Source organism: Nuphar pumila, chromosome 5, assembly GCF_984573655.1.
Source record: "Nuphar pumila chromosome 5, dmNupPumi1.hap1.1, whole genome shotgun sequence".
Classification (NCBI taxonomy): Eukaryota; Viridiplantae; Streptophyta; class Magnoliopsida; order Nymphaeales; family Nymphaeaceae; genus Nuphar; species Nuphar pumila.
This window is the reverse complement of record NC_143253.1, coordinates 114,173,713-114,317,891: the sequence shown is the minus strand read 5'-3', so window position 1 is coordinate 114,317,891 and position 144,179 is coordinate 114,173,713. Positions and strand designations below refer to the sequence as shown.

The 144,179-nt window shown below is 36.7% G+C and overlaps 3 protein-coding genes, 1 long non-coding RNA gene and 2 pseudogenes across 5 annotated transcripts; 3 read left to right on the top strand and 3 right to left on the bottom strand.

Annotated features, from left to right (window-relative positions):
- The first annotated feature begins 12,368 nt into the window (after positions 1-12,368).
- Positions 12,369-18,732, top strand: LOC149838224 (putative pectinesterase/pectinesterase inhibitor 51). The gene is made up of 2 exons (XM_090006459.1): positions 12,369-13,504; positions 17,837-18,732. The coding sequence occupies exons 1-2, from the start codon at positions 12,481-12,483 to the stop codon at positions 18,517-18,519; spliced, it is 1,707 nt and encodes a 568-aa protein (XP_089862585.1). The 5' UTR covers positions 12,369-12,480; the 3' UTR covers positions 18,520-18,732.
- A 25,126-nt stretch (positions 18,733-43,858) lies between these two features.
- On the bottom strand, positions 43,859-47,459 carry LOC149838223 (uncharacterized). The gene is made up of 2 exons (XR_016432170.1): positions 47,059-47,459; positions 43,859-44,071 (listed from the first exon to the last, which is right to left on the bottom strand). It is a non-coding gene; the product is annotated as an uncharacterized LOC149838223 (long non-coding RNA).
- A 1,253-nt stretch (positions 47,460-48,712) lies between these two features.
- On the top strand, positions 48,713-85,510 carry LOC149838222 (zinc finger CCCH domain-containing protein 55-like). 2 transcript variants are annotated; one of them, XM_090007628.1, is made up of 5 exons: positions 48,713-48,980; positions 59,899-60,100; positions 82,133-82,499; positions 82,696-84,832; positions 85,208-85,510. In XM_090007628.1, the coding sequence occupies exons 2-5, from the start codon at positions 60,037-60,039 to the stop codon at positions 85,235-85,237; spliced, it is 2,598 nt and encodes an 865-aa protein (XP_089863754.1). In that variant the 5' UTR covers positions 48,713-48,980; positions 59,899-60,036; the 3' UTR covers positions 85,238-85,510. The 2 variants fall into 2 exon arrangements, with proteins under 2 accessions (XP_089863754.1, XP_089863755.1); XM_090007629.1 differs by lacking the exons at positions 48,713-48,980; positions 59,899-60,100 and adding exons at positions 73,229-73,323; positions 73,519-73,688.
- Positions 85,511-94,175: 8,665 nt separating this feature from the next.
- On the top strand, positions 94,176-94,631 carry LOC149838221 (transcription factor IND pseudogene; annotated as a pseudogene).
- Positions 94,632-114,039: 19,408 nt separating this feature from the next.
- On the bottom strand, positions 114,040-115,551 carry LOC149838220 (putative pentatricopeptide repeat-containing protein At3g11460, mitochondrial pseudogene; annotated as a pseudogene).
- A 10,979-nt stretch (positions 115,552-126,530) lies between these two features.
- Positions 126,531-141,661, bottom strand: LOC149838219 (chromatin assembly factor 1 subunit FAS2-like). The gene is made up of 12 exons (XM_090007627.1): positions 141,548-141,661; positions 132,816-132,927; positions 129,966-129,992; positions 129,692-129,764; positions 129,509-129,612; positions 129,030-129,242; positions 128,828-128,920; positions 128,530-128,602; positions 128,140-128,228; positions 127,914-128,052; positions 127,663-127,763; positions 126,531-126,877 (listed from the first exon to the last, which is right to left on the bottom strand). The coding sequence occupies exons 1-12, from the start codon at positions 141,659-141,661 to the stop codon at positions 126,645-126,647; spliced, it is 1,371 nt and encodes a 456-aa protein (XP_089863753.1). The 3' UTR covers positions 126,531-126,644.
- Positions 141,662-144,179: the final 2,518 nt, after the last annotated feature.

The following is a 144,179-nucleotide window of genomic DNA, read 5'->3' as shown; positions in this document are numbered from 1 at the left end:
TTAAAAAGCTTGTATAAGTTAAATAACTTAATAAACATCCAAAATCTCATTGATAATTAATTGTCGATTAATTACTCATAAAAATACCAAAAAAAAATCATTTTTTTTTCAATGGACTCAATCTGGGTTTAGAATAATTTAGACTTGATCCAGAGTAATTTTATGTGCATATATATTTTTCATAACTTCATGCACATATGGCACCACATTGATTCTTTTCAACCATTTGCTCATTCATGAGCATTCACGTGTGCATGCAAGATTTTCATGACTTATTGCACATTATAATCACATGCTACATATCATAACATCATGATGCACATTATAACATCATAACATAATTTAAAGCTTAACTTTCAAAAGATGGCACAAGCACACTACCTCAATATGCTTACATATTGTTCATCAATATGTCACATGTCCATCTGGTTCACTTTTTGAATCATCACATATCCATCTGATTCACTTCTGAAACCATCTCATACATTTAATAAAACAATCTCATAATTTGGGACTAATAATACAAGATTTAATTTGTTATTAAAAATTTTGTCATAAATCGTACAAAATGATTTATGCTCTGGGATTTTAACAGAATGTATTTACGTATGATACATGCATACAGGCAAAAACAAAGACCTTAACTCATTATAGATCTTGAAATAAAATTTCTCTAATATAGACTAGTTTTTTATCACAGAACAATCTTGTCTAATTTTGTCTCTTCAGAGAAAAATCAGTTATAAATCGTCAAGGAAGAATTAAATGATGAGATTTTTACTATGGGTGACTTGTTATGTCATATTCAAGCCTACAAAAATCTAGAATTTAATTTGATTTCAGCAGAAAACTAAATATCTTGAAATACATGCTATTTTTATTATTTGACAGAACTTCTTCAATAAAATTACATATTTTAAACTATCTTATGTGAATTTTAGTTTCTAAATCATAAAAAATTGACCTCTAAGATTTTAACTGTGTTCTTCCATATCTATACCAACACACCATAAAATCTTAGCCAGATATCATGAGTATTCTGGAAGGTATCATTTTTTTTTAAATATTCTCTCCATAGACTCTCTATCAGGACAAAATTTATGTGTCGACTTGTAGAGGTCATATCTTTCAATATACAATCATTCGATTCTGGGATTAGATCTAGAACTTCTTACATATGTATGTAACATCTTCATAAATTTTCAAGATTTATGAGTTTACAGTTTGAGAGAAACGAAATTATCATTTTGACTGGTCAGATCAAAATACACAAAACAAAATAACAAGAATCAACCAAGAACTTCATGATTTTAAAGAGAAACATTAAGAAATCATCTTACGATTTTTAAAGCAATCAAGAACACATTAAATCCATTCATACACATATATGTCATGATATATAAACAAAAATTCAATACATAACATCAAAAATCAAACATTTTTTAAGAGAAAACATGTTTTCTCTGTACTACAAATCAAGATCCTTTATACGAAAATAATGTTGATTTTCAAAACCTTCATGCACAAAACAATATCAGTGCCTATGTGAATCTTGGCTGATATATGTGCTAATACGCATACGAATTTTATCTTTATCTCTAAAAAATTATTGAAAAATCTCAGGTGTTACATCATTTTCCTATAAAAAAAATCATCACCGAAATTCGCTATAAGGACTAATCGAACGAACATAGGTATTTCTCTTTCATACTAGCCTCATAATCCCATGTACATTCTTCAATACCATAATGTTGCTAACGTACCTTGATGAGATGAATAGTCTTGAATCTATTCCAAGATTTCAAAGGGATCGACAAATCCAGGACTTAATTTCTCATTTTTCCTAAATTGAAACACACTCTTGATAGAAGATACCTTGACAAAGATAAAATTTCCAACGTTAAAAGTGAGTTCTCTATGTCGTTGGTCCACATAGCTCTTTTATTGACTTTGAGTCGTAAGGAGCCTATCTTGTATCATTTGTATATGCTGAATATAATGTTGCAGTATAATTGGTATATCTACAATTCGCGCATCTACTTTATCCCAATATACAAGTGATTGACAAGGTCTTTCATATAGAGCTTTATAAAGAATCATCACAATGTTGACATAATAACTATTATTGTAGGCAAATTCTGTGAGTACTATATGCATGTCTCAATCACCGTTATAATCTAAAACAGACTCAAACCATGTCTTTTAGGGTCAGTATTGTTCTTTTTGACTGACCATCAGTTTGGAGAAGAAAAATCATATTAAACTTTCATTTCGTACTAAAAAATTGTTACAACTATCCCAAAAATCGAGAGGTAAAATGAGAATCACAATGAGATATAATCAAAATTGGTATTCTGTGCCGTCAAACTATCTCCTTGATATATAGGTCGGTCATACTCACCAAGGATTGACCAATCTGAATTAGCATAAAATGTGATGATTTGATGAGTCTAACAACTATTACCCAAATAACATAATATTGCTGATGGGTGATGGGTAAACCTATCATAAAATTCATGACAGTGTCCTCTCATTTTTTTTAATGTGAAATCTTTTGTTTGATGCATTAATTCGTCTTGTCTTTAATGCTCAATCATAATTTGTTTACAAGTTAATGCTCAATCATAATTTGTTGACAAGTTAAATACTTCAAAACATAACTCACCACTTCTATCTTTGTATCTTTAAGATACAATAATACCTTTTACCGTGAATCCATAGACATTTTGTACTATCCAAGTGAATGATGTAATTAGTTTTGTGTACCTCAATCATGGGTTTTTCCCTTAATCCAAAGTCGTTGTCTTATCCAAATAGTTTGAATTGTAAAAAAGTATTTTTTTATGAGATTTCAGGTTTTACGGGAAAGTCATTTCCTCGATCCACCTCTCTGTCTTTTTGCAAATCCCATCAACCTATTATGCATAATTAGCGAAACAACGTCACTGGCTGTGTGCAGCAAATGTTTTCAAGCATTTATGAAGAAAACTGACATTATTATAGTTGAACTGCTCACCATGACCTGTTGCACAAATTAAAAAATCAGCATTAATTGAATCAATATTCATACTTAATTTTAAACTAAATACAACTTATACATGAATAGGAAATGGCCATAGGAATTACAGAACAATGCAGAAATCATGAGCACAGCAACTGTATTTGGGCAAAAACCATACAGTAGATTTCTGTATTGTAATAAACAAAATAAGTCTATACAACTGATGCACCTGATAGAAGATTGGCAATAAATACTAAAGGAAGGTTCTTATGGAGTTCTTATAAATACTACAAAAACCATACAGTAGATTTCCCGACCATGATACGTAAAGCAGTTGTTCAATGGGAGAAGAAAGTAAGAACCAGCTACTCGAACAAACGGAAACAACAATGCATTCAGATTAACATAAACAGATAAAAGTACGGCCCTATGGACTAAAATCAAGTTAGAACATATTGATCAAAGCATTATGACCAAAGAGATCTCTGACAGGTTGACAAAAAAATAAAATAAAATGCATTTTTTTTGCTTCACAAAAATATGTCTGAAAGTTAAGTTTTGCTAACCGAGATGGCGCTGCAGCAAGACGGCGCTCTAGCGATGTGTCCGCGGTGAGATGGTGCTGCAACGAGAGCGGGCTGCAGCGAGATGCCTCTAAACACCATTCTGGCGAGGTTGTGCTTTGCAGCAGCGGGATCCAGCAGAGATGGGGAGAGCGAGAAGGAAAAGCGTTTTTCTTTGGCTGAGAACTGGGTCCGGGATGGCTGTTGCGGGAGAGGGAAAGAGCGAGAGAGGACGAACTGTGTTGGGCGTGTTCCTGCGAACAGCAGGGGTGAGGGAAGCAAAAGTCAGGAAAGTGTGACAGGGATGGGGGTCGAACTTCCCTTGATTGTTTTTATGCAGGCTTTGGACGAGCGTCGCCGGCGAGCAGGGGGCCTATTTGGTGATTCCTCACGCTTCATTGCATGCCTGATGGACTCTCTCTCTCTCTCTCTCTCTCTCTCTCTCTCTCTCTCTCTCTCTCTCTATATATATATATATATATATATATATATATATATATATAAGAAAATTAAAACCTACAAAATAGGCACGTTGCTAAATGAAACATGTTATTGGATTTTGAGTATTTTTTTTTTAAATTCTAACCATACAGAAGTGATTTATATGCTTGAGTTTCTTGGAGCATTTGATTCAGATACATACATGGATATGTTTTTATAAAATAAAAAAAAAATCAACACCTTGCAATTTTCATAAATTTTTGAAATTTCAAATACCATTTTTTCATCCAAAATGCATAATCCAAATGTCGATTTCTAGTAAATCAATCATGTTGAAGACATCTATGGGATCAGAATTTCAAAAAAAATACTGAAAAATCCAATATCATATTTCATTTAGCAACCCTGCTATGCGGGTAATACATCTGAGTTAAATGAAACATGTTAAATGGGTTTTCTGACATTTTGTGTTTTTTTTTGCTGACCCTATAAATGTGTTAGACAGTTGATTTTTAGAACCTTAGCTGCTCCATATAAAATCAAGTACATAGATCACATATGTATGGTAAGAATTAATAAAATAAAAAATCTCAAAAAACTAATTCAGCATGTTTCATTTACGTGATGAAACAAACCTAGGTTGGTATAAGTCACAAAATACCAAAATACAAACTCATGATGACATGTGCATCATGTCACTTTTATGGCAAAGTCGTTTATAACATTTTGTATTGATGGTGCATGATGATGATGAAGGTGATTATGGCATGTGCATGATGGTATCTCATGATATGATGATGGTCATGAAGATGCATGGCTGCCACATTTAATGATCCGTAAAAAGAAGATGTTCCTTTTGTTTTTTTTTCCTTGGTAAGATAATCAAATAAGATGAAATTGTGGACAAAAAATGTTTAGGCTGGTTGACTAAAGATTGCCATTTTTTTATTTGTGGAATTGATGCAGATAAGGAGCAAGATGGCTAACCCAGAACAAAGTTATGTCCAAATCCAATTTACATTTTAGATTTTATTTGGACATTGCATCTAAATTTGGTCCATATACCTAAAATTAGAGTTTAATTGGTTCTTTATTTTGCATTCTTATTAATCTTATTTTAGAATTACTGTAGATGATCAACTAGTTTTATGATTCCTTTTCGATTAGCAGATCATTTAAGCTGTATTCTGATACTATTTCATTTTTAATTTTGTATATTTTCTTAAACTTTAAGATGTTATATATGTGAATGCGCCAATTAATGTGAACAAGTTCATGAACTTCAAAAATCCTGGCATAAATCCTCAAAGTCAAGTATGGCATTGGGTATGACCAAGTGGACATGGAACATTCAATCATTATGTTAAAACCATACAACAAATTCGAATTTGACATGAAATATGTTGACCAAGTTCATGAACTCCAACGTTCTTAAAACGGTAGGTTCCAGCATATCACATGTGAACAAAAAGGGTTGTGATTGGGTCTTGCATTTGACTGACTTGATGATTATCACCAAGTAGTTGACAACTTGTGTTTTTTTTTTCAATTTTATTTTAATCTCTTTCCTTTTGTTAAGACACGTCACACAACTAGTGCATTTGCCGCTCACAGAAAAATCATTTCTATGAGTCTGGATCCCGTCTGACCTCCTAGCGAAGGGTGCAAATTAATTGGATAGGGCCAATCTGAAACTGAATCCTCATTCTCAAATATAAATTTAATGCAGTGAGCAGGAGGATCGCCCTTGAACCACACAAAAAAAAATTGATGCCCTAGCATAGCTACAAACTAATCAATCAGAAAATTAATGAAAAAAAAATGCAAGAAAAATAATGAAAAATAATGCAAAAATGCACGAAATATAAAAAACGATGCTCTTCGAATCAAGCTTTCCAACGTGCCCAAAACACCTATACAGGGGACAGAACTTTGGAATGTTGTGGCAGTCGATGTGCATGGGTGAGGCGCCCTGTGCATGCATTGCCTATTGCATGGGTTGCATCAGATCTTCTCGTGCGTTCAACATGTCCGTTGCCCCTGGCTTGCTTGCTCACTCGTTCGGCCGGCTAGTGGGCAAAGCTTCGGGAATGTTGTATATGCATTGGCGCATAGTGGTGTTGGCTTGATTGATGCCTGGCGTCGTCGTGGCTGTGTGCATGGCTGGTGCTTTTGGGGTCTTTATGTTCCTACTCAGTGTTAACAGCTCAACTGCAAGGTTCCTTGTGCAGCCAGTAGTCATATGCTTGTCTCAAAGATTAAGCCATGCATGTGTAAGTATGAACTAATTAAGACTGTGAAACTATAAATGGCTCGTTAAATCAGTTATAGTTTGTTTGATGGTACCTGCTACTCCGATAATTACCATAGTAAAGCTAGAGCTAATACGTGCACCAAAGCTCGACTTCTGGAAGGGTCACATTTATTAGATAAAAGGCCAATGCGGGCTATGCCCGATGTTTTGGTGATTCATGATAACTCGATGGATTGCACGGCCTTCGTGCTGGATAATGGTTCTTTGCCTCAGACGGATGCTATTCAAGCCACCTTCACAGTTTTCAAGCTATGAGAAAGAATAAGGGTTTTTTTCGACGACTAACAAGGATATTTTGGTGTCTTTTGGCTAGAATAATACACGATTGTTATTGTTGGGGCTCCTTCCTCCCCTAACTAGGGATGGCAGTGGACCAGGGGAAAGCAAGGCCCCGCCCCGCCTCGCCCCGTTTGGACCGGGGATGAAGGGTATGAAACGGGGATGGAGGCAAGGACGAAGGTTAAAATCCATTCCCGTCCGAGGGTGGAGGCGGGGATGGACATGCACTTTTCCCCGCCCCGCCCCGTCTCTGCCCCGATCCCCGCCCCGACCACTTTTCCCCGCAATATCCCCGCCCCACCCCGCCTCATCCCCGTTTGAACCGGGGATGGAGGACATGAAATGGGGATGAAGGCGGGGGTGGAGGATAAAATCCATCCCCGCCGGGGATGGAGGCGGGGGTGGAGGATAAAATCTTGAGGTGGGGGCGGGGGTGGAGACCTTGTTCCCCGCCCCGCCCCACTGCCATCCCTACCCCTAACACGCTGAAATCCGGCAGAACCCCTCTCTCTTTCTCATTGTTCTTCTTCCTTCTTTTGAGGGTTTTTTCCTTATTGAGCAAAAGGTACCGAACCAAAGAGGTGGTTTGTTCCAAAAAGTAAGTGGACTAAGAGGCCAAAAATCAGTCCAATCACATGCACTTATGGTGATGGGCACTGAATGCGCTTGCCATCGGTAAGCGGGTACATGTTCGTATCCTAAAACATGGTTTTGCACAAATAGAAATATACTTTGTTGTTTGTCAACAGGAATGTAAGAATTGACTGACTATTTTACTAAAAAATTTCCTTTTTTCTTTTCTTTTTAGGTTTGAGGATGGCTGATTCTTGCAAGTTAGTAAGTTTTACAGAAAAGGCAGGGCCCAGGTCAAAGGGCATGGGTTGTTATACAGAAAATCTCTACTGAACTGGCCTTTAGGGTAATTTTGGTTGAATTTTTTTTTTGTTATTATGATCATTGCTATTGTTTGTACGTACATTTTTTTTGTAAAAACACTTCTGCTGTTGTTGTTGGCTTTAAGATTTTATATTAAGGTTCACAGGACATGATAAAAGAAATTGTTTGTTATTTAAAAAACAAGTCATAGATTATATATTTAAATAATTCTTAACTAACATTTTTTCTTGTTTGAATGAGTTTATTTTTATGTCAAATGCATCATATGATGAAGGTGAACATGCATGAAGATTCACATCCATAATATAAAATCTTAAAGTCATTGCATGATAATGGTGGCTGGATTGAGACATGTACAATGGAGAAGTTTCCCTTCAATCCTAACAGTTGCAACTTTTGAACCAAATTATATAATCATGTTTTATATGGGTATTATTATCTTGATTTATGTTTACTTAAGTTAATATATGTTTATTGTTACATTTCTGTTGGCCAGCCATTGGAAGGGATTATGTAACCCTTGGGGGCCGTCCTCCCAACAGTTGCCTTATGATCACCAAATTCCTATAGTTTCTCCCTCACTTCTCCCTTATTTTACTCTTGCGTTTCCTTTTTTTGTGCTTTTTCAAGTTGTTATTATTATTATTATTATTATTATTATTATTATTACTTGCTTCCTCCTCGTTACCTTTTCACGTTTTCTTTTTTCCATGCTTCCATAATAGCTTCCAAAATGGATCATGCTTCACGCTCCATATACTTTTTAATGCTTGCTTAATCAGTTGATCAACCATAAGCAATTTCTCACCAATTTGTAATAGAACATTGATCATCCTCATTTACCTTCTTTTGGCTAGACAAGTAGCATAAGTTTGAACACAATATTCCTTGATATCAATCCCAAAACTCCAACCTTCAGCCATGATATTTTCAACCTTCAACCTTGAGGGCTTTGGTTACCGTTTCAAATGAAAATACTTCATCCCACCGAAAACATATGTAAATCCACCACACATGCACTAATTCCATACGCAAGCTATATGTCACCATTTTGGCTGTGTGTTCTAGTGATACGAATCCAGCGGGCTCGAGCTCCTCCTAAAGTTTTGAATTTTTTTTATTATTTTATTATAAAATTTATATTGTCCTATTTATATTTTAGTTTTATATTTTATTTTATTATAACATTTTTTGCCCTCTTTAAACAAAATATAAAATATATTTTAGTTTTAAATTTTATTTTATTATGACAAATTTTGCCCCGTTTAAACAAAATATAAAAATTTATATTGCCCTCCTTTATATTTTATTTTATTGTAAAAACTTTTTGCCCTCCCTTTAATCAAAATCCTGGATCCACCATGCGATGCTCTTTGACACACTGGCACAATCTGCACATGTATGGTCATTGTATTTTTCATAAATTTTTAATAAGTTTAATTACATTTCAATAAAAGAATCAATTTTTAATATTCAAATATTTGAAAACAGCTATTGATTAAAATTTAAAAAATTGTGTCCACGTGTCATATTTTTCAAAAAAAAAAATTTAACTCGTATCTCTAACCCATGTCATTCATGGGCTTGTTTGCCACCGTTTTGTTGTCAATCTGAGCTGGTTTATTTGGTCAAATGAACAGGTCAAAGGCTTGCTTACCAAGATCTCTGTTAGTTGGGAGAAGAATCAGCATGAATTGGATTTTTTTTTGAAGAATGTATTGATAGAGAATTTGATTTGGTTAGATAATATGTAGTTGGTAAACAATGATCTGTTTTTTAGCAAGGTATATTATATATCATCAAATATTCATTTATTAATAATTACTTTTTTTTAAGTGCAATTGTGCTCACCTTACTTTAAGATAAGTGTGGTTGTATTTTTTGAAAAGTGAAAATATTGTTCAAAAGAGATTCACTTTCAAAATCTCATGAGACTTCATCATAAAGTGAAAACTCATACAAATAAGATTCATTTTTTGAAACTCACTTTTAGGGTTTGTGCCAACTTATTTTTTATTAGGCTTGCATGTTTTTAGGGTTTTCTACAAAAAAAAAAAAGTTTTGTATTTGGTTGCTTTTGAGGTATTGTTCTGATTCACTTTTTTAAATCTCACGTGCTTTCAAACTACATGAGATGCAAACAAGCATATCCTTAGATTTGTTCCCCTGATGCAAACAAGCATAGCCTTTGCTAGAAACCAACTATTTGCCATTAAACCTTTTCTCAATGTAAATTAAAGAATATGAAAATTGTTTCTAGTGTTTTTTCTTCTTTATCTTTTGTTTTTTGACGATACTGTGAGCATAATTTAGTTTGGATGTTTTGGACCTGTAAGCAAGGTTCAAATCTTATCACCATTCTGCCAAACTTAAGTTAGAAAAAGTCATGTTCCTATTCATGGTTGAACCATTTTTTCAAAGTTGGCCTAGAAAATCATTAAAGCCAAAAAAATGGAGAAAATGAAATAGGCAATTATCATCAAGTGTAAACTCTTATGTTTGTCAAAATTATTCCTTCAGAGTGTGTATCAGTCAAAACGTTTAAAACAGCAAATATCATCCACCAACTTCTCATGATAAATAGAAAATTTTCATATTTCTCATATTTTGAATGGCAAAATATCGGCATATATATCTGAATTCAAAAGTAAAAACTAATTTTTAAAAAGGAATTTTTATCACCACCCAAATGAAGTGGACCAAGAGGGCCCAGCAAACCAAGCAATCTATAGCCAGCAATTTTGAAAGATCCATACTAATTTGTCTTCCCCACAAGTATGTGATTTCCAGGTTCATGCCATAATTTATTGCTGGAATGGATCCAAATCAATTGGGTAGGACCTACCCACCCCAAATCACAGTCAACTATTTTCAGCCATGATTGAGTGGAAGTCACATGTCATGCTATATGGGTCATTTATAAATCCCACTATTCAAGATAAGACAATAATAGACGTCTATAATTTAGTTCTAGGACACCTTTTTCCCAACTATAGAACACAAGCTTTCCCTTCCACAGGCTCTTACAAGATCCATATATACTATACTCACAAAAGAGAGCAGCCCACCAGCCATCCACTTCCCACATTCTCATTGTGGTGGACCACCAGTGTGTGCTATGGTGGGGAGAAGAAACATGGGCATGGGCTTGAGCCAACTTGATTTGCTTAAAGAGAAAGCGAGCCGCGACCAAGCATGTGGTCAAACAAGCATGGGCCCGTAGCAATCGAGTGGTGCCAAAGTTCTTTGCCACAAAAGCGACGATTTCCGCGTGTTCTTCATGGCTGGTTTGGTCCTGGCTGCAACCGTGTTTCCTATGGCAGTTGAATGTCTCTTTTCCCATTCTTAACGCGTTTAAGGGCTAAGACTAGTCTGGGCCTTGTTTGCTTACCAACCGCATGTGGACCAGTTAAACAAGGGCCACATCCTTTGGAGTTCAATTCAGTGTTGTAAACAAAAAGATATATATATATATATATATATATATATATATATATATATATATAGAGAGAGAGAGAGAGAGAGAGAGAGAGAGAGAGAGAGAGAGAGAGAGAGTAATATGTTCCTTTTAAGTCCCCTTTTTCATTAGGTACCGTAGATGTGATCTATAAGTTTTGTTTAGAACCAGCTTTTGGATTGTTTGTATTTGACCTGTATACAAGTTTTTGGTGATCCAAAAATCAATGGCTATGAAGGTACCAGTTTTTCCTGGCTTAAAAAAATATGTTTTTCTTTGAAAAAACATGATCCAAGAGTTGATTCCCATTTAAAATGAGCATGCTAAACACATTGAACGGTTCAGATATATCATAAAACACTTAAAACCTGTGGGGCAGAATGGGAAATGGAGCCTAATATGTTCAGTTCTCTCTCTATAAATAGTTTGGTACTAATGAAATCACCAAACTATTGAGTAGAAATTATTATCTTTTCATATTTTTAGATTTTTTAAATGATAGTATGAAACCATTGAGTAAAAATTATTCCCTTTTTATATTTTAATTTTTTTTAAGAAGACCCTACGATGTGATCTATTTTTTAGTAAATTATGGGTTTTGAATCATGTGATTGTGACATAAGCAAGTCTTTTTTTTTAAGGCTTCAAAAGCCAGTTATACCCGCAATGCCTTAAATTCTTATAACTCAAAAAATCTTGAATTTACATATGGAAAACAGGGACTAAAGTTCCATATGTAACAAACAAACAATGTTAAAAGTATGTGGGCAGATTGAGTCAATAGACTTGCAACCATAATTGACCGTTTTTTAAAGGCTACTTTTTTTTAAGGTAAGACTTGCAACGATAATTGCCATACATTTATTAGTACTACCAAATACTCATCATATATGAATAGTGTTGATATATATATATTTTCCTGACACTGTAGGCTAGAACCGGGGATGGAGGCCATGAAACGGGGATGAAGGCAGGGATGGAGGATAAAATCCATTCCCCGCCAGGGATGGAGGCAGGGGTGGAGGATAAAATCTTGAGGCGGGGCGGGGGTGGAGACCTTGTCCCCCGCCCCACTGCCATCCCTAGTTGTATAACTGGTAGGGTCTGTTTAACCTCAGCTTGCTTTAAAAAAAAAAATTAAATGATTTTTAAATAAAAATAATTTTAAAATATAAAAGTTTACAAAGATTTTAAGTTTTTGATTTTTTCAAACCCGATAAAAACCAATGAATTGGAGGATCCAAAAACCAATCCCTATCAAATCAAGCACATAGAACACGCTCGTAGGAATTTGAGGAAAAAACCCCGAAAAGTTTGGTAAACACCCGCAGCTGATGTCATGCACCTTAACGTAGTCAAATGAAACTTTTATAAGGGTGAAAATCATCATTCTATAACAAGACAAACGCCAGAGCACCCACGGGCCGCCTCCGCTCTGGCAGTATCCTCCGCCCGTGAGCTTGCAAATCTACAAATTGCCCCAACAGAAAGCCTAAAAATCTCTCGGACGCCCACTACGCCCCATAAAATGCCTAAGCTGACCGCTCTTTCTTCTCATTCCCTCTGCTTCTCTTCCCCCATGGCTCCCTTCCCGCTCCTCCTCGTCGTTCTCCTCCTCCCCTTCTCTTCCCTCTCCGCCTCCTCGTTGCCGAACCACCACCGGATCGGCCATCTCCGCCATCTCCTCACCTCCAGCCCCACCCCATCCCCCTCCTCCAGCGCAGTCGGTCAGGCCTGCTCCGCCACTCGCTTCCCCGACGTCTGCTTACAAACCTTCTCGCAATCACCCCCGGGCTCCAACCCCACCGCCACCGACATCATCAAGTCCGCCATCGACGCCTCTGCCTCCAAGCTGGAAACCGCCCGGAAGACCGCCGATTCGATCCTCTCCTCCGCAGGTTCGAACCTGAACCGGACCAATGCCGCCCGCAACTGCATCGAGCTCCTTGGCTACTCCGCCTACCGTCTCGGTGCCTCCTCCGACCCCGAGACGATCCGGTCCAGGGTCAAGGACGCCCGCGCCTGGCTCAGTGCGGGCCTGTCGTACCAGTACGACTGTTGGGGCGCCCTCAAGTACGTCAACACCACCAATCAGGTCGACTCGGCCATGGCCTTCCTCGCCGACCTGATCACCGTGACCAGCAACGCCCTCAGCATGCTCTTCGCGCTCGACCGGTTCGGAAACGACACCGGCTCGTGGCGGCCGCCGCAGACGGAGCGAGACGGGTACGACGGCGGCGTCGGACCCGGATCGGCCCTCCCGGCGAGGTTCCAGCGCGGGTTCGAGGGGCTGGAGCCCGACGTGGTGGTCTGCAAGGACGGGTCCGGCGGGTGTCTCGGTTCGATACAGAAGGCGGTCGACTCGGCACCGGATAACGGTTCTGGCTTGTTCGTCATTAAGATAAAGGAAGGGGTATACGAGGAGATCGTGCGGGTGCCTTTCAGCAAGCGGAACGTGGTCTTTTTGGGAGATGGTATGGGCAAAACCGTAATTACTGGCTCGCTCAACGCCCAGATGGTTGGCGTTTCGACCTACAATACTGCGACAGTTGGTAAGGTTCTACCCTCCTTCGCTTCTTTTTAGATATATTTTTAAATTATCCTTTTATGGTTGGTCAAGAACGAGTGAGATGTCACCTGTAGTTTGAAAATATCGTGATGTTATCACGATACTTTCAGAACTTTTCCGAACGTAATCTTGAAATCGTCATGATGTTGACCCTTTATTTGCCTAACAAAATCCTCTTTTTAAGATTTTTAGATTCTTTTACTATGTTATAATCTTAAAAGGCCCTGACACACAGGACCGTACCTGTGTTTCATGGGGCTTGAGGGTAGGAGTTGGGGGGTAGGGCTTCGAAATTTTTTGAGCCCCTATTAAAAATGGGCTTCCTAAAACTAGGTCAGTAGGAGTTCGAGGACAACGCCTCTAATTTTTTTGAGATCTCTATTAAAAATAAAATTCCTAAATGAGCCCTTAATTTTTTTTTTGGCTCAGGGGCCCTGAGGCCCAAGTCTCATTGGCCTCTTGACAAGTCCGGCTCTGTTGACATGGTTTCAAAATATCTCCTGATTTGGGAATATCTCGATATTAACCTGTTTGTTTCTTTTCTCCTTCGTATAGTTTTTTCTTTACGATTTTATAACTGCCGTCGTGTCTTCTAAAAAACTTATATTTTACAGCAAGATGTTCCGTGAGTTCCGTGGTCGGGAAAATCCTGTAACGAGATTTATGAGAATGACAGAAATAACCTTTCCGCCTTAAACGATTCAGATACGGTTTGGTTGTGGGAGTTTCGGAATCCCACTTAATCAGATACAGCCTAAACAAGATTCGAATTTTGGTTTGGTTATCAAATCCATACACAATTTGTCTATAACCCTTCACAAATTCTCATTCAAATTTGGATGGAGAAATCCAGAACCGAATCCTATGGTTTGAATCAGAGGAGGTTTGGGTTTGTTGAATCCTAGCAAACCATAATGGGTTAGTCTGATATCCAAACCAGACCCGGAGAAGGTTGTAGTTGTTAGAGGGGTATTTTTGACATTTGAGGAATTTGAGGTACTTTCAACAATGGACCTAAGTCCTAACGGTGACGAGCTGAAAATAACGTGCCGTTATTAAGTCACCTCCGGATTTGGGTAGTTGTCAGGCCCATATCCAGCACTGGACCAGGGAAAAAGGGGCGGGACCTCGTCTCGTCTCGTCTAGACCAATGACTGAAGACAGAAAAGTGTGATGGAGGTTAAAATCAAAACCCGTGTGGGGATGGACTTAAGCATTTTCCCACCTTGTTGTCCCACCCCTTGTTGTCCCAAGGGTGGTGTATGCCCCCCCCCGATGATTCACTGAATCCCACGTATGTGTTCGGGGCTTTGAATGAGCACCACGTATACAAGCACATGGGGGCTCGTATTCCCGTGTATGTTGACATAACTTTGCATCAGACTCTGGTGTTGTTGCAAAGACTTAAGTACCCTTTCTTGCTATTCTTCTCATAAAGTGATGGTTTGAGAAAATGACAAAAATGCTCTTCATTCAAAAAAGAAAAAACAAACAGTTCAAAAAAAGGACAAACATGTCCTTCATCCAGAAAGTCGAGGATGATGTTGACTCTTCAAAGTCTTCTTCTTCTTTCTCTGTTAAAAAAAAGGACAAACATGTCCTCCATCAAGAAAGTCGAGGATGATGTTGACTCTTTAAAGTCTTCTTCTTCTTTCTCCGTTCAAAAAAAAGACAAACATGTCTTCTATCCAGAAAGTCGAGGATAATGTTGATTCTTCAAAGTCTTCTTCTTCTTTCTTCGTAAAACACTGTAAAACCCCCTATCTCTCTCTCTCTCTCAAGAGAAGAAATCAAGGGAGGCAAAGAGTTCTCCTAGGAGAATGCCATGAACATCAACCTCTCACTCTCTCTCCCTTCTCTCTCTACTTCTATGCACATCCAACAGACGGTCCTACATTGTTCCATCAAACACTGACTGACCTGCACACTGACTGTAGCATCGTTCAACTTGAAGAGTTTTGGAGTCTGATTCAGAGTTTTTATCCTTACAGAAGGGGGAGGTCTGAGGGCTCCTCCCAGCGTGGGTAAGCAACATTCAACTTGATTCGTTGTGGAGCCTAATTTAGAGTTTTTGCCCTTACAGGAGGGGGGTCCGGGGGCTTCCCCCCGACGGGAACCAAATTTTTTTGGGGCCTTCCAACAGCGATTTGTAGTGTTATCGGGCTTTCCTACAGTGATTTTGTAGTATTTTCGGATCTCCAACGAGCCCCACAACGATTTATAGTGTTATTCGGCTTTTCAACAGCGATTTATAGTGTCTTTCGCAAATCGTTATAGCGATTTATAGTATTTTTGAATCTCACTATAGCGATTTGTAGTGTCTTCCACAAATCGCTATAGCGATTTATAGTATTATTCAGTAAGCAAATCGTTGTAAATCACTACCCAAATTAGGACCAACTTGTCAGGGCTATATCTCCCTAACCGAAGGTCATATTCCAAATTCGTAAAAAGTGGTGTCTTCGTTATTGAGTCTAGTTTATTCCTGTAAATTTTAAGTAATTTCTATTGTCATTTTATTCACCATTTTAACTAAAAACCAGACTCTTATTATTTTTTGTTATTTGAGTTGCACAACACCATTCTCGCTTGACATCCACATCTTGATTATGACATGCTCTTTATTGGATTTTCCATTGATTTCTTCCAACCTTGCTTGAAACAAACATATGTCTTTCTTACCACGACACCCGGGATCCGTGTCGGGGGGAGCCCCCGGACCCCCCTCCTGTAAGAGCAAAAACTCTAAATCAGGCTCCACAACGAATCAAGTTGAACGATGCTACCCATGCTAGGAGGAACCCCCAAACCCTTCTCCTGTAAGGGCAAAAACTCTGAATCAGGCTCCACAACGAATCAAGTTGAACGATGTTATCCACGTTGGGAGGAGCTTCCAAACCCTCCTCCTATAAGGGCAAAAATTCTAAATCAAGCTGCACAACTCATCAAGTTGAATGATGCTACCCACGTTGGGAGGAACCCTCAGACCTCCCTTCTGTAAGGGTAAAAACTCTGAATCAGACTCCATAACTCTTCAAGTTGAATGATGCTACCTACGCTGGGAGGAACTCTCAGACCCCCCTTTCTGTAAGGGTAAAAACTCTAAATCAGACTCCACAACTCTTCAAGTTGAATGATGCTACCCACGCTGGGAGGAGCCCCCAGACCCCTCTCTTGTAAGGGTAAAAACTCTGAATCAGGATCTACAACTCATTTAGTTGAATGATGCTACCCACGCTCGGATGAGCCCCCAAACCCTCCTCTTGTAAGGGTAAAAGCTCTAAATCAGGCCAGGCTCCACAACAATCAATGTGCATGTCAGTCGGTGCTTGATGGAGCAATGTAGGATCTTCTGCTGGATGTGCACAAAAGTAGAAATAGAAGGGAGAGAGAGAGTGAGAGGGTTGATGTTCATGGCCTCCTCCAGAGGAGATTTCTTTCTCGGATAATCCTGCAGTGCAGAGACTGAGTCTTAAATAATCATCTTCGGGGCACTTAAGTCTTTACAACCACTCCTTTTCAAGAATCGTCATTTTTTTTTGCACCAATGGAGGAGAGGGTACTTAAGTCTTTGCAATCGCATCAAACTCCAATGCTAATTAATGCTGACAAACATGAGGATACGAGACACACATGCTTACATACGTGGTGCTCTTTGGGACCCCCGAACATGAGATGTAGCTAACTGCCCTGTTCGGGGGGGGGGGGGGGGGGCGAACATATAACCTGCTTCGCTTCTTTAAGGATGGTAGTGTACGGGGGGGTCTCACCCCGCCTCACCCCCTTTTGAACGGGGATGGAGGCGAGGATGAGGGTTAAAATCACAACCTGTGCTGGGATTTTGAGACGGGGCGAGAGTGGAGACCTTGTCCCCCATCCCCAATCCCCGTCCACCATCCCTACACAAAAATGATCCCAAAATATCCTATGTCAATCCTAACCGTCCAGCTGATGCATCTGGACTGCTTGAATCAGTCCACATCCATCCATTTCTTGGCACTCGTTGGATGGATAGGATTGAATGTAAGATGGAGTCCATCCAATGTCAAATGATGGAACCGTAGTTGTGAGGATTTGATGTGGCAGGAAAAATGCTGACATATATGTATCTGTATCGGCTGTATCGTTTGGCCGACGGTAAATCAGCTATCGTTCTGAATCGACCAAAAAAATAATTAGAAAATAGTGTGTGAATCACAACGTTACACTTGTTAAAGCTATTAAAATAATATGTAAAAGTAATTTTGAGTATTATTTGGCTCTAATCCACGAGGCATTCAAACGCAGCCTAATTGAACTCATGTTTGGTTGGCAGGAGTGAACGGTGATGGCTTCATGGCTAGTGGAATTACATTCCAAAACACGGCTGGGCCGGATATGCACCAAGCAGTGGCCTTCCGGTCCGACAGCGACTTCTCTCTGATTGAGAATTGTGAATTTTTAGGCCACCAAGACACGCTGTACCCGCACACGCTCCGCCAGCTCTACATATCATGCCGGATTCAGGGCACAGTTGATTTCATCTTTGGAAATTCGGCCTCTGTCTTCCATGACTGCACCATCCTGGTCACTCCCCGGCAGGTCTCACCCGAGAAAGGCGGGACGAATACTGTTACCGCCCATGGCCGCACTGATCCAGCACAAGCTACGGGGTTCGTATTCGAGAATTGTGTGATCAATGGCACGGATGAGTACTTGGGTTACTACTATTCGAATCCGGCAGCTCATCGGAATTACCTCGGCCGGCCATGGAAGGAGTACTCTCGGACGGTGTTCCTGCATTCTTACTTAGAAGTGATAATTCGACCAGAAGGATGGGCTCTTTGGGATGGTGATTTTGCATTGAGTACACTGTACTATGGGGAGTTTGAAAATTATGGACCTGGAGCAAATATTTCTGGAAGGGTGCCATGGAGCAGCCAGATTCCATCCCACAATGTGGATATGTATTCTGTTGAGAGCTTCATACAAGGCATTGAGTGGACATCAGCTCCTTAACTCTGGCTCTTTGAGTGCATGTGTATGTGTGGAGAGAGAGAGAGAGAGAGAGAGAGAGAGAGAGAGAGAGAGAGAGAGAGAATGGTCACATTGTATTCTTGTGTGTCCAAGAAGATATAGTTTATAAATTTTCTTTTAAGCAATTCATTGTTACTGCTATATATATTCAATAGTCAACTGGGAAATTTTTATAGGGGAAACACTTGCTTATGCTTCTACTTCTACTTTTGTTAGTTAGTGTTTGGCTTTGGATGGAAGGAAATATTGCAAAATTTGAATTTCTCTAAAGTAATTGGTGGGGTCGAAGCTTAGAGGTGTGCACCAATGACGCTTTCTTAAAAGCAACACGGGGGTTGAATTTGGGTGCAGAACAACCTCCCTTTTGAGATGCAACCAAGCCTACATCTCACGTGTAATACTAGCCTCTCTTGACCCTAAGTAGGCTAGTCACGACATAGCTATCCGGAATAGCTTCACAAGAAATAGCAGAAAGAGCGAAAAAATAGAGTACATAAAGGAAAAAATGCATAAATTGACTTATATGAGTCACTTAGGGTTTATATAGACCCGTTTGCATGGGTCCATAAAATCCCATTATAGACCAAATGGGTAGCTTGCATCATTTATGGTCCAAACTGGTAGCATGCACCTATAAAGGCTCAAATGACCACCTACAACAAAATGCCTATGCCCACTAACATTCCAAATTTTTGGATATATATATTGAAGCTAGTCATTAAGGCTAGGTGTCGCCCCTAGTAAAGTCACAAATGACCTTTGACCACCTTTATCAACCATCAAAACATTTAGAAAAAATAAAATCTTATTAACTGGTTTTACGAGATACAAATTTATTCAAAAAAAGTTAAAAAGTTTGTTCAAAATCAAACCAGGACCGGGTTGAGCCAAATCCAAGTTCAAAACCAAAGTCAAATCTAAATCCAAGGTCAAGTCTAATGTCTAATGTCTAATGTCTAATGTCTAATGTCCAAAGTCCAAAGTCCAAAGTTTAAAGGTTAATTGACAAACCCAATTAACAAGCCCCTTGAGGGTCTTTCCCTCTAAGCCAACTCTCCACATTTTGAACTTGAAGAGTTTTTCAAAGATGTTCAATGTGTGACTAAACACTTTTTATAAGGTAAACTTTTTCCTCTAAAATGCATTCTCAAAAAACCAAAGACTTTGGTTAAAATGTATAATTTTGAGCCAAATAATAACAATCCCACATATAGGTCACAATTATAAAAGGAAAAACACAAAGTTGTTCCTTAAAGTCATATTCATAAATGAAGGTAACTTTTGAGTTTGAACATTCACTTTGTGTGAACAAGATTCAAATAGTCTTAGAAACTAAGTAGTTAAACTTTGAACTTAGTCTCTATTGTGAAGTTCTTAGGCTCATTCACGCATATATTACTTTTAGATAACCATATGTGTCATCAATATATAAAGACTGCATATATATAAGGTCATATACATTGTCTCACTTCATAAGTGCTCTAGAGACAACCACAATTTCATAGATGATGACCCACACCTTTACACTCATATAGGTGAGTATGTCAAAAGTGAAAACTTGTTTATGTCACTTTAGCTATTCTTTAGTGCTCACTCAATTACTGTAGTGACTTTTTTTTCTCATTGTACCAAGAACTCAGTTCACTTGAGTCACTTGGTTGAATTTTCAACATGAGTAATTTTTTTAGTAGGTTTTAATCTCATTCTCTTAATTGTTTTTTTAATGATTTTTCATGAAAAGTCTTTCGAAAGTGGATCTACAGAATTTTGGCAAGATTTTACATATTTTATTGAAATTACTTTTCACTTGAGTAAATAATTTACAACATTGTGATTTAGACTGATATGCCTTGATTTTTTATTGTATATATCGTTTCCGACTCCATACTTCATATATAGTTGTTTGGTTATCACAAATAATCAATACAGGAGGCAAAGGTTTGCTACTCAATGGAATCTCAATCAAGAGATTCCTAAGTCATTTGGCTTTCGTACTAGCAAATGCGAGTGCTATAAGTTCAGTCTCCATAGTTGATTGGGTTAGGATGACTTGTTTTTTAGATAGCCATGATATTTTCCCCAAATTCAAGGATAAAGACTCATATGTTTGTGGATATGAAATCATTTCTATCATAATTTCAATTTGCATAGTTATCCCTCAAGATTAGTGGGTTATCTTATATAAAATAACTCATGATCGAATGTCCTTTTAAGCTACTTTAAGATCCTTAAGATTACTTCTCAATGCTCAGGTTTTAGATTGCTAGTTTATCTGCTTAGTTTGCTCGTGCAAAATGTTATGTTTGGTCTAGTTCTATTCATAACATACATAAGACTTTCAATAATACTAGCATACTCAAGTTGAAAAATACTTATTCCAGTGTATTTAGATAATTTAACGTTGGGATCAAACGACATATCAACAACTTTGTAATCAAAACAATTAAATTTTTAAGCAATTTTTCAATAAATTGAGTTAAACCATACCCACGTTCAAGTCTAACAAGTTTGATTCTAAGAATAACATCAACAAGCCCCATATCTTACATATCAAAATTAAATGACAAAAATTTTTTAGTATCATTTATGCATTCTATACTACTGCTAAGAATTAACATGTCATCTACATATAAGAAAATTATGATAATGTTTTTATGATCAACCTTAGTATAAATACATTTTTCATATTCAAGAGTGATAAATCTATAAATAAAAATCACTTTGTCAAAATTTAATGTCATTATTTTGGATCTTATTTTAATCTGTATGAGGACTTAAGCATTTTGCAAACTTTGTTTCTTTGATCAGGAACTACAAAACCTTCAGGTTGTTTCATGTAAATATTTTCTTAAAAAATATCATTTAGAAAAATAGCTTTAACATCTATTTGATGAATTCCAAGAAATTAAAGCTAAGGCTATAAGAACTCTAATTGATGTTATTATAGTGACTGTAGCATATGTGTTAAAATAATCGATCTTAAATTTTTATTTAAAGTCTTTTGCTATTAATCTCACTTTAAATTTATCAATTCATTCATCGGCTCTAAACTTTCTTTTGAAAATCCATTTACAACCAAGTGGTTTAAAACCAGATGATAATTCAGTTAAAACTAATGTTTTATTTTCAAGAATAGAATCAATTTCACTTTGAATAGCTTATTTCCAAGATGCAACTTTGAAGACATAGCTTCATAAAATGTTAATGGATCTCTATCAATCATGCATAGATGAAAATATTTTCCAAAATTCTTTGGTTTTCTAATTCTTTTACTTTTTCTAATGTCTAGATTTTCATGTTCTAAAACATGCTTTTTTATACAGGTTCACAAAAATCATTAAGAGAAAAAAGATTTTGCAAATCTTTGAAAGTTAGATCTCTAAATTCAGTTTGTATAGATTCTCAAATCATTTTTGTTTCTAATTTCATAAATCTATATGATTTATTGTGTTGAAAATAACCAATAAAAACATATGTGATAGTTTTAGGTCTTAATTTAATATGTTTAGGTTCATTCAATCAAGCATAAGCAACACAACCTAAAACCTTAAGATAACTTAAGTTTGGTTTTTTATTTTTTCATAATTCATAAGAAGTAACTTTTAATTTTCAGTATGACACACAATTTAAACTATAACATTCACTAAGTTAAGCTTCTCTCTATAAATTAAAATCAAGACTATAACTAATAAGCATTGCATTCATCATATCAATTAAAGTCTTATTTTTTCAATTTGCAACACCATAATGCTTGGGAGTGTAAGGTGCAGTGTTTTGTCTGTGTATACAATATTTTTCATAAAATTTGATGAAATCATGAAGCATATTTTCACCTCTATATGACATAAATAAAGTAATTTTGCAATTGTGAAAATTCTCAACTTCGGCCTTAAAAAGCTTAAAATTTTCAAAGGACTCATTTCTACTTTTCATAAGATAACAATAAACAAATTTTGAAAAAACATCAATGAAAGTTATTAAACATAGATTACCCCCCGAATTGGAGTACTTTTCAACTCACAAAATTACTATGTATGAGTTCAAGAATTTTAGAACTTATTTTCACTATATGAAAAGTTTTTTTTAAATTTTTCTTAAATGCACACATCACATTTATTATAATGATCATGTTTGCAAACATAAATTAATCCTAATTTACTCATTTTCTTAACGAAACTAAAATACACATAACCAAGTCTAGCATTCCATACTTCAAGAGAGTCAAGAAAGTAAGCAGAAACAATGATATTATTATTGATCACATTCAGTTTGACCATACCATCAGAAACAAAGTCTTTTCTAATAAACACACAATTCATCAACAATATTAAATTGTCAGATTCAAATACAAGCTTAAAACTATGTGTTGTTAGTAGGAAGGTTGATACGAGGTTCTTAGTCATAGTAGGTACATGATAAACATTCATGAGGGTAAGACATTTTCTGAATGTGAATTTGAGTTTGACAATCCCTTTTCCTTCAACCTTCGCAGGATGAGTCTATCATCTAGACTCGATTGTCTTCTCCCATGACATTGTATGTTTTAAAAATATTCTGATCATTACAAATGTGAATTATAAACCTTAAATCTATAAACCACCATTTATCCATTTCAACCATAAAAAATTAGCTTACTATAACCACTAGGTTTTCCTCAACCTTGGTGATGATACTCTCTTGCATAGTTCCCTGGTTTGCCACATACATAGCATAAAATAATCTCTCATTTTGATTTATTAAAATATTTGACTTTCTTGTTTTTGAACTTTAAATCAAACTTGAATATTAGCTTATGATCCATTATATTCACTTTGATGACAACTTCTTTAACTTCGTCTATTTTATCTCTGTGACAAACTTCTTCTTCAATTCGAAGATGAGAAAGAAGTTGCTTGAAAGTGAAATCTTCATTTTTATGTTTTAACATGTTACTGTAGTATTTTCATGAATTGAATAAATTTTCAATTATCACAACCACTTGGAATGACTCATCAAGCTTCATGCCTTCTACCTTAAGTTAGTGGGCTACCAATTACATTTCATCAACTTGAGGTAGAAGTGGTTTGTCATAAAAAAAACTTGAAATCCATATATTTGCTAACAAGAGACTTACAATTTCATGTGTCTTTTGTGTTGTATTTATTATGGAGGGCTTCCCAAAGCTTTTACGCATAGAGTACTTCAAAGTAGAGATCAAATAAAAGGTCGAACAAGGCATTCAAAATATTCCCTCGGCACACATAGTTATCTTTATTCAACTTGCGATGCTTCCTATTCTCAGCAATGGTTTCTTATTCTTGTTATGAAGAATAAGGTTCAATCAACATGTACACTACCTTGGCGATGGTAAGAAGTATTATGATTTTATTTTGCCAGGGTTTAAAATTGGTCCCATCGAACTGGGAGAGCTTAGGAATTTCTTGATTTTAGACTTTAAAAATGATGCCATGGTGATATGATGTCACTTTTAAATTGTTGCAAAATTGAAACTTTTCTAAAGCAATCGGTGAGACAAAAGCTTGAAGGTGTGCAACAATGGTGCTTTCTTAAAAGTGACAAGAAATTCTTTCACACGTTTAGATAGTTGAGCTTAGGGATGTCAACAGACATGATTTTATCTAATCGAATCCAACATCATTTTTGTTAAGCCAAAACCATATCCAATTATAATTGGATGCAAATTTGGCTTTGATTTTTTGCTAACAAATATGATTGTGGTTCTTCCTTAACGAATCTGATGGATATCTGGATTTGACAAATATTCAAATCCAATTACAAGTATGAACATTAGATTTGGTATGAGCTTCTTCACCGTATAAATTTGAATCCAAATTCATTTAATGACATTGTAGACACCTCATTTTTTACCAAGACATTTTGCATACCAAAGAATTCATGTTTTTGGCTTACTCCCAAGATAATATTAAATTTGATCTTGTTTTTATCCTTTAAAACAACTTCTTTAGTTTTTTTTATCAAAAGGAGAATTAAAGTAGAGAATGTGAGCTTTTCAATGAACCAAAAATCTGACACATGAATAAAAAATTATGACCAAAACAAGTTGATTGAAGCTGATGATACACACAATGTCATCGTCATCTTTCCTGTTTGTTATCAACGGATAACCATTTTCGTGTTTGTTGTCAAAGGTTAGGCAACCCAATGAGGTGCATTTAGTGGTTAGTCAATCCCATGAAGTGTTGTTAGCTCTTTCTGCTAACGACACTTCCTATTTCACTACAAGAAAAACATGGATTAGCGACGGATTTTTTCCGTCGCAAATGTACGACAGATTAGAGAGAGAAAACTATCTGTCGCTAACATTCAAAATATTTGCAAAATTAGTGATGAAAATATCTCCCTCATAATTCCATTGCTAATGAGCGACAAATTAGCGACGAAATTTTTCCATCACCAATTTGTCGTTAGCACCAAGTGTTGTCAGTTGCTTTTCGTTAGCATTTTTTGCCTGTTTCAAAAAAATGCACGTCCTTTGGATAAGCCTGACTTAATCCTTCCAACTTTCCTTCCCAACTTGAACGAAATATTCTGAGTTTAAAACCCCTATACAAAAATCAACCATTTTATCTAAGGCAATATGCCTTGGACGAATCTCAACCCTTCATTCAAAAATAGCCCAATAGGAGTCGTCAATCTCAATCTGGATTGGATCTGAAAAATAGATCTCAAATATGTAGAAAAATTGTTTGAATTTGCCTGAAAAACTATAAATAGGGGGCTACCCCCTATTCTCGTATATGAAGTTAATGTCCCTAGCTATAGTCGTACTCTACCAAAATCTCAACACAACTAGAACTAGCTCACCTAGCCTAGCCTAGGACACAAATCCCTTATCTCAACCCCTTTTCGAAGCCCGCACCTACCCAAAGTGTTGTTCATGCTCCATCACACTTGTTAACAACATAGAAAGGGCTACCTAAGCTTGAAGTGAGATTCAATTAAAATTTTTATTTATTTTTTCTATTTTATTACATTTTTATAATTATTGAATTTTCTAACATTGGGAGTTTTGGTGTTTCACGCCACCGAGCTCATTTTTTTTTAGAATATGCATACAAGATATGTACAATTGTGAGCTACAACCCAAAAAATTAAGACTTTGAGCTCCTAATGTAGTTGATCACTGGTCAATGGAGGAGGAAAAATGCACAACCTTGAAAAGTGTACACCACAAACTCTGAAATTTGGATATGGTTTCCAGAACCATTTTCTATTTTTTTTAGAGAAAACCCTTCCTTTTGCTTTTAAAAATATGAAGATCCACAAAATGATGATCACAGTCGAACCATTCATCTAGATTTCGAAGTTGTCATTTTTAAAAAATCGGTATTGTGAGGTTAGTACTTTCATTTTCGTTTGTCTTTTTTGAATATCGGATCCATCTCAGATCCAAAATCCAATTTTCTATCATGTCTGACTCTATCATGTTGACAGAGTCATGTTGTCTGACCAAAAGGGAGTTGAACCTGGGAAGAAGGGGTTAGCACCATTTCTCAGGCCCACTGCCGCTTGGGCGACCCGAGCGGGTGTTCCTTTTTGCTTCTATTATCAAGTATTTTTTAGATAGTGAGAGCCATGAGGTGTCTTTAAGATTTTCCATCCCACATTTTGTGAGATCAGAGATCTTTGCTGAGAACTTCAAAGTTCCACAATAAATAAAAAAAACAATGTTCAAGGTAATCAAATGCCACATAAGGATTGTATATCAACATTTGAATGCATATCCAACTACATATGGTATAAATAGATTTAGAAAAAAAGGAGCTCCAATTATATCTCATCCAAGACCTAGCTTAACTATGCCATACTAGCATGTCTAGCAAGCCAACCAGCTTTAAGAAAAACTCCCTCATTATTTCTTAGAGTGAAGCCTACACGCCCCAAAATAGACTGAAAGTATGTTGAAATCACTTCTTTACACTCAAAAGTATTTTAAACCACTTAACTTTTGACATTTATAGAAAACACCAACACATAAAATGTTTATATAAGCTGCATTAAATTAATGAAAATTTGATTTTGATTAGCAAAGCATAAACTTATGTGTTTTCAATTTTTTCATTGTCACCAAAATTTTAGGTGCATTTATAAAAATCTTTTTAAGGGAAAAAACCTTTAGTGGCTTGATCGAATTTAGTGGATTTATAAAAATCTTTTTAAGGGAAAAACTTTAGGTCAATTTCTTCAAGCATATTTTATATATACTATTTTTATGAGCTTAATCGAATTTGGTGGCTTGATCAAGTTCATTTACTTAGATCGAGCATGGACTATGTACAAGCTTGGATCATTTACTTTCATGGACAAACTCAAGTTGAGCTTAAACAAGTCGAGCTCGAGTTAGCTTGGTTAGTTGTGCAACCTAGGTAGAATAGGCAGATAAGGAAATTTGTTTTACTTTACCAGCCAAGTATCAGAAAAAAAAAATGACAAGTTGATGGGTTCAAGACACAAATTTAATGTTTTTAATTTTCATCGTCTGCAGTGACTGAAAAAGAGTTCTCAACAAACACTCACGTTTGGAAGCAAGAAAAACTCTCACAGGAAAAAAAACTTTTTTCTATGAGAAGTTTTGATATGATATATTTTTTAAAATAAAAAGTTTTCACTTGTTTGGGTACATGAGAAAAATAAAATGAAAAATCTTATAAAAATGAGAGAGAGAGAGAGAGGAGGAGGAGAGGTGGTGTGGAGCTTCTCTGGTGTGGTTTTTCAGGAGGTGGGTGGTGGTAAGATGCATGGTGGTGGTAGAAAATCATCGTGGGGTAGTAGTGGTAGAGCTTCTTCGGCATCATTTTTTGAGAGGTGGGTGATAGTGGGTGGTGATAGATATTGGGTAGATCGATTTTTCTGGAGGTGGTGAGATGAATGGTGGTGATGATGGTAGTGAAAAATCACCGTGGGGTGGCGGTGATGGAGCATGTTCGGTGTGGTTTTTGGGAGGTGGGTGATGGTGGTGGTGGTGATGGATGGTGAAAAAAACATGGGGAGAGTGGTTTTTTGGGAGGTAGGTGGTGGTGGTGGTGAGATGGATGGTAGTGAGTGGTGAGATGGAGAGAGGGCTCACAAAATTTTCTTGAAAACATTCCTCCACCCTCACATGGAGGAATATTTTCTATCAAAAAATGTATTTTTTAGAAAAACTCTATTAGTGAAAAAGTCTCGCTTGTTTGAAAGGGTCAAAAAATTCATACAGATTTTTTCATTTTATATCACTTTTCCTACATCTTTCCCGGGTCCAAACGTGGGCACATTTAGAAGCAAAAAAAACTCTCATAGATAATTGTTTTTACTTGTTTGGGTAGCATGGGAAAAATAAAATGGAAAATCTTTAAAAAAATGAGAGAGAGGAGGAGGGGATGGAGCTTCTTCAATGTGTTTTTTAAGGATGTGGGTGGTGGCGATGGTGGTGGTGGTGGTGAGATAGATGGTGGTGATGGTGGAGCTTCTCCGTCTTCATTTTTTTAGGATGTGGGTGATGGATGGTGGAGAGGGTGGAGCTTCTCCGTCTTCATTTTTTTAGGATGTGGGTGATGGATGGTGGAGAGGGTGGAGCTTCTCCGTCTTCATTTTTTTAGGATGTGGGTGATGGATGGTGGAGAGGGTGATTTTTTGGGAGGTGGTGTGGTGATGGAGTTTCTCTAGTGCCATTTTTTGAGAGTTAGGTAGTAGTGGTAGTGGTGATGAATAGTGGATGGTGATTGATGGTGGGGAGGGCGATTTTTTGGGAGGTGGGTGGTAGTGAAAAATCATCATCGGGTGATGGTGGAGCTTCTCTGGTGCCATTTTCCAGGAGGTGGGTAATAGTGGTAGTTATGAGATGGATGGTGGTGATGAATAATGGAAAATTGTCGTGGGGATGATGTGGTGAGGGTGGTGGTGGTGAGATGGATGGTGATGGTGGTGGTGGTAGTGAGATTGATGGTGGTTGTGACGTGTGGTCAAATGGGTGGTGGAGAGTGAAGCTCACCATTTTCTTTTGGTAGGAAATATTCATCCACCTTCTCTCATGGAGGAATGTTTCTATAAAAAAAATGTACTTTTTAGAAAAACTCTCTGAGAGAAATTTTCTCTCGTTTTGGAAGGGTCGACAAAATTGTATGGATTTTTCAATTTGTATGATTTTTTCTATATCTTTGCCACTTTCAAAAGTACCCAAAAATTGTTAACATTAAGAATGACGATGTCATTATCGGCATGTTTGGAAGCAAGAAAAGCTTTCATAGAAAAAAAAATCGCCTATGAGAAGATTTGATATGGTAACTTTTTCTTTTCAAGATTTTTTTTGCTTGTTTATGTAGCATGAGAAAAACAACAAGAGAATTTTTTTTGCTTGTTTGATTGTGCATGAAATTCTTGTTCTCCTATATCAAATGTGAACAAATGGTATTTTCACATTTAATTTTAGGATTGTATTGAAAAAAAAACTGATCACCTAAACCCCAATAATAATATATAATTGTTTTTTACAATTTCTAGATATAGAGGATATTGAAAGTGTGCATTTAAGGAGAAATTGCATTATCATGTTCCTTGCTTGCATATATTATTGAAAAAACAGGCATATATATTGCTCTACCTATTTCTGGACATACAAGCACATATGTGTTACTTTGTCTTATGGTGACAAAAACAAAGTTATTGTTGCCTTGTGGCTCGTAAATTCTTGTGTTTTGAAACAATAAAGGGTGTGTTGGGGGTAAGACTCCTTTCAATTAAACAAAATGATAAGTACATCAATTATACAAATAAACAAAATAACTAAGAGAGAGCCACTATTAGAAGTAATTAGATTATGGAGGCTGTTTACATAAATGAACCGATACAAATTTTCATAATATTAGAAGAAAACTTAAGAACAACAACAAAGCATCCCCAATTTCGATTAGGTTCATAAGCACAGATTTTTCACCACCACCATCAAAAGGGAGAGAGAGAGAGAGAGAGGCACAGGGATGTCACTGCCACACCTGCTTCTCTGTCACTGTTGTGGTGGTGGCTCTATAACAAATATTGTGAGATTTATAAAAATCTCGCGATAATATTGCGAGAAATTGCTTGAAAGTTTAAAATGGCAATTTCTTGTGAGATTTTAAAACCGTGATAAATATCGTGATATTTACCATTTTAGCAAATATTTATCGCAAGATTTTCATTTTTAAATATATTTTATTTATAGTTTCTTACAAAAATTAATTTTTTAATTTATTTTTTATTGACGAGATTTTGCCAAAAAAATGTGAGATTTATGAAAATTTTCAAAATCTCTCGAGTTTTGACTGCCGAGATTTTGTTGTTTTTAGCTTTTGTCACTATAGATGGTGGGGATGGTGATGGAGGAGAGAGAGAGGTTGAAGTTGGTAGTAGGGATGGTGGTGGTGAGAGAGAGAGAGAGAGAGGTGAAAGTCGATGGTGATAGTGCAGGAGAGGAAAGATAAGTGATAGTCAATGGTGGTGGATGTTGCCAGAGGAGGTTGCGAGGCAGCTCTCCCTAGCTGCAGCAAAATGAAAGAGGAGTAAGAGAGGGGCTTCATGCCCTAGCCTAAAAAAACTTTGATATGAAAGTTTCTTCCACCCCTCAAGTGAAAGAATTTTTTCTATCAAAAACACATCTTTTTAGAAAAACTCTCTCAAAGAAATTTTCTCTCATTTGAAATGATCAGAAAAACCTTAAGTTTTTTCTATTTCATATCACTTTTCCTATATCTTTCCCCCTTCCAAAAGTACCCATAAATAAAAGATAGACAACCTACCATCCTTTGATGCTCCCATGAATCTCATGTCAAAAGATTTTTGTTGATGAGTTTGAGTCCATAGATCAATTTATAAAGCTTGACTGTGCACCCACATCTGTTTTTATTTTTACAAGTCAATTACTCGAAAGTCTCAGGGTATGTTTGAATCACTGTCCCCTACACGAAATAGGACGAAATGGATGTAGGGGGCGGTGATTTTAACAAATGTTAGACGCAGTGGATGCTTGGAACAGTGTCTGCCTCATCCTTAAAAACTTGTTCTTTTTGTAACACCCCTCTCCCTGTTACAAAAAGAACAGGATGAGAGGAACTTGTTTAAAAAAAATGGGGGTAAAGGTCCCTCGACTCTCTCTCTCTCCATGGAGAACGGGATGAGCCGACTTGTAAAACCCGCAAAATTTCAATAATTATCAAACTAAATAAAGGATAAAATCCTTTGAAATAAATATACTAAAATGATATGGAGTCGATCGAAATGGATCTTGAATCCAAACTGGATAGAATGGATCCAGTATCTGGATTCAGGTACGACGAACAAATTCAGATCCCGGATGGATCCGAAACCCAATTAGAATCCAATTGGATTTTAATGGATCCAAATATGGTCGAATTTCGATCAAGAAACAAAAAATCTAGTTAGAGGGTTTAGAAGATCTAAAATACGATTTTTTATCCAACTCGTAATTGAAATTCGTCAAAAAAAAAATCAATTCGTATATAAAAAAATTAAACAAGGCCAATATCGCAACTAGAGGTGATGTGGTGTAATGGCAAGAGATCTTGCCCAGTTAGGAAGCAACCTGAGTTCAAATCTCAATATGTGTCTTTTTGTTGAGAACGTCTGTTCTATGGATTTAGAAGTACTGTCATAAGTGGATAAGAGAATTTAAAATTTCAAGAAAGGGCAACTAAAGAAGAGTTGGCATAGTGGTTAGGATGATGCACTCACATGATAGAGGTCATAAGTTCAAACCCCTTGGGCGTCAAGACTTTTGCAAAGCCACTAGTTTTTTTTGAAAACACAACACAGAAAGAGAAATGATGAGTAAACTTCGTTGCAATGAATTTCAACGAAATCACTTATGGTGCAGTGGTGAGGCCCATTGCCTCTTAGGGAGAAGAACTCTGGTCGAATCCCCTTGTGCGCCAAATGGTTTTGCCAAAAAAATGTCATTTTGGCCAAACATGTAAAAACGTTAATAGAGGATAAAACAAATAACGTCGCTAGAAATTACAACAAAACGTGCAATAGCGTACTGGTGGGACTTGTTACCACTTGGGGAGGAGAATAGCAGTTCAAATCTGTGATCTTTTTACCAAAACATTATTTTGAAATAGGGTTTCGAAATACGAAGTACACCATAAATCATGTAATGAAGAGAGCATTAAAGAGTGCATTTTTTTTTAGAAAGGAGGCTGGCCGAATTCCCAAATGGGAAACCCAACAATGGCAAATGGAAGGTGAAAGGGCCTCTTGAATTTTGAATATGGAGGAGGGAGTTACAAAAACGTGAATGGTGGACAGTTAAAAATCATGCTTAATTAAAGGAGATTAATTAGGGAAAGGTGGGCCTTGAGAAAAGAAGAAAACATGAACTCATTTTGGACTCTCTCTCTCTCTCTCTCTGTAAGTGTGGACTCCATTGCTGGACGGGTGGTTCATCCTCGAGAGTTTTGCTCCATTGCTTCCAGCAAGAAGCTTGCTTGAGGTCGTTCAATGACCGAGCGAAGGAAGGACGGCTACCTCCGGGTTCGATCTTCATCGAGAGATGTAAGGGCAATATTTCTGTGTGTTTGTGTATTGTGTTATGAGGCACATGTATGGGCTGGAAAATATATTGGTTCAGTGGATCTCATTGTTTATACCTAAACTACATGAACCAAATAGGGATTCACATGCAAAAGCTAATGACCCTATCGTAAACACGCATCAGCAAGATCAATGGTGATCAATTGACAGCCTGGTAGGGTTTGATAATTTATGCGTACTCAAATTAGTAAGGGGCATTCTATTTGTGTGCGGGTGGGAAATGTTTTGTAACATAGATTAGGATAACCCCCTGTCGTTTCCCTCTTGATGGTACCACCAACTGAGGTGTGTGCGTCATCAAGTGGGGTGTATACGCGAGTGCAGAATCCCTACTTGTTATAGGACCAGACAAGGGTATAGTTATCTAGGTGGCTGCTCGTCCAACTACTCTAGTCGTGGCAAGACCTTAGTCATTTGCAAAACCCATACTTGAAAAAGGTTGGAATGGTTATCTAAGTATCATCCTGTTAGATTATTTTCTTCTTGAACGTAGATCTGAAACTATCTTGTAGCAAAACATATAAGTTACCTTCATGAAAGATGATTAAAACTTAGGTCTGAGCACACACGTAGATGAATATATATATATATATATATATATATATATATATATATATATATATATATATATATATATATATATAGTTTTGATTTGATTACCCAAATATTCCATATAATTTGTTCAAGTGGGTTTTGGAAGTGTTTTAGTTCTACATAAATGTGTGCACCCATATGGTGGTTTCATTTTATATTTTTTTTTTGTAGATTGGAAAAGAATATACAGCCTTGATTTGAGGCTTGTTCGGTTGGAACAATGGGTTGGGTTATAAAATAGTTAGATAAACAAAATGAAAACAAAAAGAAAAAAAAATAATTTATACATTAGCATCAAGATTTGACGCCCAACATATTATCAAATGTATCATTGCCCAATTCTTTTTTTTTGGAGTTACAGATTGACGTTACAATAGTTATGTGTTATCGTGAGCCTTGATGGTTACGCCATTATCAAGAAAGTTAGTATGTATTTTTGAAAATTGAAAATTTTCTTCCTTAGGGACTATGCATTAGTTTGACTACTAGATGGTTATAAAAAAAAAAAAGGACCTTGTACACATCATGTTTTTTTTTTAAACAAGATTACTTCACATTGTTATTATTGGTCTTTCCATAAGGTAAATGTCTGGAAATTTTTGTGATGTGAACCGTCATGATACTTAGTGGTTGTTGCAAATTTAGTACATGACTGAAGTTGCAATGGTGAACAACATGGGTTATAAATATGCATAATGTTTTCTCTTAACTATGTGAAGACCCGTGCTTGATAACTTGATATCTGCCTACTACATTAAAATGACATGATCCAACATGTCAATGATGTATACAGATAGATCTACATCACGATTTTTGAGGTATAAGAGTTGGTGTTGACCACTCAATCGATCCAACACTTAGCAAAAATCATTCACTAATTTCTGCATTAAGTTATAATATGTGAAATTATGGGTCTAATAAATCAAGTCAATATTCATATCTGAATCATATACCTATTTGCATCATGTATCCGTTTGCATCATGCATTATTTTTGGTTATATATGAGAGAACGTGTGTCTTCTGATAAGCACGCACCATCTCCAAATGATTGAAAGTGCGGGTGAGCACCAGACGATATAGGTCTGGTTTATGAAACATCCTCGTTGGCACACGATGTCGAGTGGTGTGCATCGGTTACTGCACCCCACTAACCCCTTCAGTTGCAAGCTGGTGGTGTTGGCATAGCTTACTGCACATGAGTGACACTCGGCTGATGATCTGGCGGTGCGATACTGTCTGCTGCCAATGGCTGGTGGTCCGTTGAAGTAGAACATTGGATCACCCACATTCGTTGATGCTGGCATTGCCAGCATGTGGATGAAACAACAAGCCTGTTGTTGTTGCTTCAAGCCGGACTCCGGCGGTTTTGTTACAACCGTGTACGGGTTCGTTATGGTTGGTTGAATCCTATACACGGGTTTGGACGGGGGTCGGCTCGACTCCAGCCTTGTTCCCGTCACACCCATGGTCGCGAACCAAGTTGACCTTGTGGTCGATTTGCCTTCGGGCTGCGGTAAAGTATTTGGTAGCCCCGGTTGATAAACCACAACCAAGAAGAGGGTTGCATACCTTAGTTAAGCAGCAACCATGGCGCATGCCATAGTGGCATTGCTATATCGCATCATAAAAGAGTACCGCGACTTGCCGCATTGATGGTAGCACTACACCATGACATTGGTGCAACAAGGTCGAAAAAGAAAGAATCCTTTTTGCGAATACTTGTAGGGCTTGGTCACATAGGTGGCAGGTGGACTCCTCAATGAGCGCTAGCGTCGATTAGCTTGTTTTATTGATGGCATCACCTGGAGGTGGCAGCCACAACACGAGAGGGCTCAAGACAGCCCGACTTGGTGCGAGTAGTCTATGTGTACCTCTGAAAGTCACTATTATGTGATATTTGCTTAAGAATGTTACGTATTAGTGAATGTGGCAATGAATGAGATTTCAACGATGTTTTCTTATCGCATAATGGTTTGTATGTGGCATGTGGTAAATGCATATGTCAGTTACACTTGCTCAATTAATGAAAAACTACAGTGGCATGGTGGTATGATATTAAAATTTTGCTTACAATGCTCTTGCAGTGCTCTATGAGCACTTATGATACGCATGGATTGCATGATGATTGCGTATAAATAAGTATCTCTATGTCTAGTGTCGGTTTGTATGTGCTTGTTTGAAAAAAAAACTAGCTAAATAAAAGGCATTTGACCTGCCATGAGCACATGAAAGTTTACAACTGAGCTTACAGCTTCACAGAATGCTGATAGTGCCATACGTGCACTTATGAATTGGTAAAGTTGGGTTACGCCATGTTGCGGCATAACCAATAGGGTACGATATGTATACCCTAGCACCAAAATCAAAAGTTAAATTCATACATGATGACATAAAGGAAAATTCTAGGCTCTGGGTATACCTGAAAGAAGGTATATGTTACCAGACCCCTCGTAGTGTGATAGCTCGCACTTGGTTATAAAGAAAATGTAAATGAAATATAAAACATAAAACCTTTGGGATTCTGGGTATACCTGAAAGACGGTATATGTTACTGGTTTCCCGGGATACTGGGTATACCTGAAAACGGTATATGTTACTGGCTTCCCAGGGCTCTGGGTACATCTGAAGACGATGTATGTTACCGGACCCATGGTCTACCTTGGAGAGGGTAGATGGTACAACCTCCGTGGGACATTCTTGTTTTTGTGAGAGCTAGGTGTCTCACCGGTCCCCAGTCCACGGAGTTAGGGGGCCAGGACTACCAATGTGTCCTAAGTGGTAGATCCAAGTCTTCTGAAGAAGTACAGGGTGCATCCTAATTCTAGTTCTAGCCATTGGGGAGTACTCTCGGTCGTGAACCGTCCCCTTTGGATATCCGTACGGCTAGTCATACGGGTTATAAAATAATAAACCCCCGTGTGGTCTCGGTCCGCTACGATGTCGAATGCCTGTGCGTACCCACAGGGTAATTAACAAGATGAAACATAAAGTTAGTGCATTAGGAAAGATCTTTAAGTAGTTGCATACTGCTCAATGTTGAAATTGTTGGAGTAAGTTGTGACTCCTGTAGAGCATGATTCAAATTAGTTTTCCGTTACATGGAAATTGTGATAACTTATGAATGATGTGTTGAACGTTGATGTTTGTGCTTTATACACCCTTTACATTAATTGCTTTAGTTAAGTCAGGTGTACATCCTCATTAGTTCCAAAGTTGTTATTGCTTATATAAATATGGTTCATGCATATGATATATCGTGCTTTGACGTTGATGGAATATATCATGAAATATTTGACTTTAGTGACTTGTACATTTATCACTTATTAAATGGTTATTAGTTCTATCTAAACATGTTGCACATATACTTGTACACGTGACACTGTGCACATTCATATGGATATTATGCTTCTTACTCAGACGTGGTAGTCTGACCCTTCCTGAATTAATGTTTTTCAGGAAACTGAATGACGAGCAATTGCAGTCGTCGCTACGACAGTGCCATGTGACCATATCTTCTTCGGATGTCCTGAGGAATATGACTTGTAATAAATCATTAATTGTAAATGATAACTTGTAGTATTTCAATGCCAGAATTTATTTTACTTAAATGCCTTGAGTCTGTGCTATTACTTGTAACCCGCCCAAATAATTTAACGAAGGATTTAATAAAGCTTTTCCGTTGTTGTTTAGAAAAAAAAAATTATTCCAAAATTTTCAAGTTAAATATTTGGGGCGTTACACGATTGATCGTCATCCACTACAACGACCCGACGACCTTAAGCTCTGATAATAAAACGGCCCCTGTGGGCGGTTTTGTTGGTCACAAATCTGTTCTTTCTTCCTTCTCAAGAAAGAGAGTCCCTCTCCTTTTTTAAGGTAGTTCTCTATCTTTTTCTTCGTCATCATCTTTAAATAGCAAGAGATTTGGCAGGGATGTGCTTCCCTCACGATGGTCGGAGTCCCAAAGAACGGTTTGCATGTGGTTTCATGAGCGGAGATGATCGCATTTTTGGGAGGATATGTTAGGGTTTCGGGTTGCAAATCCGCGTCCAGGAAGAGTTGTTCCTTCAAGATTATTTTTTCTTCTGTTTCATTTGTGCTGAAAGGGGGTTCCTTTGAGGTTCAGATTGGAGGCTTCGACGAAGATTCAGGTTGAGTGTTTATGCGTCGATCGGAGATGAGGCCTGTGGTCAGCACCAAAGATGATGAATGTGAATGGCGAGGGTGGCGAGGCGTGTTGTGGGGATTAGGATCTGATGAATGGGATCAGGAGCTCATGAATCATTGAGTCGAATTCGGATGCGTATGAAGATGGTGATGGGTCCTTTATTACATTTTTTTTGGTTTTGTGTCAATTTTGAGTTTTTTCAATATGATTTTGCATCACAGAAGATTGGATATAAGTTTTTTTTCATTGATTAGGGTTTCTTCTTCTTCATTCTCCCCCCATCAAACAAAGGACATTTGTTGGGCTTGGAACAAAAAGAACAGATCAAACAAAACCAATGTCTTGTTCTATTCTTTTTGTTCATTTCGTCCAACCCTGGACAAGGGATCAAACATACCCTTAAGGACCTACCCATAGTGATAACCGTTTGAAACATGTCAAAGGGACATGTCGTTTTGGTGATACAAACATATACACTTGGACACATGAACATGGACATTGACATTGACAAATATTAACCGTATTTTAATATTTCAAAGTATTATTTTAATAAAATGCATTGTTTAATATTAAAACATCAAAAAATAGTTTTTATTGATTAAAAATAAAAACAATCTTGTGTTCTCATGTCCCAATTTCTAACTTGCAAGTCCTAACTCTTGTCTACGTGTCTTTGTGACAGGTTTGAAATGGCAAAATAATGCTAGCAAAATTGAATTTTTTTTCATATTTCTAGTGTTTTTATCAACAACATAATGGAAAAACTGAATAAAAAAATATTTGTTAGAATAAATAAAATATAAACCATATAATTGTCTGCTTTCCAGAAAAAAAGCAGATGATAAAAGCAAAAATATCATAATAAAATCAGGATATTTACCGTTTAATGGAAATATCATAATATTTGAAAATATTGCGATATTTTGTCCAATTAAAATGAACCCAAAATATCTTTTTTTTGCAGTATTTTTAAAAATATCTCTGATATTTCTCACTAAAGACGTACCCCATGGAAGGTGAGCCAACTTGGATCAACAATTTTTTTTTTTAATTTATAACCCAAAGAAATCGCACCCGGCACATAGAACTGATTGCGCTGGCTCAGCTTGCCATACCTACAATCATCGTGCTGGTATCGTAAAACTCCCAATGTAACGACCCTAACTCATACCTCTTAAAATCCGGATTTTTTTAAGAGTTGCGAAAATCTTCCCAGTGATCTGGGGTCCTTACAGTTCCAATTTCAGCTAGATAATCAACACCACAAACGAACTTACATTTATCATCCATAACCAAAACAACCAAGCTCTTTATTAATGAATCAATAACAGTTTCATACTAAAGTTAAGAGTGAAACAACTACTGCAGAAAAATAAAAATAGCTAAAAGAAACAAAAAATAGAGTCACTCTATTTGTAGGTGAAGCAGTCTAAAGCAAATATAGCCCTCGTATCCCCTCAGAAGCGAGTCGACTTCATTGATCACCTGTGTCTGCGAAAAAACAATAAAGTATGAGTGTCAGAATTCGAAGAATCCTGCATACAGGTCCCTCTAGTGAGTCAAATAAGAATAAATGACATAAATAATATTCATGTAATATTTTAGAGGGATACAATTATAACCAATTCATAAGACAGTTAACCATCATGCAAAAAAGAAATAAACATTAAGCATGAAGGAACATTATCTAAGCAACATGAATCACAATTATAGCAATAAAAGCATTTAACATGCATTAGGGAACAACATCATGCATTCATCAACAGATAACAACTAAGGGGATAAGTAAATATGCATGATCATGTGCAATGCATGACCCTTTATTATCTTTCATTTAAGTTTTCCTCTTTCAATATGCATGTCATATTAAATGCACACAATTTAAGTTCCTCTTTTTAATTACTGTTGCCCGCAGATACACCAAACGGGTAAAAATCTCTTAGGTCAAGTAGGGTTCCAAGGGTAACTTAGCACACAATTTATATTTTATTACTGAGTTCCAAACTTAGCCCTCGATCGATATCAGAAAACAACATCATCCATCGAAATATTGGAAAACATCATCTAATGTCAGGGATACCATGGAAAACAGCATTCACTAGCGCCACTTTCTTGGTATACCAAAACAACAACAGTTGTGTCAAACACACCACCCCCAGGCAAAGTGGCAGACTCTCCCTAAAACGGTGGACAGACGAAGAACCTCAATATCGGATTCATGGGAAACAACACACACAGAGTCTTTGTATCCTCACGGTTTCTCCCAAACCACAACATCCAAGATTCTCACACTAAAGAAGGGACATCAAGGAGACATAAATTACATTGTTCTTCACTTTCTTTTATCTTATTAATAATTCTTCTATTTTACATTAGCAAATCAACATGCAAAATTAATAACATAAACTTGCAAAACAACATGCCAAGCTATTCACGGGACCACAACCCGTGGCAACAAAGAACATTGCAATAAAACCATAATATCACATTTGATTTTTTTTTTTTTTTGCAATGCATAGAACAACTAAAATAGAGAACAACCGGTTATCGAGGCTCACCCTACCCCTGATAATCCATTTGATCATTAGCGCATTCATATGCGAAAATCACGAATAACATGCCATTATGTATTCCTTTTCATGCTTCTCAATGCACATTCTTTTGTGATAATTTAAAAGCATGCATGAAACAATAATATACATATGCATGAGTTCACCACTTCATTTTTTTCCTTTGGTTAACTAAACAAACCTCTTTTGGAAATGCCAATAATAATCATTGTGTTAGATGCTTTGATCATATAAAATATGTAGTTTTAATGACATCACAAATGTTTGGCTAGGAACCAGATCCAGCAACAGATCATCATGAAGTACAGTAGTGAAGTACATATTTTCTATTGTGAATTAAGATTTCAAAGTATTTTCACAAATTTATATGCTTGTTGGAATATGAAAAGCAGTCCTATGCAGCAGAAACAACAAAAGTTAGAGCTTGAGTTAGTTATCCATAAATTTTTTTTAATGTTTTGAAGGATTCATAGATCTTGGAATAATAAACACTAAAACAAATATTTCTACAGCTGAGAAATAGAATCATTAAGTGGGATCACCAAAAATCTCTACCCACACATACAAACACGTGCATAATACACAACCACATGAATACCTATGGAAAACAGAAAATACTAAAATTTCCAACACTTGATGCATTTCAGATGAAACTCGAGTATTCTGAAATAGCTGATATTAGTTAACAAACAAGCACCTATCCTCAATACACAAATACACCAATATTATTTATGGCTGAAACAGACTTGACACCACAAGGAAACAAATAAAAAAAATAGAAACTTCTGAGAAAGACATGTACAATGTTCTAAATTGCAAAACATAAGAAAGCCCTGAGATTTAGAAAAAAAATCTAAATAATCCAACGAACCATCAATGCTCCCACGCCTTCTCCCATCTATATGGTTTCAGCCCATTTGATCATATAATCGATGAAAGGAAAATTGCACTTCATATGCATCATGCACATTCGAACACAGGACATTCAACAATAGCCAAAATGTGCCAGCTAGATATCATGAAAAACAAAACTTATAGTGTAAGTTTCACGTGAAAGCCAAGCTAAGTAGAGCAGCACATCTGATGAAAAAGGACAAAGGCAGAAAACAAGCATACCTAAGAGAAGTATAAGGCATGTGATCACCTGAATTATTAAAATTCTTCACACTGAACCATTACAGGGTCAACAATTATGTTCACTTGACTTACTAGCATTCCACATACTGTGTAATTGCATTTATCATCAACAATAACATCAGTGTTAACCAGCGTTTTCTTTTTGGTTTCTAATCGTTCACACTATGATTCAAATTTTTTTTGACTTTATATATATATATATATATATATAACCCATGCTCAACCCAGTTTCGGCTGAGCTCAACTGCACCCAAGCCGGCCTATCAGGCCAGCCAAACTGGGTTTGGCTGGTCTGACAGCCAACCCATCCGAACCCACTCTGTTGGGTTCAGCAAACCTGTCGAGGCCTAGCTGAATTCAGCCAGGACTGGCAGGGGCCTGTCCGACTTTACTAACCTCTCAAGACCCTTTTTTTTTCATGTTCCAGTACTACACCGCCTCTTCCAATCTGTGCAAATATATATACGTAGGTGTGCACACAATTAATGCATAAATCTGAACTAAAACATGTTTTCTTTTTCATTAGAGAATCGAGTCCAAACTTTGAAATACAATAACTCATCATAAATATGTCGATTTCCTCTCTTTAGAACACGAGAAATCGAACCAGATTCATGGTTCCCATCAAAATATGGCACCTAAATCAGATGTATGGACTTCTTTCCTATTCAACTCAAAGAGCAAACTCGTACCTTCGAACCAGTGCTTGGGGTTGCAGCTGTTGCGAGAAAGGGATTTTGTCGGCCACCAATCATTTGTCGTGAAGGGGCGATCGGGAATGCATGGAAGTCGTCGGCTGCTAACAGGAGGGTTTGAGGGCAGTGTCGTTGGCGCTTCGAGGTCGTCGATGATCAGTGGTTACCGGGAAGCTAGGCAGTGGAAAGGGAGCCACAGGAAGAGGCGTGGTGTCAGGCGAGGTCGATAGCTCTAGTGATGGCGATGGTGGCTGCCATCGCGAAGGGTTCGAGAGGGATGGTGAAAAGATGGGAGATATAGAGAGAAGGAAAACGAGAGGGGGGAGGAGAAGAGATTCAAGGACCCCCCTCTTGTAGGAGGATGCCCGAAAAAGGGGGGACTCTCCAGCGGATGCGCTTTGCACCCATTCACATTGCTTTGGGTTTCTCGGCTATGTTAGGGTTCATTCAGAACCCTAACACCCGATTTATCGGGCAAGCCACTATCGACTTTTAAACAACAATTATTTTTTTATTTTTTATTTGTTTTACTTACCCGCTACGCGGGGCGCGTCCCGGGTCTGAGATCGAGACCCGAGATTTAGGCACAGTTTGGATCCACGACACCCCATTACCATGTGGATTCATATCTTACTTGCAATGTGGATACACAAGTTAGATCCAAATGGATCCAATTGTGGATCCCTGCACTAAATTTATATATATATATATATATATATATGACCCCCTCTATGGGTCCTAGATTCGAAACTTGGATCCCAGATCCAAATCAGAAAAATACGTATTATTTTAACATAAATTTAAGTAATTAATGAAAAAAAATCTAGGTTATTACATCTCTACCCCTTTAAAAGAATTTTGTCATCAAATTTAGAACGTTTGAGAAAGTGTGAGTAGTACGAAAATCAAGTATAACACGAGCCTAATGGTCGGTAACCAAGAGAATACCTTCGATTATATCAGTCCCATCCACTTGCATAGAAGTCGTAACGGCATAGACTCTCTCGTTGGTCCTTCGATGGCCTTATTGTTGTTGAGGTTGTTGTTGTTTTTGTTGTTGTCCTTCCTGAATCGATGACTGGTTCAGACAATAGGGAGCGATGTGCCCAGACTGCTGGCACCGGTAGCAAACCCTCTTGAACATCAGACAAAAGCCCTGATGATGGCTTTCATTACACCTGCGACATTTAAATTGGGCCTTCCCCTGCTGCCGCCCATGCTGAGGTTGTCCCTGCTGACGTCCCTCCTGGGTCCGCTGCCTCTTGCCTCCCTGCTCCTTCCCACCTGCGGGTGGGTTCTTCCTCGCAACACCAGCCGAACTACCCCCATTGTTTCCCTTTTTCTGTGAGTCGCTCCGGAACCTCTCCCATTCCTCATTCAGGATTGTCGCAGTCTCAATCGCATCTGCCAGAGTAGTGGGTTGGCCTCTCAATACCTATACTCGGAGTCTGTTCTTTCAGCTCACACACATATTTCATCACCCTCGCCTTCTTATTCTTGAATAGGTTCGGACAGTACCTCTCGAGACTCCGAAATCTAGTATTGTAGTCCACCAGGCTCATGTTCCCCTGGGTCAGGTCGAGGAACTTCTTTTACATCTACTCCTCGACGTAAGAGGAAAAATACATGTCCAGAAACTCCTCCTGGAACATCTCCTAGGGAATCATGTCCATCTCAGCGAACTTCACCATTCACAGGGTGTCCCACCACTTTTTGGCATCGCCCTTCATACGGTACGTGCCAAAAGGTGTCTTCCTGTCCTCGGGGACAGGTAGGACATCAAACACTCTCTCAATCTCCTTGACCCAACTCTCAGTTGCCTTTGGGTTGGCCTTGCCTACAAAAGTTGGCGAGTCTAACTTCAAGAACCTTTCAAAGGAAACGCCGCCCGCGTTCGAAACAACGTCGACAGGAGGGTCACGCGCGGCTACCTACGTAGCCTGTGTCGCCTGCATGGCATGTACCGCCTGTAGAGCCTGAGCTGTTTGCGTCGCCTGTATCGTCATGGTCTCAATTAGGGTGTGGATGACTTTCATCATAAAGTCCCTCTGCTCTTGGCAGTTTGCGGGAGCAGCAGTGGAAGACGAAGCACTTTTGTGTGAATACGACATCTACAATGCACATATTTTTCACAAATTATACCCTTACCGATCCTACATCCTTGGGGTTGATCACAAACAATAATCGTTTATATCATCAAACCAAGATTTTTAGTTCATACCAAAAGAAAATTAAACTATAAATGCAATAAAGCACACAAAATTTACATGCTTAGATAAAAGTATTAAATAACCTTACCAGTGAAGGAGACTGCTCTGGAGTACGATGAATGACTTGTTGACGCTTCTGGATAGGGCTCATATCCTAAAAATTAAAAATTTAACACTAAAAAGATGATAAAAGTGTAAGTCTTTGTGGTGGCTCTGATACCAAACCTTTAACGACCCCAACTCATACCCCTTGAAAATGCGGATTTTTTTTTAAAGAGTTGCGAAAATCTTCACATGGATCTGGGGTCCTTACAGTTCCAAATTCAGCTAGATAATCACACACCACAAACAAACTTACATTTATCATCCATAACCAAAACAACTAAACTCTTTATTAATGAATCAATAACAGTTTCATACTCAAGTCAAGAGTAAAATAACAATTGCAGAAAAATAAAAAGAGCTAAAAGAAACAAAAAGTAGAGTCATTTTGTCCGTAGGTGAAGCAGTTTAAAGCAAATGTGACCCTCGTATCCCCTCAAAAGCGAGTCGACTTCACTGATCACCTGTGTCTGCAAAAAAATAATAAAGTAGAGTGTCAGAATCTGAAGAATCCTGCATACATGTCCCTCTAGTAAGTCAAATAAGAATAAAGGACACAAATAAGATTCATGTAATATTTTAAAGGGATACAGTTATAACCAATTCATAAGACAATTAACCATCATGCGAAAAGGAAATAAACATTAAGCATGGGGGAACATTATCTAAGCAACATGGATCATAATTTAAGCAATAAAGACATTTAACATGCATTAGGGAATAACATCATACATTCATCAACAGATAACAACTAAAGGGACAAGTAAATATACATGATCATGTGCAATGCATGGCCCTTTATTATCTTTCATTTAAGTTTTCCTCTTTTCATATGCATGCCCTATTAAATGCACACAATTTAAGTTTCTCTTTTTAATTACTGTTGCCCGCGGATACACCAAACAGGTAAAAATCTCTGAGGTCAAGTAAGGTTCACAAGGTAACTTAGCACAAATTTGTATTTTATTACTGAGTTCCAAACTTAGTCATCGACCGATATCAGGAAACAATACCATCCATCGAAACATTGAAAAACAACATCCAATGTCGGAAACACCATGAAAAACAACATCCACTGGCATCACTTTCTTGGTATACCAAAACAACAACAGTTGTGTCAAACACACCACCCCCAGGTAAAGTGACCGACTCTCCCTAAAACTGTGGACATGCGAAGAACCTCAATATCGGATTCATAGGCAACAACACACACACAAAGTCTTTGTATCATCACGGTTTCCCCCTAACCACAACATCCAAGATTCTCACACTAAAGAAGGGACATCAAGGAGACATAAGTTACATTGTTCTTCACTTTCTTTTATCTTATTAATAATTCATCTCTTTTACATTAGCAAATCAACATGCAAAATTAATAACATAATCTTGCAAAATAGCATGCCAAGCTCTTCACGGGACCACAACCTGTGGCAACAGAGAACAGTGCAATAAAACCATAATATCACATTTGATTTTTTTTTTTGCAATGCATAGAACAACTAAAATAGAGAACAACCGGTTCTTGAGGCTCACCCAGCCCCTAAAAATCCATTTGATCATCAACACATTCATATGCAAAAATCATGAATAACATGCCATTATGCATTCTTTTTCATGCTTCTCAATGCACATTCTTTTGTGACAATTTAAAAGCATGCATGAAACAATAATATACATATGCATGAGTTCACCATTTCATTTTTTTCCCTTTGGTTAACCAAACAAACCTCTTTTGGAAATGCCAATAATAATCATTGTGTTAGATGCTTTGATCATATAAATTATGTAGTTTCAATGACATCATAAATGTTTGGCTAGGAACCAGATCCAGCAACAGATCATCATGAAGTACAATAGTGAAGTACATATTTTCTACTGTGAATTAAGATTTCAAAGCATTTTCACAAATTTATATGCCTGTTGAAATATGAAAAAGAGTCCTATGCAGCAGAAACAACAAAAGTTAGAGCTTGAGTTAGTTATCCATAATTTTTTTGTTATTCTTTTGAAGGATTCATAGATCTTGGAATAATAAACACTAAAACCAACATTTCTACAGTTGAGAAATAAAATCATTAAGTGGGATCACCAAAATATTCTTCCCACACATACATTCTCCACACATACAAACACATGCACAATACACAACCACATGAATACCCATGGAAAACTGGAAATACTAAAATTGCCAACACTTGATGCATTTCAGATGAAACTCGAGTATTCTGAAATATCTGGTATTAGTTAACAAACAAGCACCTATCCTCAATACACAAATACACCAATATTATTTATGGCTGAAACAGACTTGACACCACAAGGAAACAAATAAAAAAAAATAGAAACTTCTGAGAAAGACATGTATAATGTTCTAAATTGTAAGGCATAAGAAAGCCCTGAGATTTAGAAAAAAAATCTAAATGATCCAACGAACCATCAATACTCCCACGCCTTCTCCCATCTACATGGTTTCAACCCATTTGATCATATAATCGATGATAGGAAAATCGAACTTCATATGCATCATGCACATTCGAACACAGGACATTCAACAATAGCCAAAATGTGCCAGCTAGATATCATGAAGAACAAAACTTATAGTGTATGTTTCACGTGAAAGCCAAGCTAAGTAGAGCAACACATCTGATGGAAAAGGACAAAGGCAGAAAACAAGCATACCCAAGAGAAGTACAAGGCATGTGATCACCTGAATTATTAAAATTCTTCACTGAACCATTACAGGGTCAACAATTATGTTCACTTGACTTACTAGCATTCCACATACTGTATAATTACATTTATCATCAACAATAACATCAGTTGTTAACCATCATTTTCTTCTTGGTTTCTAATCTTTCACACTATGATTCAATTTTTTTTGACTTAATATATATATATATATATATTAACCCATGCCCAGCTGAGTACTCGGCTGGGCTCAATTGCACCCAGGTCGGCCTGTCAGACCAGCCGAACTGGGTTCGGCTGGTTTGACAGCCAGCCCATCCGAGCCCACTCTGCTGGGTTCAGCAGGCCTGACAGGCCTGTCGAGGCCTAGCTGAATTCAGCCAGGACTGGCAGGGGGCCTGTCCGACTTTGCTAACCCCTCAAGACCCCTTTTTTTTTCATGTTCCAGTACTACACTGCCTCTCCCGATCTGTGCAGATATGTACATGCGGGTGTGCACACAGTTAATGCATAAATCTGAACTAAAACATGTTTTCTTTTTCATTAGAGAATCGAGTCCAAACTTTGAAATACAATAACTCGTCATGAATATGTCGATTTCCTCTCTTTAGAACACGAGAAATCGAACCAGATTCATGGTTCCCAATAAAATATGACACCTAAATCAGATTTATGGTCTTTTTTCCTATTCAACTCAAAGAGTGAACTCCTACATCCGAACCAATGCTTGGGGTTGCAACTGTTGCGAGAAAGGGATTTTGCTGCCTACCAATCACCTGCCGTGAAGGGGCGATCGGGAATGCATGAAAGTCGTCGGCTGCTAACAGGAGGGTTTGAGGGCGGTGTCATCGGTGCTCCGAGGTCGCCGACGATCGATGGTTACCGGGAAGCTAGGCAGTGGAAAGGGAGCCACAGTAAGAGGCGTGGTGTCAGGCGAGGTCGACAGCTCCAGTGATGGCGATGGTGGTTGCCATCGCGAAGGGTTCGAGAGGGATGGAGAAAAGATGAGAGAGACAGAGAGAAGGAAAATGAGAGGGGGAGGAGAAGAGATCCCCCCCCCCCCCCCCCCTCCTCTTGTAGGTGGATGCTTGAAAAAGGGGGGACTCTCCGGCGGCTGCGCTTTGCAGCCCTTCCCATCGCTATGGGTTTCTCGGCTATGTTAGGGTTCATTCAGAACCCTAACACCCGATTTATCAGGCAAGCCACTATCGGCTTTTAAACAATAATTAATTTATTATTATTTTTGTTTTAGTTACCCGCTACGCGGGGCGCGACCCGGGTCTGAGACCGAGACCCGGGATCCAGACACAGTCTGGATCCGCGACACCCCATTGCCGTGTGGATTCGTATCTTACTTGCAATGTGGATCCACAAGTTGAATCCAAATGGATCCAACTGTGGATCCCTGCACTATATATATATGAACCCCTTTATGGGTCCTGGATCCGAAACTTGGATCCCAGATCCAAATCAGAAAAATACATATTATTTTAAGATAAATTTAAGTAATTAATGAAAAAAAAAGCTAGGTTATTACACCTAAACTGGGACCCCTTGCCCCCCTGAGCCTATACTACCCGTTGTTGGACCAACAACATGCAAAGGAAAAAGTCTAACTCTACACTTTCTTTTTTTCGGATCAACTGAACGTATATGGAAGCACTCTATTACAGTTGATGGAGCCACAAAGGTTTTATGTCTTCCATCCACGATTCAAACGAAACATGGCCTGTTTCTTTCCGGTCCACTGTCTTTAGTGATCTGGGGACAGGGCAGAGAAAGCATAACCCCATCTTAGCCTCAGTCTCTACACGAATTTTGATTGTACCTGCCTCAATTCCCGTTTCATGTCTTCCATTCTTGTCCAAACGAAGTGAGGTGGGGGGAGCCCCATTTTCCTCCGGTCCACTACCTTCCCTGCACAAAATAAAATTAATTAAAAAGGAGGGATTTGTCGAAACCATAGTGACAAATATAGCGAGATTTATGAAAAATCTCACGATAATATTGTGAGAAATTGCCTGAAAGTTTAAAACGGCAATTTCTCGCAAGATTTTCAAAATATCGCAAGATTTATGAAAAAAATATAAATACCACAATTTAAACACGATATTTACCTTTTAAACGGCTATTTATCATGAAAAAATCATGTATTTTTATTTTAAAATAATTTTTATTAATATTTTCTTATAAAATAATTTTTATATTTTTTAATTTGTTTTTTTATTGCTGAGATTTTGCCGGAAAAACGCGAGATTTATGGAATTTTTTCAATTTATCGCGAGTTTTTGAAAAACGAGAAACTGCCGATAAAAACGTTTGTCACTGTGGAACTAGAAACTGATAACGAAAAGTTGAGTCGTCCGTGCCATAGTAAATATCTATTAAGGTGTGCGGTATTTTGCAATTTTTACCAAAAAAAAGGGGGGGGGGGGCTCCGAAAGTATTTTTTTTCCTAGTGAGTGTGGGAAGAGGGCTCAGAAGAGGAAATCCCACAAAGGGCTCGAATTTGAGAGCCTTCCTCTTGCTTCCCCGCCCCAATTCTTGCACATCTCGCTTCAAGGTTTCTTTTTCTTTCCATCTTTGTATCTTCATTGCCTCCACCAGTTTCCGACGCTCCTCGCCCTAAAGGACGACACCCATATTCTCGTTTCCTTCCCAACGGCCTCTTCAGCGCTTGCTTCTCATGAGGTAATGTGGTTTTCTCATCACCACCCTTTGTTTTCCCACTCCTCTTTAAGATGGTTGTTTTCCTTTCAGTTCTTTTTTGGTTTCTTGTGCTTTGAAGAAGATGGGTGTTGCTTGTTATGACTATTTCTTGTTCTTGTATATTGTATTTGATTGTTTTGGACTTGTTTTGATGTTTTCCTCCTGCTTGGAAACCAACTCCCAGTGGGTTTTTGTTCAGTTTTGTGTTTTTTGAAGGAACTGTAGAGTTTTCTGTTTTTCTCTTGTGGGCTTTGTTTTGGGCTTTTACTTATGTTGGTGGTGTTCAATTGAGAGGGCTTGGTTAGGTAAAGGATTCATCTTGGAAGGGTATCGTTTACTTACTTTGGTCTTGAAACAACAATATATGAAACTTTAGTTGTTTGTCTTGAAAGTTATGACTAGAGAATTTGATTTGAGAGGGATAGCTAGTCTGGAGGAGTTAAAAGCCTATTTGCTGTTGTCAAGATTGGCAGGTAAATCAATTAGGAGGTATTTTAGGGATAACAGTGGACCGGTGGGTGGACAAGGTCTCCACCCCATACCCGTCTCAAAATCCTGCCCTCCATCCCTTCAAGGGTTTTGATTTTAACCTCCATCCCCTGTCCAAACGGGGCGAGATCGGACGGGGCCCCGTTTCTCCTAGGTCCATTGCCATTCCTAAAGAAGGATTGGGGACGGGGCGGGGCAGGGCAAGGTGGGGATCAGGATGGGGACGGTGCGAGGCGGGGGAAAGTGTAAGTCCATCCCCGCACCAGTTTTGATTTTAACCTCCATCCCCGCCCCCATCCCCGTTTTATGTCCTCCATCCCCAGTCCAAACGGGGCGGGACCCTGTTTCCCCCCAGTCCGCTGCCATCCCTAAGGTATTTGATTTTGGGCCTTTTAACTTTAATATGTTACATATGGAAAATTGTTATATATCAACAGGATTCCACATTTTTTAGCTTTCCCTTCAATTGTTGAAGTTACTTGCAATCCATTTTGTATTATTTGGTTTGTATTTTTTGTGTTTGTTTAGTCATAGAGGCATCACTGTACTCTCAAAAGCGTCTTTTCTATTTCCTCCTGCACCACGGATTTATGCTAGTACGTGAAACAAGTTGGATCACATACTCTAAAGCAATGTACAACCAGATACAATTTAGATCAGATTGGATTTGATCTTGGCATAAGGCCAACAACCTAATCGGGTCATTGGATTATTAGGCTAAGTTGGTGTTGGGGTTTAAAACTTTGTGTGTGTTTGAGTGCATGCGGAGTTGTTTACTTCTATAACCTTAACACGGGCGTTAACTAGCATATTATCTCTCCTTCTCGGCAATTAATCGGGAATGATTTTCCTTGGCAAATCATATGATTAAACTGAAAAAATTTGTCAACCTTGGCAGGTCAACTATCAGCTAATCATGATTAATTAGCCATCCAATAAATCATGATTAATATGCTAAAATTATCATTAATCTACATGTTTAGCATTTTCATGTATAATCCATCTCTTTTCTTAAATCCTAATTGAATAAATAACAAAGGTAGTAGCCAGTATACCTGAACAAAATCTTTAATCAAACAAATTATAAAAATTAAGGAGAGTAAAATTTAAATAAAAAACCATCATGTAAGAATTAAGATCCACATGAATTAAAGGACAAAATTGATGAAAGAAAGCTTAAAATATCTTCTGGACTTTTAGTTGTTCCAAAAAATTAATGACTAGTTTTTTATTATGTTACTAAATCCCTTATACAGCATCACCTTATCAAATGGTTAAAAACTTAAAAGCAAAAAAAAATCAATATAATAACATGGAGGATCTTTGAAGCTTCATGGTGAAGGATTGATCTTGTGTATGTTGGACAAGAGCTTCATGGATAGCAGCTTTGGGCCTTTCCAATTATTTAAGAAGAAAATTATGTGTTTTTTAGAAACCCTGAAAAGTTAGTTTTTTTTTTAATATCAGTGGAAAATGAGTGTCTTTTAGAAATTTTGTAATTTGTGAAAGAAATAGTTATGTCATTTTTAGATTTATTATGGGCAAAAGGATGTGGTGAACTTGGACCTCAACAGCACCCATTTGTCCATGTGTGTGTATGTGCATATGTACATTTAGGGCCAGTACTACTATTTGTAGACATGAAGGATTGTAGTGGAAAAATGTAATAAAATGCTTGACAATGTGCCTTTGGCAAATATTAATGAAAAGAGAGAATCCATAATTGTCCCTCCCTTATAAGGCAAATCCAAAATCATCCTTCCTTTATCCCATTTTCAAAAATCATCCCTCCCTTTTTGCTGACCATGGCAAAGCCATCCTTAAGGTAACTGGATGTCACATGATGGAAGAGTGCATTTGTCCCATCATTTTGACATGTAAGAACGATTTTGGAAAATCAAATAAGGTAGGGATGTTTTTTGGGTATTGTCTATAAGGTAGGGATGATTGTGGGAAATGCTCTAATAGAAAAGAAACACTCACATACAAAGAACATCTATTTACCTTTATTCAGTCTTTTTTAGTTACATTATTTTAAATTTTATGTCTCTTAATAAATGTTCTACTTTGTAACTTTTAAAAACCTAAACCACCGTTCGCTCTTTAATTCCAACGCTCGTCCCACTCCTCTAGGAGTAGATGTTAAGGTATTAGATTCATTATCTTTTTATTTTCTATTCATTGTCTTCTCTCTCTCTCCACTGTCTATGAAATCATCGATATATTGAAAATATCGCAATATTATTAGCTATTTCAAGGCAGCCAATATTATCGGCAATATACCCTGATATTTTCAATATATCGGCAAGTTATATTTCTCGCTATAATATCACGATAATATTGCTATAGAAAGTTAAGGAAGGTGGGAAGGAAGGAAGGAAGGAAAGGAAAGGAAAGAAGGAAGAGAAGAAAGAAAGGAAGGAAAGGAAGGAAGAAAAAGAAGGAAAGGAAAGAAATGAAGGACAAGAAGAAAGTGAAGAAAGAAAGGAAGGAATGAAAGGAAAGAAGGAAGAGAAGAAAGGGAAGAAAGGAAGGAAAGTAAAGAAGGAAGAGAAGAAAGGAAGGGAGGGGAAGAAGGAAAGGAAAAGGAAAGGAAGGGAAGAAAGGAAGAAAGGAAGGAAAGGAAGAGAAGAAAGGAAGAAGGAAGGAAAGGAAAGAAGAAAGGGAAGAAAGGAAAGAAGGAAGAAAAGAAAGGAAAAAAGAGAGGGGAAGAAGGAAAGGAAAAGAAGGAATGAAAGGAAGGAAGGGATTGCTTCTTTCATTTTTCTATTTTTTGTATTTTTACTTATTTTTTAGAATTTTTATTTAATTTTTTATATATTGCCAAGATATTCCCGAGTTTTATCAACTTTTGAAAATCTCTCTGATAAATTACCTTTAACAATACAAGTGACTATATATATATATATGGGGGGGGGAGAGTATTTGGTACCCTCGTGGGTAACCTCCTAGTTGCAACTCATAGTGAGAGGTTTTGACCAAATCTAACCCCATGGATGTGTTCAGCATGGTCAAAATAGTAAGAATTGACTCTTGGATCATATTTTGTTTGCATAAAAATACAATTTTATGAGGGCTGAAAATTTGATACATTGTATGTCATTGATTTTTCAACCCCTGCAAAATCTTAGATACGTGTTGGAATAAGATCCAAGCACCAATTTCTACTAACCCAAACATGTAGATCACATTTGGAGGGTTAGATATGCAAAAAACATAAAAAATTAAAGATATTACACTTTTTCATTGAGGGATTCCTTACCCACGAGGGTGGCACACATTCACCCTATATATATGGGTTAACATTTGCTAATGTCGACCGGACTGTCCGAATGAACTGAAAATCATATGCGTAGGCTGTATTCGTATTGACCCAATCCGACCTCATGGATGGATTCAATGTGGTCCAAATGCTAGGAACCAGCTTTTGGATAATGTGTTTTCGACGAAAAAAACACAATTTTATGAGCTAGGAAAATATTGCACATTGTATGCCGTTGATTTTTGAAGTCTCATAAAATTGTGCCTACATGTCGTAATAGAACGATCTAAGAGCCAACCTCCACTAACTTAAGCATGTAGATTACATTTGTAAGGTTAGTTTCATGAAAAACAATAAAAAAAGAAAACTCATTTGTATCTAGGTAACACCGACATGAGCAAATGTTAACCCTATATATATGGGCCACTAGAATATGTTAACTGGAAATATGTGAACTGAAGTATGAACCCAGGTTTTCGTGGGTTTTTTTTCTTAAATTTCACCATATGGATTGCTAAAGTATGTATATATATATTCTTAATATAATGAATATTATATATTTTCTGTTGTAATAAGTAATGCCCAACATGAGCATTTTGGTCATTTCATCTCTTGTAACTAAGTCTGTCCTATAGGGACAGTTTAGTTAGTTTAATTTTTTGTTTTTTATATTATTGTAATTATTAAAGTGTAGAGGGGCTCTATGGTAAACTATCGTAGAGTTGTTGGAACTTGGGATTGGGATAGCTCCCAACGGCTAGTCGGCTATAAATATATCTGTTGGGATCTCCCAACATCTCTATGGGAGCTCCCAAGGCTCCTTGCTTTTTCTATTGATATCTATAAATCGGGACACCTTGTCCCCATTCTTTTCACGCTTTTTGCTAAGCATATTATCGATAAAATCCCATGTTTTTTTTATGTTTGTTGTAAGCCCTTGTAGGCTCTTTGTATTGTCCCTAGTGGACTTGTGATTGTGCACTTTGAATTTTGCTTTTGTATGCCCTTAATTGACTCGTATTTATCTTCAGCTCATTTCATTACATGGTACCAAAGCCATAGTGCTGTTGGTCTTGTGGAGCGTGGCCAAAGAGTGTTCGTGTTTGTGAGAAAGCATCCAAAAGTGTTTGTGCGTTCATGGTGCTTGCAAGTGGACATATTCTTCCACACTTTTCTCTTTCTACCTCTTTCTCATTCAAAATGGAGCATGACCAAGCTCACCAAACTAGGAGGTTAAGAAAAGGCTCTAAAAGGAGATGCTCAAACTAAGGCTATTGAAGATCATCAATCAAAAGTAGAAGATTGAGAGAGTAATTATGCTAAGATTTTTGCATGGTTTATGAATAGTATTGAAATAAAAAATGGTACTAATATTGCCAATTTTAGAATGGCAAATGAAGCTTGGTTGTTCATGAAAGACGTGTACAATAAAAAAGATCTTGCAATAAAAAATTAGAACCAAGCAAGGGGACATGAATGTCCATGAATTTTTTAGTGCCTTATCCTCTCTATGGGATGAATTGGTACTTTTAGAGCCTATGTGGGTGACCACCGAAGATGTGAAACTTAGGCAGGAACAAATGGAAAGAGAGCAATTTTTTCAATTTTTGTATGGATTACGATCGGAATTTGAACAAGATATTCTCTCCTTCATATAACATCTTTACTTTCTTTAAAAGATGTGGTTGCCAAGTATGTCAATAAGAAACTCGTGTTGACATGGAACTGTTGGTTGTGTCTAAGCCTGACAACAATGTAAGACCTCCATAAATTGGGAGGCAAAATGGGTCTTGGAACAACAACTATGGAGGATAAAAAAGGGTTTTTTGTCATTTTTGTAATAAGTCGGGTCATATTAGACTGTTTTGTCCAAAACTTAGAAACATGGTGGCTTTCGTAGAAGAATTCACACCAAAGGAGGAAGAAGGCAAAAGTGGAGGTGAACTAAAAGACACTCTTTGTCAACTAACTATGGCACTACACCAAATGCTCAAACCTTCATCTTCTACCTCGAGTGTCGCCATTGCTTCTTCTTCTTATCCTGATTATTACTCATGGATTCTTGACTCGGGAGCTTCCTTTTATATGACCTCACATGAGAATGCCTTATTCGATATATGCACTAAGCCACTAACCCAAATTTATCTCGTGTTTTCTACCGCCGATGAAACATCTTTAAAAATTAAAAGTATTGAAAATTTAGATTCTAAAAACTCTAAAAACTTTTTTGTTCAAAAAATTAGAGTTGTTCCTAAGTTAATTTTTTTTTTTTGTCTTTCAAATTTCTGATCATTGGTGTAAAATCTCCTTTTTATCTAAAGGTTGCTTTGTGCAGGATCTTCGGTTTGAGAAATAGATTGGGCAAGGCCATAGGAGGGGAGATCTCTATTTCGTAGATTCTTTATCTCCTTCAAAATCGTTTTGTAGTTATGCCCAAGATAATGATATTGAAACTTGACATAAAAGACTTGGATATCCAAGCTATTTTGAGATGTATCTTTTCCCTTTTATGGAAAAATTTTGTAATGAAAAAGATGTGTGCAAAGATTTTATACTTGGCAAAATAAAATATATTCCATTTTTAAATAGAACCTTCATTTCTAAAAGACCTTTTGAGTTGGTGCATTCGGATGTTTAAGGTCCTTCTCCGGTCATATCGAAATGAGGTTATTCATATTATGTTACATTTATTGATGATTTTACTAGATATGTATGGGTCTACTTTCTCAATTTAAAATCAAATGTATTTTCTTTCTTTAAAGAATTTCATATGATAGTCAAAAATTGACTTCAAAGCAACATTTTCATAGATTCGATTCGGGTGGAGAATATTTATTCAATGAATTTCAAATTATTTAAAACAAAATAAAATTTGTCATCAAAGATCTTGTCCTAAAACTCCTCAACAACATTGGTTAGTTGAAAGAAAATAGACATATTATGGAAATCGCTAGGACCCTTCTTATTTATAAAGATTTTCCAAAATCTTTTTGAGCTGAGGCAATTCTAACTTCAACTTATTTGATAAATTGAATGCCATCATCATCTTTACAAAATATTTCTCCTTGTGAAAAATTGTTTAAGATGACACTCGACTTCAAACGATTACATTTTTTTTTTGTAAACGATTTGTACTCCTATATAAAAGAGATAAATTATCTTCAAAAGCTATTGAATGTGTTTTCATTGGATATGGGAAAAGTCCAAAGGGTTATAAATGTTTTGATTTAAAAAATAACAAATTTTATGTCTCTAAAGGTGACTTCTTAGAAAATGAAAATGGTTTTGATAATGACAATAGAAAAGAGGAAGTAGACTATACATTTTTATTTGATCTCTTTCTAAGAAATGATGATTCTAATTGTGATAAGTCATTTAATAATGAAGTTATTAGTGATAGTCATCCTAATGATGAAAGTGTAGAACCTTGTGATAGTTCTACTAAAGATAATGATATAATAGATGAAAGACCTACTAAAGATATAAGTGTTTATACCTGTCCTGAGCAAAAAACTCCTCGAAATGCATTAGAAAAATACTCCTCCTAAAGAGACCTTAGTAATTTAGAGATTTATCATGATTCCCCTATAGAAGAATCCAGTCTTAGAAGATCTAGTCGTTCTTTCATTTAGGGATGGCTGTGGACCGGGGGAAAATGGGCCCCCGCCCCGCTTCACCCCGTTTGGACGGGGGATGGAGGACAATAAACGGGGATGTAGTTTAAAATAAAAAACCGTGCTGGGATGGAGGTGGGAATGGACTTATGCCTCAACCCTCCCATCCCCATCCCTATCCCCGATCCCCGTTAGTAAAATAACTAAAATACCTTTAGGGATGGCAGTGGACCCCGGAGAATCGGGGCCCTACCCATCCTCTCCCCATTTGGACCGAGGATGGAGGACATGAAACGGGGTTGAAGGTTAAAATCAAAACCCATGCAGGGATGGAGGGTAGAATTTTGGGGCGGGGCAGGGGTGGAGACCTTGTCCCCTGCATCCTCCTCGGTCCACTGCCATCCCTACTTCCATTTCAGCTAATAGGTTTGTATCTTATGACTCCTTGTCCCCAAACTATATAGCTTGCTTAATATCACTATATTCTTATCATTAACCATCTCATTACAGTGAAGCTAAATTTTTTTCCCTTTGGATTGAGGTTTTGAATGTAGAATTAGATGCCCTTAAGAAAGCTCAGACATGAGAATTTTTACTTTGCCTTTAGGAAAGAAAACCATAGGTTGTAGATGAGTATTCAAGGTAAAAACCAAGGGTGATGGAACTTTAGAAAGATACAAAATAATGATACATTCAAAAGCTAAAAGGTTTTCATAACTCATTGTAAAAGTTAAAGTTACATTTTTTAGTTACAAAATGTCATGCTAAGGGAAAGGCATAAAGCTAGAGTTCAAAAACATATAATAAAAAAATTTATCTTCAGTGTTAAACTTCAACTCAATGAATTTCTTCATTTATTGCATCGTTCAGTGACTTGAGATGATAATGAGTCATTTTCACCTTCTGAATCAGGGATCACCTCTGACAATTTCTCTTCTTTGAATGTTGCACGTATTCGTGCCTTTATTTTATCATTTTCTATAAGACTAGTAAGAAGCTCAACGCGAATATCAGTAGGAATACAATGTATACATAATTTCGTGATGAAGTTTCTATGCTCATATGACATTTAAATCTATAATATCCTCTATGTATTATAAAACTGCAAAAGTTACACTTCACTATTCCTTTCAAACACATCTCCAAGTCAACTGGTGTACAATATTTCAATGCAGGATCTTTTGAGAGGCATCATCTAAGACCTTCACCCTTCATCGACCTCCTAGAGCACGAACTACTAAATCTAATCATTACAAAGATGTAAAACAATGCTCAATAGTACACTTCAAAACAAATTTTGAGTTCTAAAGGCACAAAAATGGGATTAAGGGTAAAAAAATTAAAAGTAATATTTTCTAAAAGCATTAAAAAAGAAAGAAGCTTGCCCTCCTTCAACTTCAATCACACTGCATACACAAATGAACCGAAGAACAATGAGTTTTTACCTTATCTCACTTCCTTGAGTGAAAATTGGGTGAAAATGCACTCTTGAGCAAACACAAAAGTCCTTTCCCTTGTGCACGGATTGGCCCCCAAATCACACTTGCAACTCCTAGGGTGCGTGAATTGTGAAAATCTCTATAAAAAGAGATTTTGTGTATAAACACAATACTAGGAACACAAAGTGTGCACAAAAGGAGTACTCTCACAAGTGCACAAAGGCACATATACAAATGCACAAACATAAAAAATATCAACTTCAATATCTTGGGTCCCAAAAGGGGGCTTTACAAAAGTGTAGAAAAACCTAAAGGGGGTCACCCCTATTTATAAGAGCATGGAGACTTGGGGGGGCTCCAATACACATGTTGGAGCCCCTCCAACGGTTAGAATTCTAATCGTTGGAGGGGGCTCCAACATGTGCATTGGGAGCCCCCACATGTCACATCAACTAAAAAGAAAAAAGAAGAAAAAGACAAAAATAAAAATACAACAAAAGAAATTGTAAAAAATGTACAATCATATTCTTAAGTAAGAATATGCGTAAAATATGTGAAATTACATAAATACCCTTATCGGGTTTGAGATATATATTTATATATACTTAGATAGATACATATACATATATATATGTATATGTATCTTTCTATATATATATATATATAAGAAAGACTACATTTTATATCCCTCTAATGTTCTCTACGCAAATGAGGGAGTGGGCCCTTAAGAGGTATTTAAAACCCAAAAAGAAAAATTACATTTAGGCCCTTTTTAAAGTGCACCAACACCGTATCGTACGATACTCCTTGTATCGCATGCACGATACACACTCGTATTGCGATATGAGTGTGTATCATCATTTTTCTAAAAAGTTACGATACATATTGAATGATACACTACGATACAAACAACATTGGTTGGGATAGCTCCCAATGACTCTATGGGAGCTTCCAAGGCTTCTTGCTTCTTGTATTGAGGTGTATAAATAGGGACACTGTCCCCATTCTTTTCATGCTTTTTGCTAAGCATATTATCAATAAAATCACATATCTTTTTATGTTTGTTGTAAGCCCTTGTAAGCTCTTTGCATTGTCCTTAGTGAACTTGTGATTGTGCACATTGAATTGTACTTTTGTATGCCCTTAGTAGGCTCGTATTTATCTTTCGCCCATTTCATTACGTGGATGTGATCTAGATGCTTGGTTGTATAGAAAATGACTCTGGGATCATCCAATTACTATGCGTAAGAATGATCTTTTAAGGCCTGAAAATCAATGGCTCAAATTTTTTGCAAATATTGAATCATCCAAAAACTGCATATTTTCATCAAAAATACAATCCAACAGTCGATTCCTAGCAAATGGACCACGCCAAATGCATCTGCAGGGTTGGATTTTTAAAAAAAGTCTTAGAAATGTCTAGTTCACACTCCGGTTCACTTATTTCCAGTTAACACATTCTAGTGACCCAGATTTATGCTCCATTATCTCATGGAATCAAGAATTTTAGAGGAAAACCTCCAAAACTCCATAAAAAGAAACGTGTCATCACTTGCTGCCATAAGGTTAATTTCATATCCAACTTCATGTGGTATAGGTAGATGCCAGTCCAACTTGAAGAATATAAAAGAAGAATACCAGTTGTATTTGAACCTAGGGTAATATTTTACTATATATATCGTATTTTCCTTGGGAAGTCATATGCGAGACTTGCCAAAAAAGCCTCTTGAATGAGTATTGTCGATTGAGCAACTTGATCAAGTCTAGTGCAAGTGGTTGATGTCTTCTTAATTCTTAAAAAGTTACTCAGGGTTTAGAATTTACCCCTAGAGGGTGAGCTGAGTTGGTTTACCACATGCAATAAAGAGTCATAAGATTGTGATCCCTACCGTAGAAATATTCAAATATGCTTTTATGTGTTAATGTGCCCTTTTTGTCATATCGCTTATTAGTGGTTATATCCTTTCACTTCAACCAGACCATCTTAGTCATGTGCTTTTTATTACTTCAGTTAATGGGTAATTTTAAAATGCTATTTGATAGTTGCCATAGACTGATCTTTGCTATCCATTTTGTTGTTTTCCTTGTTATCCCAGAACTCTTTTTTTCTGCTAATTACCAGTGAAAGACGCCCTAGATTTCAACTTTCTGCTGGACGGAATTTTTGACAAGTTACTTCATAGATTAGAAAAAACTGGGGGCTTAGTTTTCCAGATGCATACCCTGCTGTGGAAATGGAGGAAAATTTATCATTTCTAGGTGGAAAAGAATCACTTCTCAAGTCGCCTGGAGAAACTGGTAAGTGATTTTTCATCTTTTCTGTGAAATAGGACTCCTTCCTCTGAGGAGTTGCTGCTATCTTTCATTCTTGAAAATAATTTCATCATGCATGGTAATGCTGGAAAAAAAAGGCTCCACATTTATAAAATTGTGGCAGATTGAAGAGTCTTGCTCTTCTTTGTTAATCCCTGAACACTCCTCAGCCATGGCAGCTCCACTTGGTTGTCTTGATTAGTATGAATCATCTTTGACCTTATCATTGCTTATTTTATTTGAGCAGAATGACCAGAATGATTAATTAATAATAAATAAGGTCTTGTTTATTGGAAAATATTAAAGGATTGTGTATGTCTTCTAAACACATATGAGAATGAGTTGACTGTTGTGCCTTGTTATAACACCATTTTAAAATTACTGTAGTACAATAATTTTAGGTTTCTATGTCTAATATAATATTCTGCAACCATGGTTTGCATGTGGACTCACCCCCAGCAAAAGATCTCCGCATTTGAGCTAAAATAAAATAATCTTAAGTCTGTTTCTATGAATTCACGATCTGTTGAGGATCCGATATTTGATCTGATGCACCCAATGGATTGTATGTACTTTACTATGTGTTGTAAATTGAGGGCATTCTGGTCATTCAAGTGGGCTGTATGTATATTCTGTTTAGTACAAGGGCATTTGTGTCATTGCAAGAGAGAGAGAGAGAGAGAGAGTTTGCGCGTGTGTGTCACTGTGTATGTATATATAGGTAATAGTCACCGATATTGCCGATATTTTGAAAATATCAAGATATTATCACTGTATCTTTGCAATTCTTTTAAATAATTCTTGTTTTATATATTTTAAGCTCATTTTTTCTATTTTTATGTTTCTTTTGTATTTTAAAAACTTTGGAAACCTGTTTTTTATATTTTTGAAAGAAAAATAATATAAAACCTATCATTTTCTTTTCTTTCTTATTATCATTTATGTTTTTTCAAATTTTAAAGCATCTAAGATTTTCCTGAGAAAACCCACTTTTTAAAAATATCTTCTGAAAAAAATCTCAGCGAGAAATTACCTTGAAGAATATAGGTGACTCTGATATATATATATATATATATATATATATATATATATATATATATATATATGATGTCTGGCTCTGGTCTATTATTGGGACATTTTGCAGCTAAGTCCTCTTTTTTCTTCTCCTCATTTTTGTTAAAATACATTGTATATGTATATGTACACCTGATATACATATATTGTATAAATATACGTATATCAGGGGTATTTTGGTCATTGTATATGTTGTAATAAATACAGTCCAATAGGGACTATTGTCATTTTTGTTTTTCTTTTATTTCTTTTTATTTAAACTGTTTTTGGACTGTTGGGAAGCACTGCTCCCAACGGTCATATTTCTGACCTGCTTCCCTTCTCAGTCCTTTTTGCTGTATGTGATGCTTTATATATAGAACCTCTTGTAAAGTACTTAAATATTCTTTTGGAGCATATTTGTTGTGAATACAAAAAGCATTTATTTTACATTGTGTTCTTATGAAGTTTGTAACCTTGTTGGAGTTGTGATTGTGCACTTCTTGTTTCATTTCATGGTATCATGACTGTTGAAAATTATCTTGGGTGTGCTCACTTTTTTGTGGTGGTCTTCAAAGTTTGTTTTTCAACTACAAGTTTATTTCTTCAAATGGGTGAAAAAGAGTTCGCCTTTGTCATCTCCAACAAGCTCAAGAAAACAACTACTTGATGTGGGCTACCACAATAGAAAACCATATCGAGGGGTAAGGCTTTGGGGTTTTGTTAGTGGAACCACTAATGAACCTCAACTAAAGCTAACGAGAAGAGAAGAAGATCAAGTCAAAGTCTTCTCCGAAGATGAAAAGGAGAAGGCTTTGCAAGAATATCAAGAAAAAATTGAAGGTTGGGAGGCCAACAACGCTCAAATACTCTCGTGGTTTATGAATACCATAAAGTTGAAGATTGCAACTAACATCATAAAGTTCAAAAAAGCATGTGATGCATGGATCTTCTTAAAGAGCACATTCATCCAAAAGGATATGGCTAAACTATATTATTTGCAAGACAAGGTACACACTACCAAACAAGGGGATACATGCGTAATAGATTTTTATGGTCTCTTATCTCTTATTGGAGATGAGTTGGCTATGCTGGAACCAAAATGGAAATGTTCGGCTATTGAGATAAGAAAACAAGTTGAAAGAGAAAATCTTTTATCTTTCTTATATGGTCTTCGACCAAAATTTGAGCAAGTTAGGTCCGCTTTACTTTGTAGGCCCTCGATTTCTTTTATAAGTGATGCTCTTGCCCAAATATGCCAAGAAAAAATTAGACTTGGAATGCACAAGTCTAGTGATGAGGTGCTTGTCGTATTAAGACTCGAAAGTTTTGTAAAAACTTATAAACTTCTCCACTTTGAGAAAAATTTAACGGAGGATATAATGGGGGAGGATACAAAAGAAGATACAAGGAAAAAAAAATTACTTGTCGCTATTGTAAAGGATCGGGACACATAAGACCGGATTGTCCCTAACTCAAAAAGGTGGCCACGGTAAGTGAAGAGTCTCAAAAATCAAAGAAATGAAGCAACTTTAATGATTTGACAATTGCTCAAATTGCGGAGGCCATTTTGACAAATACTAAAAGCCACTCCTTGTACATCTGATGCCGCCGCCTTTTCTTCTTCCTCTTCGGATAAGTCTTCTTGGATTTTGGATTGGAAAGCTTCTTATAATGAGTCCCTATTATCCGATTTTACTAATTCATATTTTTCATGTGTGTCAACCACCGATGGTACTTTAAAAGTTAAAAATATAGAAAATCTTAATAATGATTCAAAAAAAATCTTTGTTTTAAATGTTAGGGCTATTACAAAACTTGATTTAAATCTTTTCTCGATTTCTCAAATTTTCGATTATAGGTGTAAAGTATTCTTCTTATCTAAGGCTTGTTGGGTGCAGGATCTCTAGTCAGGAAAATTGATTGGGCAAAGCCATAGAAGCGAAAACCTTTACTATATGGACTCTTTATGTCTATCTAAAAACTCTTTTTTAACCATATTCAAGAAATTAATTTGGATCTTTGGCATAAAAGATTAGGACATCCAAGTGTATCCAAACTATCTTTTTTTCTGTTTTTGGAAAAATTTTGTTAGGAAAAAGAATTTGTATGTGAAGATTGTATTATTGGAAAAATGCAAATGATACCTTTTGGGTCTAGAACTTCTTTAACTAATGAAAAATTTTAATTAGTACATTCGGATATATGGGGTCCCGCTCCTGTTGCGTCAAAAGGTGGTTATTCATACTATGTTACATTCATAGATGATTTTATTTGACACACTTGAATCTACTTCTTTATACTCAAATTCGAAGTTTTTTCGTGTTTTAAAATTTTTCATAATTTTCTTAAAAAGCAATTCAAAACAAATATTAAGACCTTTTGCTCTGACTAAGGGGGAGAGTTTCTTTCAAATGATTTCTAATCATATCTAAAAACCCATGGTATTTTACATCAAAACTCTTGTCCGAGGACTCCCCAACAAAATAAAATTTTCGAAAGAAAATATCGTCATATTATTGAAACTACTAGGACTCTACTTATTTCAAAATAAGTTCGAAATAAGTTTTGGGTCAAAGCCGCCCTCACCGCAATTTATTTAATAAATAAAAAGTCTTTTGAAATTTTAGAAAACAAATCTCCAATTAAAAAACTCTTTAAGATTTTACCCAATTTGAAAAGATTAAGGGTTTTCAGATGTAAGTGTTTTGTACTTCTTGAAAAGTACAACAAACTCTCTCCTAAAGCTATTGAATATGTTTTTCTTGGGTATGCTGAGAATAAAAAAGGCTATCGATGCTATGATTCTAAAAATAATAAACTTTATGTATCTAGAAATGTAACATTTCTTGAAAAAGAAAAATGATTTTATCTTGAAAATACTAAGAATCCGAGTATGCCTTCTTGTTTGACTTATTGCCTAAATCCAACATTGAAAATGATGATGAAGATAATGATAATGTTGAGTCAAATGATGAACCCAGTGAAGAAAGAGAACCAACTCATAACATTATACAATACTGTAGACGTGATAATAAAGAGCATCTATGTGCTTTTGAGAAGTATAGTTAACCAACAAATGTAGAAAAATCTAGTGTTAGAAGATCTGAACGAATACCTAGACCGTCAAATAGGTTTGTCTCCTATAAATCCTTCTCCCCAAACTATAAGGCTTGCCTTCCAGCAATCCACTCATATCATGAACCATCCAACTACAGAGAAGCCAAATACATAAGAGAATGGGTAGAAGCTATAAAAATAGAATTAGATGCTCTACATAAGGCACATACTTGGGAAGTCCAATATCTTCCTAAGGAAAAAATGACAATAGGATGTAGATTTGTATTTAATGTCAAAACAAATATTGACAAATTTCTAAAAAGATATAAAGCAAGATTAGTTGCAAAAGAATATTTCCAGGAATATGATATAGATTACGAGGAAACATTTGCCCCAGTTACCCACATGATCACCGCAGTAGCATCCATTAGGAAATGACCTATATATCAATTAGATGTCAAAAATATTTTCTTGAATAAAAATTTAAATAAAGAAGTTTACATGAATTCTCTCCCTAGTCTGACTATTGTAAATGGTATGGTTCTTCGTCTTCAAAAGACTTTACATAGGCTTAAACAAGCCCTTAAAGCATGGTATGATCAATTTTATTGGAACTACGATAAATTTTGGATTTAAATCCTATTATACTGACACTGCACTTTTTGTAAGATCTACAAATATTTTGCTCATCATTTTGCTCTTGTATGTTAATGAAATGATCATCACGGGAAATGATCAGAGGGAAACTGAAGAAATTAAAATTATGCTTGATATGATTGACTTTGGTGTTTTGAGATATTTTGTAGGTATTGAAGTAGCATATTCGCCAGGAGGATACATTTTGTCTCAAATAAAGTTTGCAGTTGATATTGTTGCGCGATCGGGAATCACAAACACAAAATATGCTAATACTCCTTAAGTAATAAATACTAAAATGAGAACTGAAGACAGCGTTTTACTAGATGATCCAACTCCTTAGAGGCAACTTATTAGGTCACTAATGTACTTATCCATTCCTAGACCGGATATTGCACATGTAGTATATAATGCGAGTCAGTTTCAACATGCGCATACATCTGTTCACATGAGTGCCATGTTAAAAATAGTTTGATACATCAAGAAGAATACTTGAAGGAGACGATTACTTTACCATATGTTCAGTCCGAGTTTCATATTGCGGACTTATTTACCAAAGCTCTTCTTCTACCTCGATTTTTGTTTTTTCTTCAACAAACTTTCGGTGATTTCACCGTAAGTTTGAGAGGGAGTGTTAAAATACATTGTATATGTATATATACACCTGATATATGTATATTATATAAATATATAAATATATATATCAAGGGTATTTTGGTCATTGTATATGTTGTAATAAATACAGTCCAATAGGGACTGTATTGTCCCTTTTGTTTTTCTTTTTGCTTTTTATTTAAACTATTTTTGGATTGTTGGAAAGTAGTCCAACCCATCGTTGGACTGCTCCCAACGGTCATATTTCTTACCGTTGTATGTTATGCTCTATATAGAGCCTCTTGTAAATTTCTTAAGTATGCTTTTTGAGCATATTTGTTGTGAATACAAAAAACATTTATTTTACATTGTGTTCTTGTGAAGTTTGTTATCTCTTTTGTGAGATTGTATTCAGTCCATTAGAGACCATATTGTGATTGCGCACTTGTGTAGCCCTTTGTTGGCATTGTGATTGTGCACTTGTTTTATTTCAATTTTTTCATGTATGTGTAGGACATGAACCTCGAGGCAAACTTACATGGTATGAGAGTGGGACGAGAGGTAAGTTCCACTCTGATGAAGACTGCACTTGTTCTTCTTATTAAAATGTAAAACTGTACATATATATATATAATAATATTATATTATTATATATATATATAAATACATTTTTCATTTCTTTCTTTTCTGTAATTTTTTTTCTTTATTTTTATTTTTTGTCTTTATGTCATCTAGTTCAGTTTGAACTAGAATGACTGTTGCTAGTCGACTCCTGTCCAGACTTGACTAGCAATAGAGCTGTTGGACTGTGTCCAACAGCTCTATTGAGTCCTCTTTCAGCTGTGTATATAAAGGGGTGCAGCCCCTCTTGTATTTTATTCCAATGCTTCTTAAGCAATTGGTTTTTCATATCAATAAAGAATACATTTTTATTTTTATTTTGTTTCCAGTTATACCCTTTTTAAGGGTTATGCTTTAGTGTCATTCTTGACACTTGCCCTTGTGAATCTAAGCTCGTGTTTCGAAGATCCCCATTTCATTTCATGGTATTAGAGCCGCGGAAGTACTAAATCTTGAGGAAAAACTGCCTCTGTTTCCGTGCTCGTTTGCAAAAGTGTTCGCTACTTGAAGAGAAGTGTTTTATCACTTCATTGGGGAAGATTTCACATCTTGTTGTATTGTTTTTTTCTTCTTTCTTTTTCATTTTTCTTCTTGTTTCTCTTCTATCTTTATTCTTTCTCTCCTTATAATCGATGGATGACAATGATAAAGTCACCATCATGCCTATGAAACTAAGCGATACGAACTATGTAACATGGGCTTCAATCATGAAGCACCATATATGGGGAAAAGGCTTATGGGGGATTGTGGATGGTTTCGATTCGGAACCTAAGTTATCTCTTACTAAAAAGGAGGGAGATAAAGAGGTCCCTCTATCGGAAGAAGAGAAAATCAAGGCTATTGCCTCATACGAGAAGAAATGAAAAGAATGGAGAATATCTCATGCGAAGATAATGTCATGGCTTATCAATAGCGTTGACATTAAAAAATGCTCAAGTCTTGCCAAATTTGATCATGCCGATAAGGCATGGGAATACCTTAAGAATATGTATTCCCTTAAAGATATTGCACACGTGTGCAACCTCCAAGAAAAAGTTCGAATGATGACACAAGGAGACAAAACTATTCGTGAATATTACAATGGGTTGTCCGAACTTTGTGAAGAACTTTTCCTTTTAGAACCAAAGTGGCATTGTGCCGAAGACATCGAGCTTCGTTAGAAACAACTCGATGCTGAACATTTTTACCAGTTTATCACTGGATTAAGGCCGGAATTTGAAACCACTAAATCGGCCCTACTTTATCGAGAAAAAATTCCTTCTATTGTTGAAACTATTGAAGAGTTAACAATGGAAGAAAATCGTCTCCGGAAAGGCTCTTTAAAAATTGAAGATGATTTCGTTTTAGCCGTGTCTAGACCAGGGAATCATGTTCGATCATATAGGCCTCCTCACTTTAACCGACAAAATGGTGACTATGATAAGAAGAAAGTTATTTGTCATCACTGTCATGAACCAGGACACTACAAGCCACAATGTCCCAAACTTAAGGAGCTGGGAGAAAAAAGAGCTGCAATTGCTGGATCGGAGCCTAAAGATCAGGATGCACCAATTTTCCTGACCCAACTAATGGAGATTCTTCAGCCTCTCATCAAAGGTGCCTCTTCCTCATCTGAAGCTTCAACCGACGCAGCAACTTCATCTTTTTCTGATCTAGGTAAAATTTCTTGGCTCCTTGACTCTGGTGCATCTTTTCATATGACCCCAAATAATCAAAGTCTATCCAAATGTGTTAAAAATAAAACAAGTGTGTCAAAGGTCTTTATTGTTGATGGGACTTCTCTTGAAATAGAAGGAATAGAAAATTTTGAAAAAATTTATAAAACAAAGAAATTTTCTATTCCAAAAATTAGACATGTTCCCAAATTAAATTTAAATCTTTTATCTATATCTCAAATTTCTGATTATGAGTGTAATATTTCTTTTTCTTCTCATGGTTGTTGGGTACAGGATCGCCAGTCAGGCAAGCTGATTGGGGAAGGCCATAGAGAAGGAGGACTCTATTACATGGATTTTTTGGAAATGCCGAAGAAAGCTTTTTGTTATAATATTCAAAAAATAGAGTTGGAACTGTGGCATAAGAGACTTGGACACCCACATATAGCCAAAATCCAACATTTTCCAAATCTAGGGAAATTTTGTAACTCTAAATCATTTGATTGTAAAGATTGTATTCTCGGCAAAATGAAAAGATTACCATTTCAGAAGAGAACCTTTTTCTCTTAAAGACCACTTGAATTAATACACTCGGATGTTTGGGATCCTGCACCAGTAATTTCTAAAGTAGGATTTGTTTATTATGTTATTTTTGTCGATGATTTCTCCCGACATACGTAGATGTACTTTCTCAAACATAAGTCTGAAGTATTTTCATACTTTCAAACTTTTCATAATATGGTTAAAAACAAGTTTCAAAATGATATTACTATTTTTCGCACAGATTCAGGGGGAGAGTTTTTATCCACAGATTTTTAAAATTATCTTAAATTGCATGGCATCACACATCAAAGATCTTGTCCTTATACACCTCAACAAAATGGACTGGCAGAATGAAAACATCGTCATATTATAGAAACCACTAGGACTTTATTAATAGCAAATCAAGTCCCGAAAGACTTTTGGGTAAAAGTTGCCTTAACTGCCACCTATCTCATTATTAGGATGCCATCTTCTTCGTTACAAAATATCACTCCCATTGAAAAACTTATGAACATTTCTTCAGACTACTCTAGACTAAGAATATTTGGGTGCAAATGTTTCATATTTACTGACAAAAATGATAAACTTTTCTCTCGTGCGATTCTCTGTGCCTTTTTAGGATATGCTGAAAACCAGAAAGGTTATAGATATTTTGACTTCAAAAATAATAAACTATATGTGTCTAGAAATGTTTCCTTTCTTGAAAAGGAGAACTTTTTTTATTTTAGAAAATTAAAAGATGTCACTAAGTACTCATTTTTGCTAGATCTAACATCAAAATCTGATGAATATGACCTTGACTGTAACTTTGATGATGATCAAAGAATTATTGATCTTAATATTGAAAATGAAGTTCATAGAGATACTAGTATTCAATATTCCAGGCGACAAGAGTCTAATCCTCCATGTGCACTTGAAAAATATTCTAACGTTCCAACTAGACAATCATCCAGAGTCTCGAGGCCTCCAAGAAAGTTTGTATCATACGAGTCTTTCTCACCCACATATAGGGCAATTATTGCATTAATTCACTCATATGAAGAACCATCCACATATTTTCAAGCAAAAAATGATATCAAATGGATAGAAGCCATGAAAGCTGAATTAGATGCACTTGAAAAGGCTTCTACATGGAATATTCAAGATCTTCCTCCAGGGAAGAAAACTATAGGATGTCGATGGGTTTATAAAATTAAAACCAAGAGTGATGGTACTCTTGAAAGATATAAAGCCCGTTTAGTAGCCAAAGGTTATGCCCAAGAATATGAGATTGATTATGAAGAAACCTTTGTCCGAACTTTAATTGCCTTAGCTTCTATCAAAAAATGGTTTATTTTTCAAATGAATGTCAAAAATGTTTTTTTAAATGTAAAGCTAGTTGAAGAAGTATATATAGAACCCCCTCTTGGTCTAAGTATTCATAAGGATAAAGTCCTTCGCTTAGAAAAAGCTCTCTATGGACTTAAACAAGCACCAAAAGCTTGGTATGATAGGTTTAGTCGTGTTATGATTGATATTGGTTTTCAATTCTGTTTAACTGACACTGCTTTGTTTATTAAGAATTCTGATGCAGGGATCATTGTGCTTCTTCTCTATGTGGATGATATGATCATCACCGGAAGCGATAAACAGGGAGTTGAAACAATCAAAACACTTCTTAAATATCATTTTGAAATGACTGATTTGGGCTTGTTGAGATATTTTTTAGGCATTGAAGTTGCTTATTCTCCTAGAGGATATTTATTATCTCAGACTAAATTTGCTTTTGATATTGTTTTCAGGTCTGATATTACTGATGATAAGAAAGTTGACACTTCAGAAGTTGTTAATGTTAAAATGAAGATTGATGATGGAGAACTTCTTGCAGACCCTACTCCTTACAGACAACTTGTCAGGGCACTTTCCTATCTATCCATTACCAGACCAGATATAGCACATGTTGTTCACACAACAAGTCAATTTCAACATGTTTTTACTTCTGTTCATATGGGAGCAGTCATGCGTATTATCAGATACATCAAGTCCTCTCTTTCACGAGGACTTTTCTTATCTTCCTCCTCTTCTCTTGATTTAATTGCATATACTGATGCTGATTGGGGAGGTGATCCCAATAACAGACACTCAACCACTGGCTTTTGTGTCTTTTTAGGGGAATCATTGATCTCGTGGAGGTGTAAAAAGCAACATAAGGTATCTCTCTTATCCAGCGAAGCTGAATACAGAGCCATGGCAACCACGACCATGAAAGTAGTTTGGCTCCGACGACTGCTTGCTGACATGGGAGCTGAAGCAACAAAGGCTTCACAAATGTGTTGTGACAACAAAAGTGCGATCTACATTGTCAGTAACAGAACATTCCACGAACGCACCAAACACATCGAAATGGATTGTCACTACGTCAGAGAGAAATATCTACACGGGATAATTGATCTGCCATATGTCACTTCAGAATATCAGTTAGCAGACTTCTTTACAAAGCTTCTCGCTGGTCCCCGATTTCACTTTCTCTTAGACAAACTTTCGCTCATTGTACTGTAAGTTTGAGGGAGAGTATTAAAATGTAAAACTGTACACACACACACACATATATATATATATATATATATATATATATACAATTTTCATTTCTTTCTTTTCTGAAATTTTTTTCCTTTATTTTTATTTTTTGTCTTTATGTCATCTAGTTTAGTTTAAACTAGAATGACTGTTGCTAGTCAAGTCCTGTCCAGACTTGACTAGCATAGAGCTGTTGGACTGTGTCCAACAGCTCTATTGAGTCCTCTTTCAGCTGTGTATATAAAGGGGTGCAGCCCCTCTTGTATTTCATTCTAATGCTTCTTAAGCAATTGGTTTTTCATATCAATAAAGAATACATTTTTATTTTTATTTTGTTTCCAGTTATACCCTTTTTAAGGGTTATGCTTTAGTGTCATTCTTGACACTTGCCCTTGTGAATCTAAGCTCGTGTTTCGAAGATCCCCATTTCATTTCACTTCTGGACATCCTGATTTTCACGATCTTTAATTCTCTTTGTTGAGTTTATTGTTATTCCTTTTTTTTTTCATCCTATTTTTCTTTCTTATTCTTTCTTTTCTGTATACTTTTCCTTTCACTCCCTGTTTCATCTATCTTCAGCGTCTTGCTTCAGATCCTGCCTATTTCAATTGATTTCAACCTCTCTTTTTCTTTCTTGGCTTGCAAGTTGTCTTTAAAACATGAAAAAAAGAAACCACATATATTCCTCTTTGACAAAGTTTATAATTTTTCATTCTCTTTTATATAAAATAGGCATAAACATACCTGTTTTAGATCTCAAACTAGTCTTACGGCTGTATTGTGATCTATGCCTGCTGAGATCATCCTCAATATGTGCTGACATCAGCAAGAGACGTTACCCATTCTCCTTTAATAAAAAAGGGAGAAAAGTAAACTGCAACATCTTCCTTTCAAGCAGATGTCTAGCCTCTAGAGCCAAGCAAAAATAGAATGGTGGCATACATATCTTTTGTTTTGCATTCTTTTTGTGCTTCTCTTTGACTTGGTGTGTTTTATTGTGTTTGTCATGGCTTCTTCCTTTTTGAGTTCAGCTTTTGGCCTCAATTTCTCCTTTCTTACTCAGTTGGTACCGACAAACTAGACTTGACCAACTTCATACTTGAAAAAAAATCATTCATCAAATCATGATCCGATGGGACATCTTAAAAGGATTTGTTTCAATGCCTCAAGAATATATGTCCCAAGAGAAATTAAAGGAAACAGGTTATAAGGGAGCTTCCCTCATTAAAAATCTAAAGTATATCATCTGGAAGAATGACTAATATGTCGTCACGTACGTCATTGCCACACTTTTGCAGGAGGTGCTCCTTCAGGTTCCATCAAGTGTTTCACCGTGCGAACTATGAGACATTCTTTATCAATGGTTCGAGCAAATCTCTACTCTGAAGCTTTATTACTTTAATGCAGAGTGTAGGAACATAAGGAGAGGAGCATATTGGAAGGTTCTTGCTTTCGTCAATCAAGCCAATTGTTGATCAATTAGCTGCCATAGATCGTCCTCTTATTGATGATGATATTTGTATGCAGACAGTCGGGAGACTTGCACTACTTTAAATGGTCTGTGTACTATGTTATCTGAGCACGACATTATGCTTAATATGTCAATCGGCAAACAAAGTTGGAAATCAACCTCAACATGATGTATTAGTGGCTTCTACTTCACCAAGTATCGATGCAAGGCTTGCAGAGCATGGAAGGAACCATGGTGGCTTTGATGATGATATTTGCATGCAGACAGTTGGGAAACTTACCCTGCTTTAAATGATCTGTACATTATGTTATCAGAGTGCAAGGCTATGAGTAATGTCTCAGTTGACAAATAAGGTTGAAAATCAGCCTCAACATGATATGTTAGTGGCTTCTACTTCACCAAGTATTAATGTAGGGCCTGCAAGGATTGCAAAGCATGGAAAGAAACATGGTGGCTTTCATGATGATATTTGCATGCACACAGTCGGGAGACTTGCCCCTCTTTAAATGATCTATGTACTATGTTAAATGGTCTATATACTATGTTATCAGGGTACGGGGCTATGCTTAATATCTCAATCGACAAATAAGGTTGAAAATCAGCCTCAGCATGATGTGTTAGTGGCTTCTGCTTCACCAAGTATGTATGTAGGGCCTGCAATGGTTGCAAAACATGGAAGGAACCATGGTGGCTTTGATGATGATATTTGCATGCAGATGGTCGGTAGACTTGCCCCTCTTTAAATGATCTATGTACTATGTTATCAGAGCACGGGGCTATGCTTAATATCTCAATCGACAATAAGGTTGAAAATCAGCCTCAACATGATGTGTTTGTGGCTTCTGCTTCACCCAAGTATAGTTACAGGGCCTGCAATGGTTGCAGAGCATGGAAGAAACATGGTGGCTTTATAGAGGACATGGACTAAGTCTCTTCCCTACACCATTGACAAGGTCCCAAGGGATTATACATGTTAGATGTATGATAGACGAGGATGTACTAATTCCAATTTTTCATAGGTATGATCTTACGTATCGTCCGCTTGTGGGCGCAACCTCCTATGTGCTTTAGGCCTCAAGTGTTCTCTTCTAAGTATGTGCAATAACCCACTCAATATATGTTGCGGCTTATGTTTGCACATACTGTGTCCTCCGATACACCTTTTTCATACTAGATCTGAGGACTTTAATGCTACAAATTTTTTCTTTATTCAGCTATCTCTACGTCAAAGCTCTGTTTTATAGCTACTTCATGGGTGACAAGAAATCAGATTCATGCTTCACAAGCGACACAGTCATCATCATCATCATCATCATCTTCTTCTTCTTCCACTTCCACGTTGCATGCCAATTTTGAGGCAACACACTATGTGATGGGCACCCAGGTAAGTTGATTCATTATATTCATTATTATGATTCAAGGGATTACTCATGTTGGGACAACCTTGATTCCTACCAATTCTGGTGTTCATTTACCCAACCATTTTTTTGGCTCCTATCTTTAAACATAATTTCATTTTTGTCTCCTAGTTGATTAATCAAAGTGGTTCTCATCTCTCTTTTTGTTTGTTTTTGTCTGTCACATGGATGCGGGTACGGAGGGTACAACGCAGCAATTTCAAAAATGCGAGTATGGGGACACGGCTATATATAAGTTTGGATTTGGATTGGATGTTGATTGATATTAAGGTCCTTATCAAATATTTGAAAAAAAAAAATCTTGAATACAAAGGTTTTTATGTTAAATGATTAGGGGGTTGATTTGAAATTTTTGGAATTAGGGGAGGGGGGAGAGTGGGATGATTTTTTTTTGTTTAAGTGAGCTTGGGGTGGACACGTAAGGGAGAGATGCTGAAAAGGGGCTTTCGTCCCTCATCAGCCCCCCCCCCCCCCCTCTCTCTCTCTCTCTCGTGGTTCACTCATTCGAGAAGGTGATGTGGAGAAGAAGATGAAGAAGAACAATACTCTCTCTCTCTCTTCGTGTTTCTTCTTCTTCCTTCTCCTTTTTCTCCGCCTTCCCTTCTTCTTCTTCTTCTTCTTCTTCTTCTCTTCCTCCTTTTTCTTCCTTATCTTCTTTACCCCTACACTTTGACCGGCTGTCAAAAAAAAAGAAAGAAAGTTTGATATTTGGGTAGGGTCTTGATGGACCCAACCCGTTCCTGATTCAGATCCAGCACGTATCCATGCTGCACCAGGTACCCGTGTCTAGGCGTGTTGACACGGGTACGTGGGCCTTCCAGCCGTGTCCTTGTAACATAGGTTTTTGGTTTCTATAAAGGGCCTTCACACGAAGTAGGTGTACGTTGAAGGAGAGATGTGAAGATCTTTATATCATTTTGAAGCTCGCACTAGGTTGCCTAATGTTTCATCCTTAGCTTCCATGTACTTTTCTAAAGTTGAAATTGTCAATAAAAATGTCGATCTTTAGCATCGCAAGCTTGGCCATTATTCTGTGTATTTGTCTAAAGTTAAAATTGTCAATAAAAATGTCAATCTCTAACATCATAAGCTTGGCCATTATAATATTTCTTGTTATGTAATAAGTTTTATTCCCTTGAGGAACAAGCCCACAAAGTTTTATTTGGGGTTACTGTATCTCTAAAAACCACAACTGCCTTTTATTCATTCTGATGAGAGAATTTTATTTTCTTTTGAATTAGTGCATTCTGATGTTTGGACGTTAGTTGTGTTTATGTCCAATTCCAAATGCCGTGTTACTTTTATTGGTGATTATGGGTGATTTTTCCTAAATACTATAAAAGCAGAAGCAAGGGCATCAGGTGCAAAAAATTGGATGCTTTATGACATTTTATTAATTGACATTCTTGCCATGTGAGTTTAGGATGCAATTAAAAATTTGTATGGGCATTTGTATAGAGTTTTCGTAAAAAAGAAATGTCACTTACATCACACATTGTAATTTTTCAAAAATTAATTACTATTTAAACTGCTCTCTCTCTCTCTCCCCAAAACGTTTTTCTCTCCCTTTTAATGGTCATAAAATGAAAATATTTTATAATGTTTTGAATTTATCAATATGCTTATGATTCTCATTACTTTTCCTTTCAATCTTGATAAATGCATATGATTTAAAACTTTTTTTTTACCATTTAAGTTATCTTATAGGGTCCGGCCATATGCGTGGGCCAATTATCTAGTTTCTTTTTAAAGGAAAGAACAAAGCTTTCTAAGTTTTCAAGAGGTTCAAGATTGGCACCTTTCATAGTGGTGGTGGTAGTGGTGGAAGCATATATCCAGTGATTTTGCGAAGCACATGTAAAAGTATCTTCAACAAGATACTATAATCAAGACCCAATGATCTTGATGAAAGACAAGTGCACACATGCACAATAAGAACACAAAGAACACTTGTGCACAAAAGCACAAACCAATCATTCTCACAAATGCACTACGAAAAAAATGAATAAAAGCTTTATTGAATACTTGGGCTTTGACCCAAGGCCATAACAAAACTCAAGGGGGAACACCCCTATTTATACATAATGAGAAGCCATGGATGGAGGGGCTCCCAATATGATCGATGGGACCCCTCCAACGGTTATAATTATAACCGTTGGAGGGCCCAACGATCATGTTGGGTGGGCCCCTCCATGTGCCAAAAGCAAAAAGAGAAAAAAATAAAAAACAAAAAAGAAATAGAAGAAAAATAAAAAAGGTAAAATTACATACATATTCTTAAGGAGAATGTGTAAAATGATGAATATACTCTTACGGCTAGGGTGAAATAAATATATATTTTATATATATAATAGGTAGATACATATATTATATATGTGTATATATATTACCTTATATATATAAAATATATACTAGATTACATGATTTGATTACATAATTTAACACCCCCCTCAAACTTAGGGCAGGATGACCGAAAGTTTGTCAAGGAGAAAGTTGAATCGCGAAGCACACAATGCTTTGGTGAAGAAATTTGCTTTCTGATATTCTAAAGTGACATATGGAAGATCAATGACTCCTTTCAAATAGGCTTCTCCAACATAGTGACAGTCCATCTCAATGTACTTAGTCTGCTCATGGAAGGTATGATTTTTGGCAATATAAATTGCACTCTTGTTGTCACAGCATAGTTTAGTAAGCCCTTTTAATGTGATCCCCATGTCTTCTAGTAGCTGATCAATCCATACGATTTTCATGGTAGGAGTTGCCATGACACGATATTCAGCTTCAGTTGAGGATAGAGACACTTTCTGTTGTTTCTTGCATCTCCATGAGATCAGAGAGTCTCCTAAAAACACGCAAAAACCAGTGGTGGAGTGACAGTTATTTGGGTCGCCTCCCTAGTCAGAGTCAGTATAAGCAATTAATTTTAATTTAGAAGAAGAGGATAAGAATACTCCCTTATTTAGTGTACCCTTTATGTATCTTACGACCCGCAAGATGACACTCATGTGAACCGATGTTGGTGCATGTTGAAATTGACTTGCAGTGTGAACTGCATGAGAAATATCTGGTCTAGTAATACTTAGATACATCACTGATTCAACAAGTTGTCTGTAAGGGGTGAGATCAGATAAAGGAATACCATCATTAACCTTCGTCTTAGCTCCCACTATAGCAGGAGTTTCACAAACCTTATCATCTGTAATACCAGACCTGTCAATAATCTCAGAGGCAAGTTTAGTTTAAGATAAAAAATACCCTCTATGAGGGTATGATACTTCAATACCTAAAAAATAAGTTAGAAAAACCCAAATCAGACATTTCAAATTTATCTTTCAAAATTGATTTTATGCTTTTAACCCCTTTAGAATCACTACCGGTTATAAGCATATCATCCACATACAAAAGAAAGATTACAATCCCTGCATTGGTTTTTCTAACAAACAAGGCCATGTCGGTGAAACAGAAAGAAAAATCATTTTCTAACATTACGAAGCTAAATCTATCATACAAAGTCTTGGGGGCTTGTTTTAAATCATAAAGTGATTTTCGAAAGCGAAGCACTTTCCCTTTGGGAGTCTCCATTCCAGGTGGAGCATCCATATATACCTCTTCATTCATATTGCCATTTAAGAATGCATTTTTAACATCCATTTGATAGATGCTCCACTTGTTGATGAGAGGTAACATTGATGATACATCGGACAGTGACCATTCGGGCCACAGGAGCAAAAGTTTCTTCATAGTCAATCTCATATTCTTGACTATATCCCTTTGCAACTAAACGAACTTTATATCTCTCAAGGGATTCATCGCTCTTAGTTTTTACCTTAAATACCCATATACATCCTATTGCTTTCTTACCCTTAGGGAGATCTTGGAACTTCCAAGTTTTGGCTCTTCTTAGAGTACCAAGTTTATTCTCCATAGCTTCTACCCATTCAGAACATTTTCGTGTTTCCTCAAAATTTCTAGGTTCTACGTAAGAATGAATGGCACTAAGACATGCCCTATATTTAGGTGAAAAAGAGTCATATGAGATAAACCTAGAGGGAGCTTTCCTAAGTCTTTCGGTTCTTCGCAGGTTCTCTTCTCTAGAAGGAACAGGTCTACTGGTGTCATCATATCTTTCAAGAGCACTTTTGATGGTGTTTTTATCTCTATGAACATAGGTGATGGGATCTCTAGATGATCCCTCATCGATATGTTGATGTGGCGGGGAGAGCAGAGAGGTGATAGTTTCCTCGATTTCATTATCACTTGAGTCATTTTGAGTTGACTTATCATCATCTTTAGCTAACAATTCAAACAGAAAGGAATAATCCACATTCTCATTATGAGTTTTAAGACTTTCAAAACCACTAAGATTTTCCAAAAAACTCATATTCCTGGATACATATAATTTGCCATTTCTAACATCATAACACCTAAAACCCTCTTGGGTTTCCAAATAACCAAGAAAGGCACAAGGAATGGCCTTTGGAGAAAGCTTATCATTTTTATCCGTAAGGACAAAACATTTGCAACAAAAAACCCTTAATCTGCTATAGTCAGGTTCCTTCTCGTATAATTTTTCAAAAGGAGAAATTTTGTTTAAATTCTTTGATGGAAGTCTATTTATAAGATAGACTGAAGTAAGGGTTGCCTCAGCCGAGAGGTTTTTTGGAATGTTTTGTGAAATAAGTAGAGTTCGAGTTGTTTCAATAATATGCCTATGCTTTCGTTCGGCTAATCCGTTTTGTTGAGAAGTTTTTGGGCAAGATTTTTTATGGAGAATACCACAACTTTCAAGATAGCTCTTGAATTCATTTGAGAGGTATTCTCCTCCGGAGTCAGATTTAAGAATTTTTAAGTTTCTATTGAATTGATTTAAAATCATCATATGAAAAGTTTTAAAAGCCGAAAAAACTTCATGTTTATGTTTATTCGAAACAGGGAGATACGTAAGAAAATAGTTGTTGCATCCATTGAAAATAAGATGAGAGAATCGTTTACGGTGGTTTGGACATATTCGACGAAGGCCTAATGATGCTCCAGTTAGAAGGATGGAGAAATGGGATAATATATTAGTTAAAAGAGGTCGGGGTAGGCCTAAGAAGACTTGGATGGAGATGATAAGAAAGGATATGAATGCTTTGAACCTCACCGAGGACATGGCATTGGATAGAAATGATTGGAGGAGAAGGATTCATGTGGAAAACCCGGAATGATTTTCTTTTTTGGTTCATATCGCCGACCCCATTTTTTTTTAGGATGAAGTAGTTGTTGTAATACCTAGTGTAATCATCAACAAAAATCACATAATATGAGAATCCTCCTTTAGATATCATAGGAGCCGGACCCCATACATCGGAATGAACGATTTCAAAAGGTTTTGTTGTAAACATGGATCTTTAATAAAATGGTAAACTTTTCATTTTCCCAAAAATACATTCATTACATACAAAATCTCCTTTACAAAGGTGTTTAACAAAAGATAAATATGAAATTTTAACAATGTTGGGATGTCCAAGTCTCTTATGCCATACATGAATATCCTTATTTTGGACAACATTACAAAATTGATTCTTGGGAACTTGGAGAGAGTCAACATAGTAGAGATCTCCTCTCCTAGAACATTCCCCAATCAACCTATCGGACCGGCGATCCTATATCCAACATTTATCAAAAGAGAATTTTATATCGCAACCATGGCCTGAGAGTTGAGAAATCGAAAACAAATTCAAATTTAGTTTTGGTATGAATCTAATTTTTGGAATAAAAAAATCTTGTTTTTCGAAATTGCCTATTCCTTTAATTTCAAGATATGTTCCATCCACCGTTAAGACAAAAGATGAAAAAGAGTTTTTAGAATATTCGGAAAGAGAACAAGCACTTGGGGTCATATGAAATGATGCACCGGAATCTAAAAGCCAAGATATCTTACCCGAGGGGGGGGGGAGAGGTTGTCATAGCAGCTCCGAAAGTTCTTTCCTTGAGAAGAGGTTGAAGAGCTTCCATAATTTGTTATAAAGAGAGAGACCCATTGGAAGAGGATGGTCGTTCTTCCGGTTGAGATGTGGTAGCCATTGCAAGTAATTTCTTCCATTTGTGGCAAATCGGTAGATATGCCTCGGTTCTTTACAAAAATGACAAGAATGCTATAGTCTTTCCATTTTGCCTATTTCCTCCTTGATTTTGATTCTTGAAGTGAGGAGGTTTGTAAGTCCTCATATTGTTACCCGATCTTGAAACGGCATTCACTCATTCACTCTCTTCTTGAATAGAAGAAGTAGCACGGATGCTAGGTTTGCTCTTACTAATACCCATACGGGTCTCTTCTCCACTCAATTTAGTAATAACATCTTCAATGGAGGGAGACATGAAAGAATAAAGAATAAAGAAGAAAGAAGAAAGAAGAGAGAACCAAATTTGTTCAAATTCGGGTCTAAGGCCATTTAGGAAGTTAAAAAAACGATCTTCTTCGAGTTGCTTGTGTCTAAGCTCAATAGCTTCACCACTTCATTTGGGTTCTAGCATAGCAAGCTCGTCTCAAATGGAAGACAATTCGGCAAAGTATTCCCGAATAGTCATTTTATTTTGTTGTAGGGTTAATGCCCTCTTTTAAAGGTAGTACTTGTGTGATAAATCTTTTGATGTATACATTTTTTCAAGATATAGCCAATCTTTGGAATTTTTCTTGAATTTGATGATGTTGGCATTAATCTTAGTTTCAACGGATGAAAAAAACCACGATAAGATCTTGAAGTTTTTCATTTCCCATTCGTCATGTTTTTTTGAATAATCTTCAAAAGCTCTTTGTCCTTCTTCTCCTTAAAGAATCTTTATATTTTCTTTTTTCACAATAGTAATTTTTGGTTCGGGTTCTAGTATCGAACCTTGAACGTACCCCCAAAGCCCCTTCCCTTTAATATGGGCTTCTATATTACCGGCCCAAACATGATAGTTTGAACCATTGAGTTTAAACCCAAGGAAGAAGTAAGAGTCTTTTTCGCCCATTAGAGAGAATAGAAATACAAAAAGAACATGTACCTCAATAGATTTTTAAGCCTTTCTTGACAAAGAAGACTTCTAAAATATTGGCCGAAGGAAATGATCCACTCCAATCTCTAATGGCTTGAAGGCACGCTTTTCGAGGCACCCAAGAATGTGGAGAATGCACGAGCTTTCTTCTTCAAACCAAGCTTTGATACCATGTAAAAGTATCTTCAACAAGATACTATAATCAAGACCCAATGTTCTTGATGAAAGACAAGTGCACACATGCACAATAAGAACAAAAAGAACACTTGTGCACAAAAGCACAAACAAAGCACAAACCAATCAATCTCACAAATGCACTACGAAAAAAATGAATAAAAGCTTTATTGAATACTTGGGCTTTGACCCAAGGCCATAACAAAACTCAAGGGGGAACACCTCTATTTATACATAATGAGAAGTCATGGAGGGGCTCCCAATATGATCGTTGGGACCCCTCCAACGGTTATAATTATAACCGTTGGAGGGCCCAACGATCATGTTTGGTGGGGCCCTCCATGTGCCAAAAGTAAAAAGAGAAAAGCATAAAAAAGAAAAAAGAAATAGAAGAAAAATAAAAAAGGTAAAATTACATACATATTCTTAAGGAGAATGTGTAAAATGATGAATATACCCTTACGGCTAGGGTGAAATAAATAAATATTTTATGATTACAAAATGAAATTTTCACTTGAGAGAGAGAGATACATGCCAAACCGCCTTTTGTAAAATAGATTAGAGAAACTTGTGATTTGATTTTTTTTCCAACAACAAACAGTTTATCTCCAGTAAAAGATGAAAAAACAAAAAAATGTGACAGTGCATAAGTGTGTGTGAGAGAGAGAGAGGGAGAGTCAAGATAATTTGACTAATATAAGAAGGAGAAGTCTACCCTTATAAAATTTGGAAAGAATATATAGAACTCTCTCTCTCCCATGTTTGTGTGTTTTGTTGATAGGGTGATAGTACATCTAAAAAAGTAAACACTGGAAATATTGCTGATCAACAAATAAATGCATATGTTATAGATTTCATGCTGCATGTACTTGGGTACAATTTCTCCAGATATGGTCAAGGTCTTCTTAGTCTAAGACTTCCTGACATGCACATCTATTAATTTACTTTTTTGTTCAACAAGGGGCATTATTTAATCGATTGCAGCTTATTATTGAATACGATCAAATGATTGCAGTTTTGTAAGATCATGAATGTATGTTTTCTGCGACTTCCTGTTTTATGTATAATTTTTCTTTATCCACACAGGTGGAGAGAAGTGTTCAACTCTTTCCAGCTTTACTTTCCTCTTCATGTGATATAAATGCCGATTTTTTCCTACACCACTTTGTCTATTAAGCAGGCATTGATATACCAGTTGATTCTTCTTTCACAGGTGCCATTAGGACAGAAAATGTCAGAAAACGTGTCTCAAAATGGGATTTGGCTTCTGAATTGCCTGTTCAAGCTGAAATTGAGAAGGATAAACCTGATGCAAGGATAATGGGTGGTGCTCATTGTGATAAAGAATCCAAGTCACGGTGGGATGCTCCAACAACTGTTAGCACTCCTGCTGTGGGCTGGGGAAATGTTGAAGATGCAACCAGTATCCAGGAGTGGAAAAAGGATGATTGGAACAGGGACGGAGGTGATGCTGCATGGGGTGGGAATCAGAGTTATGCTACAAGAATGTCTCCAGGTCTGGATGAGTGGAGGCATGGTAGAGGCAAGTCTCCAAGAAGTGGTTGGGCTTCATCACGCAGGTTGTAGCTCTAACTTCCAACATCTATTGATCTTGGCTAGCTATCCCTTCACTCTCGGTTTTGCTTTCGAGCAAAAAAGGTTCTGGGGCCTGTACTTCTAAAAATCTTACTGACTAACCATTTGAAACATTCTTGTTCCTTGTTCTTTTTTTCCTTGCAAGGTTTACAATTTTCTTTTCTGCAAATCTGCATGCAGGAGTAGGAGCAGGAGCCCTTCTCATAGTTTTAGGCGTGACATTGATGAAAAGGAGAGAGGGAGAAGAGAAGCTCAAGTTTCAGTTCCCCTGTGCATTAATTACTCGAGGGGTAATTGCAGGAGAGGAAGCGAGTGCAAATTTCTCCATGAGAATCATGACCGTGATAGTGCCAAGTATTCTGACAAAAACCATGTTCCTGCAGAAAACAATGGTAATAGGCAAGAGATAGGAAGATTTATAGGGCGTTTTGATGATGAAATGCACACCGATCCTCATGAAAGACCGGTGAGAAGCAAATTCCCTCAGGATGATAAGAAACGGGATGTGGAAAGAGAAAAGCGATCTACTTCTTTCTGCCGTGATTTTAGGGCTGGCAAGTGCTTCAGAGAATCAGGATGTAAATACATCCATGATGGTGTTAGGTCCAATGGAAGCGATGGTTTGCCCATTAAGGAACCAGCACTAGAAAGAAAGCATTTTGGGAGCAAGGAAGATCAAGGGATACAAGGACGTTGGCAGGAGCCAAAACATGAGCGAGAGCAGAGAGAAGATAGGGAACCACCTCTTTGTCATTTTTTTGCACGGGGCTCTTGCCAAAAAGGATCATCTTGCAGGTATTCTCATCAACTTTCTGCTCATGAAACTTCTGCTAAACTGTCCAGGGATGAAGGTTGGTCAAGAAGGCTGGATGATCATAGATCAAGGGGAGAGTCTTACTCCGAGTGGGGTGCCAAATCAGAGAGTGATACTCACATTTTACGTCGGGATCAAAGTAGTGGTGCTGAAGAAGTTGGTATTGGTGACTCAAAGGGCGATGTTAAGTTATTAGATGCTTCAGATTCAGGTAAGGGAGCCAAAAGAGAAGAGTACCATCACCATACGGGTAAAGGACATAAACATCATCATGAAGATGACAGCAATTGGGGTCCCAACGAAGATATCAAATATCAGATTTTACCCAAGGAAGCTTTGGAAGCTCGTCTAGTTACAAGCCATATGCATCTGAATGAGGTTCCCTATGCATGGCAGATTGCTGCACCTAATGAGGCCGGTGTTCTCCAACCAAACGTGTCTGTCACTTCTTTCATACAACAACATGCTAACACTGCCTTGTTACCTACAAGTAATTCTGATGCTCATACCAGTGGTACCAATCTATGGAGTCAGGTGCCTTTTTCTGCAGGTAATGCTCCTGGAGTATGTTGGCCTGGGGAAGACATCAATCTGATCCATCCACCGCCTTCTCAAGCTTCCATGGGGGCAAGTATTCAGGTTCCATTGCCTCAGGAGGATTCAGCTCAGAAACTTGACACACCAAGAACAGATAATGTTAATGTTACCCTCACAAACAATAATGTAATGCCTGCACCATTCCAAACAAATGCTAAGGTGGTAAACTTTCAGAATCCAGTATTGAACATCTCAGCATCATTGGCCCAGATATTTGAAACCGTGCAACAAATTCCACAGCTGTACAATTCACTAAATTCTGCTGCTTTGGCACCTTCTCAACAGTTTGCATATCCTAATAACACAGTGCCTCCTGCAGCAGCCCCATCAGTTCAGCCCAATCAGGACCCACGGTCTAAAAGTACGCCTTATGATTCTGTGACAGACAGCATAGGGCCTCTTAGTCAATCAGAAACCGATAAACAGAAAGCCTCGGGCGGTATTGTACTGGATTTGGATAAGCCCCAGGCTGACAACAAGCTCAATGAATGCTCTGGCATGGGTGAGAAAGGCCAAATGGATGTGGTGCAGCAGAGCTCAGCTCTTGAGCAAAGCCAAGGTGTTGAGGGGAAGGAAGCGTGCAAAGAAACTCAAGATCATGGTGGGAAAGAAAAACTAACTGATAATTCGACAGACACTCATGGTGATGCTGCCAATGAGGAAAGAAAAAGTAAGGAGGAAAAGGGGGTGAGAATGTTTAAGTTTGCACTAGTGGAGGTGGTGAAGGAGATGCTGAAGCCAACATGGAAGGAAGGTCGCATGAGCAAGGAATCTTACAAGACTATAGTGAAGAAAGTAGTTGATAAGGTGACAAGTACACTGCAGGGGCCTCAGATACCTAATACCCAAGACCGTATTGATCAGTATCTCACATTTTCAAAACCAAAACTTACTAAACTTGTACAGGTAATTCACTATGATTTTGTTTTTATTCTAATTTAGATTGCTATTTGCAACCTGGAATCATTTTACTGAATTCCAGGTCCCCAGCAAGCTATGCCACAGGGGGCAGGCCACTTTGGCTGCGTGTTCCTGGTGGCAAGAGGAGACACACTAATTCAGACATGGATTCTTACAGCCACTTTTTTTATATATATTTTTTCTTTTTTATAATATCTCAATTAAAATATAATTTAAATATTAAAAATCGTTTTTTATTGATTAAAAAATTAGAAAATTCTGCATCCTCATGTCCCATTGTGATTGTCTGTGAATCTTGAACCTATTGGCTGCCCAAGTTGCTTAGATTTTGATAGGCATTCTGCTTCTTTTCATATGCAGGCATATGTTGAGAAGTACTTGAAGGTTTGAAAGGTGCACAGCAGCATATGGACGACCGAAGATAGCTCCCAATGACAATTCATTAGATTATACATTCTGTGTACTGTTATGGAATTTTGTAAGTTCGAGTTTATACACCCTTCAATGAGTCAACATTTGTTCATTGTAATACTTTTTTATAGTTCTTTCGCAGTTTAGGTTGTTGAAGCCTGAATTAGTTATTTGTAGATAGATTGATACTTATGGTTTCAGATTCCGCATTTTGCAATTGACAAGCATGCATGAGATAACATTTCATGTTCCGCATGGTTTAGTCTGCTTGATGTCTCTGTCATGGTGAAAAATCTCCATTGTGCACAGAATTATCTTCCTTTCCGCTAGTCATTATGGCACTAATTATTGAAGAGAAATCTTTTAAGTGTTTTCTTATTTTGGATGTGGGTTGTATCCAAACCTATTTATGCACATTTCAAGGGTATGGAGCTTTGCGCGGGGCCCCGGTGTTTTCTATTACTACACAGAAAGAGGCTCCGCGTGGGGACCCGATGTTTCAATTTGCCACTGTGAGCCCCACAGAAACTGTGCGGTTTTGGCATAAATGGTGTCATTTCCACGTTACATATCCAGGCCCTAGCCCAATATCTAGAATATTCTAGATCATAGTTACAGGTATCATCGGAAAATTATCAACGGTGAAAAATCTTGTGATATTTTGAAAAAAAAAGTTTTTCTTGAAAAAAAAACTTGGGAGGTTATCTGTCTTATAAAAGTATAAAAACTATGAAAAAGGGCATTTTTATTGTGATTTTAGCATGATGGAAAATGATAATTTAAAAATGTGATATTGAAATACCATTTTTTCCCATTAATGTTGGCCTTTTGAAGATATATCGAAGAAATTAAATTTTGTTATTTAAGAAATAGTTGGGTCTCTCTTACTTTTTTCCTGAATGAGCTATTACATGGAGATCAAGTCAATAATTGACATGACTAAGAATGATGCACGATCTTGGTTGAGTTTCATGGTTCTTGACAGAAGGGCTGGTAAACGAAACAAATCGTACCTTAGATCTACTCCGAAGTTTCAAACCAAACAAAGGGTGTTCAAGCTTGGCTCATTCTTTTGGTGATATGAGCTCGAGTTAAACAAGCCAAGTTTGAGCTAACTCGTTTACAAAACAAACATTTTCAAAATTAAAAACAGAATTTTGACTAAACTTATTGAGCTGAGCTCAAGCTAGCTTATTTACAAAAAACAAGGACCTTGTTTCAAGGTTGCAAATAGGACTTGAATTCTAAACACATTGTTTGCGAGCTAAACACATCAACAATCTTAACACTTTATTATATAAAATATAGATAAAATATGTTTATTACTAGTTAATGCGCCTATACAAGTTGAACCAAGCCCAACATTGGTCGTTTGTATTCGGCTTTCCGAGTCTATTTCATGAGTTACAAGTCAAAGCTAAGCCACGAGCAGCTCATCTCGTTGTCCAGCCCTAGTTGGCAGTCTGCTACTTGATATAGTACAGTGGATCCACATTCTTTGCTGCAAGGCCATGACGAGACATTCAAACCAATGCTATCAGTATCGGTAGATATCAGACTGTATCGGCAAAAAATCGATATGCTTCACCCCTGAATCAGCTATTTTTAATAAATGTAAAAAATACTAAAAAATAATTTAAATATTATTTTAAGAGTTTTAACACATTGTCACGTTATAATTGATACGTAATATTTTTTATTATTTTTTGGCGGATACAGAACGATTAACTTGAGTATTGGTATCGGGCCAATACAGCTGAATATTCAGGGCCGATACCCATACTGACAACATTGATTCAAACTATCCTCCATAAGCAGGGAGAGTACTTGGAGAGTTTTTACATTGCAGACAACGAAACAGGACTACAACCAATGTGGTACCTCTTGGCCCACATCAAAACTTTCAAACCAACGTGGGTTTCTCCCCATTTTTTGATGAGAGAGAGAGAGAGAGAGCGAGAGTTCTTGAAACGTACCAATAGGTTCCATAAACTAGAAATACAAAATATGAAGTCACAGTCTGTTGATACTATTATAAGCTATTATTATCATGGTTGTTATTGATGTTATGGATGATGATGATGATGTAGTTGGCAAGCATGCATAGGCCAATAGGTTCCATCAACTAGAAATACAAAATATGAAGTCACAGTCTGTTGATACTATTATAAGCTATTATTATCATAGCTGTTATTGCTGTTATGGATGATGATTATGGTGATGACGATGATGATGATGTAGTTGGCAGGCATGCATAGGCCTGGTGGTCAAACATGCAACCCCTTGGCTCAGAAAGTGGTGCAGGATCAGGAGGGGATCACCAATCCACATTACAAACTACCGTAACCATACTAATCTCTGTTGAAACTATGGCTAATCTAATCTTAATTAAACTAACCACAGTTCAAACTATAATCCAAAGCAAGGAAAGCAACCCCTGGTGTTCAATATAATGTCTCTATTTGCTTTCCTTGCTTCCCTGGTGTTCAATATAATTCTGCCGTTTTAATCTATGCTGAAGCCCAAAAATAAAAGAATTTTTAACAGGAAACTTGTTAATTAACTATTAAATCTCTACAAATAGGTTTATAATTGAATTTAAGCAAATGCTGGTGCGCTGACCATTAAAGCCTCTTGGATTCAATTTCATTCTTTACCTAACAGATTCGATTCATTGGGGATAGGCTTTCACCAACACTGTTCCAAGCTGATAGAACAACAATTATGGACTGGCCATCTTAATAACCACACACACATATAAGGGTTAATATTTGGTGCTATTGAATATAAATTATTTTCTTTTCATATTTTTAGATTTTATTTTATAGATCCAAACTTTATGGATGTGATCTACAAGATTTGTTTAGAAGAAAATGAGTTTTGAATCATGTGATTGTTACATATAAGCAGAATTTTTAAGGGCTTTAAAAATCAATGACCCAAAATGCACTAAAATTTCATGGCTCAAAAAATCAAACTGAGAAATCAATGGATAGAAGCACCACCAACAAAAGCCTCCCATTTTAAGGCTTACACAAGAACTCCATGATTGAAGTATATCTGGTAATTGTTGGCAGGCTTATTGAAAAGGGGGAGGGATTGACAGGCTTATTGAAAATCATATTAATGTAATAGGCAACTTAAGAAATGTTGATTTGAATGGTTAAGGATAGGAAACATGAAGATAGATTAGGATGTTAAAAGTTAGGGATTAGTTATAGTTTCTATAAATTTAAATATGACATCATTTTTTTAAGAGAGGAAAAATTTATTAATAGAAATATGTGGTGATAACAAGGGTGTCGAGGAATCACCCCGAATACAGGGCTAGGTAGAAAAAGAATGAAAGCTGATAAGTGCTCGGTGCTCCGTCCCAATCCAAGACAAATATGATATCATTAAGTTGGTAATACTTCATTTGAGAAAATAAACTCTCTATTATAAGAATTGTGACAATCTTATTAAGTGAAAGAATAATATTGGTGAGTATTGGAGAATTAACTCTCTCTCTCTACATACGTTAGAGTTCAAGCCCTGTAAATATTTTTTTTGGGGATGCATAGGAATAGAGATCGGACTACCCAATTTTCTTCTTGTTTAAAGAATTTATTGATTTTTTAGGTAAGATTTACGTAGTGGATGCTTTTTATGTACATTAAGCATGTATATATGAGTTATATTTATTTTCAATAGAATATTTATGTGTCTAGATCTATTATACATGTTTTCTTTTATGAAAAAATCGTTATTTAGATTCGAAGGAGGCAAATCATGAGTTTTTCATAAAAAACAATTTTGAAAAGTATGCCTAAATAGGGTTTCTTTGTTGGTTCGTATTAGATTCAATCATAACTTGATTATTATTGATGATATTCATAAGTTCATCCATATTATATCTGATTAAATCTAAAATATTGAGATTTTAAAGGTTTTATGGATTCAAGAATACTCCCACATTTGTAAATGTCCTCACATATTTGTAAATGTTCTCTTGTCTATACCCTCTTATGCAATTTTAGTAAAAAGGAGTTTGTACATTTTTGGGACCTTTGCAACTAATGATTGTGAATGTCATATTGTATTTGTGAATGTCAGGACATGTTAGGCAAAGGGCCTCATGCCTCTGCTAAAACCTTTAACAAGGTTTCAAAAGTGTAGCTAAAGCCTTTAAAAGGAAATTCACATAATTTACATAATTCACATATTTGAAAAAAAATCATATATTTTCATATTTTGGAGAAAATTTGCAAATTTGAGAGGAAATTCACATATTTAGATGTTTGGGTGAAAGTTTGCATATTTAGAGGAAATTTGCTTATATGAAAAGTAAAAAGATCCTTTTATAGTTCAAAATTATGAATCAGGTAAAATTCAAAAATTATAAGGCATTTCGGAAGACATATCATTTTTGTCATACAATACGATAATTTTTTGAATTATAAATATAGGCATTTTCAGCACTTTTTTTTTGCAAATCCACTCATGTGAATGTGCTTGGCGTAGTGAATTTGCTATGAATCAACCATTGGATCGTGTATTTTCGATGAAAAAATGTGATTTTTGAATGCTTGAATATTTATGAAGATTATGAACCATTGATTTTAAAGTCTTAAAAAAATCTCATTTATGCATCAAAATTGGATGATTCAAGAGTGGGTTCTTATAAATCTAAGCATATAGATTACATCCATACGGTTAGATTGAAGAGAAAAGAAAAAAAATCCATGAAAATTGTGGTTCACACATTAGTTTACATATTATAGTGACTCATATATATATATATATATATATATATATATATATATATATATATATATATATATATATTAGAAAGATTAGTCTTAGGGAAAAAAATTAAACATATTATTATTATTTTTTGGCTAGGCTTTGGGAAAAATCCTCATCACTCACCTATTAGGTGCTTAATCAATAAATTAAAAAGCTGTAAGGTGATTAAGGTGTGCAAAGTCCTTAAACCACCAGGCTTGGCAGTGGCAGGTGACATTCTTGATGACCTACTGTAAGATGACTCCCACTTTGGTCTTTAGACTCTTTACTCCAAGTAGTCCTTTTCATCTTAGACAGCTAAAAAAGTAGTCCTTATACCAATGGGGCTCCCCTTGTGTGGCAGGAGCATTTAGGGAACGTCACCTTATGTTGGGACGTTGCAAGTTCAAATCCCGATGCCTAACCCAGGTGCTTTCTCTGTCCAAAAAAACAAACAGTCCTTATGCATACTTTTTTTTATATTTTATTACTCATAGCTAAAGTTCTCCACGATTTAAAGCTCTGCCGAGCTCCAGGTACCGTTTCAAAGTTTGATATCTTAGCAAGTCGAAAGTTGCCACCGTCATTTAATTTCAACAACCTCCAACAAAAAAAAATACTGAATTAAGAGAAAATAGAAACGAGGTCTGACAATGCATTCCATCCATGCCTTTTTTCTTTATAATTCTAAAGCTGTTGATGCTTTCTTTGATTGCATAAAAGATGAAACCGTAAACGTTTGATTGCATCATAGGGCTTCCCTGATATAGGAATGATAGATAAAGTAGGCTTAAATGATATATATTTTTAATACAAATTCACCTTTTCTCTTTTGTGGTTCTTTCCCCCATTACTTTCCTTTCTTTACTACATCAATTATTCTCTTTCATTTGCTGCAATAGTCTTATCACGTTTGTCATTCCCAAGAAGAATTCCTTTTACTTTTATTCTCTCTCTCTCGCCGATAACTTGATCACTTGATGGCCCCACCTCCTGCGAGATAAACCCCATGTGGTGTTATGGCACCCAAGCCCTTGCGGAAATCCACCAGCTATATATATATATATCAGTTTTGGACGGTGATGCAAATTATTATGACATGGTGAATTTGGATTTGGACAGCCCAGATTTGCTTGAGAATATTGACAAACTTAGTTTTCCAAATTAAGTAGCATGACATTTACCTAGATACGGATGGTCCAAAGCATCATACTGGTTTGCCCAAGTTCAACTAGTTATCAGAAGAATGCATTTAAGATGATTAAAGCATGGCATACCTAATTAAAATTCCATCAAAAGAAATAATTATATATATATATATAGCTTGCATGCACATACATATGCAATTGCACACTGGCGCATCCAAACCCCTTCTAGACTATTGTTGTTTTAAGAGTACATAAAACACAATATCACATGCTCTCTCTCTCTCTCTGTGTGTGTGTGTGTGTGTGTGTGTGTGTGTGTGTGACGAACACACAGGCTAGTTTGTTCCTGGATCTTTATTACTGTTGCTATTCGTAACAGCTTAGATACAAAAGCATGTCAAATTGAAACGCAGCATAGATAGAAAAGTGTGTAAAGCACAACTCAAGCACAAGGGCACATTCGAAAAGTATCCAAAATTCAATTGCATGAACGATATTAAACAAAAGGTGAGCCAGGCAGGGTGGTAGTGGGGCCCCACTCTTTTGAAATAGGATGGCTTCCATCATACATTCAATCCTAGCCATCCAATCCAATCAATGGCTAAATGGTTCTGCTGGATGGCTAGGTTTGAATGTATGATGGAAGCCATCCTATTTCAAAAGAGTGGGGCCCCACTACCACCCTGCTACTGCTGCTAATGCTACCTACTCTCATGCATTTTTTTATGACCCCTTTTTGACAACCGGGTCACTTAATGGGCCTGCCCCCTAACTAAGTAAACCCCGCCTGAGGTCGACACACAAGCCCTTATGAAGCCCACCAGTTAAAGGCACCCACACACCCTGAAAGTAGAACCCGGGAAGAAGGTGTCAGAACCTTCTCCCCAAGCTCGCTGCCACTCCAGTGACCCGGCGGGTGTTACTCAGTCTCATGCATTGTTGAAAAGCTAGAATAAAATAGAACTAAAACTCCTTTAGAAACTACCCTTTTAGCTTTTGTGGTTTCTACCATAGTAACTAATATCGGTAATATTTTGGAAATATCCTGATATATATTTCCAAAATATTACCGATATTAGTTACTATGGTAGAAACCGCAAAAGCTAAAAACCAGGATGTTTTCACAATATCATCTATATTGAAACTGTCACAGAATTAGTGCGTTATTAACATGATCTTAACATTTTTTATATATTTTTATATCTTAAATGTTCTTATTCTATTTTTATATATTTTTAAAATGTAAAATATACCATGATTTTCTCGAGAATAATTTTTTAAAATATCGTTATTATTCCTTCCCGAGAAAATTCCGAATTAACTGAGATTTGAGAATGGTTTCCACTGCCTCGTGTTTTCCTGTGTCATCAAGGTGATTGCTCACCTCATGGACTCACCAAGCTTTTTATCAATTTTTTTTATTGAAGTTTCTTTCTTTCAAAAGAAAAAAGGAAAACTCCTTTTCCGAAGAAAAAAACATAGAATTAAACTCATGTTGCGAACTCCAAACAGCAGCTAAGCAAGACTACTAGCTTGGTCAAATCCCAAGGCAATCCATATGCACATGAGAAATGGCATGACTTGTTAATTTGATCAAATTCAATTACACAGGAATTTAACATTGGTCACTAGCTTGAGACGATGTTATCTCTATCACATCACTTTCTAAGGCTGCTTTCCCATCTACCCAGGTTGTTGGGGGATAATCGAAGGGAAAACCACTCCCATCACCGGCAGGTAAAACCCTTGAAGTCTCCCCCTGCCCACCAGGGATTACACCCAGCAAGGGCGCCACCCATGGTTTCGAACTTGTGACGTCCCATCAACTTTGTGACATTATTTTGAGAACATAGCCATGATGTACGTTTCCCAAAGAAAGAGAGAGAGAGAGTACATAACTGACTCATCATCACAGTCCCTAGTGATTGAACTTGGATGAGGTGTGCCATGATACAACTTTGCCAAAAACCTATCGATCTTCCCTCAAAAGTTACAAACACCTACCCACCATATCCTTTCCAACACTGGGATCATATCACAAGGACTCCCCAAGTATGTAGGGATGGCAGTGGGGCGGGTCGGGGGACAAGGAATCCACCCCCGCCCCACCCCGCCTTAAGATTAGAACCTCCATCCCCGGCGGGGATGGATTTTAACCTCCACCCCCGCCTTCATCCCCGTTTCATGTCCTCCATCCCCGGTTCAAACGGGGATGAGGCGGGGCGGGAATGAGGCGGGGAAAAGTGGCAGGGGCGGAGCGGGGATCGTGGCAGGGACGGGGCAGGGCGGGGAAAAGGGTATGTCCATCCCCGTCTCCATCCCCGAACGGGGATGGATTTTAACCTTCGTCCCCGCCTCCATCCCCGTTTCATACCCTTCATCCCCGGTCCAAACGGGGCAAGGCGGGGCCCCGCTTTCCCCCGTTCCACTGCCATCCCTACAAGTATGGGGCTGTTTGATTGTTGGTAGGTCCCTATTAAGAAAAAATAACAAAAAGAAGCCTAGAAATTCCCTTGCCTGCAATCCTTTCCTCTAGACAACGACAAATTAACCCTAGGGAAGTTCAAAATGCTGCAAGCTTTAATGAGGTGAACATATGGGGCCATCAGCTTTTGTGGGTCTACACCATCTTTCTTTTGTTGTTTCATTTTTATGCATACATCATTATTACATATATAGCAATTAATGAAAAGATAGTAACAACATCACCTAAAATTCTTTTCAAGTAATTATGGTTCCTTTTTCCACCCACTATTTCTTATTATATGTGCTTGCATTGCATACTAATTTCTGCTTTCAATTCTCTGCCATCCTTGGCTTCTTTCACAGCATCCCAACCTCATATTGGCATTTGGTTCTCCATTTGGATCATGAAGGATCAAATTTTCTCTTGGTCTCAATCTTCCCATGAATCCATTTCCCCCATGGGGCATCTTCATACAAGCCAACTTCCATCATTCCAACCTATACTAAATCAAGAACTTCTTAGTTCTAGATATGGCATGGAGGGCCATAGGGAAGACAACATAAGGACCATGAAGGAGATGATGTACATGATTGCTGTGATGCAGCCGGTGGACATTGATCCAGCAACTATCCAGAAGCCCCAGAGGAGGAACATGCACATCTCAAACGACCCACAAAGCGTTTCCGCCCGCCTCCGCCGTGAACGGATCAGCGAGAGGATCAGGATCCTCAGGAGGCTGGTTCCAGGGGGGTCGAAGATGGACACAGCCTCCATGCTGGATGAAGCCATTCTCTATGTGAAGTTCTTGAAGAGGCTGGTAGGAGAGCTGCAGTCCAGCCATCCCAACCAAGGTGGCAGAGGTGCATATGCACCATGTCATGATTGGTCAATGGAGCACATGACCAATCGTTCAGTTTCTGAAAGTTGCACCTCTCTTGCATCTACTTCCCTCTGCTTCTCCAGTGGTGCAATAGGTGATCTTCTTGAATAAGAAGGTAATTAAGAAAAACAGAAATGCATGGTTCATGGTAACTTATATATATTGCTTATGCTATATCTATCTATGTGAGTTATGTACCAAGGGATTGATTACATGGTATGAGAATTAGTGCCCTTACATGCTGGATCATACAGTAGAAATAAGTCACTGTTGTCAGACTAGGCCAGATTATGCTGAATATGCTATCTTTCTTCTCAAATATGTGGCTAGGTGGTTAAGATTTTGTTGACTTGTGAGTTCTTGTAATGATGACACATGGTGTGTGTCTGTGTGTGTGCAGAAACATCATACAAGCATAAGCAGGTGCATAGGGCATGTGTCATGCATGTGGGGTGCAAATGAACCAAAAGATATCATATACCATAAGTTAAAACCACAGGTTATTTAGCAAGATTAGCTTGTATATCAAGAACTACCACAGAATATGCAGAAATTCAGTAGCAAAGCTGTGTGGCTGCTGCGATGAAGGTTTTTAAATGAGATTATGAAATTACAGAATAGTTTTTCAGGCAGTAAATGACACCAATAAACTTCTTTAGTGTCGAGTTTCGTAGAGTTCTTGAACTTTGGTAGTGTTAACACGTAATAGCAGTTGCACCCCAAGGGTTGGTCAGATTTCAGTAGTAATCTCTCTCTCTCTCTCTCTCTCTCTCTCTCTCTCTCTCTCTCTCTCTCTCTCTCTCTCTTGCATGTGTGAACATTAAAGCAAAAAGGAAAAAGTCTAGGCTGGGGAATGAGATGAGCCACTCATAGTTCTGTAGGGTATTTCTGCAATAGAACAGAACAGAAAACAACAACAAGAAAGTAGAAAGTAGAGAACACAACATAACCAAAAATAAAATTGTAAGAGTTTTAAACTTTAACTCTATTCACCTCTTTCATTCATAGTGAAAACATATTTAAAAAAAAAATAACACAAAAATAAGAACAATAACTACTCCACCACCCACTCACAAAACCCACTACATTCGGTTTTAACTTCCCTAAAAACAAACTCCAACTTTTGAGGACTCTAGCTTGACGTGAGCATAGGACGCAACTTATTTAGATGCAGCTCTTAACAATTATTACGGCCATTATTTAAGCATTTAACTAACATCTAGGTGGACATAGGATTTTCTCATCCACTACGTCTATTACTTGAACATTAACCAACATTTCTCCCCCTTAATGTTAAAGTTCCTGCACACCTACGGACTCTCTGAACACCATAAACTTTGAGGATGGCAAGGCTTTTGTGAAACCATCAGCAACTTGTTCATTTGTAAAGCATTGCTTTAGCACCGCTCCACCTTTTTTAACTACATATCTGATGAAATGATATCTAAACTCGATGTGCTTAGTTCTACCATGAAAGGTAGGTTTTTTTGCAATGAAAATAGTAGACTTATTATCACAGTAAAGCTTAGTTGAATTTTTCTGCTCCACATGCATATCTTTCAAAACACGCCTCATCTAATTTGCTTGACAAGTATCACCTGTAGCAAGCAATAAATTCTGCTTCTGAATATGATAGGGGTATTGAATTTTGCTTCTTTAAACACCATGACATGGCGCCTGAACCAAATCCAAACACAAAACCACTTGTGCTTTTTCAATCATCCATAGAACCTTTTCAATCACTGTCAGTATAATCAGTTGAATTAAAATTAGCAACATGCTTATAAAAAATTTCATAGTTGGTTGTTGCCCGAATGTAACGAAGAATCCTTTTTGTTGCACCAAGATGATGAACAGATGAATTATGCATAAACCATGAGATCAAGCTTACTGAAAACATAATGTCTGGCCGAGTATGTGTCAAATACATCAATCCACCGGCCAAGCTTCTAAAATACCTTTCATTTGCTCTTGTCATTCCATCATCCAAACTTAAATTTTCATTGGAATTCATGGGAGTTGTACAAACTTTGCAATTCAACATTTTAAATTTTTTTAAAAGATCCAATGCATACCTCTCTTGAGAGATAAAAATTCCTTCATCAATTTACACAACATGGAGGCCAAGAAAAAAATACAACAACCCCAAATCCGACATTTCAAACTCCCTCATCATACAATTTTTAAATTCTGCAACAAGTTTAGAGGAGAAACCAGTGTAGATAATATCATCTACATAAACACTGACTACAAGCAAATCTTTCACATTCACCTTGACATAAAGTGTTGGTTCACTGTCACTCCTTTGAAAATTATTTCGATAAAAGAATTTATCAAGGCCACTATACCAAGTGTTTTAACCCATATAGAGCCTTTTTTAATTTATAAACTTTTTCTTCTTTTCCTTTAACAACAAACTTAGGTGGTTGGTCAACATACACACCTATATTCAAATAACTATTTAAGAATGCTGCTTTAACATCAAATTGAAAAACCTTCCATTTAAGTTGGGTTGCAATTGCAAGAACCATTCTAACGGTCTCAAATCTTGCAACAGGTAAACAAGTTTCAATAAAATCAATTTCATATTTTTGCACAAATCCTCTAACAACTAACCTTGCTCTGTACTTTTCACATTTCTATCAGCATCATCCTTTACCCTATAAACCCATTTTACTTCAATTGATTCTTTTTTGAGTGGCAAATTGGAAAACTCCCATGTGTCATTCTTCTTAATAACCTCCATTTCTCCTCTCATTGCATTTATCCAATTTTTATCTGCACATGCTTTATCATATGATGATGGTTCTACTGCAACAAAAGCGAATGCACATTTATAGATATCTTCCAAGGAGCATACCTTTTTGGGAGGAGTCTCATCATCAAGCATAAACCCAATATTTTTTATGATTTGGTCTTTTGAAAATTCATCCTCCATGCTTGATGCTTTTGAAGGTGATGTTGCATTAGCATCAAAATGATTTTATTGTGTTGCAACTTCATCAATTTGCAACTTCAAAGTTTCATCCTTAACCCATTCCCAACGAGCTTTCTCGTAAAAAATGACATCCCACCTTATGATCAACTTTTTAGTAGTAGGATTATAAAGACGATACCCTTTAGTCTCACTACTATAACCAACAAAAATATATTTTTCACTCTTTTTATCTAACTTGGTTCTATTAGAAGAGTCAATCAAGGCATATTCTACACATCCAAACACTTTCAATATACTTACATTTGGTTTCCGATTTCACTAAGCCTCATATAAAGTTTTTTTTTGAATCACCTTTGTTGAAGAAATATTGAGAATATGCACTGATGTGTTGATGGCTTCTGCCCAAAATTTGTTAGCCAAGTGTTTTTTACTCAACATGTTGCGTGTCATTTTTATCACTGTGCAATTTTTTTTCAGCCACTCAATTTTGTTGCGGGGACTTTCTTACTATAAATTGCCTATGAATACCATGATCTTTGCAAAATAAACCAAACTCATCAAATAAAAATTCTCCCCCTCTATATGTGCATGGTATTTTTATAGTTTTCCCTATTTTATTTTTCACAAGAGACTTGAACTCCTTAAATCTATCAATTGCATGAGATTTATGAGTAAGAAAGTACACCCAACTCATTCTAGTGAAGTCGTCAGTGAAAAGCAAAAAGTATTTGCTATCATTTAATGAAGGAGTTCTCATGGAGCCACAAATGCCAACATAAACCAATTCAAAAGGTTTCTTACCTCTCTATGTCTTTCCAACTGGGAATGATGATTGGTGTTGTTTACCATAAACACACCCTTCACACACATCATTTGTGCAATCAATGGTTGGTAAACCAAATACCATATTTTTCTGATGTAAAAGTTTCAAACCATTAAAATAAAAATGTCCATACCTCATATGCCATAACTTAGATTGATCATGAGCATTTGCTATACAAGGGCAGTCATCTATCTTGATTGTTTCAAGTAGAAACATTTTATTTTGAATCATGTTAACTTTTGCAAGAACCACACCATTCTTATTTTTAATTTCACAAACATCATTTTCAAATATAAGAGTGTAGCCTTTTTTAACCAATTGCCTCACACTAAGTAAATTCTAGGCCAGACTAGGAACATAGTACACATCTTAGATGAGTCGTTCTATACCTAATTTTGTTTTGATAGTAACTGCTCCATTGTCATTGACATCCACTTTATTATTGTCTCTGAGCGCACATTCAGTTTCACCATCTCATCAATGTTTTTGAAAGGACTCTCATCACCAGTCATATGGTTACTGCAACCACTGTCTACAAACGACATTTTACCTTTTCAACTATTAGCATTCATACATGTAAGAAACAAATTTTCATTTTTATCTGCAAAATTTGCTTGTTGCTTTGCCTTTTCAAAATATTTGGCTTCAATATGACCAAACTTCTTATAAAAATAACATTGCTTTCCTCTAAAATTTTGATTTTGATTACCTTTTTTTGTTGCATCACTCTTTTAAAAAGTATCATACGATCTTCTTTGACCTCTACCTCATCCACGAGTGGTTCTTCTAAAACCTCCTAGCGACCTCTTCCTTCACTCCTTTGATCACCATTGTTATTCTTTTATTTTGAAATTTCTATCTTAGTTTGAAAAGCCCGCTCCACCATTTTTTCTGATGACATGTTTATATGTTGTTCATGCGCTAAAAGAGACCACATTAGTTCATCAATAGAGTACGCAGACAAGTCCTTGGACTCTTCAATCACAGTAACAACATGGTCAAATTTAAAAGGGAGACTCCTCAAAACTTTTTCAACCACCTTTTGATCATTTATGATCTCACCAAAAGTTTTCATTTGATTCACAATAGTAGAGAGCCTAGAAAAGAAATTTTGAATAGACTCACTGGTTTTTATAGAAAATGTCTAAAACTCTTTTCGTAAAGTTTAAAGTTTAACCGTTGTGATCTTCTTATCCCTATGAAAATTTGCCTCAAAAGTAGCCAAGCTTCTTTTGACTTTTTAGCATCAACAATTGTTGGAAAGATGGTCTCGGACATAGCCTGCTGTAATACAAACAATGCATTTGCGTCCTTCCTTTGAGCTTCTTTTGCATCAGTTTTTTTGGCTGATTTGTATGTTGCCTTAGTTTCTTCAACATTTGTATAACCATTCTCAAGCAACTTCCAAGGTCTTGTGAGATGAAAAATGTTTTCATTTTAACACTCCAAAATTTATAGTTCTCACCATTAAAAATTGACACTAACGATTGGGATCAGTTGAGGGCATTGGAGTTATTTGTCATACCAATTTGCAACCTTATTTCACTTAGAGGTCATCTTTTCAAACTCTGAGTCTATAGAAACTCCTTGCTTCAGCAATGTTCTCTCACTACATTTTGTAACGCCCAGTTTTGATTGTAACCAGGCTCTGATACCACAATTTGTAGGGTATTTCTATAATAGAACAGAACAAAAAACAAAACAAGAAAGTATAAAATGTAGCAGAACCAAAAATAAAATTGCAAGAGTTTTAAACTTTAACTATTTTCACCTCTTTCATTCATAACGTACGTGAAAACATATTTAAAAAGAAAACAATACAAAAATAGGAACAATAACTACTCTACTACCCACTCACAAAACCCACTATATTCGGTTTTAACTCCCTTAAAAAACAAACTCCAACTTTTGAGGACTCTAGCTTGATGTGAGCATAGGACGCAACTGATTTAGATGCAGCTCTTAATAATTACTACGACCATTACTCGAGCATTTAACTAACATCCACGTGAACATAGGATGCTCTCATCCACTATGTCCATTACTTGAACATTAACCAACAAGCTTAGCTTGTGTTTGGCTCATAAAGAGCTCATGAAATAAGTTTGGGATGCCAAACACAAACAACAAGCATTCAATCGGGTAAACTCATATAGGTTCGTTACTTAGTAAGAAAAAATATTTTATATCATAGAGTACATATGGTTGAAGTGTTTGGCTGGAAAGTGATAAGTTTTGAATTCAAACCAATGGGTCAGTAAGTTTAGAGTTTGAATTCTATTATTTTCTTTATTAAAAAAAATGCCTATTTTTTTAACCTTGTAAAAAAAAAAATTTTATAAATGTGTCAGCTCAAACTCGGCTCATTTAGCTCCAAATGTCCCTAGCTTGAACACCCCTTTGGTTCCTTTAGCTCATTTTCCAGCACTACATCTGGGACCAAAAATTACATTATTCCCTAAAATTTCTTTTTTTCTGAGAAATATCAGTACTCCATGGATTATTCTGTGTTCTGTCGATACGCTTGTAATTCATCATAAAAGAATATGCATGTTAATATCATTGCTTTGTACAAGTTGTAAATTTATTAAGATATGCATAACTTTTAGTTTTCTAATTTTTTTATTAGATGGTTATTCCTTGATATCACGTGTTGGATTCTCAATTATCCAAGGCTAAAGTTTTTTGCATATTAAACCCTTTCTAAAATGTATAAAGGTTTTGTCTGGTGTGCCATGATTCATTGGCAGTGGTTCTTCTGTGTATCACTTTACCATTGCATTTGCAGCTCTACTACTACTATTTGGTTGTTCAAAATAATAGGTTGGTAAACAAGCGGAATCAGCAGGGTCTTGTGTCAAGCTAAACGCCGAGGATCAAATTTGTGCAAGGATCAAATCTATTGACGCATGGGGGTTGTTGATGCTTTGTCATGGTTGGGGCACGAAAGGTTGGGTGGTTGTGTCCTTAACATGGAGATTTACCCTGGCAGGGAGGCAGGCCCATTAAGTGACTTGGGTTAGGTTTTCCTTCTTCATAAAAAATTCAAGCATGAGTGTTCAAGCTCGGCTTATTTTTATGATGACTCGAGCCTATGACAAGCCTGACCTAAATGAGCTTGGTTCCTTTCAGAAAAAAATACACTACTTTAAAATTGAAAGTAAATGATTTTGACCTCTAGACATAACAAACATTGCTCAAGTTGGCCTGCTAACAAAGAAAATATATTAATTAATATTGAAAGAGAGAGGGAAAGAGAGAGAATACAGACAACCATACATAGAGAGGAATTGAAAAGCGAGAGAGATAGAACATGGGAGAGAGAATTTAGGTGCTTGTGCGTCTCCATAGAGCATGGGAAAATCATTGTGTGTCTCATTATCGATGAGTCGGCTTGTCAAGCAGCACATGAGAAGGCCCCTAAGAGTTATACTGATGTTGTTTGGGCAGGAAATGCACCTTGGGCCAGGCTGATCGGGTGGAAGGAGATTTTTCTTAATTTGAGGAACAAGCAAAACATTCTTTAAAGCAAAAGATTTATATATCCTTAGAACAAAGATTTATTGTACCTATAGTAAATATAGAAAGATTAATGGTCCCTTGATATTCTATCTTTTTTGTCATATCATCTCTTTCTGATATGATGAATTGTTTATGTATCTAGGTATCAATTAGAGTTTTCTACTAATGATATGTTCATAGCAATGACAAACCCCTTAGGAATATCCCAACATTGCCTAATAGTATGATTTTTATGATGACAAAACTGGCAGATGACCCCTTGTTGATTGGGGTTTCCTTTATCCTACCCACAATTGCCTCTACCTTCATTATTTCCCGTAGAAAATCCATGATCACAATGGCCAATGTTTCTGAAGTTTCTACCTCGACCTCTTTCACCTTTGAATTGTCGAGAGAGACCTTGGCCATGACCTTTCTTATTGTGCAAAAAAGACAGTGTCAGAGGTGTCTTGAAAAGATTGTTGATTCATCAACTAGATCATCTTCTTTTAATTTAATAATATATCATATAACCCATAAAATGAAGATAACTTCTCAAGAGTAGTCACAATGTTAACAAAACTTTTATATTCATGCATAAGCACATTCAAAGTATAATGCACTAGGTCAACATCAAAAATCACATCATTAAATGCACTTAGAGAGTCAACAAGATATTTAATGTGATTTAAATATTTGATCATAGTTTTATCCCCTTTACTAACATCCTGAAGATCTTTATTCATTTGCATGATTCAAAAACTTAATTGAGATGCATATTCTTTCTCAAGAGCAGCTCATGCTTCCCTGCTACTAAAAATCTTTGAAATTTGACTGAACACATTGTCAGTTGTCATGGCCTTAATTTAGCATAGGCCTAATTGGTTAGGCCTTTTCAACATAAGATATTTAGGATTTATAGAATAAGTTTTACCTTCCTTAACCGCACTTAAGTATTAGTCGAGGAAAAAAGACAACTCATCAACAAATTTAATTAAATCTTAGTTGAACATGAGCGATTCAATTTGTAATCACCATAATAAATAATTGTTACGATCAAACTTTATAAGGATTAGGCTCGAAAATGTGTTCCACTAGATCAACGAATTCAAAAATAAGGATGAAGATTATGAACTCATGATGATCCAATAAACACCAGCTCTATCAAGAGCATACAGAATTCGAAAAACTCAAAAAACCACTTAATTGATTCCTCAAAACAAACCAACAAGTTAACGTGCAAAAAACACACTTGCACCAACACTACTATCACTCAAACATCTATTTTCTCAGGTCACATATGACACATCACCCAAAACTAATCTTGCACACTGACTACAAAAAACAACAATAGAATACGCACGATGATCAAAATTGCTTACCCTACAGTTCTTGAACAATATGTCAGTCGATCCTCACATTGCAGTTGAACACTCTTGACCTGATCTGCTCTTTATTGGATCAAGGATCAAGGATCATGGCTCTGATACCATGATAAAGAACCAGATATGATGTTGGATTAGATTTAAACACACATGAAAATGCAAGATCTAGAATGCATATACTCAATTTTTATATGGCTTGCCTGGGACTGTGCCTACATCCGCGGTAAACTCTCTCTCTCTCTCTCTCTCTCTCTCTCTCTCTCTCTCTCTCTCTCTCTCTCTATATATATATATATATATATATATATATATATATATATATATGAGTTTTTCAAATTTTTTATTTTGTTTTCAAATTCTAACGGTACATATGTGATTTATGTTCAATTCCAAAACATGGGTGGTTTTTATAATGCTCGAAAAAACAATGGTCCAAGATCTTTGTAAAATTTTGAAGCTCTAAATATTAGTTTTTTCATCAAAAACACATGATCTAGGTGTGAAATCCTCGTAAATCAACCATGACCAACACATTTATGGGGTCGAAGCTGTGAGAAGATGCCGAAAGAGCAGAAAAGCCCATTAACCATGTTTCATTTAGCATATTTCATTTAGCACGTACCCATTATTCTCTCTCTCTCTCTCTCTCTCTATATATATATATATATATATTCAGTGATTTTCTAGAGAGAGAAAGAGGTTTATATTTCTAACCACTTAACCAAGTACAATAGGAAATAAAGATTTTAGTATTTTCTTATTCCAAGACTTCTCGGTAGAAAGTTTTCTAATCATACAAGACTTCCCATTACAATTACATACCTTCATTATAAGATTACAAACTTTCTTTATTATGGAATAACTTGTTTTAGAACTTCTTTCTAAACTTGGACTCCCAAAAATGTGTGGGCTTTTAATTCTTGAACCAAGACCTTCCAAAACATGTTCTTCATTACCTTCTTCATTAAGAGTAGGTGGTGTGGCATGAACGCAATGCAAAGATTTTTTAGGGTCAGTTTGCCTCATCTGGCAGCTTCTAACTAGTGTCTTTCATTTGACCACCATCAAGTGGTCGGGCATGGATTTTCTATTGCTTAGACCTCTTTTTGGTCAGTTCCCTGGCCAGCTATGTAGAATGTAGATTGATGATTGAACTCTCATCGACCTTAACCTGTCGCTTTGTATTTTTGGAACCGGCTTTGCTCTTAATAAATGGTTTTTATTCTCTCAATAAAAAAAGGTGGGAATAAAGCCAATTCGAGGTGAAAGTGAACCTTTTTCATGCTTAAGGTGAATATGAATGACCAAGTGGGAAAGGGCATGTGGGTAGGGATGGCACCGGATTAGGGAGAAGTGAGAATCCATCTGAACCCACCCCCACTCCGCTTGGGGTGGGGATGGAGGACATGAAATGAGGAATGGATCGGGGATAGAGGTGAAAATAAAAACATGTACGAGGATGGAGGCAGAGATGGACTCACACTTTCTTCCGCCCTGCCCTGTGTCGTCTCTGACCGTTAGTTATTTAATAAAATTACATATAACTCCTATATATATTTTTAATACTAAAATTTTAACCTTAAAGCCTAAAATGACTCTTTCAGATGTGGTTGGTCCAACCTCCTAAAAGTCGCTTCCTCCCATCAAGTGTAACAAATGTAAAACAACAAGTAAATGAAAGCAAGTGCTAGCAAGGGTTTTTCCTTCTTTGTGGTTAAACCTCAAGGGCAATAACATTTATTTGTTAAAAAAACAACCAATGTTTCAATGTTATATCTTTCTTGAAGGGGGGGGGGGAGAAGTGGGGGAGTACTCATGAGTTTTACACTAAAGGCGTCTAGAACATAACCCCGTCAATGTTGCACATTGATTTAAAGTATGGGGGGTTCCTTTCCTGATTTATAATATATATATATATATATATATATATATATATATAGTTTTTTTAAAAATTTATTATACATATGTGATAGACATGCTTGATTTTATAGGAATCAACTCTTGAAACTTTAGATTGTGACACAAGGAATGGCTTTTATAAGGTTTAAAAAATCGACAACTGAAAATTTTCGTAAATCTTTCAGGCTCCACATATTTTTTCATCAAAAAAACATGATTTGACGGTTGATTCTTAGTAAACCGATGTCGAACATATCTATTGGGTCTGAATTATGAAATAAGCATCAAAAACCCCAAAAAACCTATTTAGCATGCTTCTATCACTATATATATATATAATTGTCCAACCAAAAGAAGGTCCAAAATCTACAATAGATGATAATCAATGGCGTTCATTCTCTAATGATTGAGTTTTCATTGATTTGCTGACTTTACATATTGAATTTTTATTATTCATTTAGTGTGTGATATGTTTTGGATTATGATTTTTTGATGTTTAGATGTATGAATTGTATTGTAAAGTTTTAAATGCATTATGAGCCATCAATTTTTCACGTTTTCAAAAACATGTTTATATGTCGTAAAGAAAAACATCCCAAAAATGTCCAAAATCTACAACCAATGATGATCATCATTGGATGTAGAAAAAACATTAAAATTCAAATTTTTAAAACAAAATCATGAAAACTCTTAAAAAAACTAGAAAAAATTTTTAAAATTCAAAGAAAAATCCTTGAAAATATTAAAAAAAATCAAATCAAGTAAAATTCCCTCTTTGGATCATCAAAATTCAAAATAATGATTTTAAAAAAAACATTAGAATTGAACATTTAAAAAAAAAAAACTTTCATGGGTCACAAAGAAAATCCTTAAAAAATCAACCAAAATCTTGAAAAGTCAAGGCAAATTAGTCCTAAGGGTTACGTGTATCATGGTGATGAACAAGGCATGCACAATGTATAGATCTGAACCTAAGAGAATGAGGTTTGATTTCAGGCTCGAGGTAAGTACTTTGCTAAGTATTTGGCTCAAAGGATTGTGCCATGAATCGGGGAGGATGGTAGAACTTCACCCCCAAGACACGTGGCACCATTCCATGGGCTCCAAGTCTGAGATTTGCTTTCCAGGAAAGCAGATCAAATGGCATGTCAAAACATGTTTGGTTCTGATAGGAGTGTGACTTGTAAACTTCACTAAGTTGATGAGACGTCCTGAGTTCGAAATCCACAAGGGCGTCCTTTGCCACAATTTTGAAGTTGTGTCTACTCTTCTAATGTGTAGGGAGACCTTTACCAACCCAAAGCCATCCAATGTATGGTCAGTGGTGATTGACTTTTCCTTGGCCTAGCAAAAAAAACACGCACGACACAAGTTTTGTCTGTGTTTTGGCATCTCTGTCCTTCATGCACATCTATGGGGCCTCTAAGATAAATGTGTTGACCCTGATTTCACATGAAAATGAGGTTGGTCCAACCCCATGAAAGTCCCTTCCTCCCCGTCGAAGCAGGTTATATGTTCCCTGACGGAACATGCAGGTGCGTGTTCTTGGGTCTGAATGAGCGCCACGTATGTAAGCACATGGGTCTCGTTTCTCCGTGTGTGTTCGCATCAATTAGCATTGGAGTCCAGTGTGTTTGCAAAGACTTAAGTACCCTTTTTTCCATTAGCGCTATAAAACAATGTTTCGAGTAAAGGACAAAAATATCCTCCCAACAGAAAGGGTTAAAATCATCATAATTTTCGCCCTAAGGAGTAAACTCCTCTGCTTTAACAGGAGCTCCTCGTAATATGTCGTCCTAAACGTTCTGGATCACCCTTTGATGATGCACCATCTACTGTAACAGGAGCTCCCTTTGACGACACACCCTTTGCCATCATCTGCTACCGTCAGAGCACCCTTTGTCGTCGTTTGCTATCGTCGGAGCACCCTTTACCGTTGTCTGCTGCTGTCGGAGTACCCTTTGTCATTGCCATCATCTATTATCGCTGGATCACCCTTTGTCGTTATCTGTTTGTGAGAAATAGTTGAACTAACAAAGGAATCAGCATTTTGTCTATTATTCATCATAATGCCAAGGTGCAAGCGTCAAACTGAGTAGATAGAGAAGAGTGATTTATAGCAGAGATAATGGTAGCAGCGTCGAACTGAGTAGAGTAGCGATTTACAGTAGAAATCAGATAAGCGAGTAGCGATTAACAATAAAAATTAGATCAGAGAGTAGCAATTTACATTAAAAATCAGATAAGATAGTAGCGATTTACATTATAAATCAGATCAGAAGGTAGCAATTTACAGTAGAAATCAGATAAGAGAGTAGCGATTTGCATTAGAAATCAGATAAGAAAGTAGTGATTTACAGTAAAAAACAGATAAGAAAGTAGCGATTTATAGTAGAAATCAGATGAGAGAGTAGCGATTTACAATAAAAATCAGATCAGAAAGTAGCGATTTATAGTAGAAATCAGATCAAAGAGTAGTGATTTACAGTAGAAATCAGATAAGAGAGTAGCAATTTACAATATAAATCAAATCAGATAGTAGCGATTTACAGTAGAAATCAGATCAAAGAGTAGCGATTTATAGTATAAATCAGATAAGAGAGTAGCGATTTACAATAGAAATCAAATCAGAGAGTAGTGATTTACAGTAGAAATCAGATCAGAGAGTAGCGATTTACAATATAAATCAAATTAGAGAGTAGCGATTTACAATACAAATCAAATTTTTATTGTAAATCGCAACTCTCTTATCTAATTTCTATTGTAAATCGCTACTCTCTGATCAGATTTGTACTATAAATCGCTACTCTCTGATATGATTTGTACTATAAATCGCTACTCTCTGATTTTATTTATACTGTAAATCGTTACTCTCTAGTTTGATTTCTACTGTAAATCGTTACTCTCTTATTTGATTTCTACTATAAATCGCTACTCTCTGATCTGATTTTTATTGTAAATCGCTACTCTCTGATCTGATTTCTATACAAGGCAGTGTTAGGAAACGTTCAAGCAAGAAAACGAAAAAACAAGAACAATCAAACCACAAAAAAGAGGGACACAGATTTACATGGAAAAAATCTCCCCTCAAACTAGAGAGTAAAAAAAACCACAACCACCTAGAGAGAAATCTTATTGCTCTTTTCAACAGTTACAAGAGAGAAAGAAAAGAAAGAATTTATACAAGGCAAGGAAGAAAAAATTGTTCTTGGGGGCGTTGCCCCACAGAGACCCCCGCCCGCTGACCGCACAGCGGGACCCACATCGAGGGGAACCTCCGGACCCCCCCCCCTTTGTAAGGAAAAAAACTATGAATCAGGCTCTACAACTTATTAAGCAGGAACGAGAAGGCGGTCATGTGTTGTAACACAAGCTAAAAACAAAAGCAGAACATGCAAATCTATTAACGAGGAGCAGGAAGACATTTTTGTCCAACACATATCTATCTTACAGGAGGGCATTTCTGCCAAGAACATATCTACCTTTTTATATGTTATTTTATTATAAAGTCATCATGGGCAACATTGGCATATGAATTATCGTGGGTCCCAAGATATTCCTCCGTACACATTGGAACATGCGAATTTGTGTTCTAGGGAGAACACACAACAATATCAAATGTAAAACAAGAAGTAAATGCTAGAAAGTAGAAAGCAAGTGTTAGCCGAGAGTTTTCCTTCTTTGTGGTTGAACCTCAAGGGTCCTGAATAGCATTTATCTTTTTAAAAAATAACCAATGTTCCAATGTTATATGTAAGGGAAAACTTTCTTGGAAAGGGGCAAGTGGGGGAATAAATCATGAGTTTTACACTAAAGGCGGCTAGAACATAACCCTGTCAATGTTGCACATTGATTTAAAGTATGGGTGGTTTCTTTCTTGATATATATATATAGTATTTTTTTATTTTTTATTGTACATATGTGATAGACATGCTTGATTTTATAGGGATCAACTTTTGAAACTTTAGATTGCGACACAAGAAATGGCTTTTATAAAGTTTGAAAAATCGACAGCTAAAAATTTTCGTAAATCTTTTAGGCTCCAAATATTTTTTTTCACCAAAAAAACATGATTTGAGTGTTGATTCTTAGTAAATCAATGTCAAATGTATCTATTGGGTCAAAATTGCAAAATAAGCATAGAAAAAACCAAAAAAACTATTTAGCGTGCTTCTATCACACACACACACACACACACTATATATATATATATATATATATATATATATATATATATATATATATATATATATATATATATATATATATATATATATATATATATATATATATATGGAACGAGGACCATTCAACCAAAGGAAGGTCCAAAATCTACTACTCATGATAATCAATGGTGTTTCTTCTCTAATGATTGAGTTTTCATCGATCGACCAACTTTACATATTGGATTTTTATTATTCATTTAGTGAGTGACATGTTTTGGATTATGAATTTTTGATGTTAAGATGTGTTTTTAATGTGCTAAAAATCTTCACAATATTTTGTATTGTAAAGTTTAAAGTGCATTGTGAGCCATCAATTTTTCACGTTTTGATAAACATGTTTATATGTGGTAAACGATAACATCCCAAAAAGGTCCAAAATCTACAACCGATGATGATTATCATTGGTTGTAGAAAAAACATTAAAATTCAAAATTTCAGAAGAAAATAATGAAAAATATGGAAAAAATTAAAAAATTCAAAGAAAAATCCTTAAAATTCAAGAGTACATGATTCATCTAAAATCATTGAAAATATTTTTTTTTAAATCAAATCAAGTAAAATGCCCTCTTTAAATCATCAAAATTCAAAATAATGATTTAAAAAAAAACATTAAAAAAAAACTATCATAGGTCTCAGAGAAAATCCTTAAAAAAATCACCAAAAATCTTGAAAAGTCAAGGCAAATTAATGAACTATGTCAAACAAGGCATGCACAATGTATAGATCCGAACCTAAGAGAATGAGGTTTGATTCAGGGCTCGAGGTAAGTACTTTGCTAAGTATTCGGCTCAAAGGACTGTGCCATGCATCGGTAGGGCTCTACCCTCAGGACACGTGGCACCATGGGCTCCAAGTCTGAGATTTGCTTTCCAGGAAAGTAGATCAAATGGCATGCCAAAACACGTTTGGTTCTGGTAGGAGTGCGACTTGTGAACGTCACTTAGTTGATGGGACGTCTTGAGTTCGAAACCCACCGGGAGCGTCCTTTGCCACAATTTTGAAGCTGTGTACTCTTCCAATGTGCAGGGACATTGGTCGGTGGTGAGAGACTTTTTCTTGGCCTAGCAAAAAAAAACACGCACGTGGGCACAAGTTGTGTCCCTGTTTTGGCATCTCCGTCCTTCATGCACATCTTAGAAAGGAGTCAGGTTCGGGTGCAATCATATGGCACAAAATTTGTGCATTAAGCATGATTGCCCTCCATCAGGCCTTGGGCCTCACAACTGACAGGCCTGTCCCCAAAGATGTAAGGTCATCAGCTGCCTAATGCACAAATATTTGTGCAATCAAATTGCACCTGATCTTTTCACCTTGGAAAGATACTAATATTCGTTCTTTTCACCATACACATTGTAAAACAAATAATTGGAATCAGGTGATATGTCATAATACCAAATTTTTTATGTTTTGAAATACCCACCGTCTGTGACCTTCATCACCCCCATTGGTTGCGTAAACAGTGGGGTCCACCAAAAAACATTGATGTCTTCATTAACAAAGATGAAGGCCTGCCATGCCACCATTTGAATGGACAGTGATGATTTGAAAACACAAAACACTTGTGTTTTGGCATGTCATACAAGTCAATATTTTCATTGCATCTAATTTTTATATCTTCATCAGTTATTGCTCAGAAGCTTTCAAAAATCATCTTGTAGTTTTTGGAATCTCTGTCTGTAATACCAATGGTACGTTTGGTTGCTTGTAGGGGTGCTGTACAAAATGAGATTCACTTTCTAAATCTCATGTTCTCACACAAACGAGATTCATTTTCTAAAACGATTCACTATTTACTTTTTAGGATTGGCTGCTTCTGCAAAAAGAAAAAAACAAATGAGATTCACTTTCTCTAAAGTGTAATCTCATGTGATGGAACCAAACGTACCCAGAATACCAACTGCATAATGTATTTAATTAATTGCCTACCGATAACAAAGTTATGTTTTTGTATTCTTTTACTTGATGGGTATTAGATGCCCAGGTCCCAAAGCAAACAGTTGAACACTCTAAGAAGTGCATTACAATGCAACCAATGACACCCCATCAAAATCTTGCCATGTGAGTCAAGATTCAAACCTCAAACAAGTCATCTAAGTAGAATCCATGTATAAATATCCCTCCTTGCAGATGCTTCTCTCATCACACCAAATACTGAAATACTCATTCCTTTTCACCATGGCTCTCTTCCAACCTTATCATTTCCCCACTTTCTCTCCACAACCACCTCTTTTTCCATCTCCACAGGTGCCACTACCTCATGGCTACACTCACCCACCTCCATACTCACCAGCATCAAAAGCACCGCCACCACCACCATCTCATGCCTTCCCACCACCACCAACTCATTTCCTCCCACAACCACCGCCTCATGTCTTTCCACCACCACCATCTCATGCCTTTCCACCACCGCCTCATGTCTTTCCACCACCACCATCTCATGCCTTCCCACCACCACCACCATCTCATTTCCTCCCACCACCACCACCTTCACCTACTCCTGCACACCATTCCACTGTCATAATAGTGGTGTTTCTCTCGTTGGGAGGGCTCTTCTTCCTTGCATTCCTGTCTCTTGCTCTCTGCTGCTTCATCAAAAAGAGGAAGAAGAAGGTGGAGAAGTCGGAGATAATCAGCATGGAGGAGCACTTCAGAATCCAGGAAGCTGTAGTACCTGGCCACCATGGTGAGGAAACTGTTGTGTTATCCATGGAGGAGGACATCAAGATTGAAGAGAAAATAAAGAAGGATGAGAAAGTTTGTGAAACTAGTGAAGGGTCGATCATCACACATGGGGAGCCTTCTTCTTCACGTAATCATGGTCTGCTTCATTTTCAGCACAAGGGTTGATTAAATTTTAAAAATAAAAATAAATAAAAGAAACTCTTGGATGCCAATAATCTCGTATCCTCTATTGTTTGAGGTATTGGTCCTTATTTGTAATAAGAAAAATAAAATGTTTATGACTTACCATTCTTTGGAAGTGTATTCCTTCATTTAATTTGTCATGCACGTAAATCTTCTATTTTTTATGAAGAAAAAAATCATGCACATAAATCAGACTTCAAAAGTATGCAGTCCAGCCATCTATTAGGGAAGTCTTATATTTCTTTTTTCTATGTTTGAAAAAAAGGAAAAAAAATTATCAATATTGATCTAGACCTGCTGGACCTGGATCCAGATTTGGTTTGTCCTGTGTGGTCCAATGTGAAGCAGAACATGCATAGGTGCAACGTAGATCCAAACCATCCAACAAGTAAAAAGAACAAATTTATGAATCAACAAGTGTCATGGCAACTTTTGGGGACCAGAAATTTCCCAAGGGACAGTCATTGCTAATTGTTGACCAGCATGCTCATCATCATGCTTAAGTCCCTGAGATGGTCCATACAGAGCACCACCACACTGCAAATGCTATTTCACGGTGTTGATTGTTAATTATTAATTAAGGCTTGAAATTGGGAATTAATGCCCCGGATATCTCTTTTGCAACAAATTGCTTGTTATAACTGGCAATTGAATTGGCAGTTGGTGCAAGTTGGTATGTGGTAAGACTGAGCAAATGGGAAAACCATTTTTCATGGGCGAATTACACTGCCAGGAATCTAAGAAGATGATGAACTTGTAAAACTTAATTACCAAGTCCAAACAGAAACTCAGTTTTGTATGATCCACGTTAATTGGGATAAGCTCATGCAGAATGACACTTGTGGTTGTGGGTAGAACCAAGCAAAAGTAGTGCAACGCATCTCTTTAATTTCTCTATGAAGATTGAACGGAATAATGGGTTCTTCCAAGTTTTTTTTTTTCGAATCCAGAAAGATCAAATATTTAGTTCTTCGTCACAGGAATCTTTCAACTTTTCAACATCGTGAAGCTGAGGAAATTACCGCTCCATAACACAATCCCTCAAGAACCTTCCTGTTCCCCTACTCTGAAGGTTGGAGCATTGTGACTTCATACATTCTTGAAATGATAAGGGCTGCCGGCCTGCTGCCAGATACCAAATCTTGTTCCAACATCAACTCATCATGCAAAACACGGAAGCGCTGGCATAGTATCCAGTATTTACTTGTATTAAGCAGTAAATATGTGTACAATTAATGGTTTACAATGTTCGAGGAAACTTTAATGGATCCTGCAAGTTAAATAGTCATTGAACTGCCTCAGCAGGAGATGAGATTGGGGACTTCCAAAGCAGTCATACTCTAGTACTGCCATCGTCGAGGAAGACATGAATACACTGTTTTATTGAATTGTGTAAATTGGAACATTGTGACAATATTCATGGATTTTCACATAGAGCCTTCAGGTGAATATGAAATGGCTGTTCTTTTCAAACTGTTAGCCAGGTATCCATTTTGATGATATCATGATCTTTAAGGCAATTTGGAGAGGCCACAAGAAAGAATCAACCTGAATGTAGCAGTGATGCTAAAAGAATTCAGTGACAAAAAGGTCGGGCTTTTAGAAAATTGACCAACTCGGACATACATTTTATCTAGCTTGAGAACTGAACTAACTTGCTTCCACATCTGATGCAGTTATGGAACTGAGTATCACTGGGATTATTAGTTTATTTACTTAGAAAATTGACTGATTTCAGAGTCATTCAAGGAAACAAGTCACCCTATACCTCCTCCCAGACCTAGACTTTATTCCACAGTCAACCTCTGGTTCATAATTCCATGATGGCATTAAAGCTTAAACTACTGTTGTAATTCTGATACAACCACTAGCTATTAGCATGCTATGGCTCACAACCTGCATCAGTTCCATACTCATCCACCAACACCATCATCATCACTTGGGACATCCCATCTAATACTTCATATATGACCTTTGTCTTTGGATGCGAAACATCACCTTGAACAAACCAATGCACTCTATTTTTAACAGATAACCAACTGTAACCTGGCTCTTTTACTAATCTTAATTCTCTCATTCTTGATCTCATCTTGGAAACACAATCCCATCTGCCTACAGCTGCATATATGTTAGCTAACACCACATAGTTGCTTGAATTTCTTGCTTCCAATTCAAAAAGTGCATTTGCAGAAATTTCTCCAATATCTACATTTTTATATGTTCTACAAGAACTCAACAAGGCTCCCCATACGCTTGCAGTTGGGGCCAAAGGCATACCCTGGATGAAGGCTAAAGCTTCATCAAGTAGCTCATGCCTACCAAAGAGGTCCACCATACAAGCATAATGCTCCACACACGGATCCACCCCATAGTCATGGCTCATGACATTGAAAATTCTTCGACCCTGATCCAACAGGCCAGCATGACTGCAACAAGTAAGAACAGCAGTGAAGGTTCTATAATTGGGTGCAATACCACAAGCAACCATCTCATCAAATAATACCAAGGCCTCTTTCCCTTTCCCATGAATCCCATAGCACGAAATCAATGATGTCCAAGTGACCACATTCCTCCAGGGCATCTCAACAAAAACTTGGTGTGCCTCATGCAAGCACCCACATTTTGCATACATATCGATCAAGGCATTACCAACTGCAATGTCTGGAAAGAACGCAAGCTTCAGAGCACTTCCATGGACTCCCTTACCAACTCTCAGTTCTCCTTCTTGCCCACACGAGGTCAGTATGCTTGGAACAGTCATCACATCCATTCTCACCCCATCTCTCTGCATTTCACAAAACATCCTCAAAGCTTCATTCCCATACCCAGCTCTCCCAAACCCAGAAATAACCACGTTCCAAGCAACAACATCTCTGTGAGACATTTCATCAAACACTTGTCTAGCGTCAAACAAACTTCCACATCTTGCATACGTATCCACAAGCCCACTACAGACGACTACATTGTCGTGATACCCAGATACAATCACACAACCATGAAGCTTCCTGCCCGACAACAAATCATTCATTCCAGAGCACGCCTTGAGAATGTTTGGGATTGTGTAGTGATCTGGATGAAAGCCCATCTTCCGAAACTCATTAAAGATGCATAGAGCTTCACTCCACAGCGAATTTTGGGCGTAAGAAGCAATCATGATGTTCCACGAGTGCATATTTCTGCGGGGCATATCGTCGAACACTTTGCGCACGTCTCCTAAACACTGGCATCTCGAGTACATCAGCAAGAGATCCGTCGATAAAACCACGTCCGGAAGAAGCCCACCAACCAGAATCTGCGAGTGAGCGACCTTACCTCTCACCAACGACTCGAGAGAGACGCAGCTTCTGACAATAGAAGACAGCGTGGCTGGTGATAGAAGATTTCTTTGAGCCATTTCGTCGAACATTTTGCATTGCTACCGCGATGGGTCAAGCGTTGGAAGAGATGGAAACGCATGCTGTGTAGAGGATCCTACGCAGCATCGGTGTGCTTGGTCCAACAAGTGTCATCAATCTCAAAGATGGACGGTACATAATGCCCATGTTAAGGGCCGTTCATCTAAGATGGAAAATGTGGCAGGGGGGCTAGTGCAGATTGCTGGTGGCTTTAACCAGTGGGCTCCGTAAGGGTTTGGTTGCCAGTGACCCCACCCAGGGTTTACCTAATTACCTCGTATAGGCGGGCGGGCCCAAGTGACCAGTTCTTGGCAAGGTTCCTCTGTTCATCATCATCATTATATATATATATATGATTTAGCGCCATCAAAGACCGCCACTAATTCTTTGTATGAAAAAAACTGTTTTTCGCGGCAGGCATGCATGCATGCATCCAACTAACAGTGGACTAAATGTTCTCATCAGTGTAAACCTTTTCATTCAAATTGACTTCTTTTACCACCGCAGGGTCACCGGCATGGCCAGCGGGGTGGTTATGAAGATGTTGAGTTGAAGACCCTGGATCAAACCCTACCGTAGTTTTCAGAGGTGAGTCATGTAAGACAGGGTGGTCGTGAGTGAGGGCCCACCTGGGGTTTTTCCTCCCTTCGGCAAGGGTTCCTTGTCATTAAAAAAACAAAAAGATATGCAGGCAGGGCACCATTGTTGAAACCTTTAATGCCTACTGCAACCTACTACGGTAATACTCTCGGCTTCAACTTTAGCTTTGTGGCAAGAGACGTGCCATATAGGTATCAAACTCACAACGTCTTTCAATCAAATTGGATGTTTTTAAGCCAACCCACTTAGCGAGGGAGGACTTTTAGTTAAAAAGGCCAAAGAATAGTTCGCTCTGTGCTCACCACATGGCTCAGTTTGTCTGGTAGGAGCTGCTAGTGCACGTGACCTGGGACGTTGAGGGCTTTTAGTTTGCTACTGCAGCTTGGGCCCCCACAAGAGACAAGTTGTATCCCAAAGATAGAAGGTGATGAGGTGCAGCATTACACTAAAGTGTGCAATCACATTACACCTGATCTTCCCTCCCTAGTAGCTCTTAGGGCTAAGCAAATTGCATTTTAGTACTACACAGCACTAAAAAATTAAATTGTGCTTCTTTAAAACCATAATGTTTATCATGCAATTTGATCTCCTGTAAGTTGTAGGAACTTATGAAAAATGGAAATAGATAAACAGCTAATGACTAGGGATGGCAGTGGACCGGGGGAAAGCGGGGCCCCGCCCCACCTCGCCCCATTTGGACCGGGGATAGAGGGCATGAAACGGGGATGAAGGTTAAAATTCATCCCCGTGCGGGGATGGACTGGCACGTTCCCCCGCCCCGCCCCGCCCCATCCCCTTTATATTTTCTCTTATTGTTTACTAACCCTAACTCCCTAAGTTCCTAAATCCTAACCCTGGAGTCGGGCCGTCGCCGACCACCGTTGGCCGACACCATCTCTCCCTCCTTCCATCTCTGTCGCTGCCTCCCCAAGCCTCTCTCTCTCTCACGCATGCGACGGAGGAGAGTTTTTCACAGCACATCACCGTCTTCAATGCCTTGATCTCGATTTGCTGTCATATTGCAGTCCCTCTTTCTTGCTGGAGGACTTGGATTTTTGTCATATTGTTGTTATTCCATCTCTGGTATCCTCTCCCTCTCTCTTTGATGGTTTAATGGGTCTGATGCTAACAGTAGTCATATTTGAAACCCAAATTTGGTCCTTTATGGTTGCCATTGAAGATGATGGATCTGTTTTCATTATTGATTTTCTGTTATGAATATAAATTTTATTGACTTGGTTTTTTTTCCGTAAACTTGAATTGTAAGTGGATAATGCTTTGTGTTTGTCATCATTTTTGCGTATATATCAACAGTGTCTCTATTTTTCTATCAAATTTAGAGGAATGTGACTGTTTGGTTGCCCATTATGAGGATTTTCTATGATTCTACTATCAGTAATCGCATGAAGTGGGTATTCTTGTGAATGGTGATGACTATATGATTTTCTTATAGGGGACGGGGGCGGGACAGGGCGGGGTGGGACGGGGACGGGGACGGGGACGGGGCGGGGGCGGGGATTAGAATGTTGAGACGGGGCGGGGTGGAGGTCCAAAGTCTCCCCCATCACGGGGGTGGACCGGGGATGAAGGTTACATTTTAGAGACGGGGTGGGGGTGGAGACCTTGTCCCCCGCCCCACCCCGGTCCACTGCCATCCCTACTAATGACCACAACATTCTAAAAACAATTTGCTGAGAGAAAGAGATGTTTTACCTACAGTATAACCTTAACAAATGATGTTTATGAGTGGATAATAAATTTTAAAATGTCCTTTCTAAGAGAGAGAGAGATGTTTTGGGGGACCTCAAGTCAAGGATGTTACCAACTGAAGGCCTGTCAATGTGTGGCATATAGTGACAAACGTTTTTATATATAGGCAAAATCTTGTTTTTCAAAAACTCGCAAGAAATTGAAAATTTTTCATAAATCTTACATTTTTTGGCAAAGTCTTGGCAATAAATAAATAAATAAATAAAATATTTTTATAAGAAAATATTAATAAAAAATATTTAAAATAAAAATACATGGTTTTTTTATGATAAATAGCCGTTTAAAACATAAATATCGCATTTAAATTGCAGTATTTATGTTTTTTCATAAATCTTGCAATATTTTAAAAATCTTGAGAGAAATTACATTTTTAAACTTTCAGGCAATTTATCATGATATTATCGCGAGATTTTCATAAATCTCGCAATATTTGTCACTATGATGTGTGGTTGGTGATAAAGTTTTTCCTTAGCTTGGGCCAAAAAAAACTTAAGAATAAAGGTGGTAACCTAGCCAAATGAGCCGAGCTCAAAGTATTCAAGCATGGCTCATTCTTGTGGCACGCCAGATGGAGTTTGAGCTAAACAAGTCAAGTTCCAGCCAGCTTGTTTACAGAAAGAAAGTACTGTTTTAGAGCTTGAAGAAGAAAGATTACAAAAAATTGCATCATTTGAGAGATAGAAGTAATAAGATTTTACCACTATACCTATTTTTTGCAAACCAAATAGTTTGATCATATATTTTACATATATTATATGAAGTAAAATATATCTAAATATATCTTTTACTACTTAATAAGCTCATATGAGTCGAGCTGAGCCGAGTAGCTATTTGTTCATGTTCAGCTTGCTGAGCCAGTGTTACGAGTTTGAACTAACATGAGCCGAGCCACGAGCAGTTCCGTTTGATTCCAGCCCTACTTAAGGATGGATAATAAGTTGAAAATATCCTTTCTCCTCAAAAAAAAAACCTTTCTGATCATAAAAAGATGTTTTAACTACAGGATAACCTTAATGAATGATGCTTAGGAGTGGATAATAAATTAATAATGATTTCTATGAGAGAGAGATGTTTTAATACTTAGAAATGCATAATAAATTAATAATGCATTTTCTATGAGAGAGAGAGAGAGAGAGAAAGATGATAACAATTAATCGACTATTTGAGTTCACATTTTTAATATGCTTGTGCATATTTATCTACTGTTTAAATTGGGCTCATATGAAAGGATTGAAGAAGGACGTGTATCTTAAAATATCTTGCCTAATAATTAAAATAGTTATATCTAAGAAGTGTGTGTATATATATATATATATATATATATATATATATATATATATATATATGGCGCTGACGAAAGGTTATTTAGGAACCATTTTGGTGGGATATACACCTTTATGAGCGTGAGCAACAACTTTTTTTACACCAACGGTGAGGGGAAAACCAATTTAAATTTTGCACCATGCTCTTTAAATTCAAAAAATGACCGTACCTCAAAAATGATGTGTTTTCAAAAATGCCCCATAATTTATCAAATTCGTAGAATTTACAATTTCATAGGTTTCTATTTTTTATGCTTTTACCTCTCGCATGTGAGAATTTTTTATTTTCTCAAGTCATGACGTTAAAATAATGCACCCATAGAACTCGTCAATAGAATCACATCTGAGGTTGTGATATTCTAAAAAAGATTGCAACTCATGACAAGTTTCGCATGATAACCTGCAAAAATCATAAATTTTGCGAAAGTCTGATAATTGCGAACGAGTATCACAAGACACGTTGCAAAAATTCTTTCAAGCGTTTCGAAAGTCCGTACCTTGCAAAATTTTGAAAGAGTATCGCACGATGTATTGCAAAATTACAAAAAATTATGAAATTCAAATATTGTGAAATTTCTTATTCGAAACACACATACATTGTGAAATTACTTTTGCTTATGAAATTTCATCCCATATAAATTATGCTTCGTTACTCAACCCCATTTTTAGCGTCCCTCAAACAATTTTTTTCGCAACCCCAAGCATTCTTGTGGTCCCCAATCCTTCTCACAATCTTTCGATGACAATCAAGCAAATATTTTGGTGGGCAACAACTTTGCGAAAATCACTCATCGATTGTTGTTCATTGGAAAAACCTTGAATTTTGCCCCCACACCCACGAATCTTCTGCAAATATTTCAGTAAAAACCATCGGCAATGACTTCATCGATGTAATTCCTCAATTGGTTTTTTTTTGGTAAGGTTATTACTGACGGTTAAGTTTTTCAGTGAATAGTTTTTCATTGTTGTTTTCCTGATATTTTTTTTAATTGGTTGTATGTATGAGTTACTTCCCTCGGCTCGCTTGTTTTTGCATGTATATTATCCAGTTTAATCGATTTTGGGAGGGGGTAATTATTTTCAGTGTGTAGAACATTACACATGAGTTTCCTTAATTTTTTTTTATTTTTGCATGTATATTATCCAGTTTACTATTGTTATCGTATGAATTAAGTTTTTTATTACGGGATAGTACCAAATAAGATTAAAAACATACAATTTACATGTATCATCATAAAAAAGAAAATAAAAAGACAAATGAGCAATTCGAGTTCTAAGGATTTGATAGTTACATGATGATTTATGAGACACATCTTGACACGTACAATAGGCTTGCCACAACGATAATGAGGGATCTTACTCCAACACCAAAAAACTGATTGTCAAATCCTTTTCAACAAAAATACAACCTCAATGATCTACATCGTAGAAATTTACACTCATCCAAGCAATTTTATACACTTTTAGCAAATCAGCAACTAAAAAGGAATTTCGCAATACAAGTGCGATGAGAATAAGAAATTTCACAATATCAAATTTTCACAAATATTTTGAAATCTCACAATACTTTATCACTACAAGAAATCTGCATATTGGCGACAAATGTTATCTATCGCAAATTCATCGCTAAATTGTTTAGCGATGGATAACATCTGTCGTAATTCCTTGGTCGCTAATTAGCAACAGAACTGATATGGCACTACTTTCGTCACTAATTTGTGATGCATTAGCGAATGCCATGATCCGCCGTGAGTCCGTCACTAAATAAGCATTGATTTGGTTTGCGACAGATACATATCCGCCACAAAAATTTAACGACGAATACGTATCGACCGAGCCCACCTCTGTCCTAGACCTCCACTAGACTCCCAGCCCCTCCACCACCACCATTGTTTTATCCTAGACCTCCACCCAATTCTTTCGATCGAAGCCTGGCTGTGCAGCTCGGCGCCATCGAGCAGCTCATCGAGGCCGCCGGTTTTGTCGAGGCTGGAAACATCACTCTCGCACAGGAGATATTGGCGCGGCTCAATCATATCCTTTCTCCAATGGGGAATCCCCTCCACCATGTTGCCTTCTACTTCAAGGAAGCCTTCCTCCTCTCCCTCTTCGACGGCGACCACCACCATTTCTCCTTCCTCTCTCCCATCAACCTCATCCACAAGATCAACGCCTACAAATCCTTCTCTGAGGTCTCCCCACTCTCCCAATTTGCCAACTTCACGGCGAACCAGGCCCTTGACGGCTTCGACTCGACCCACTTCACGGATTGGCAACGTTGGGCTCGGCTTTGCTTAACAGATGAGAGAAAAAAAATCAAAGGATCGGCGACTCACCAAAAATCCCAAGCATCGGTAGTGGAGGGTTTTGGAAGAAAAGGGGGTCGTCGGAATGACAAGGTAATTGTGTCGAATGGTGGGTCGTCGGAGAGTGGGGGCGGAGAAGGCGAGCAGCGCAGGGGCGATCGACAGAAAAGGAAAGAGAGAGGGAGGAAATTTTTTGCGTCCTAGATGGGCCGTTTTATATTGAAAAGTAGCGACGGATTAGCGAAAAAAATATTATGTCTCAAACGTAGTCGCAAATTAGCGACGGAGTAGCGACAAAAAAATTTGGTTGCTCATCCATCGCGAAGTTGCGACTACATTTGAGACGAAATGTTTTTGGCGCTAATTAGCGACGGATTTTGAGACAGAATTTTTTCATCGCTAATTCCACAACTAATTCTAATTTTAAGAATGACTAGTTTTCTCTAATTAATCTGTCTCAAATTTGCGATAAATTATTTTCGTCATAAATTTTCATCACTAATTAATGTTTTTCTTGCAGTGCATGTGATACTCATTTGCAATTTCACAATCTTTTTTGGAATATTGCAATCTTAGATATGGTTTTATTGACGAGTTCCATGAGAGTATTATTTTAACGTGCAAAAATCAGAAATTCTCACATACAAGGGGTATTCATTCGGCGAATTTGATAAATTACAGGGCATTTTTTGGAAACATGTCATTTTTTCGCACAGTACAGTCGTTTTCCACTTTAAATTGTTATAGCGTTTAAAAGAGACGAAAGAAATAAAAATCATTATACTATCCCTACTACTTTTCTATTGTACAGGAAAGCAAAACTAGTTGATTCATTTCCGGCCTGGATCCAATTTTTTATGCCTAACTAGTTACTGGTTCAAATTCTGGTAGACCTGACCATGTTAGTATTTTATATCTGATTCACATAGATAAACAAATATTGGTCACTCCCAGCTGAACCTCTGTCATAACTAGGGCTGGCCATAGAGCTGAATGAACCGAACTGTTTAAGCTCGGTTCCTTATTTTATTGACGGAAACTAGTTGCTTTTCTTTTTTAATATTTTTCACATTTTGGTGGCACCAGCCCAATCATTTCTTGGCCAGTTGGCCGGAAAATGGCTGGCCATATTTTATTTTATTTTATTTAAGTTCTTTTAGTATTTTGGCATGGCCGGACATTTTCTAGGCAGCCACTGGCCAGGCTGGCCTCGCCTAGCAAGGGCAGCACCAACACAGCCATTTCCCACCTGGTGGCTGGCTGGAAAATGCACAGCCATGGTTTCTTTCTTTTTATTTAGTTTTTGAGCTAGCTGGCATTTTCTGGCCAGCCATCGGTCAAAAAATGACCTGACAGGTGTCACCCTCACTGGGTGACATTAGCCTGGCCATAGCTGGCAAAAATATGGCCGGTTTTATTGTCTTTTTTTTTAGTTTTTGATGACCAAAAACCTAAAAAAACAAAATTTGGTTAACCTAAACCGTTTTTAGAAAGTTGGTTTTTGGCAAACCAGGTTTTGCCCGTATCATCCAAACAGGGCCTAAGCTTTCTTAATAAAAAGAGGAAAAGAAGCCCCATAATAGGAAATGTCCTCGACATAGATAAAATAATGCAGGCCATGTGCAAACCAATGTCACAAATAGGGGTGTGACGGTTCAGGTTTGGTTTGGATCTTGGTGGAACCAGACTCAGAACTTATTTGAGATTATGGTACCTTGTTCGGACCCGGGTCCAATTGAACCCGCCATAAGAGAAACTGTACCCAGATCCTATAAGGATTACATGAACCAGACCCGAACCATACCCAGTAAAATAATATTTTTTTATCTTTTTTATATTAAAAATTGCAGATCTAAATCGAAACTCAGGACAGGCCCGGGTTTGGCATGAAATTTCATAAAACATGCCTCGGTCCATATATTAATCGGACCTTTCGGCTCCAGGTCAAACCCGACCCATTGACACCCCTAGTCACAAATATCACTGATATTTTGAGAATATCCTGATTTTTATTATTGCATTTTCAAAAGCCATGTAATAACCAAAAAAAAACTATATCTTCAACATTTCACCTACTTTGGCACATTTTTTTAGCATGATATTAGCATGATAAAAACAGGTTTCGTAATATGTTTATCTATACCATTTATATTTTTAAGGGAAATTTTCAACTACCCCCAAACTTTTGGGTCTAATTCATGAGCACACCTAAAGTTTGAGAGTTTGCAAATTCTCATCAAAGTTTTACTTAGGTTAATCAAATTCCCCAATCATGAATTAAGTTGGGTTGTTCTTAGGTTAACACTAACTCATGTTTTAAAGTTAGCATTTTACCCTTATATTGTGAAATAAATTACTAATTTACCACCAAAGTTTTACTTAGGTTAATCGAATTCCCCAATCATGAATTAAGTTGGGTTGTTCTTAGGTTAACACTAACTCATGTTTTAAAGTTATCATTTTACCCTTACATTTTGAGATAAATTACTAATTTACCTTTATTCTAGAACAATTGCAATGATACTCTAACTCTTGTCCTCCCTAATATAAAATAAAACACTAGTCACTACACCAAATAACCATTTATTTAAAAAAATTAGAAAAAAATTATATAACCATGTTTAAATTCCAGCAAGTCAATCAATCCAATAATGACCCAACGGGCTGTGTTTGGTACGCATGAAGTTTCAAGTTTCCAAATGCAGACTTGGTTGTGCTATCAATGAGACAGCTCATTGTAATGTTGATTGGCTTTAGGGCTGTCAAAGGGTTGAGTACCCAACCAATCAAGGTACACCCGAACCCGACCAAATAATAATTTTTCATGTTCAGGTTTTTGTAGGTCAATAAAATGGAATCTCAAATTCAGACCCGCATAATTTCATAAATTTATTTTTATTAAAAATACAAATAAAATACTCGAGTCAGGTCGGATACTCGCAAAAAAATCATATCCCAAACTCCCGCTGCATATTGCTCAAGTTGGGTTCAAGTTCGCTAGAATGTTTTTTGGTTGTTTTTTATGCCCATACCTAAGAATTTGGATACGGGTTGAGTCAGGTACCTGATTCAAACCAGACCTGTTGACAACTCTAACTTGGTTTGTTGGAATTTAAATATAATTATATAAAAGTTTTTTTTTAATTGCTAATGATTGGTCATTCCGTGTAGTGGTTAATTTTTTTATTTATATTGAAATGGTCAAGAGTTTAAGTATTATCGCAATCAATAGACTTTTTTACTTGACAGCCCTACGATCAAACTTTGATCATACATTTAGAATAAGGTTAAATTAGTAATTCATCTCATGATTTACAAGGGTAAAATGGTAAACTGTAAAACATGAGTTAGTGTTAACCCAATGTTAATTCATATGGAGGGATTTGATTAATCTAAGTAAAAACTTTGGTGTGAATTTGCAAACTCTCACACTTTTGATGTGCGTATGAATTAGACTCAAAAGTTTGGAGTGCATTTGAAAATCTCTCTCTCTCTCTCTCTCTCTCTCTCTCTCTCTCTCTCTCTCTCTCTCTCTCTCTCTCTATATATATATATATATATATATATATATATATATATGTGTGTGTGTGTGTGTGTGTGTGTATTTTCACAAGAAATACTAGAGTTTCCACTGCTTTTTCTTCTCCAAGAATTTCCCAAAGATGAGATTTGTGACAAGCAAGATTACACCTCCAAACACTTATTTAATCGGTTGAATATGTTCTAAAAAGATCAAAACCCTGCCGTGAACAATATGATGATTAGGGATCGAAATGAGATAACTGGATGGTTTGGCCAACGAAGGGGTGTCTGCTTCTCTTAGTTGAACACATAGGGGGAGATCATTTTGACTAATTCTGACCATGGATATCTTTAGCATGGTCAAAATAGTAGGAACCGACTCTTGGATATTGGACATAAAAATTGTATGTAATATTGTGCATGCGATGCCTATGAACTTATTTATGAATTTAAGCCAAACCTGGCTAGTGTTGCCTGGCCTTGGCTCTTTTTATTTGTCACTTTGTCAGGCAGGAGTTTCGGTGCAGAGCTTGACAGGCAGCTCAAATTAGCGCTTAAATAAGCTTCTCCCAAGCGAAGCTCGTGCTGAATTTGAGTAGCTTGAGTTCAGAATCACCAACTTTCCAATTTTATCGTTTATCATTGCTCTCTCTCTCTCTCTCTCTCTCTCTCTCTCTCTCTCTCTCTCTCTCTCTCTCTCTCTCTCTCTCCTGAAGCAATACAGGAGAAAAGCTTCATATTGGATCCAAGATTTGAGCCACATACGCCACTTTTTAATTGAGTATATCAATAGTAATGAGATATAAAAGATCTACTCAAGGCAAATCTTAATGCAATTGGTCCAAGCAAGACTAAATTATGATTTGTTTACCCAAAACCATGTCATTTGACTGAATGAGTTTCCAATTAATATCACCTCCTAGAGCAAGACCCGACAATCAAGCATGACAGTTGAGTCTTGCTTGACTAAGTCATGTTCTTAATATGATCCGGCATAAGTAAATACTTGAGACAATCAATCAATTGACAAAGACTTGTATATATGATCCGGTTAAATCTGAACCTAGATTTGTATATATGATTAGGAAAGATCCCTATGGGATCTAAATATTAGCTTTGTATGCAATCCACAACCGAACATAGCCCATCTGCACATTTGCAAAATCAAACACACAAGCAATGCAAGGAAAATGAATATTTGTTTCCAGAATTTTAATAGTCAGTGGAAATATGCTTGGGTATCAAAAGCCCTTCGATGATGAGTATACTGGTCATTTAGCATGTTAATTAACCTAAAAACTGGAGTGAATAAACATAGCTCACTACAATTTTTTAGCATATTTACAGGGTAGTAAACTTTCTTTTTCCTGGAATTCGACATCAATGCCTACCTGTGATATAAAATTGTAAAGAGAGAATGCATTTGCAGGCTACAAACAATTCATTTTCATTAAACCCATAAAGTGGTAACTGAAGTTACAAATATGAAAGAAACAAAAATATCCCGTTTCTGTGTTGTCTCTCAGGTCCGGAATGACTACTGTACAGGCTTCAAGAGTACATCAACAAAGCTCACCCCATTGGCCTATCAACTGCAACAGGGGTGATACGTCTTCTAGCAGGCTTATTGGCTCCCAAAGTTTCCGCTTGGACAGGAGGCAAATGTCTGCTACTGTTCACATTTGTATCCATCTTTTCATCAACCGTGGATGCAACATTATCAGCTGGTGGACTAACCTCCACAGCAGGCGTCTTTTCTTCAATTTCTGTTGTCAACTTCAAATTCCCAACCATTTTGCTTTTTTCTAATAACAAATGAAAGGAGTACATTAGCTGCAAGTGACGACAGAAGATGTCTTTAGCATTATAGCATGAAAAGTTAGAATGGAGACAGTAAAGTTGGTCAGAAAAGACTTGGCTTCTGTTGGATTGCATAAGCTCAGTCATACTAAAAGAATACTAAGTTCATTGCCCTTAAGAGTAAGAGATGAACAAACTCTGGACTGTTTTGATGTAAATGAAGAAATTAGTGACCCAAAACAAGTTCATTGAAACAGCATGAAATTATTTTCATAGATTAGATTGAGAAGTTTGAAGCTATTTGAAAGTTGAATTGGGTCATGAATTCAACCGACAAAAGATCCTTTTTCCCATAATTTTCCTCTTTCTTTTCCTACCAATGCAATTAAAAATATTTGAAAAGCATGTTGTACTGAATAATATGAACAACAATTACATATAAGTAAATCACAGTTATTTTCAATTGACGTATTTGAGACAACTAAATTTATTGATAAAATATGTTAACAATTAACCAATTTTTCTTAGTTCTTCCACAAACAAGCAAGGAAGCACCTGCATTACATAGTGCAAGGGCACTGTTCCCTATCAACAGTTAGCATGATATTTAAAGTTTTAAACAAAAAATGAAATAAATCCAAAGATACAATGACATCGTTCTCTATTTACAAGTAAAACCTGATAAGAAGATAATCTGAACTGTTAATAATGGGTTATTTGGTTACAAATAGATAAGATTGAGATGAGCAAAGAGAAGCAGAGAGAAAAGAAAAGCACAAAAGACAAATACCTGACATGGATATGGGAGATCCCAGTTCATTGTTTTCGAATTCTAGAACTGTGCAATAGCCATCTTGAGATGAAACAGCAAGATACTTGGCATCAGATGACCTAGAGAAAAATCAGGTGCACCAAAAACAATCAGTGATTGCGTCACTTTATACTTTGTAGCAGTCTGTCCTTCATAACTAAGCATAACTCAAGATTGTTACCTATAAATGAGATTGTTGTATAAAAGATGCAAAAAGGGAAGATCCGTACCATGCAATGTCTGTTATCGCTGAATAATGAAGACCGGCCAAGATTGCTATTGGGGTAACACTCTCTGTGTCATATACACAGAGGGAGTTCAGGGTTGCCACTGCAAACACAATGCGATATGGCAGCTTGAAGAAAGCAGCTGTAATGGACAACAAAGAGCAACTTCATCATCCGAATAACCCATGGAAGCATCTAAACATGAAGTAATATAATAAAAAAAGATTACCTGGATTGGATCCACGTAAACTAAAGATGATGGGACAAAAACGCACAGCCACTATAGGTTTACTGGCACCTGGAAGTTGTAATGCTGGCCTGGCACCAAAATAATTTACGTAAAGAATGTGTAATGTAAGTAGAAACCAAAATGTGTTTTGCAAGTTCGTAAAATTAGTAAAATTTTCTTCATTTACTACACCACTATAAGAATTACATGGAACAAAGAAACTCAATAAAGTTGTTCATTTAAAGCCATGGAATAACTCACATGTGCACATATGAGCATGTGTGTGTTTCTTGTACACATATGCAGGCATGTGAATGATGTTCAATAAAGAGGATCCTTGTAAAAAGTATTTAAGAAAGAAAAACAGAACTGCTAAAAATAAATTCTTGCCTTGAGAGATCTTTCCTTGAAAATATGTAAGCAGTGTTGTAAGTCGCCGAACCATGCGAAAACTTGGAAATACCTGACACAGATTACAGCAAGTCAAATCAAATGAACCAAAACCAATCTTGATATCCACATTAGTGGTAGTGAGTGGAAGCAAACAGCAGAAAGAATGGACAAAATTTGATTCATACTTCAAAGTAGATAATACAACTGGAATAATCAGATAAAGCACTAAAGCATTTCAAAGATCACTCATAAGCACTTTCTTGGGGAAAAAACATGCATTTAGTTACAATATTACCTGCCGGTACAACTAAAAATGACCCATCAGGCGACCATGTCAGTCTTCGAAAAAAAGAAGGCAGTGTCTCGTCATGGAAGAGATGGTGCTTATCTGATGATGACTGGAAGGGTTGTGGATTACATAGTAAACTGATTAAACATGCACTTAAACGGACAAACAAGCATAACAAAGAAAGCAAGTTGTCCAACCTTAGTGTCACCCTTGGTATCATCTTGCTTTAGGGATTCTGACTTTGTCAAAACATGCTGACAAACATAATTCATCTTCTCTTGGCCTTTAGCTTTTTGAGGCTTGTTCATGTATATGCGACAAGTTCTGTCTGAACTAAGGGAAGCAAGGTAATGCCCTAAAGGATCCCATGCGACTCCTTGGACATAGTGCAAGTGAGAATCCAAAATCTGATATGCAGATCCTGCTTGATGGCAGAGCATCAAATGTTGTGTAAATAACATTCCGTTCAAATTATTGAAAAAAAAACACAATGGTGTATCTTCAATTCTGCATGGGAACACATTAGCTTTTTTCTCTTTTGTCAAGCATATATTATGACTTGTTTAACAGGCATGTTCAATACCTTAATATAACAGCATGGCTGATTATCAGAAAATGAATATGGTTTCCTTTTCTAAAGCTATTGCCCAGTTTGCATCACTTTCATAGTCTCCAAAATCCTCTTACCTTTATTAATATCCCATATGATGCATGAATTATCTACAGATCCAGAAATAAGGTATGCACCATCAGAAGACCACTCCAGGTCCAACACATCCTTCCTATGAAAACTGGCTCAAAAACAGGTAAAACGAATGAGTCATTTGAAGCTATGATTAAAGATGGAATTTGACAAAAGAATGATCTTACGATAGTGTCTTCAATACTTTCCAAGTGTGATCATCATCTGTGTTGTGCATCTTCCACAGTACCATCTCTCCACCTGATATTCAAGAAGCCACAGGTTCATCTTTTAACAAGAATGTAATCAAGATACAGCAGAAAACCCTAAATATGTCACAAGCTTTCTAATGGATGAAGCTTCCATACTTGGTTACATTTCAAGTAAGATATGGTAAGCCACCAGTATATAGAACACCAAATACTAAAGATATTTGACAATGTTAAAGAAAAGGAAACATACCATCAGCACCAGACACAAGCAGTTCTCCTGAATAATCAATGCAAAAAATTATCAGTATGAAAGAATCAAAATTTACAAAAGCAACCATTAGCACCGAACATAAACAAGGGTATGAAAGATTAAGATACATTTAAACATTCTATAAGAAGAAGGTGCTAAAATGAGTAATAGGATGCATTCACAGAGTGCAAAAGTGTTGAATGCTGGATGGCCCAAGTTACCAATATCTGTGGTAGAACTGCGAAAAATAAGGAGCAAGGTTTTCCAGCAGGCATAAGCAGAAAATAAAAGCCACGTTCTTAATGTGTGCATTAGGATAGTACAATGATGGTTGTGGTGGTGTACAAAATTAAAGTTTTTTTATATGAAGATATTTAGCCTCAGACAGGTGCTGATGTATTTTATAATTCTTAGTTACAGGTATTGGAAAGGCTTCTGGAACTTCAAACAGTGTTGAAATTTAAGATGTTCTTGTATGCATTATTCTGGAAATGGTTATGAATAAATAAGAGTAAGATTGACAGATCAGGAGACAAGGGTTCGAAATGACTGTTAAACAAAAGAGAAGGGTGTTTACTGGAAGGGTACAAAATGGTTTTGGCATGGCAATGGTATTGGTGGCTCTTTTCCACTTGAAGGAAAGCATAAAAGAAACAAGATAATTGGATTTTCAATAGAAAATGACAATCATATTTTAACACCTCATGGCATAGTAAAAAAGGTGATAATCCATTGGGTAATTTCTTTTTCTCCAGATGTCCAGTTATCTTTGCATCTTGGGTATGTGACATATTGTCACGACCATCCCTCCTTTATTTCAACAATGTGCTTACTTTTGGCTTCCAAAGAAATTTTAGTGTTCTGCACCCAAAAGACTTGAGTACCAAACTATTTAAAATTTAACATAAAATGCAACAATGTCACAAACCATGCATGCACTAGAATCCATCATTGCATGGACCACTGCACCAGCTCAAGCTGCAGTAAGAGTTGGACTATGGATAACTGGCTTTCAAAATGCTAATGCCAATCATACTTTGGACTGTATACATGTATCAACTAGCTGACTCCAGGTGTCACTTAACCATGCCTTCATCTCCTGATATTCAACTTTTTCACAAAAGACAGTGCTAATCAGATCCTGTGTTTAGCCTTCCCATGATACTTAGGGTACAAAGAAATGAGACTCAAGTTATGGTGATCAAAACATACGATATCCTTGGGTATACTGCTGAGGATCTGCCAATTTATATGCACTTGGTTTCTTTGTATTAGCAGTTGGATTTGTTTGTATTACCAGGGGTATCTTTGTGTTTCAAGTTAAAATAAGTTATTCATGTATTTATGTGCACATGTAAAAGAGAAATATTGTCATTGTGAATGTATACAAACAAATCAATAGAAGTCATTTCACATGGCCTCTTCCCTTTTAAGTTTGGCCACAGGCCTTAATTCTTCTTTTCCTACTCAACTGGTCGCTGACAAACTAGATTCAACCACCTCCATTACCTGATGGCGAAAAAAAACATTAAAAACAAATTGTTCCCTTCACATGAGCTCATGATCTGATGAAATACCTCAACAGATTTGTCCCAGTGCCTCAGGGATACGTGTCCCAAGACAAACAAACAAAAGGTGTTCCAGCCAAGAGTTCCACAAGAAGAATCTAAAGTATAACATTTGAAAGAAGAATGAACAATCTGTGGTCATGGGAATTATTGCAACTCTCTCATGAGGTGCTTTTTTAGGTACTCATGGCCATTTCAACACGAGCCATGGATGATTCGCCATTGTTGATTTGAGTAGATCTCTAATGAAGTTACTGAATTAAATATGCAATGGATCTTTTGAATAGATTTGGAATGGAAACTGCAGAACCACAAAGATGCCCCTTTCATTAAACACTCAACTCGAGTTGGTTCAAGAAGGTGATAGTCCTATTTAGATGCCAGAAATACTTGACCAGCATTCCAATACTTTACCTTCATTCAGCTAGAGTTGGCATATTCAATTAGTTAAATATCACAGTTTATGCACAATCTAAAGAAGAGTTATATGGATGTTGCCAAAAGTATACAAAGGTAGAACCCTCAGGTCATCATTGTTCTTTGACTACTTCAACCACCAGAAATGCATAGCCCCAGCTCATCTTTCATGAGCTTTTTGTTAGGGGTTCACCTATCATGCAAAATTACTACTAAGGCTGATATCACACACCACTATATGTGACCTGCTAGGGGAAGGTGAGGCTTTCTGTATCAGTATGATTTTTTTTTCTTAGAAGGATGGAGGGAAAAGACTGACCCACACAAACTGTAAATGATCAATTAGGATTAAAACAACTATATGAAAGAAAGAATGGCAGTGTGGGATCCAAGCTAACAAGAGGATGGACAAGATAGGAAGACAAAGCTGCAGCAGAAGCAAGAGAAACTACTCACCAACACAATAAAAAGAAAAATGTGACACTCTGGAATTGCTTATGTCATGATATGTTGGCAAGAAAGGCTTCAAAAAGGGGGGAGAGAGAGAGAGGGAGAGCAAGAGAGAGATGACAAAGCAACTTCAGTAATTTCTATTAAATCCCTGATCTTTTTAAAAATTTATATATTTACCCATGTCATTCATTTCTGTGTGCTTCCTAAAATAATAATACATGTATGAATTTCATGAACATAAAATATGGAAGGAAAAAAAATCTCATGCTACAAAGTAAACTGCATGGCTAAATGACCATTCAGAAATCTTTCACAATCTGCTAATTGTAACATTGTAATTTATGAATTGATCCCATACTATTCTTCAGCAAAAATCACTTCTGCAATGACAGAAAAAAATATGAGTGCTTACCAGATGGAGAAAAGCGCAAAATATTTACAGCAGAGCTATGGTATGAAAGGTTGTTTTGGTAGCACACTGTTGGGATCTCTTTTGATGCATTACCTTGTGATATCGCCCAAAGCTGTAAAATCAAGTCACTAGGTGTGATGGACGAGACACATAAACAAGCAAATGAAAGTACCAAGTAAAATGAAAATGAAAAAGCCAACAAACATAGGGAACAATCTGTAGCATTCATGCAAATAAGCATGACTCCATTAACATTGCTGATGTTCATGCAAAACAAACATGGATCTATATGCAGTTACCCTCATCTCAAAAAGATAATTTAACCTTTCTAAAATTTATATGGAAGTACCATTCAATGATAGATGACTTGCTTAAGAAACTCAACCAACATGAAACAAACAATTAGCACATAGTGATTCTTCACAGCACCAAACGTGAGAACCGCATCTACAATCAAGTGAAATTTTTAAGTGTAATGAAACAAGCGGAAAGCGAAAGTACAATGTGCACAAGCATAAATATAAATCCATTAAGGGATAATACAAAGGAACTAAGGTATTACACAAGCACAAAGTGCATACAATGGTTACAAAAGCCTAAATGTGCACAAGCACAAGTTCCCAAAGGGACAACACATAATCCAATCAATGGCAAATACATAAGATCACAAGAGGCACTAATAAACACATTCAAAAAAAAACAAAAACATAAAAATAATAATTTTTATTGATGTAGATGTAATGAGATACAAAGAACACAAACAAATGCCTCTTATGGGCAAGTACAACACATAAATGGAGACCACTTATGGGTCAAGATACAATCACACACAATGTCACTTATGGGCAAGAGAGAAACAACTACGCCTTCATCCCAAAACAATTGGGGTCGGCGATATGAACCAAAAAAGAAAATCATTTTGGGTCATCCACATGAATCCTTCTCCTCCAATCATTTCTATCCAATGTCATGTCCTCGGTAAGGTTCAAAGCATTCATATCCTTTCCTATCATCTCCATCCAAGTCTTCTTAGGCCTACCCCGACCTATTTTAACTAATATATTTTGCCATTTCTCCATCCTTCTAACTGAAGCATCATTAGGCCTTCGCCGAATATGCCCAAACCACCATAAACGATTTTCTCTTATCTTATTTTCAATGGATGCAATGCCTACCTTCTTACACATCTCCTCATTTCGAATCTTATCTTTTATTGTATTTCCACACATCCATCGAAGCATACGCATCTCAGCTACACTCATTTTTTGAATATGATATCTCTTTGCAGCCCAGCATTCCGTACCATATAGTAAAGTGGGCCTAATTGTCGTCCTATAAAACTTTCCCTTCAACCGCAATGGCATTCTACGATCGCACAACACTCCAGTTGCACTTTTCCATTTCATCCACCCAACCTTTATCCTATGGTTTACATCTCCATCAATTTCTCCATCCTTTTGAATGATAGATCCCAAATATTTGAAATAGTCATCCACCGATATTTCTTGCTCGCCAAACTTCACTACACTCTCATCACTACTGTGTTGCTTACTAAACCGACATTTCATATATTCTGTCTTACTCTTACTCAACGTAAAACCTCTTGCTTCCAATGTCTGTCTCCATAATTCTAACTTAGCATTAACCCCAGCTCTAGACTCATCAATCAAAACAATATCATCAGCAAACAACATACACCAGGGCACATTTTCTTGAATTGTTTTTGTAAGCTCATCCATCACTATAGCAAATAGGAAAGGGCTTAATGTAGATCCTTGTTGTAACCCAATTGTTATAGGAAAATTGTTTGTCACCCCTCCACAAGTGCGGACATTGGTTACTACTCCTTCGTACATATCTTTAATTATACTAATGCACTTGAGAGAAACACCTTTCTTCATCATTGTCCACCAGAGAACATCCCTAGGTACTCTATCGTATGCCTTCTCTAAATCAATAAAAACCATATGCAAATCTTTGTTTCTCTCTCTATATCTCTCAATAATTTGTCTAAGAAGATGTATAACTTCCATAGTTGATCTTCCAGGCATAAAACCAAATTGATTCTCCGATATCATGACAACCTTCCTCAACCTATGCTCAATCACCCTCTCCCAAAGTTTCATAGTATGACTCATGAGTTTTATACCACGATAGTTTGTGCAATCTTGTATGTCACCCTTATTCTTATATAGAGGCACCAAAGTACTCTTCCTCCACTTGTTAGGCATCTTATTTGTCCGCCAAATCTTGTTAAAAAGATTTGTCAACCATTCTAAACCACTCTCACCCAAGCATTTTCAAGCCTCGATAGGTATACCATCTGGTTCAACTGTCTTTCTTGATTTGATTTTCTTTAAAGCCTCTGCAATTTCTTTCTTTTGAATCTTGCGCATGAAGTCACGATTCATCTCATGAAAAGGAACGGAGAAGTCTCCAAAATCCTGAGCATGACTTTCATTAAAAAGCTTATCAAAATAATCTTTCCATCTCTCCTTAATCTCCTCATCTTTGACTAAAACCCTTTGAGTTTCATCTTTGATGCATCTAATCATACCCAGATCCCTCGATTTCCTATCTCTCATCTTTGCAAGCCTATAAATATCCTTCTCGCCCTCTTTGGTATCCAACTTGTCATAAACCTCCTTATATACCTTATCCCTCGCGTTTCGAACTACTTTCTTAGCTTCCTTCTTTGCTATCATATACTTTTCCAAATTCTCATTATCACAACTTTTACTTAGATTTCTATAACACTCTCTTTTAACCTTAATAGCTAATTTGACATCCTCGTTCCACCATGATGTATCCTTACGTAGCGGTGCACCGCCTTTAGACTCATCCGATACCTCCTTAGCCACCTTTCTCATGCAACCCGTTATCATATTCCACATTGATTTTGAATCCTCCTCGAGACACCAATCAGTTTCCTTAACTACCTGTTCTACAAGCATTCCTTGTTTAGCTCCTTTGAGTGCCCACCACTTAATTCTATGATCTATCTTATGTCTATCCCTTTTGCGGCATTTTCTAATTCTAAGATCTAAAATTAAAACTCTATGTTGTGTAGCTACACTTTCTCTCGGTATAACCTTACAATCGATGCAACAACCCTTATCTCTCTTTTTAAGTATGAAAAAATCTATCTGACTCGTATTAACCCCACTTTTAAATGTTACTAGGTGAGACTCCCTCTTCCTAAACCAAGTGTTGGCTAAGATCATATCATAGGACAAACCAAAATCTAAAATCCTTTCTCCACTTTCATTTCTTTCTCCTATACCATAGCCTCCATGGATACTCTCAAATCCATCCCTATTAATGCCTACATGCCCATTAAGGTCACCGCCGATGAAAATCTTTTCTCCATGAGATATCCCTTATACTACTCCGTCTAAATCTTCCCAGAATTGACGCTTGATGGAAACATCTAAACCTACTTGAGGTGCATAAACACTAATAATATTTGTACCTAATACTAATTTAATAAGTAAAATCCTATCACCCTTCCTACGGACCTCAACTACATTATCTATAAACTCACGGCTAATAACAATCCTTACTCCATTCATATTCCTATTTATTCCTGTATACCAAATCTTATATCCCCAAGGGTCTATCACTTTTGCCTTCTCACCTACCCATTTGGTCTCTTGTAAACATAAAATATCAATCTTTCTCCTACACATAACATCTACTAACTCTACCAACTTACCAGTTAAAGACCCTATGTTCCAAGTGGCTAACCTAATTTTCTGGTCTTGAACTATCGTCTTTACCTTCACCCGTCCAACAAAGTGAGGGAACCCTTGCCTATTTGACACCACACTCGGGCACTGGTGTGACCCGTCGCTCCTAGGCGATGACCTAGCAACCCTTGACCATTTATCATTGCCTCCGGGCCTATAGAGTACTGCGCGTCGCTCAGTAGGAAACGCCCTAACGAAATTCTCATATTGGTTCATATTCAAAAAAAATATTACAAACAAGACGGAATTCATCCCTTATTTATACACAAAAAGGAACAACAAGAACCATTGGGAGTGCTCCCAACGACTAGAAATATAGCAGTTGGTAGCACTCCCAACAACTCTATTTTAAAGACATTATAAGGTCTATAATGCCCTCGATAAAAAGAATAAAATACAAAAAAAAAAACTAAAGTGTCCCTAATGGATTTTACACTTTTACTTATTACATCAAGAAATATATATATATGTGTACAAAACTAACAATATATATATACTTTAACATTCTCCCTCAAACTTATAGTGTAATCACCGAAAGTTTGTTAAGCAAATAATGAAACTGGGGAAAAGGGAGAGTTTTCGTAAAGAAGTCGGCCAACTGAAATTCCAATGTTACATAAGGCAAGATGATGGTCTTCTTCAGGTACACTTCATGAACATAGTGGCAATCAATTTCAATATGTTTGGTGTGCTCATGAAACGTGTGATTGTCGGCTATGTAGTGTTAAATTGTAATACCAATTCAATATAATTGTATATATATAGGAAGATACATGCATTTCATATATATGTGCATATATCTATCTACGTATATATATATATATATATATATAATATTTATTTCTCGTAATAGTTGGAGGGATAGTTTAATCTTTTTGTGCATATCCATTTTCGGATATGTTGTAATTTCCTTTTTTTATTTTTTTATTTTATTCCTTTCTTTTTCTTCTAGGTTAGTGTGTACCTTGGGGAGCCACATTTAGTCGTTGGGCCCCTCCAACTGTCACATTTGTGAGCGTTGAAGGGGCTCCAACGACTAGAAGTGGAGCCCCTCCAAGGTCTCCACCTCTATATAAATGGGGGTCCTCTCCTTGTAATTCATTCATGCTTTGGGTCAAAGCCCAAGTGATTAATAAAGTGTCTTTTTATGCCTTTGTACATTTGTGAAATTTAGTGGGTTGTGCTTTTGTGCACAAGTGTTTTAAGAGTTCTTATTGTGCACGTGTTTATCATCAAGAATATTAAGGTCGTGATCATAGTATCTTGTTGAAGATACTTTTACATGTAGATGTTGTTTTTATTGTCACAACATAACCTTGAAGGTGACTATATGAACCCATATGTCTTCCAATAATCTTCTCAACTACACAATATCAGATATTGTGGCGGTCATGGCATGATACTCAGTTTTGGTTGATGACAACGACACATTTTGCTGCTTCTTGCATTTTCAGGACACCAATGAGTCACTTATAAACACACAGAAACGTGTATTTGGACATCTATCATTAAAATCTTCTCCCCAATCAGAGTCAATATAAGCAATTAATTCGAGTGGGAAGGAAGACAAAACAATCCCCTTATAAATAGAATTTTATAAATATCTAATGATACACATAACGGCACTCATGTGCACAGTGGTAGGGGAATGATGGAATTGACTGGTTGTATCGACTGCATGTAAGATATCATGTCTGGTAATGGTCAAGTATGTGAGGGCCCTAATCATTTGGCGGTAAGAAGTAGGATTGTCCAAAGATGTGCCATCATCTATCTTCATTTTTCCATTTATCACTTCAGGAATGTTCGCCCTTTTCTCATCTGTAATTTCAGACTTGTCTACGATGTCAGAAGCCAACTTGAATTGAGTTAGAAAATAGCCACGAGCGAAATATACAACCCCAATCCCTAAAAAGTATCTAAGAAAGCCTAAATTAGTCATTTTAAAACTTTGTTTTAAAATGTTCTTAATAAAACCAACTCCCTATTTGTCTCCTCCAGAGATGTTCATGTTGTCAACGTAGAGAAGAAGAAGAAGAATACATGCATCAGATCTCTTAATAAACATAGCAGTGTCTATATAACAGGAAGTAAAACCTAGTTTAGCTATAACAGAACTAACACGATCATACCAAGCTTTAGGCACCTGTTTCAAACGATAAAGTATTTTCCTTAAGCGAAGTACTTTTCTAACAGAAACCTCATATCCAGGTGGTGGGTCCGTATAAACTTGAATAAATAGGCCAACATCTAATGGCAGTTGTAGCTATAAAAATTCTAACGGAAGTAATCCCAGTTATTGGGGAAAAAAATTCATTATAATTTATTTTATACTCCTGGGAAAATCCTTTAACCACTAATCTAGCCTTATGCCTCTCTAAAGTTCCATCATTTTTTGTTTTAATTTTAAATACTCATCTACAGCCTATTGTCTTATTTTCATGAGGAAGACTCTTTATATCCCAGGTTTTAGACTTTTCTACAGCATGTATTTCATCATTCATAGCACTCATCCATTCAGGATAATTCTTGGTCTGATTGAATGACAAGGGTTCAAAATAATAAAATTTCTTGGCTAGACAAGCTATATATTGAGGAGTAAAATTTTTGTAGGATACAAATCTATCTCGAGGCTTATGTGTTACTTCAGATTTCTTAAGAGTGTTTGATTCTTGATTTTCTATGCTAGAATATTGTTCTAAGTGATTTGGATGTCTATCACGAGTTCTTCTTCTATATTAGATAACTAGAGGTTCACCATCAATGTCATTAAACTCACCACACCGAATGTTGGATTGAGGTTCATCATTAACAACATCATTGTTGTTTAACACATCATCATTACATTTAGGAAATAATTCAAGAAAAGAGTAATCATCATTTTTTTTAATAGGCACATTTGACTCAAAGAAACTTTCTTGCTCTATAAAGGTAACATTCCTTGACATATAGAGTTTATCATGTTTAAAATCATAACATCTAAATCATTTTTGGCTTTTTTCATAACCAAGAAAAACACAAGAAATGGCTCTTGGTGAAAGTTTGACATTTGTATTTATAAGAACGAAACATTTACATCTAAAGGTCTTTAATTTGAGATAGTCAGGGGTAGTTTTGTAAAGTTTTTCATAAGAAAAAATATTTTAAAGTTTGGTTGAAGGAAGTTTGTTTATAAGGTATATTAAAGTAAGCGCAGCTTCAACCCAAAAATGTTTTGGAACATGTTTAGAAATAAGCAAGGTTCTAGTGGTTTATATTATATGCCTATGTTTCCTTTTGGTCAAACCATTTTGTTCAGTCAATACTATAATTGGTGATTAAAGCATCCAAGGGTAAATAAATCAAAGATACACAACAAAAGAGATTGTCAATCTTTTTCTTCGATACACAATTGTTTTTCTCTTATAAGAATAAATAAGACAGTGAGAAAAAAGCAATGAAATCATGCCAAAATTATCCGTAAGAAGATATTGACTACAATTGAAGAGGTTTTATCAATAAAATTTCAAATTATCGAAGTCCATGGCTCATAGGAGGGGTTGTCAAAAATTCTAAATGAAAACGGAAAGAAATTCTATAATTCTCATGTAATTATAGCATAGAATCCATCATATTCATTCATTCCAGCCTTTTGGTTTTATCCAGTATAAATGAAATATCAATGAGATGGGAGCATTGACCTAAAAAGGATGAACACATTCTTAATTTTTTATCGTTTGAAGATCAAAGATTGTTCTACAACAAAAAGTTTGATATGACAATGGATCAGTTGAACCTATACTCAATAAAGAGTGACTTATTCACTTGGTTTATGGATCATAATTAATAAGTTTATGTAGAAGAGATGGCCAAGTGATTCAAGGCATAGCATGGGAAACATGCTTTCCCATCTTAATCTAATTAAACAATATTACCAGACAGACAATGTATCCAGTAACAAATGATATTGTTATTCTAAGGGTAATGCCTTTCTTTATAGAAATTTATTTTACATTCCTAATTACTGTGATATGGAAAAGAAAAATAAATGAAAGAAGGGGCAAGAAAGAGTGGAGAGTGAATGACAATATGACAGTTGATACCAATTGCTATACATGAATGGGATTGAAATCTGGATTAACCCCCTCTACTTCTTTCAGCAAAGAGGGGACAAAATTTTCCAATCCTTTGCCATTTTAGGTTCAAGTTTGAGGAGAATAATATTCTATGAAATCAATTCATTGATTTTCATACCAACTCATTTACTATCTATTATTTGTTTCACTGCCCCTTTACATTGCAACTAGTGCAGAGTCAAATGTTTTGGTAGTTCTGTATTGAAGGATGAATCCATATGATTTTGAATCAAAGCACTGGATTTTTGTTTATCCTTCATAGTGATAATATCTCAGGGTTTGCAGTGATGACTTGGTATATCTACTAGACAAGCATTAACTAAAATATGTCCGTGGTTAAGTAATTGCTCCAAGAATAGCTGAAGTCACAACAATGTGAGTAACAAAACAGCTGAATGGAACCCCACAAAAATCACAAGCGCAAATCAGCCGAATCCAGTGCTGTTTGTGTCTAATAAGCGAAAATAGACACTAAAAGATAGACCAGTTTACACAACAGGAATTACATTACTGCACCCACAATCTCTTTTCTCTTTCCTTCTAATCATACATGGAAAAATCAATTCAAACACCATCGTTTTGATGACGAACCGTGCCCACTAATGGACTATTCTTGGTTCCAAACTCTAACCAATGATCGGTAATACCCACTTACAAACCAACCTTGATTCTAAATTCAGACCGACTGTTGGCGGTACCCATATGAGAAAATCGGTCATAGCACGTTACCAACTAGACAAATTTCCTAATACGGCCTAAAAATTCGATCATACCAACGCTCCCCATGAGCTCAAGAAATAACCGAAAAAAAACTTTGATAATGAATAGTATGATAAAGAGAGAGAGAGAGAGATGGGTTGCAATTTACCTTGATGTCATGATCCGCACCACCGGTGGCGAGGAGACCGGCTGAGGAGTGGAAATCTAGAGTTAATACGGGTTTGCCATCGTGCCATGTGATCTGAACCGTCCCTCCCTTCATCCCTTTTTCCCCCTCTTCTTCTTCTTCGGTTCCAGAGCGAGAGAGAGAGAGGTTGATTTGCCCTAAATGCTCTTGACGCTCTGGTTATTGGCGGGAAAAACCTCTCTCTCTCTCTCTCTCTCTCTCTCTCTCTCTCTCTCTCTCTCTCTTTCTCTCTCTCTCTCTCCGTTATTTTATTACGTTAATGGCGGGAAAAACCAATCCAACCTTGGCAATATCTTCCACTACTTGGAAAGGTTGTCAATGTCGTTCTTATTTTTTAAAGCTAGTCATTTGGACTTAGCTCGCAAATGGATCGGGTCAAGGGTAGGGCTAGTAAATGAGCCGTGCTTGAAGTGTTCAAGCTTGACTCATTCTTTTGGCGAACCTAGCAGAGCTCAAGCTCATAATGAGTTCTAGTTAAGCGAGCCAAGTTTGAGCTGTCATGTTTATAATAAAAAACACACTGTTTTAGAGTTGGGCTTGAAAGAAATAGGATTAAAAAAAAACACATGTAAACTATCCAAAGAGCCGAGACTATCCTACAATTTCAAACTATGCGAGAAAAAACATGAGCCGAGTCACGGGCAGCTCAGCTTGTTTCCCATCCTTAGTCAAGGATACCCTTGACAGCAATCCATCATTGTCAATGGGAGCCTCTCCAATGCCGTTCATCCATGTGATGAACGGCAACCAACCATCGTTTGAATGCTTACCTCTTATATGGGTTCCACAATCTTTTTTAGAGAAATTTTCAAAAACTCACCTATTTTGGCAGTAATAAAAAACATAGCCAAAATTTCAATAGTGTTAAAAAAGACACCTAAACTTTTTCATGGCTTATCAAAAAGCCCAAGGTTTGTTTCTGTTAGAGTTATAGTTAAATGTGTGCTGCAATTGCTAAAACTTTGGTGTGTTTTTTATTTTCACCAAAACTTTAAGTGTGGCTTTGGAAAACTTAGAAAAAAAATGAACTTGAATCAGCTTGGGTTAAAGATAATCCAAGTTACATTAACAGAAATGTGTTTTTGGTTAATAAAGCATAAATTTATGTGCGGTTTTAACAATATCAAAATCTTAATTGTGTTTTTTATGTCACATTCTATATGAACAAGAGATGTCTTCAAACAATATAGAGAATCAAACAGAATTTTGTATAATGAATCCTTTAGGGAATTGAATGGGGTATCAAACAAGATGGATTTCTCTAATTATTTCTAAATCCATTTGTAACCATTTCTATCTAACCCATTTCCATCAAATTCATGCAATTACTGTCTCCCAGGCAGAGCCTCAAATTAAAACACAGTAAAATATTAGCATGAATGGATCTTAAAATAAAAGTAACATATGTATTTGGATCATATTCTGACTAATTTAAACCCAACTTGTTTGTATTCAAAAACATATTGTTACTCTGTGTATACAGAGCAGATTTTGACCAATCTAATTAGACTTTTTTTTTAGATTAAGAAATGTATTGAAGTACATCTTATGTATGTATATGCATAGACCTTAACCAAGTACAATCCATTTGCAAGTTTTACATGTGAATGACAAAGAAAATAAAAAGGAAAAAAAATTGCTTGTTTCCAGCCTTTTTGATAGCGGATGCAATATTACCATGTAAAATTTGGATCTGGATTTTTGGGTTATAGGCTTGAACCCATTGCTTACAATCATATTTGGATTCAGATCAACTATGATCCAGCTGGTAACTGATCCGTTTGCACCCCTACTTGCCTGTGTCAATTTTCAATGACCAGTGACTTGAACTCACTCGAATCAGTAGAGATCCAATTTCTAATCTGGCAAACAGAGCCAAAACCTCTGAGAGGGAGATTGGTAAGGACTGTCATAAGATTGGACGAGTGATCCCATGCTCCATAACCCATTTGGATACATAGTTGTCATACAATGTGTTCAAACAATAAGGTTAGTGTGGATTTTAGGTAGTTGAAGTGGGCTCATTTTCCATGATTCCATCTACGTGTGGGAAATAAAATTCAACATTTCTAAAACTTGCGAGAGACACATGGGAAACTCGTTTCACACAATGTGAGAAATCTATGGAAAAAAAAAATGTTTCTCATCACACAGAAACCCTTTTCACTTTACATAAGAAACATGCTTCCCTGGTATGGTCCCTATACATTTCTCGTGTATCTTATATGTTTCCTTTGGACATGGTTGTATAACAGGTAGGGGTTGGCCTAACTTAGCTTTCTCTGTCGAAAAAAAAAAAGTATGTGGCTTGCTAAATAAAATTATTGTAATTTTATAATTTAGTGCACATTTGCTTTGGTCACAAATGGGGATCACAACTGAGAAAAAGTAGCAGTGATTTGGTCCCAAGGTTAATCTTTCTAGTTGTGACTATAATTCAAGGCAAGAATAATCACCTGACAGCAGTGGCGGATCCAGAAGTTTTTTTTGGGTGGGCAGACTTCGGGTGGTGATCATCGACCTCTGTCGGTGGCGCAGTGGCACGAAGCTTCCATGGTGGTGAAGATCATACATCGAGATCGAAAGCCTGTTT

Excerpts from the sequence above, each read along its gene's own strand:
- LOC149838224 (XM_090006459.1), top strand. The coding sequence starts at position 12,481 with ATGCCTAAGCTGACCGCTCTTTCTTCTCATTCCCTCTGCTTCTCTTCC. Across the intron at positions 13,505-17,836 it reads CTACAATACTGCGACAGTTG|GAGTGAACGGTGATGGCTTC; the intron begins GTAAGGTTCTAC and ends TTTGGTTGGCAG.
- LOC149838222 (XM_090007628.1), top strand. The coding sequence starts at position 60,037 with ATGGAGGAAAATTTATCATTTCTAGGTGGAAAAGAATCACTTCTCAAG. Across the intron at positions 82,500-82,695 it reads GGTTGGGCTTCATCACGCAG|GAGTAGGAGCAGGAGCCCTT; the intron begins GTTGTAGCTCTA and ends ATCTGCATGCAG. Across the intron at positions 84,833-85,207 it reads AACTTACTAAACTTGTACAG|GCATATGTTGAGAAGTACTT; the intron begins GTAATTCACTAT and ends TTTCATATGCAG.
- LOC149838219 (XM_090007627.1), bottom strand. The coding sequence starts at position 141,661 with ATGAAGGGAGGGACGGTTCAGATCACATGGCACGATGGCAAACCCGTA. Across the intron at positions 128,229-128,529 it reads TCAAGGAAAGATCTCTCAAG|GCCAGCATTACAACTTCCAG; the intron begins GCAAGAATTTAT and ends TTTTGGTGCCAG. Across the intron at positions 128,053-128,139 it reads TTTACGTGGATCCAATCCAG|CTGCTTTCTTCAAGCTGCCA; the intron begins GTAATCTTTTTT and ends TGTCCATTACAG.